This window comes from Rana temporaria, chromosome 7 (genome assembly GCF_905171775.1).
Source record: "Rana temporaria chromosome 7, aRanTem1.1, whole genome shotgun sequence".
Taxonomy (NCBI): domain Eukaryota; kingdom Metazoa; phylum Chordata; class Amphibia; order Anura; family Ranidae; genus Rana; species Rana temporaria.
The window spans coordinates 58,234,665-58,378,843 of NC_053495.1; the positions used below are offsets into that span (position 1 = coordinate 58,234,665).

Consider the following 144,179-nt stretch of genomic DNA (forward strand, 5'->3'; position numbering starts at 1 on the left):
CTTTCCGCTGGGATTGATCCGCGGATCAGTTCCAGCGGACAAATCCGGTCGTCTGTACGGCCTAGCGGATATTTATCCGCGGAGATTCTTTGGGCCGATCGATTTGAAGCGGATATAAATTTCTTAGCATGCTAAGAATCTATCCGCTTGAATCGGCTCCAGCGGATTGATCCGGTGGTCTGTACAGACTCACCGGATCAATCCGTCCGCTCCCCTCCCTCGCATGCGTCGTAATGATTCGACGCATGCGTGGAAGTACTTACCTTCCAGCGTCGCGCACACGTCACTGCGGATGAATTCCGCACGGATTTTGATCCGATGGTGTGTACACGCCATCGGATCCAAATCCGGAGGAGGAATCTCCGCTGGTAACGATCCGGCGGATCGTTTCCAGCGGAGATCCGGTGGTGTGTACGTGGCCTTACAGGTTACCACTTTAGATTTACACAGGAGGTCTGGTGCACATGAGCGCAGGTGGAACTTTACATTTAATTTTTTTGATCACTTTTATTGTAATGTAAACATCCCTTATGACAGCAATAAACATGTGACAGGTACTCTTTATGGAGAAACCTTTAGACCCCAGATCTCTCCCCCACCCTTAAAAGCATTTTATCACACCAAGATGTGGGGTGTCATTGCTTCCGGGCTACTATATCATAGATCCCAACAAAACCGATCCGTTTTTGGTGGGCTCTATAATCAGCCGGGGGAAGCGCCGGCTGGTTGATTGGGACTCCTAATGTGTTTTATTGTTTATAAAGTTGCAAATCTCTACCCAGGTAAATGACATACGAGCAGTCTTTATTTAGAACAACAACACTTTACACTTGCTAAAGTTTCTTGGTAAATATATTGGCCCGGATTCAGAAAGGAGATACGACAGCGTATCTCCGGATACGCCGTTGTATCTCTGAGTGTACGGCGTCGTATCTATGCGACTGATTCATAGAATCAGTTACGCATAGATTTCCCTAAGATCCGACCGGCGTAAGTGTCTTACACCGTCGTATCTTAGGCTGCATATTTACACTGGCCGCTAGGTGGCGCTTCCGTATATTTACGCAAGGAATATGCTAATTAGGTATTTACGCCGATTCAGAAATGTACGTCCGCCCGGCGCATTTTTTTACGTCGTTTACGTTTCGGCTTTTTCCGGCGTAAAGTTACCCCTGCTATATGAGGGGTATCCTATGTTAAGTATGGACGTCGTTCCCGCTTCGAGTTTTGAAAATTTTCCGTCGTTTGCGTAAGTCGTTCGTGAATAGGGCTGTACATAAGTTACGTTCACGTCTAAAGCAATGACGATTTGCGGCTTAATTTCGAGCATGCGCACTGGGATTCTTTCATGAACGGCGCATGCGCCGTTCGCAAAAAAAACGTACAGTACGTGGCGTCACCTGAAATTTAAATAAAACACGCCCACATCATCCAGATTTGAATTAGGTGGGCTTACGCCGGACCACATACGTTACGCGGCCGTAACTTAGGGCGCAAGTTCTTTCTAAAAATGGACATGCAGAGGAATGTACTACCCTTTAGTAGTCATGGGGAGATGACATTAATTGTTAAGGGCACCCCCATGCATCTACATACACACACATTTTTGTGTGCGCCACACCGTTTGGTGCTGCAGCACCTTTCATTTGGTATTTTTTTCTGGACCCGACTCTGAGTTAGTCGGATGTAAATGTATGCACACCTGTTTACATCCATCTTCGCATAGTTTTATAGAGCTTCCAAATAGTTTTTCAGGTGGACCTGATCGTAGCAACCACTTCAAAGGGGCCTTATACAGGTAGAAGCTAAAGAGTGTTAACAAATACTGCTATTCACACATGCCTTGGTTAGTGGATAGATTTTATTAAAAGGTTCACATAATGCATGGTAATAAACAATGAGACTGCTATGAAAATGCATGTTTACGTGATGTGTTATTTGACATAGGAGGGGACTGTGGGGCAATGATCACTGAGGATAATGTCTGTAATAGAAAAAGAAAGGAATGAGATGAGAATGATGATGTTGCGTTATTTTTAACAATGAAAGAATTATAATACTGACAATAAAATAAAGATGATACTCTATAAAATGAATACAAAAGCAGCACAAAAGTGGAGGTGTGACCTCAAGCAGCACAAAAGTGGAGGTGTGACCTCAAGCAGCACAAAAGTGGAGGTGTGACCTCAAGCAGCCATTTCAGCTTTAACTAGACAAAAAAAAGTGACAGATGCAACATCTTGGTTTGCTATTGGCAACACCTCTTTTAATTTATCTACATGTATAATGCAAATCCAGAGAGGTAAATAGTTAAAAAAAAAAAAAATAGAATCTGTGCTAGAAGTAGGGAAAAGGCCATCCACAAATGGAAGCCTCCACAAGGGGATTACAAGTAAAATCCAGCAGGAGCTACAGAGTATAAAAGAGAAGAGAAGCACCTTTAAGTGTAGTAATATGTTGCTAAATGTTGTGCCTTCATTAAATGTAATAATATTGCTACACTCAGGCCTTGTACAGACGAGCGAACATGTCCGATGAAAAGCCGCTACGTTTTCATCAGACATGTCCGCTCTGAGATTTTGGTCTGATGGTTGTACACACCATCAAACCAAATTCCCCGCAGACAGACAGCACGGTGACGTGGCGGTGACGTTGACGCCGCCACGTCCACAAACCCGGAAGTTCAATGCTTCCACGCATGTGTCGAATCATTTCGACGCCATGCGTGGGTTCTCGGGCCAGCGGACATGTCCGATGAGTCGTACTGACCATCGGACATGTTCGACGGACAGGCTTCCAGCGGACAAGTTTCTTAGCATGCTAAGAAACTTTTGTCCGCTGGAAACCTGTCCGCTAGGCTGGAAAATTGTCCGGTCGGCCCTACACACGACCGAACATGTCCGCGGAAACTGGTCCGGTCGTGTGTACGAGGCCTCAGAGGTGCTTCTCTTTTATACTCAGTTGTGACATGACGCTACTTGTATATCAAGATATCGCTTGTATATCAAGTCAAAATGTAATAACAAATTTTGCTTGTCTTGCAAAACGCTCTCAAACCAAGGTTTTACTGTATATGAAAAACAGAATGCATGTATTGTATATGAATCATATATAAAACAATTAAGTCCTATTAACTGTGATAATATATTGAATCAAAAAAGTCCCAGAATAAAGTGTATTCCAATGAGAAAAAAATTATATCAACGAGAAAAAAAGGTCGTTTTCCAGTGACCAAAGAAAACCTTCCACCTTGAATCGTGAACACAACACCACTTTTGCTCAGTGCCTATAATGCACTCACCAGATCCTCAGAGGGCATTCTGAGGGAGTGACACACTGACGTCATGCCACCATTTGCAGGAATCAGAATTGGAGGCCATCTTAGTAAGTAGGTTTTGATTTGCTGTTTTTATAGTCCAGGTTATCCTTTTGGATGCATGCGATTATATGTGGATCCTTTACATTTTAATAAATTGCTATTATTATTCACAATTTATATAGCGCCAACAGTTTACGCAGTGCTTTACAATGTAGAGGGAGGACAGCACAATTACAGTACAATTCAAGACAGAAGGTACAGGAGTGATTTGATGAGGGTGGCTCAGGGATAGTTGTTGTGAGGTGGGTGTGGGATAGGCTTCCCTGAATAAATGAGTTTTCAGGGATCTCCTAAAGGTGGACAGGTAGGGGCTGATTGAACATACCGGGGAAGGGAATTCCAGAGGATGGGAGAGGCTCTGGAGAAGTCCTGAAGGTGTGCATGGGAGGAGGTAACAAGGGAGCTAGAGAGCAGGAGGTCCTGGGAGGAGCAGATAGTGATGTGGGCCATGGAGAGGAGTTGATCAACTTCATCGGTGGTAACAGGGTAAAAGGAGGAGAGTATTGAGTGTGGTGTTGGACCTGATGTGTTGAGTAGGGGAGGAATTTGAATGCTGGATATCTCCTTGCGAATTGTGTCGATTTTGCTTTTGAAATGGTTGGCAATCTGTTGAGCGGTAAGCAAGTTGGTGGGTGGGGGCAGTGGGGTACATAGTACTACACTATGAGACTCTTTGGTGTGGTTCCATACAGTATGAAGCTTCCCTCTGGCAAACATCAGAATTTTGGGCACCTATAGACCTATCTAGCAGTTGGGTGGTCATGTCTGAGATGCTGCAAGTCTTTATCTGTTATTGAAGCGCTGCTTACGGCCACATTATTAGCACTGAGCACAAGTGGTGTTGTGTTAGGCCCCGTACACACGACCGAACATGTCTGCTGAAACTGGTCCGCATACCAGTTTCAGCAGACATGTTCGGTCGTCTGTACGTCCGACCGGACAATTTTCCAGCGGATCGGACAGGTTTCCAGTGGACAAATGTTTCTTAGCATGCTAAGAAACATGTCCGCTGGAAGCCTGTCCGTCGGACATGTTCGTTCGTCTGTACAGACTCACCGGACATGTCCGCTCGGCCGAAAGCCCTCGCATGCGTCGAAGTGATTCGACGCATGCATGGAAGCATTGACCTTCCAGGGTCGCGCACGTCGCCGCGTCATCGGCGCGGCGACGGCGCGGCCACGTCACCGCGTATCCTGTACGCGGGGATTTTGGTTCGATGTTGTGTACAACCATCAGACCAAAATCCGACAGCGGACATGTCCGATGAAAACGGTCCGGCGGACCGTTTTCATCGGACAGTCTGTCCGTGTGTACGAGGCCTTAAGATTAAAGCTGGAAAGTTTTCTTTGGACACAGGAAGACAACCTTTTTTTCTCATTGATATTATTTATTTTCTTATTGGAATACACTTTATTCTGGAACTTTTTTGATTCAATATATTATCACAGTTAATAGGACTTTATTACTTTATATATGATATATAAACACGCATTGTTTTTTTTTTATATATATTAAAGCGGAGCTCCACCCTAAAGTGGAACTTCCACTCATCGGAACCCTCCCCCCCTCCGGTGTCACATTTGACACCTTTCAGGGGGTGCAGATACCAGGTATTTGCACCCACTTTCGGGAGTCCACTCTGCGGGGACCTGCGGGTAGTGCGTCAGCCGTTGTGTTCTGGGAAACACACGGCTCCCAGAACACAGCGGGGACCAGTGAGCGCGGCGCAGCGTGACTTGCGCATGCGCCGTAGGGAACCGGGCAGTGAAGCCGCAATGCTTCACTTCCTGATTCCCTCACCGAGGAGACGGTGGTGGGGGCAGCAGAGTGATGAGTGATTTCTCGTCTTCTGCTGCCGATGTCGCTGGACTCCAGGACAGGTAAGTGTCCTAATATTAAAAGTCAGCAGCTGAAGTATTTGTAGCTGCTGGCTTTTAATATTTGTTTGTACAGCGGAGCTCCGCTTTAAGGTTTGTATAGAGGCCCTGCACATTATTGTTTATACATTCAGAGAGGTACTCTTTGTTGAGAAAAGAGACTGTAAGGTACCATATCCCGATATAACAAAACCATTATAACCATGAACAGAAGAGAGAAAAAACAAACTGTCTTGATTAGATACTCATGCAGGGGGGAAAATGAAAACTCACAGGAGTTAATTCCGTCCGTCTCTTTCTCTCTCATGGAAGACAATACTGTCTGGGTTCAACACAATCTCTTCTTCCTGCTCAGGTTCACAGCTCTGCATGCAACAAAATATAAGCATAAGGAACTAAAAACCTGCAATCATAACAAAATGTCCAGGTGAACTTGTGACAAAATACAAAAACCTGCACAAAGATAAATTACAATTATCACCGGGTTAGGATTCCACCAATGGTAAAAGACGACTAATGTCCAACCTCAAATATATTACATATACAGGGTTGATGGGGTTACTACATATATATAAGATATACATACCTCCCAACATTTTGAAATGGGAATGAGGGACACCTACCAGCAAATGTATGTAGGCATAGGACACACCCCCTGTCACACCCCCTTAAAGGAGAATTTAGAAAAGGTTAATTAAATCCACAAGGGCTTTTTTACCACTACTATTCCTTTATATTGGCTTTTAAAATGTCCAAATGCAGCAAGTTAGAATTCGGATGAAAGGTTTAGCACTGGGAAACACTTTTTGAAACATAAAAGTGCATTTTATATACAGCTATATGGATCAGACCAAAATAAGGGACAAATGAGGAGGAAAGAGGGACAGAGGGACATTGCTCCAAATCAGGGACAATCCCTCAAAATCAGGGACAGTTGGGACCTATGAGATATATACTGTATGTAGTATAAACTTGAACGTAAGAAGATGATTGCGGGAGACTGAGGAGCAAATGAGACTCAGAGGAAGACCGTGATCAGTGCCGGCCCAAGACATTGTGCTGCCTGGTACCAAGAATGAAATGATGCACCCCCCCAAAAAAAATATTAAAAATCACGCCCAACAAAATGCACACATATCCATTATTTTATATCATGGTAACTAAAGTGGACCTGTCATGGTTCTATACATGTATATAGGAGTATAAAGAGGACCTGTCATGGCTCTATTCATGTATATAGAAGTATACAGAGGACCTGTAAAATAAGAAGACCTAATTAATTAAGACACCATTGGCTGCTTGAGACCAAATGTTTGTCACCAATTAGGTCAAGGGAAAGGGGAAAGGGGATTTTGGGGGGGACTATTCGCGGCACTGGTTAGACACAGTATAATAAAAAATAACAAGTATTTATTGAACATAAAACAGGTATCATAAAACAACATTTAAAGACAATCCCCACATTGCACAACAGTAAGTTATACACAAACTATGTCTGCATGACCTAATTGGTGACAAACATTTGGTCTCAAGCAGCCAATGGTGTCTTAATTAATTAGGTCTTCTTATTTTACATACTAATTGGGATGAAGGCACATGTTTATTTCATATACTCTTAGTATAAAAGAGACCATACTCACCCCTTTTTTTCAATTATACAGAGGACCTGTCATGGCTCTATACATGTATATAGGAGCATAGAAGGACCTGTCATAAAAGGACCTCTGTACCCCCACACACATTAGTTCCCCTCTGTACCCCCACCAGATCAGTTCCTCTCTGTACCCCCCCCCCCCCACACACACACACACACACACATTAGTTCCCCTCTGTACCCCCCCCAGATCAGTTCCTCTCTGTACCCCCCCCCCCACACACACATTAGTTCCCCTCTGTACCCCCCCCCACACACACACACACATGCATACATTAGTACACCTCTGTACCCCCCAAATCAGTTCCCCTCTGTACCCCCCCAGATCAGTTCCTCTGTACCCCCCCCCCCTTCACACACACACACATTAGTTCCCCTCTGTACCCCCCCCCCAGATCAGTTCCCCTCTGTACCCCCCCAGATCAGTTCCTCTCTGTACCCCCCCCCACACACACACACATTAGTTCACCTCTGTATCCCCCCAAATAAGTTCCCCCCATCAGTTTCTCTCTGTACCCCCCCTTCACACACACACATTAGTTCCCCTCTGTACCCCCCCCCCAGATCAGTTCCCCTCTGTACCCCCCCCCAGATCAGTTCCTCTCTGTACCCCCCCCCCCACACACACACACATTAGTTCACCTCTGTATCCCCCCAAATAAGTTCCCCCCATCAGTTTCTCTCTGTACCCCCCCCCCCCACACACACACATTAGTTCACCTCTGTACCCCCCCCCCAAATTAGTTCCCCTCTGTACCCCCAAATCAGTTACTCCCTGTACCCCCCCCACACATTAATTCATTAGTTCACCTCTGTCCCCCCCAAATCAGTTCCCTCCTTTTCCCCCTCGTAAATCAGTTCATCTCTGTACCCCCTTACACACACACACACACATTAGTTCCCCTCTGTACCCCGTACACAATACAATGATGCACTTGACAACAGCGGTGGTGGCCTCACCTCGAGGAGAGCGGCGCTGCTGCCTGTCCTCCCACCACAGTCCACAGATCACCGACAGACAGTCCAGGAAGAGCGAGGGGAAATTGCGGCAAGCCCGGACCTAACATGCAGGGCTTCCTTCCTAACATGACACGGCTTCTCCGGCTACGAGAGACACGTACGGCGAGTCCATAATTGACGGCACGCACGGCCTCGTCTCACCGCACCCCCCTCCTCCACACCGCCGTTCATTGAGAGCGGCTGCAGCCGTGTGTGTGTGAGCAAGCAGCCGTGTGTGTGTGTGTGTGAATGTAGAAGGGAGCGTGAGCGTGACACCCAGCACCGCTTAATGCCGCTTGGGGACAGGACAGAGCTAAAAAAAAACAGTCTGGCAGAGCGGGGGATGGAGAGGTGGCCGGGAATTAGCCTCACACAGTGGAGTGTGACGGCGGGTGGCAATTTGACAGTGGAGCGGGAAGTGGAGCTGGCGGGCGGGTGGCAATTTGCCGCCCCCTTGAAAGTGCCGCCTGGTACCATGGTACCAGCGGGTCCCATGGTAGGGCCAGCTCTGACTGTGATAAGATTGGTCACTTTAGGATGAATAAATATGAATTTCTTAGTATAATTGCCATTTAGCGAGCATAAAAATGGCATTACAGGTATTCCCATTGAAGTATATGGGGCCAAAAGCTCCAAGATCTGCCTTAAAAGTAGCTTATGTAGCTTTTGGAGCATCAGGAATCGAGCTACAGGTACCTGAGCATTCATATGTGAACAAGCACCAGCTGAGGCTGTTATTCATAGGCTGTGTGCTTTTTTTACCTCTTGGCAGGGCTTTTTTCTCAAACAATAGGTGCTGGAACTTAACCACGGCCCCATAAAAAAAGCCCTCCTCTTGGTGTCAGGAATACTTGTCAGAAATGACTCATGCAGATAGAAGAGGAACGAGGCAGCATACAGAAATGACACTAATAGCTGGATTTAGGTAGATGCGCGCATTTTTACGGCGGCGTAGCGTATCGTATTTACGCTATGCTGCCTTAAGTCAGAGAGGCAAGTGCTGTATTCTCAAAGCATTTGTCTCCTAAGTTACAGCGGCATAGCGTAAATGGGGCCGGCGTAAGCGCGCCTAATTCAAATGAGGATGGGGGGGCATGTTTTATGTAAATGGGTGGTGACCCGACGTGATTGACGTTTTTTACGAAAGGCGAATGCGCCGTCCGTGTACATATCCCAGTGTAAATTACGTCGAGCCCCATTCACGGACGACTTACGCAAACAACGTAAAATTTTCAAATTTCGACGCGGGAACGACGGCCATACTTAACATTGACTAGGCCAGCTATTTGTTCGACTAACTTTACGCTGGAAAAAGCCATACGTAAACGTCGTAAAAAAAATGCGCCAAGGTCTTAGCAAACAGGATACAACAACATATCCCAGATTTAATAAACCTGGACCAGGTGGGATTTGTCCCTACCAGGGAAGCACTAGACAACACAATCAAGGCAATTAACCTGGCGCAGTTAGCCAACTCAACACAGACGCAATGCGTATTTTTCAATACGGACGCAGAGAAGGCCTTTGACAGGGTGAGGTGGAGTTACATGAGGGCAGTCCTAAAATACGGCGGCTTTGGGAACAAAATAATACAGTGGATATTCTCCATGTATTCAGGCTTAACAGCCCAGGTACGGGCCAACGGAAATCTGTCTGAGCCCCTCACGATCTCAAATGGGACAAGACAGGGCTGCCCTCTGTCTCCACTTCTATTTGCCCTGTCACCAGAGCCTTTTTTGTGTACGCTACGAGTAAACTCTAATATTTCAGGCATACAAATAGGGAAGAACCACTGTAAAATTACAGCCTATGCAGACGATATGTTGTTCAGTCTTACAAATCCGTTGATCACAATTCCAGAATTAATGAAGGAATTTGAGAGATACGGATCTTTATCGAACCTACGTATCAATTTTAATAAATCGGAAGCGATGGGGGTAAACGTCCCACATATAGCGATAAACTATCTAAAACAAAAATTTAAGTTTGAGCCCTGGTTCACACTGGGCTGCGGGAGTGAAGCCGTGCGAGTTCAGCTGAACTCGCACGATTTCACTCCCGCCGGCAGTCCCGATTTCGGCCGCGATTTAAGAGACATCTGTGCAGGTTTCTGCACAGATGTCAATGTAAATCGCGGCCAGAAATCGCAAAAAGTAGTACAGGAACTACTTTTTGAAATCGGTGCAGCGCCGCAGATGCGGCGTCGCACCGATTAGGACGGTGTCATTGCCGGCAAATGCCGCCGATTTGAGATGCGATTTCACATGTGAAATCGCATCTCAAATCGAAGGAAATCGTACCCAGTGTGAACCTGGGCTAAATGGACTTATAATGCTCTGACATACCTTGGTATACAACTAGCAGGGAAGGTGGAGAAGATCTTTGAGCTGAACTTCCCACCCCTCTTACAGAAAGTAAAGATCTTATTGGATAAGTGGAACCAGGGTTTTCATAGCTGGCTAGGACGCTGCAATATTATTAAGATGAACATACTCCCGAAAATCTTCTATTTATTACAAACATTACCAATACATATTCCATCAAAGTATTTTAAACAGTGTCAGAGAGTGATCTTTGAGTTCATATGGGCACATAAGAACCCCCGGATACATAGGAAACAACTAATGAGCACTAAGCAGCAGGGAGGACTGGGAGTCCCAGATATAAGGAAATATTATTACGCAACACATCTGAACAGGCTAATAGACTGGAATAGGCATTCAGATACAAAGCTATGGGTACAAATCGAACAGGCGCAATTTAAAACACCTCTAGAAAGAGCACCGTGGTGGTTTGCCACACTCCCTAAAGAAATGAATAAAAATCCAATAGTGGGTAACACGGTGAGGATCTGTGCAGCAGCACTACCTATGATGGGCATCGAGCCCAGGACCTCCCCACTATACCCAGTGATAGGTAACCCCCTCTTCCCATCGGGAAACAAAGACGGAGCATTCCGGCAGTTGAGGAAAAGAGAGTGTACACAAGTAGCAAGGTATATCCACATGGGAAGATGGGTAACCATAGCGGAACTGATGGAAATAGGAAATGTATTCCGTTTGAAATTCTGGAATGCAATTCAGATAGTTCACTTCCTGAACACTTTGCCAAATCCAGAGAGCTTTGAAAGACCACTCATGAAATTCGAGAAAATATGTAATGAACAAGGAACATTACTACATAGTCTTTCAATAAGCTATGAGTTATTAGTGCGATCAGGAGGTTGCCCTCTGAGGTGCGTTCAGGAATGGGAAAGGGAATTGGAGAAGTCCTTCAGTCCGGAACAGCGACAATGCATATACAGGCGAACACACGAAACATCAATATGTGTGAGAATACAAGAGACAAACTATAAGATCTTCACGAGATGGTATAGGACACCAGAAAAGTTAAGCAACCTTTTTGCAGAGGTATCAGATAAATGTTGGAGGTGCCAGGGAAGCAAAGGAACGATGCTACATATATTCTGGGAGTGCCCAATGCTAAGGAGTTTTTGGGCAGAGATTAAAAGAGCTTTACAGTTTTGCTTAGATTATGAGATTCCGGAAGATCCGGAATTCTATCTTCTGCATTTAAACCAAATACCAGAAAAAGCCTATAGGGAAATGATTATATGCCATCTATTAGATGCCGCTAAGGCCTGGATAACGAAGAGGTGGAAGTCACCAGTTCCACCAACAGCGGAGATGTGGATATGTAAAGTTAGGGAAATAAGCAAATTAGAAGAGTTAGTCCTGACAACACAATATAAAAGGGAAAAATATTTAAGAACTTGGACTCCCTGGAAGTCCTATATGGACTACAAGGGGGAAGGTTAAGGGGGATAAGGCCGAATGGTATAGAAGGAGCCCAGGAACTTGGATTGGGTATATGTGGGATTTAATGAGAAACCACAGGAATATGGAGAGGGGTCGGAGGAGAGGGAAGTAGGGTGGGTTGGTTTTTTTTTTCTCCCTTTCTTCTTCTTTCTCTCTCAGGGATGTTTGGAAAGGGGAGAGATACGTAAGAAGGAGATATATGTTTGATTTTGACAACAAGGTAAAAGGGGATGTATAATAATAAGATGGACTGTGACTGTTGTTTTGTAAAAATGTTCTGTTATGTATTATGTTTTTTTATTTTTTATTTTTTTATATATATGTGTTGTACTGATTTGTTTTAAAATAAAAAAATAATTATAATCGAAAAAATAAATAAATGCGCCAGGCGCACGTACGTTTCTGAATCGGCGTATCTAGTCATTTGCATATTCTACGCCAAACTCAACGGAAGCGCCACCTAGCGGCCAGCGTAAATATTGCACCCTAAGATACGACGGCGTAGGAGACGTACGCCGCTCGTATCTTAGCCAAATTTAAGCGTATCCGGTACACTTAAATTTAGGACGGCGTAGATTCAGGGTTACGTCGGCGTATCTACTGATGCTCTGGATTGAGACAATCGAAGGATATGCCACTTTAAGCTTCAGTTTAAAGTATTATACTAAATGTTTTGTAGCAAAGGAAAGGCAAGCACACAGTCTGGTGATGTAGCTCCGTGTAGGATCTTCTATTCATGACAGATAAACTCACCATATAATGTCCTAAGCCAACTGTAGGGTTATGCAAGATGGTGATAAAGAGACAAATACCATAAGGCACATATCCCAAACTCCTGGAAAATGGTGGAGAATAATGCAAATATAATACCAATTGGCTCCAACGTCCACAGGCTAAAAAAAATTTTTATATCTGGATGACCATGACGGTATCAAAACTTTCAGAATAAAAGGCCAAGTAAATTTAAGGGACGCAAATCATTAGATCCTCTTTATTGAAAACAATATGATGAAAGGTGATCCACCATCATGACACCATGATGGTCATCCCGATATTGACTTTTAGCCTAAAGTGGACTTTGGAGATGGTTGGTAATATGGGCCAGATTCACAGCAGAGATACGACGGAGTATCTCAGATACTCCGTCGTATCTCTCAGAGTATCTATGCGACTGATTCATAGAATCAGTTACGCATAGATAGCCCTAAGATCCGACAGGTGTAATTGTTTTACACTGTCGGATCTTAGGATGCAGTACCGCGGCCGCCGCTGGGGGGAGTACGCGTCGTAAACCAGCGTCGGGTATGCAAATTAGGAGTTACGGCGATTCACGGCGGTTTTTCGCATTCGCTACGTCGCTGCTAGTCTAGTTTTCCGTCGCAAAGTTAGTCGTCGTTTTGGGTGCCCTAACTTTACACAGCACACGTATGTGCTGTATAAAGTATGGCCGTTGTTCCCGCGTCGAAATTTAAAAATTCACGTCGTTTGCGTAAGACGTCCAGGAATACGGAAGTACGCTACGCACGTCGCCGTTCGAAAAAATGACGTCACTTTGCGCAAAGCACGGCGGGAATTTCGAAACGGAGCATGCGCAGTAGGTCCGGCGCGGGAGCGGGCCTAATTTAAATGGCACATGCCCCTTTAAATTATGCGGGCTTACGTGAATCAGGCACTTGCGATGAAACCTTGAGGCGGTGTAACGTATCTACGATACGTTACGCCGCCGCAGTTCTACGTGAATCTGGCCCTATATGCCTATTATCCCCCACAATTGTCCCTAACAGGACTTTGGGATATGTGCTTTGTGGAATTTGCCACTTTATTACCATCTTGCATAATCTTATGCCGCGTACACACGACCGTTTTTCATGACGAGAATAATGCAATTTTTTAAATTGGTCATTAAAAACGACCATGTGTAGGCTCCAGAGCATTTTTTTTTACGTGAAAAATGGGCATTACAAATTTAGAACATGCTCTATTTTTTCCAGTTGTGAAAAACGGTCGTGTGTAGGGTTTAACGACGGGAAAAAAACGTGCATGCTCAGAAGCAGGTTATGAGAAAGGAAATTTGCATAATCAGCCCAAAGGGTGTCGCCAATCGAATGGAACTTCCCCTTTATAGTGCCGTCGTACTTGTTGCTCGAGCATTTGTTTTTCACGATCGTGTGTATGCAAGGCAGGCTTGATAAGAATCACGTCGAGAAAAACTTGACATGAAAAACATGACATGAAAAATGGTCGTGTGTACGCGGCTTTACAATTGTCTTAGGGCATTATATGATAGGTTTATCTGCCATGAACAGAAGATCCTTTACGGAGCTACATCACTGTGTACACTTGCCTTTATTTTTGCTTCTTCGCCATTCCATAGATACGCCTTGGTTTATGCTAACAGCACCAGCACAGCATGGACATTATTAGCTAGATTCAGGTAGGCAGGCTTATCCTTGCGGCGGCGTAGTGTATCGTGTTTACACTACGCCGCCGTAAGTTAGCGAGGCAAGTACATGATTCACAAAGTACTTGCCTGCTAAGTTACGGCGGCGTAGCGTAAATGTGGCGGGCGCAAGCGCGCCTAATTCAAAATAGGCTGAGGGGGCGTGTTTTATGTTAATTTGGGTCGACCTGACGTGATTGCCTTTTTTGTGGAACGGCGCATGCGCCGTCCGTGTACATATCCCAGTGTGCATTGCGGCTAAGTACGGAGCACGGTCCTATTGGTTTCGACGTGAACGTAAATGACGTAAATCCCTATTCACGGACGACTTACGCAAACGACGTAAAATTTTCGAATTTCGACGCAGGAACGACGGCCATACTTAACATTACTATTCCAGCTATTTGATGGAATAACTTTAGGCCTGATAATGCATTACGTAAACGGCGTATCTGTACTGCGTCGGCCGAGCGTACGTTCGTGAATAGGCGTATCAACTGATTTACATATACTACGCCGACCGCAATGGAAGCGCCACCTAGCGGTCAGCCTAAAAATTACACTTTATGATACGACCGTGTAAGACACTTGTATCTGAGCCTAATTTAAGCGTATCTGGTTACCAGAATACACTTAAATTAGCGTTGGCGCAGATTCAGACTTAGGCTGGCGTATCTACTGATGCGCCAGCCTAAGTCTTTCTGAATCTAGCTACTAATAACCACTGTACTCCGGTTTGTTTTTGGCATCGATAATCATTTGTGTTTTTGTTTACAAAATGTTTTTTTTACCTGCGCTGCGCTGCATGCCCCAGATCCACACATTTTCTTCTTACTCTGTAACTCCCGGGAGACCACACAAAGAAACTCTGGTTGTCCTTCACTGCTGTAATTATATGGGGAGCCCACATTCACCAACTGCAGAAATTGTACAAACAAATATGAGAAAATAAGTAAAAAAAAAACGCTAATCTGTACATTCACTTTCATAACTAAAGGGGGGCTGTTACTTTTCCCATTTATGTTCTCTTGACAGGCTAGACCTCCCTCCCTACAAACGGATACTCACCTATGCTGCACCCTGGCTATGGAGGAACATTTGACCTTCTCTCCTTGCTCCAAAGATGCAGGACTTGGACCAATCGCCAGGCCCAAACTATAAAAGAGAGAAGGTCATTGCCCTGTGAAAACACAGTGACAGGCTAACATACACAGAGGGATAAGAACCACAAAGGTTCAAAGCCAAACTTTTTTTTTTCTTTGGATGGAAATGGGAAGAGTAAATGTATTTGTTAAAGTGGTAATAAACCAAAAGCAAACCTTATATGACAGCTTACCATTTCTTAAATGTGATGGCGGCATTCATTTTCTTTTTAGGGCTTTCTTTCTTCTATTTTCAGCTGGAGATCCAGACAACAAGTCTGTTATTTTTTTAAAGCACAAGCTCTCCAACAGAATTGATCAAAAATAGAGATGAGACTAACCATTGGCAGGGGTGCTTACAATGGTCAACTTTTGTTTATTTTTGCAAAATCTTTATTGCAAAAGGATAAAACGGTTTGCTGTAACTGTTTATAAGATGTGAGCTTGAGTTTGGTTTCAATTTGTTGGTATATCTAAATCTGCTAGTACATCTAACACTCCTCTCCCCCCAGACTGACAATTCTGCTGTCTGCTGTGCCTCCTGTTCTCCTTCATCCAGAGTGGGGGGGGGCACGCTAACACAGGAGTGTTACTAGCCAGATCACAAGGTAAAAACAGAGGGGGAAAAAAAGCCTAATGCCGCGTACACACGACCGTTTTTCATGACGAGACAAATGCCATTTTTTTAAATTAGTCGTTAAAAACGGTCGTGTGTGGGCACCAGAGCATTTTTTTCGATGTGAAAAATGGGCATTAAAAATTTAGAACATGCTCTATTTTTTCTCGTCGTTTTTCACGTTGTCGTTTTTCTTGGCGTGAAAAAGACGGAAAATTTGCATAATCAGCCCAAAGGGTGGCGCCATTCGAATGGAACATCCACTTTATAGTGATGTTGTACGTGTTGTAGGTCACCTCGCTTTGCTCAAGCATTTTTTTTCATGATCGTGTGTATGCAAGGCAGGCTTGACAAGAATCTAGTCGAGAATAACTTATTTTTTTTCCATTAAATGAACAATGGTCGTGGGTACACGGCTTAACCACTTAAGGACCGCCTAACGCCGATATACGTCGGCAGAATGGCACAGCTGGGCACAAGCACGTACCTATAGGTCCTCTTTAAGTGCCCAGCCGTGGGTCACGCACAGGTGACCCGGTCCGAAGCTCCCGATCGCCGCCGGGGTCCAGCGATCGGTCACAGGAGCTGAAGAAGGTGTAAACAAACCTTCCCCGTTCTTCACAGTGGCACGGTCATTGATTGTCTGTTCCCTGATATAGGGAAAGGTGATCAATGACGTCACACGTCCAGCCCCGCCCCCTACTGTTAGAAACACATATGAGGTCACACTTAACCCCTTCAGCGCCCCTAGTGGTTAACTCCCAAACTGCATTTGTCATTTTCACAGTAAATAATGCATTTTTATAGCACTTTTTGCTGTGAATATGACAATGGTCCCAAAATGTGTCAAAATTGTCCGATGTGTCCGCCATAATATCGCAGTCATGAAAAAAATCGCTGATCGCCGCCATTAGTAGTAAAAAAAAAATATATTAATAAAAATGCAATAAAACTATCCTCTATTTTGTAAACGCTATAAATTTTGCGCAAACCAATCGATAAACGCTTATTGCAATATTTTTTTTACCAAAAATAGGTAGAAGAATACGTATCGGCCTAAACTGAGGAAAACATTTTTTTTTTTAGATATTTTTGGGGGATATTTATTATAGCAAAAAGAAAAAAATATTGCATTTCTTTCAAAATTGTCGCTCTATTTTTGTTTATAGCGCAAAAAATAAAAACCGCAGAGGTGATCAAATACCACCAAAAGAAAGCTCTATTTGTGGGGGAAAAAAAGACGCCAATTTTGTTTGGGAACCACGTCGCACGACCGCACAATTGTCATTTTTAAGCGACGCAGTGCCGAATCGCAAAAAGGGGCCTGGTCCTTTACCTGCATATTGGTCCGGGTCTTAAGTGGTTAAGGAATGAAAATGGATGCAGCCACCACATCCATTAATTGATTAGCTGCAATATATATATATATATATATATATATATTGGTGTTTAATACTGATTTAGGCATTTATGGCTGTCTGTGACCCTGTTGAGCAGATGTCTCCTACTTCCTGTCCTTGGGACCACAGGACAAGAAATAGGGAAAGCAGTAGTCATTGAGAGTGGAAAACACAGCCAGTAATAATATTGTCTGCCAGAGGTTCTAACCCTTCACTTTTTTACTGGAAAAAAATATTTTGCTGCTGAGATTTCCCATCACTTTCTGTAGGATCACTTTCTATAAACGTGAGGCCCCGTACACACGTCCGAGGAACTCGACGGGCAAAACTCATCGTTTTGCTCGTCGAGTTCTGTGTGAAGCCGCCGAGGATCTCGGCGAGCCAACTTTCCTCATTGAACAACGAGGAAATAGAGAACATGTTCTCTATTTGGCTCGACGAGTTTCTGGCTGAATTCTGCCGAGAAACTCGGTCGTGTGTACGGGGCCTGAGAGAAAAAGTCAGTGCTATGGTGTAACTAGCAGGCTGCTGGCAAAGTAGGGATTGATATACAAAACAAATCCTAAGAAATCTACATAAAAAGGTATTTGCCGTGCAAAATAAATATATGTACATCCAAATATAAAATCACTCTTCTATCGACAGTGTATATAATTAAAATGAATATGAATGATAGCTACAAATAATTAAACTTCCAATTGTACGTGAAAACTTGCTCCAAATAATAACAATGAACATGGTATACAATGAAGTACTCATAAAGAAAGTCTCTATATCAAAAAGTAATTTCAAATGTGAATGAAAACAAGACACAAAAAAGGTGCCATCCACCACCCAAGCCAATAAGCACCAAATCTTACAATGTGTGGTTGCTCACTGCCGCCCAGTGAATTGTACACTCACCAGAATCATCAGCTATAGCAAGTGTAGCTACAACAGCCTGATCGCTCTGAGCCACTGCTCTCTCCATGCTGTCCAAGGCTTGTAGCGGACACCATCTCTGTCCTTTCCTCACAGTGGGGTTATGCAGTGGTGTGACATCAGCACATAAGCTTTACCCTATGCATTTCGTCCAATAGGACGTCCTCAATGACCTCTCACTAACTGCAGTAAATATCTTTTCTACTCTATCCAAAACTCTAAGATCCAGCTGTGCAAATGACAACTGTCCCTGGCGATTAGAGGAGCTTTTCCCAAGGTGGTGTCTATAGGCATGTGCCTCCCAATGCTGCTTACAAATTACTCTTTCCCTACTGTGGATCCTCTTGTGGTGTACTGTAGATCTACCACCCCAAATAGTTGGGAGGAAAACTAAAAGTGATAGATATTTTATTTTCTATAACATATTTTTAATTACCCCCAACCCACCTGAAAGATTCAGTAATGGGCTTTACCTGCTCAAATTTCCAGTTGTCAGACATTGTAGAGACCATCTGTGCCAGCTCTGTTTCTTGACATTGCAGCACTCGATAAACATGCTTCGGTTGGGACTGAAAGAGAAACTCAACGATTTTAATTGGCATTAATATTAAATATTAAAGTGGATCTAAAAATGACCCATATAATACAGTCTGACACCAGAATTAACATGGTACCCTTCACATTTTTTTGCTTGAAGACCTGCCGATGGATTTTTTTTTTTTACTTTAATTTACAATACAATAAAAAAAAATTAAGAAGTTACAGCAAATTGTTTTAAAAAATAAAATTGTGGTGGGGGGGGGGGGGTAGAGCATAAAAACATAAATAAAAGGTGATTATGGTAAGCATTCCTATAAGTTCAATATAGTTTGTCTCAACACATGCAACTGTCAGTTTTTCTGGACAGCTGCATGTACATGTGCGGACAAAAATTATTTCTTTCAGTGCACAGAGGCTGCTCAGCTGTCAGTTAATTATCAGCCATTTGTTGTTTCCACAGTGACTCGCCTGGTTACCATTACTTGCCTCATTAGTCCAGCCTACAAGTAGCCCCTATTGGCTATTTAAACAGCTTTGCTCATTTCCTCTGTGCCCTTGCATGGTCTATGATCTCCAGTGTGGTCCTGTGTATGACTTGGCTTAGCTGACTTCTCTTCCAATACCTGTTCATGTTTTTGCTCCTTCCTACACTGACTTCTGCATTTCTGACCCCTGACTTGTTTGATTACCCACTCTGGTATTCTAACCCTGGCTTCAGTTTTTGACTACGTTCCTGAACTGTTATTTTTTGCTATTTTATTTAAGGTGTGATTTTGACTGCATTGTCTGTCTCCACCTGGTTTATGGTTCCATACCTCCCAACTGTCCCTGATTTGGAGCAATGTCCCTCTGTCCCTCATTACTCCTCATTTGTCCCTCATTTTGATCTGATCTATATAGATGTATATAAAATGCACTTTTAATCTATCAAAAAGTGTTTCCCAGTGCTAAACCTTTCATCCAATTTCTAAATTGCTGCATTTGTAAATTCCAAAGGCCAATATAAAGGAATAGTAGTGTTAAAAAAAGCACTTGTGGGTTAAACTAATCTTATTTTGTTGTACAATTCTCCTTTAAGGGGGCGTGGCAAAGGGGTGTGTCCTCTGCCTGAATACTTTTTGCTGATAGGCGTCCCTCATTCCCGTCTCAAAAAGTTGGGAGGTATGTGGTTCCTCATATGTAGCTTCAGTCCACAATACAAACGCAGCCTTTATGGGTCATATCACACATCCCAGAAAGCTTCAGGGCAATTTCCTCCAGTTGCATCTTGCGCATACTGTGAGCAATCAGAAATTCACAACTGGCTTCTGAATCCAAGATGGCTGCACAGGAATAGCCCTCTCATTCACCTCCTCCTCAGTGTACTCAGAAGTGTTACTTTCACTCTAAAGATTTTTAATGTGTACTTGGTTGGCACCATACAGCCCTTTGTTGGAAATAATACAGGATGAGCTATGCATCCACTGCCCATGCACACTATCTATCCTGTTCATTCCTTTGTGTGGGTGGATGTGTCTATCATAAGCATGGCTCCATACATTGAAAAGGTTCATGCACAGTGGACTCATGGCCCAGCCAGAAAAATTGCGTTATGCCTGGCAAGGCTAGACAGTAACAGTCTCTGGAGCATGGGTACACTAAGGCCCCATACACACGAGAGGATTTATCTGCGGATACGGTCCAGCGGACCGTATCCGCGGATAAATCCTCTCGAGGATTTGCGCGGATTTCCATGCGATGGAGTGTACTCACCATCGAATCGAAATCCGCGCCGAAATCCTCTGGCGATGACGTCTCGCGCTGTCATATAAGGAATTCCACACATGCGTCGAATCATTACGACGCATGCGGGGGATCCCTTCGGACGGATGTATCCGGTGAGTCTGTACAGACCAGCGGATCCATCCGTTTGGGATGGATTCTAGCGGATAGATTTGATAGCATGTCATCAAATATTTATCCGCTGGAAATCCATCCCAGGGGATAAATATCCGCGGAAACAGATCCGCTGGAGTGTACACACCATAGGATCTATCCGCTGAAACCCATTCGCTGGGATTTTTCAGCGGATGGATTCTATCGTGTGTATGGGGACTAAGGGTCAGGGGCTAAAAAGGTTCAAGCTGACTAAATGTGAAGCCGTCATTTAACTTTTCCCTGCCAGCAGGGTCATATGCTTTAAATAATAAATCAGCCCACCTCTGCTGGCAGGAAGGAGTTCCCGACGGGCCCATGTAGGCCCACCCCCTTCTCGATGCAAAGCCATCTGACACAACAGTTAGCAAGGAGATGGCTGCTTTGGAAGCAATGGCCTGTCTCTGGCTCCCAGTCTTTTCTTGAGGCAAGCAATGGCAAGAGAAATGCAAAGAAAGGTGTGGTGTGTAAGCCTCACCTCCCTCTGCTTTTCTCCTATGGGTGCTTGCCTTTAGACATGTACACAACAAAAATTTTCGTATTTTTTTGTTCCGTTTTGTCTGCACAACAAAAAATTCCGTATTTTTTTGTTCTGTTTCGCATCATTCCGTAGATTCGTAAAGATTCGTAATTTCGTAAGACTCAAGTTTTCCTATTCGGACCCGTTCGTATTTCGTAAGACGCAAGTTTTCCTATTCGGACCCGTTCGTATTTTCGTAACAGTTTTATTTTCGTTTATCTTGAATGACTCGTAATTCTGTCTAATTTATTTTCGTTGATTCAAAATTCGTAATTTTGTTGGATAATAATTTTCGTTTAATGGTTTGTAATTTTGTACTTTCGTAAATACATCGCAACACGCGGCTAATCCATATTAAGATATACTTTCTCTTAACCCCCGTACACACGTTCGGACTTTTTTCCAACAAACGTCAAAATGAGTGTTTTCCAAAAAATCCGACCGTGTGTACGCTCTATCGAACAAACTTTTTCGGTTTCAAAAGTCCAACTCCCTTCAGACAAAAATCCACGGAAAATTTTGTTTGAAGTCTGATCATGTGTACGAGGCTTTACACTGTACAATGTGACTCAGCACAAAAGAGATAAGCTGATTGGCTAAGATATTAAGTATCACTCACTAACTACACTGCCCAGGGCCCATTCGAAAGAACGATACAAGTACACAAATTTACGAACAGACAAAGAAACGGATTTACAAAACATACAAATGAAAATAAGAACATACAAATGAAAATACGAACAGACAAAGGATTTAAAATACGGAATGCAAATCGTTCGTTATAGATGTCATTTTCGTTCTTTTGCTTTTTCGGTGTTTCGTATTTTAGTAAGATTGTCCAATCATACGTTCGTATTTTCGCTTGTTCGTTATTTTGCTTATTCATAATTACGTAATTTTCGTATTTTGGTTCTTTCAGCTTTTCATATGCTCGATTTGTTACTAATGTACGAAAACTAACAAATTTGTACGAAAATCCATTAGTTACGAACGGGAACGCACATGTCTACTTGCCTTGGAGTCAGGGAGTCAGAGTCAAGGGCTCCCTAGGAAAGCAGCCATCTCCTTGATAGCTGCCATGATGAGTGGCTGTGCACCAATGGGACAAATTCTGCATGTACTTTCTCCGATCAGGAAATTAATAATGTAAAAAAAAAACAAGAACAGAGGAATACTTCTTTAAAGTATCTCAGCACCTTGAGCAAGCATTGAAGTATTTATTTAAAACAAACACCAAATTGATGGTTAATATTTGCATTTATTTATTTTCCATTAACAGGAATGCAGCACGAGGTGCAAGACTCTCATTCTTGGCTTAGGAATGCTTGCACTGGGACAAAGCAGGAAACTTAGATTGGAAGATTTCACTATTTACTTACTATTGTACACACACACAACTAAAACAGCAAGGTCTAACCACTTCAAACCACAAAATATAACTAAGTAAATTATTCCAGTGCAAACACCTCTGGAAGCAACAAGTTGCAAACATGCATTAAAGTACAAATGCGGCGCCCTAATGAACTTTGCTTAGCCGGTAAATATATTTTGGTGGACTTTGATTAACCAGCAAGCATTTAGAAAGAATTCTCTTTTATAACCTTTAGTAATGATCACAGCTTGGTGTTTGTTTTTCCCAATGCTGCTTCTATTACATTTGAACAGAAGTAATGGCCTGAGCTCTAAATGGTAAAAGTGAAGTCCTCCTTCACTTACCTAATCCTTCGATTTTGCTTTTAAATGTCCTTATTTTTTCGGAGAAATCCTCACTTCCTGTTCTTGTGTCTGTAACTACACACAGTAATGTGAGGCTTTCTCCCTGGTGTGGAGAAAGCCTCTTGAGGGGGAAGGGGGCGAGTAGGAGTGTCAGGACGCTCTCTACTTTGCAGATAGAGAAAGGAGCTGTGTGTTAGTGGGCGTCCTGACACTCCTGCTTGCCACCTCCCCCCTCAAGAGGCTTTCTTCACACCAGGGAGAAAGCCTTGCATTACTTTGTGTAGTTACAGACAGAAGAACAGGAAGTGAGGATTTCTCATAAAAAATAAGGACATTTGAAAGCAAAATGGAAGGATGAGGTAAGTGAAGGAGGACTGCACTAAGGTAAAGGAAGCTATTTAGGGGGAAAAACTTTAACCTTTACAATCCCTTTAAGTTAGGAAAAATGGATTTCTTATAACACACCATTCAATTTCACGATAGGAATAAAATCAGCCTGAACATTTTTTGTAGCTGCAGTTGCTTGGGTTAGTTTTGACACACACTTGGTCTTTGCTTTAACTGGTTCTATTGATTCCCATAGCGATTCGTGTACTTACCAGAAAAGACTTAAAGGGTTTGTTAACCCACGTGTGCAAATCACTGATACCCCCTCTATTAGAGCCTGGCATAGCACACTCTAAAAAAAAATCTTTAAAAGAGTGTTGTAAATACCTATTTAGGGTGATCTTCAGGCCAGTCACATGACTTGCGGCCTCTGTATACATCCGATATATGACTTGTGCAGGAGGGGCCGAGATCTCCCTCTGAAGTCAGCCGGGGCATCACATGGCCGCTCAGCCTCTCCTATAGTAACCCTGGAAACCAGGGACTAAAACATTTTAGTCGACTAACTTAATACCACTTTAGTAGACTAAAATATGACTAAAACAATTGAGATGATTTAAAATACGACTAAAACTAAAATGTAATTTTAGTCAAAAGACTAAAACTAAAATTAATCAGAATTTCCAACAAGAAAAGTTCAATGTGAGCTTTTGTTTGAAAATTCCGAAGGGGAAAATGTTCTTGTCGGAAATTCCAATCGTCTGTATGCAATTCTGACGTGCAAAAAAAACATGCATGCTCAGAATCAATTTTACACATGCTCGGAATCATTGAACTTAATTTTTCTCGGCTAGTTGTTGTGTTTGAGCCAAAATTCAGTCGAAAAAAAAAACACCGGTTTTCTTGTCGGAATTTCCGATCGTTTGTACGCACCAGTAATCGAAATTTGCTGCCAAAATTAACACTGCTGGGGACCGGCCTGAAGATTGTGCTAAAACTGTATTTACAACACTCGTTTTTATAAAATGCTTATACATTGTGCTATGCCTAACTATATTAGAGGGGCTGGCAGTGAAAATTTGTAAACTTTTATTTGTACTAATAAACACAGAGCTGACAGGCAAAGAGAAGGGGGTGAGGGGGAGAGAGGAGAGCTGAGAGGGACGTCAGGGCTCAGCAGCCCTGATTTTCGTGGTCAGCACAGAGAGGGGGATACAGGAAGTGGCACGTTCAGGGAGGTTTTTAACTGTTTAGAGGGGGGCAGATTACACAGCACAAGCAGGATCTGTAATTTTCTTTCTCTTGGGTTATCAAACAATTTAAGCCTTGTACTCACAATCAGAAAATTGGATGAATATGATAACCTAATCGTTGGTACACAGCTTTTAAAAGCCGATCACCACGATCATCCGAAATTATCCGAAGGAACAAACATGAAAATTTTTCTTGTACGATACCAGAATGTATACCACTTTAGAAGGTTTAACAGCACTTTCAGGCTGGGTCACTCTCCAACAGTCAAAGGACCCTGCTATTCCATGCTCCATAGTCCAGACCCTATATACACCTCTCAGTCGCTGCTGGTCACTCTCCCAGCCAGGGATTGGCTGAGGCTGCATACCATGTCATCCCAGGCTCTACTTTCTCCACCCGCTATGTTCCAGTGCTTTCTGGAAAATCAGGGGAAGGCAAGCATGCCTGCAGCTGTAGATCTCACCTCTGCGGTCTTTATTTTTTGCGCTATAAACAAATATAGAGCATCAATTTTGAAACAAAATCTATATTTTTTACTTTTTGCTGTAATAAATATCCCCCAAAAATAGATCAAAAAAAAAAAAAAAATCCTCAGTTTAGGCCGATACGTATTCTTCTACATATTTTTGTTAAAAAAAATAAAAAAAACGCAATAAGCGTTTATTGATCGCAAAATAGGGGATAGTTTTATAGCATTTTTATTAATATATTTTTTTACTAGTAATGGCGGCAATCTGCGATTTTTATCGTGACTGTGACATTATAGCGGACACTTTTGAAATTTTTTTGGGACTATTGTCATTTTTACAGCGATCAGTGCTATAAAATGCACTGATCACTGTGAAAATTACACTGGCAGTGAAGGGTTTAACCACTAGGTGGCGCTGTAGGGGTGAAGGGTTCCCTAAGGCGTGATTCTTACTGTAGGGGGGCTTGGCTTGCTGCGGAATTCAAATCGCCGATTAGGGGGCGTGATTCATTTACATGAAGCGCGTCCCCGCGCCGAATGAACTGCGCATGCTCCGTTTCGACATTTCCTGCCGTGCATTGCGCAAAATGACGTCGCAACGACGTAATTTTTTAAACTTAGACGTGACTTACGTCCATCCCGATTCACAGACGACTTACGCAAAAAAAAAAAATTCAAATTTCGACGCGGGAACGACAGCCATACTTAACGTGGCAAGTCTATCTATACGCCGCAAAATACCAGCTTTAACTATACGCCGGAAAAAGCCGACTAGAGACGACGTAAGAGAATGCGATGGCCGCGCGTATGTTCGTGGATCCTCGGAAATAGCTAATTAGCATACCCAAGGCGGAAAACGGCGCAAACTCCACCCAGCAGACGCCGAAGTATTACACCTACGATCCGAAGGCGTACAAAGCCGTACGCCTGTCGGATCAAACCCAGATGCCGTCGTATCTTGGTTTGAGGATTCAAACTAAAGATACGACGCGGGAAATTTGAAAGTACACCGGCGTATCAGTAGATACGCTGGCGTACTCTCACTGTGGATCTAGCCCGTTGTGTTTACACTTAGGCCTCGTACACACGATAGGTTAAACAGAGGACAACGGTCTGATGGACCGTTTTCATCGGTCAAAACCGATTGCGTGTTGGGCCCCATAGGTTATTTAACCATCGCTTAAAAAAAAGCCAACTTGTTTTAAATTTAACCGATGGATTCCTAACCGATAAGACAAAACCGATTGTTAGTAGGCACGACCATCAGTTAAAAATCCACGCATGCTCAGAATCAAGTCGACGCATGCTTGGAAGCATTGAACTTCGTTTTTTTCAGCACGTCATTGCGTTTTACGTCACCGCGTTCTGACACGATCGTTTTTTTAACCGATGGTGTGTAGGCAGGACGGACCATCAGTCAGCTTCATCGGTTAACCGATGACAACGGTCCATCAGACCATTCTCATCGGATGGACTGATCGTGTGTACGAGGCTTAACATCTCCCCATTCTATGTCTCCATGAGACGATCGCGGGTATGCCCGCGGCGATCGAGTCCGCGGAGCATGCGGCGATCGAGTTCCGCGGGACCAGCGGGCGCGCTCAGGGAGGCAACCGCTTCTTAAAGGGGATGTACAGGTATGCCGTTTTGCCTGCCCGTGCCATGCTGCAGACGTATATCTGCGTGCGGCGGGCGGCAATCGGTTAAGGAAAAATAAGGGTAAAAAAAGTACTTGTGTGGTTTAGCCAGTCATTTTCTGCATATTATATCTTTATGGACCATGTAACCTAACCATGGCCAGGATGTGTGCTTTGCAAACACACTGGGCTGGATTCAAGTAGAATTGCGCTTTTTTTAAGGAGGCGCAGGGCAACGTTTTTGCCCTGCGCCCCCGCAAATTTACTGCGCTGCCCTTGATTCACGGAGCAGTAGCTCCGTAAATTGCGTGGGCGCGCCGGCAAAATGCCCGGCGTAAGCGCGCGCAATTTAAATGATCCCGTAGGGGGCGGGAATCATTTAAATTAGGCGCGTTCCCGCGGCGATCGTAGAGTGCATGCTCCGTCGGGAAACTTTCCCAACGTGCATTGCGGCAAATGACGTCCCAAGGACGTCATTTGCTTCAAAGTGAACGTGAATGGCGTCCAGCGCCATTCATGAATCACTTACGCAAACTACGTAAATTTCAAATTTCACGACGCGGGAAAGACGGGTATACGTAACATTGGCTGCCCCTGCTAATAGCAGGGGCAGCCTTACGCAAAAAACGCCGTACAGAAAAAACGTAAATTGCGTACGCAGGGCTCGCGCAACGTTGTGAATCGGCGTTAGTATGCAATTTGCATACTCTACGCTGAGCACAACGGGAACGCCACCTAGCACCCATCGCAAGAATGCAGCCTAAGATATGCGGGCATAAGAGCCTTATGCCGCGCATATCTTAGGCTGCAGTCGGCGTAACGAGGTTCCTGAATCAGGAGCATTCGTTACGCCGGGGCAAGTAAGCAATTGCGCTGTGTAACTTAAGGTTACACAGGCGCAATTGCTTCTTGAATCCAGGCCGCTGTGAGCTAAAAGGCGTTCCTTTTTATCATTTCCGTCGGACCATTCTCATCGGTTTGGAACGACCGTGTGTACGCGGCCTTAGACTCCTCTCTCCATCAGTCGCAGGCACTCTGACATCTTCAATTACAATGAAGGACCTATAGTCAGGCACAGTGGCGGCTGGTGCTCAAAATTTTTTGGGGGGCGCAAACGAAAAAAAAAAAAATTGCAGCCTCACTGTGCCCATCACATGCAACCACTGTGCCATCAAACGCAGCCACTGTGCCATGCCACCAAATGCAGCCACTGTGCCATCAATTGTCACCACTGTGCCATGCCATCAAACACAGCAACTGTGCCATCAATTGTCACCACTGTGCCATGCCATCAAACGCAGCCACTGTGCCATCAATTGTCACCACTGTGCCATGCCATCAAACAGCAACTGTGCCATCAATTGTCACCACTGTGCCATGCCATCAAACGCAGCCACTGTGCCATCAATTGTCACCACTGTGCCATGCCATCAAACGCAGCCACTGTGCCATCAATTGTCACCACTGTGCCATGCCATCAAACACAGCCACTGTGCCATCAATCGTCACCACTGTGCCATGCCATCAAACAGCAACTGTGCCATCAATTGTCACCACTGTGCCATGCCATCAAACGCAGCCACTGTGCCATCAATTGTCACCACTGTGCCATGCCATCAAACGCAGCCACTGTGCCATCAATTGTCACCACTGTGCCATGCAACACAGCAACTGTGCCATCAATTGTCACCACTGTGCCATGCCATCAAACGCAGCCACTGTGCCATCAATTGTCACCACTGTGCCATGCCATCAAACGCAGCCACTGTGCCATCAATTGTCACCACTGTGCCATGCCATCAAACACAGCCACTGTGCCATCAATCGTCACCACTGTGCCATGCCATCAAACAGCAACTGTGCCATCAATTGTCACCACTGTGCCATGCCATCAAACGCAGCCACTGTGCCATCAATTGTCACCACTGTGCCATGCCATCAAACGCAGCCACTGTGCCATCAATTGTCACCACTGTGCCATGCAACACAGCAACTGTGCCATCAATTGTCACCACTGTGCCATGCCATCAAACGCAGCCACTGTGCCATCAATTGTCACCACTGTGCCATGCCATCAAACGCAGCCACTGTGCCCCTCAACTGTTGCCACTGTGCCAATTGTCACCACTGTGCCCTTTAATTGTCACCACTGTGCCCCATGATGCCACTGTGCCCATTGTCACCACTGTGCCCATTGTCACCACTGTGCCCCATGATGCCACTGTGCCCATTGTCACCACTGTGCCCCATGATGCCACTGTGCCCATTGTCACTCACCACTGTGCCCCATGATGCCACTGTGCCAATTGTCACCTCTGTGCCCTTTGTCACCACTGTGCCCCATGATGCCACTGTGCCAATTGTCACCTCTGTGCCCTTTGTCACCACTGTGCCCCATGATGTCACTGTGCCCCTTTCCCTGTAAAAAGCACTTACCTGAGGATTCCATGTCCTCCCTCGATGTCTTCTGCCGCTGTGGTGAAGCTTCAGCCAATCAGGTTCCTGATAACCAGAATCCGGGAACCTGATTGGCTGAAACGGCCGTTTGTCTTATACAATGAGCGCAGATTGCCTGCGCTCAGAGTATAGACAGCTGAGAGCCGGAGAAAAGCCTATCAGAGCCGCTGGCTTTGATAGGCAGTTCCCCTCAGCCAACCAGCTGCCGCTATTCGGGTAACCGGCGTCCCGCATCCGGTTATCTGAATAGACCAGGCAGCGCTGGCAACCAACAATAACATACATTTGTGCATTTATGCACGAATGTGTGTTATTTGCGAGAGGGGGACTGTGGGAGGGGGGGCGGCGCCCGTGCGTCCCTATGGACGGGCCGCCACTGGAGGCATTGTACATAAGGATGCCCAGGGACTGCCCACACCCCAGAGTGTCAGGGGAAAAAAGCTGACCAAGTGGTAGTAATGTTTAGGGCAGTATACGCCCAGGGACAAATGCCCAGAATGCAAACTGCTTGCATTTTTGGCATTCGTCCTTGGGCATATACTGCTTTAAACATTAGTACCACTTGGTGCACCATCCAGACCTATCCAGTTGTTGCAGTTTCAGCCTCTCATAGAGTTTTACAGGGGAAAAGCAGAGTGCCGTCCCTGTATGCTGCGTACCAGAGCAGAATATTTGCCGCTGCTGCCTCATCCCCTCCCCACCTGTCACCGGTTAAGGATGCTTTTGTATTCCCAGTCGACAGCCTCCAAGTAACCAGTGGGTGGAGCCTGATCAAGATTCACAGACACTAGTCCCCCATCTGGACCACACTCTACTTGTGATTGACAGCTGACATTCAGTGGATTCTATAGCCAATGGCATTTTGTGTCTTTTATAGATCTGCCCACTGTTTGTGTAAGACCCCTTTCACACTGGAGGCATTTTTCAGGTGCTTTAGCACTAAAAATAGCACCTGTAAAGCACCTGAAAAAAGTCCTGCCAGCAGCTTCTTTGCAGCGCTTTAGGAGTGGTGAATATACTGCCCCTAAAGCGCCCCTTCCCATTGAAATCAATGGGTTGCGACGCCGAACCACTGACAAAGCACCGCTGTAGTGGTGCTTTGCGGGTGCTTTTAACCCTTTTTTGGTCGCTAGCGGGGGTTAAAAGTGCCCACTAGCAGCCGAAAAGCGTCAGTAAAGAGCCGCTAAAAACGGCAGCGCTTTACTGCCGACGCCCGATCGCTTTCAAGAGCCATTGCAGCAGGAGGAAGAACAGCTAGAATGAGGGTAGAGAGTATATGTGATCACTCAATGTGCCTCCACACGCATGTACCCATCTTCTACAGGCACATAAATTTGTCCCATGGATAAAACATCAGCATTTCAAAGAGTGCCTTAGACCCCTTTCACACTGGGGCGTTTTTCAGGCGATTTAGCGCTAAAAAAAATCGCCTGTAAAGCGCCTGAAAGAAGCCTCATCTGCAATCCCAATGTGAAAGCCTGGGTGCTTTCACACTGAGGCGCTACACTCGCAGGGCATCAAAAAAAGTCCTGCAAGCAGCTTCTTTGCAGCGCTTTGGGAGTGGTGAGTACACTGCTCCTAAAGCGCCCATTCCCATTGAAATCAATAAGAAGCGCCTGCAAAGCGCCTTGGCAGTGGCACTTTGTGGGTGCTTTTATCCCCTTATTCGGCCACTAGCGAGGGTTAAAAGTGCACCGCTAGTGCTTGAAAAACACTGGTAAAGCATGTTTTTTGGGCGCTGCCAGTGTGAAAGGGCTCTTATGCCGTGTACACACGATCATTTTTCAGCATGAAAGAAAACGTCGTTTTTCAGCATGTCTAAAAAACGACGTTTTGCCAACTTCATCATTAAAACAATGTTGCCTACACACCATCGTTTTTAAAAAATGATCTAGCAAAGCGCGGTGACGTACAACGGCACTATAAAGGGGAAGTTCCATGCAGATGACGCCACCCTTGGGGCTGCTTTAGCTGATTCCATGTTAGTAAAAGACGATTCGCGCTTTTTTGTCTGTTACAGCGTGATGAATGTGCTTACTCCATTATGAACGGTAGTTTTACCAGAACGAGCGCTCCTGTCTCATAACTTGCTTCAGAGCATGCGCGTTTTTTTTTTTTTCGTCGTTTTAGCCCACACACAATAATTTTTTACAACCCGAAAAACGACATAGTTTAAAACGACGTTAAAAAATGCAGCATGTTCAAAAAAAAATGTTGTCGTTTTTCAGAACCTGAAAAATTTGGTGAAGCCCACACATGATCATTTTAAATGACATTTTTGAAAAACAACATTTTTTTCATGCCGAAAAATGATTGTGTGTACGCGGCATTAGACACACTCCATGAGTTTATCTGAGTGTCTTATTTGTGTAACAGTGAGAGGCTCCATGTTGCATCCAGCTGTATTAGATAAAGTAAGAATACATAATACATTTTAAATTAATCATTTTCCCCTGGGCAGCATCCATGAATAGCATATTCTGTTCTTGTCTACAGTAGACACAAAAACTAATTAGGGCGAGCAGACTTTTGTGTGAGTGTGGCATTTAGGCTCCTAAATCATTTTTGTGTGCAGACATCTTTGTTAATATTTTATTCACGCTTATTTATTATTTGTTTTGAGTGTTAGTAGTTACTGTTGTTTTTTTGTTTTGTTTTTTTACCCATATTTTATTTTTTGATGTGATTCATGATAAGAAAACAATATTTGGAAACAGTTCAGAGAGCTGTATAAGAATTTGTCCCTACGGGCTATTTAGATTTAACCTGCCTGGCGGTATCCCCGAGCGTGACTCGGGGTGGGTTTTTTAGGCTGCGATCGGTATCCCCGAGTCACGCTCGGGGTAGCTATGCAGAGCCTGCAGCGTGCGCTGGCTTACCTTGTCCTGGATCCAGCGATGCCACCGCGCTGTGTGAGCGAGCGGGACCTCGCTCGATTCACACAGCGTCCTCCTGTGCCGCCGATCTCCGTTCCCTGCGACGTTACGACGCACGGGAGCGGAGATCGGCGCCAAATTCAAAAACGTAAACAAACACATTACATACAGTATACTGTAATCTTATAGATTACAGTACTGTATGTAAAAAATACACCCCCCCCCCCCCCCTTGTCCCTAGTGGTCTCCCCAGTGCCCTACATGTACTTTTATATAATAAAAACAGTTCTTTCTGCCTGGAAACTGTAGATTGTCCATAGTAACCAAAAGTGTCCCTTTATGTCAAAAATGGTTTTAGAGCAGCTAGAAAACAGCGATAATAAATTATAATCACTTGCAGAATTGTGCGATAGCGATTTGTGGGGAAATTCATCATAAAAAAAAAAAAAAATGACAGAGACAATTTTGCAACTGAGCAAATTTCAGTGATTTTGATTTGATTACATTATTGAATAATTTTTATTATAATTATATTATTATTTGTTATAATTATTTATAATTATTTATTATATTATAATTTATAATTTTGTTTTTAAAAAAATGTCATACCCGGGATGCCTATTAGATTCTTGTTTGGTCAGATTTAAGTGAGTTAGGCCCCATACACACGAGAGAATTTATCCGCGAATACGGTCCAGCGGACCGTTTCCGTGGATAAATCCTCTCGAGGATTTCGGCGGATTTTCATGCGATGGAGTGTACACACCATCGCATTGAAATCCGCGCCGAAATCCTCTGGCGATGACGTGTCGCGCCGTCGCCGGGATTATGACGCGGCGACGTGCGCGACGCTGTCATATAAGGAATTCCACGCATGCGTCGAATCATTACGACGCATGTGGGGGATCCCTTCGGACGGATGGATCCGGTGAGTCTATACAGACCAGCGGATCCATCCGTTGGGATGGATTCCAGCAAATGGATTTGCTTGGCATGTCAGCAAATATTCGATCTGCTGGAATCCATCCCAGGGGAGAAATATCCGCGGAAACAGATCCGCTGGAGTGTACACACCATAGGATCTATCCGCTGAAACCCATTTGCTGGGATTTTTCAGCGGATGGATTCTATGGTGTGTACGGGGCCTAATTCCTAAGAATTACAGGCATTGGTCCCTATGTGACTATCCGTAATCACCCGCCTCCGCAAAGCTCCGATTTTTCGTACGGAAGAAAATCCTATTTTTCTTCCGTCTGGCGGATCGAATTGGGTGAACACGGACATATGGTCCGTGTTCATCCGATCCCCCCATAGGGGAGAGCAGAGGAAAGACAGGGAGGTCCCTGCACAGTGTGCGGAGACCTCCCTGTCAGCCGACGGCTCAGCGGGGATTTTACGGAGGATCACCGCTGAGCTGACGGACACACAGAGGCGGATCATTACTGATCCGCCCCGTGTGAAAGGGCCCTTACAGACAGGATAGGTTTAACCACATATAACTTTATTATTACAAAGATCATAAGCAGTTTGTACACTTATAACAGAATATTCCCAGACAAAATATTCACAAACAATATAAAATTAGGTGTAAAAAAACAAACAGCAGAACCCAAACATTATCACTCTCCATTGTCTCCAAACACACACAACAACAGAAACATTTTATTTGTAAGTTACATAACATGAAAAATTCACAGAATTAGCTCAAGTCTTCGTTTTCCTTGTTTGGCAAACAGCTCGATAACTCGGTCAGTATTCACAGGAATATCTCTATGAATGTAAAGTAAACACAAGCCATTTAACCGGTCCTCCACCATTCGTGACCGAAGCCATGTTTTAACACGATGGAGGGTTGAGAAAGATCTCTCTGCTGTGGCCACACTGAGGCCTGGTACACACGACCGATGTCCGACCGTGTGTAGGGCCTAGCGGACATTTTTCCGGCCTAGCGGACAGGTTTACAGCGGACAAAAGTTTCTTAGCATGCTAAGAAACTTGTCCGGTGGAAACCTGTCCGTCGGACATGTCCGGTGGTTAGTACACCTAACCATCGGACCGAAATCCCCCGCATGCGTCGAAGTGATTCGTCACATGTGTGGAAGCATTGAACTTCCTGGTTCGCGCACGTCGCCGCGTCATCGTCACCGCGTTTTCTGTCCGCGGGGAATTTGGTCTGATGGTGTGTACACACATTAGACCAAAACCTCCCAGCAGACATGTCCGATGAAAACAGTCCGCGGACCGTTTTCATCAGACATGTCTGGTCGTGTGTACAAGGCTTTACAGGGAGAGTTGCCAAGATCAGAAGTAAACTTCTGATGGTTGGGAAGAGGTCCTATTCACACAAGTCCAACACTTCAAGATCTGTTTTTGGAATTTCCTTCTGTTGTAATAACTCTCGTTTCCACTTTGTAAGCCAGATACTTAGTTCTCCCTGCAGCAATGTCTTCATTATCTTCTGATTACCATCAGCTAGAAGAGGGTGGAAACGCTTTGATAATGATTGCACAGCCACAGGAACCATGGTTTCCATTTTTTTTTTCAAAAAGTACTGCTGGCATCAAGATTTGAATCTGGAAACACTGCATCGAATTTTCAAGAAAACAAGTTTTTAAATCATTAATAATGTTGTCCAGCAAGGGAATATACAATGATTTCCTGTAGTATACTTCAGTTGAATCTACATTATAATTGAATCTGTGCACTTGCCTGCCTACAAGATGTGGCAATTTTAGTTCTACTCCAAGTTCTGATGCCAATTCTGTAGCCTCCATATGCAAGGTGGAAAAAGTGCCATCAGCGTTACATCGCATATTCTCCATGGTTGCCATGGTATCAGTCAAACAGTCAGATGCGCTTGCTAAATCAATTGTTGGGGATTGAAGGAAGCGATTCAGAGGAAGGGTTACTTTCAGAACACTGATGAGTGAAACCAAGGAAAAAATGAATTCTGCACTTTCACAGAGAATGGATGAGAGTAGATGCTGTTGAGCTAGTGCTTGAGCATTTCCATTGAGATATTGCAGATAGTGCACTCACCACTTTTACAAGTCCATTTCGAAATCTTATGAGAGAATCATGGCGCTCTAACCATCTAGTTTCACAAAGACTGGAAAGCTAAGAGCCTAACTCCTGCTTTAAAATAAAATGACGCTTTGCTGATTGGTTAAAGAGTGAAATGGTTGATTTAACCACTGCTACTCTATTACGAACTGCTGACACTTGTGAGGACTTTGAAATTGAATTGTTCAGACATTGGGGTAGATTCAGGTAGCCTTGCGCATTTTTTGCGTAGACGCAGGGCACCGTTTTACTGCGCTACCCGCGATTCACGGAGCAGTAGCTCCGTAAATTGCGTGTGCGCTCTTTAAAATTGCCCGGCGTAAGCGTGCGCAATTTAAATGATCCCGTAGGGGGCGGGAATCATTTAAATTAGGCGCGTTCCCGCGGCGATCGCAGAGCACATGCTCCGTCGGGAAACTTTCCCGACGTGCATTGCGGCAAATGACGTCGCAAGGACGTCATTTGCTTCAAAGTGAACGTGAATGGCGTCCAGCGCCATTCACGAATCACTTACGCAAACTACGTAAAATTCAAATTTCGCGACGCGGGAACGACGGGTATACGTACATTGGCTGCCACTGCTAATAGCAGGGGCAGTCTTACGCGAAAACCGCCATACGCAAACGACGTAAACTGCGTACGCAGGGCTCGCGTAACATTGTGAATCAGCGTTAGTATGCAATTTGCATACTATACGCTAAGGAACAACGGGAACGCCACCTAGCGGCCATCGCAAGAATGCAGCCTAAGATATGCGGGCATAAGAGCCTTATGCCACGCATATCTGAGGCTGCAGTCGGCGCAACGAGGTTCCTGAATCAGGAGCATTCGTTACGCCGGCGCAAGTAAGCAATTGCGCTGCGTAACGATGGTTACGCAGGCGCAATTGCTCTCTGAATCCGGGCCATTGATTGTAGCAAGGACATCTGCAACTGTTGGGTGCAATACGGAGAATCTCTGATACAGCATCAGCCACCTCTGAAGACATAACACTGCAACTGTCTGTTCCAATGCCAACACAATGAGCGATGTCCAGGGAGAGGTCTTTAATTAGTTGGACAACCATCTGGCCTAAAACCTTTGCAAATTGATAAGCATCTACAAATTTCATGAAATCCTCACGAATCGATCCATTGTAGACATATCTGAAATTGAGTGTCAGTTGTTCGGTATGTGAAATGTCTGTAGTTTCATCAAATATTATGCTAAAATAGCAAGCCTTTTTAATTCTGGCTACAATGGCATTGCTGATTTCATCACCACAACACCCGATCAAATCATTTTGTGTGGATTTTGAAATGTATGTAGCGCGAGACGAGGCAGTAAGGAGGTGCTTCTCTAATATTTTGTCTCCAGATGCAACACGGTACCTCAGCAATTCCCGAAAGTTTCCTTCATTCACCTCTGGGGTGGAGTCATCCATTAACCACTTAAGGACCGGACCAATATGCTGCTAAATGACACAAGGGGTTTTTACAATTCGGCACTGTGTCGCTTTAACAGACAATTGCGCGGTCGTGCGACGTGGCTCCCAAACAAAATTGGCGTCCTTTTTTTCCCCACAAATAGAGCTTTCTTTTGGTGGTATTTGATCACCTCTGCGGTTTTTATTTTTTGCGCTATAAACAAAAATAGAGCGACAATTTTGAAAAAAATGCATTTTTGCTATAATAAATATCCCCCAAAAACATATATAAAAATGTTTTTTTCCTCAGTTTAGGCCGATACGTATTATTCTACCTATTTTTGGTAAAAAAAAAATCGCAATAAGCGTTTATCGATTGGTTTGCGCAAAATTTATAGCGTTTACAAAATAGGGGATAGTTTTATTATTTTTTTTTTTTTTACTACTAATGGCGGCGATCAGTAGTTTTTTTCGTGACTGCGACATTATGGCGGACACTTCGGACAATTTTGACACATTTTTGGGACCATTGTCATTTTCACAGCATTTAAATTGCATTGTTTATTGTGAAAATGACAGTTGCAGTTTGGGAGTTAACCACAGGGGGCGCTGTAGGAGTTTGGGTTCACCTAGTGTGTGTTTACAACTGTAGGGGGGTGTGGCTGTAGGACTGATGTCATCGATCGAAACTCCCTATAAAAGGGATCACTCGATCGATGCAGCCGCCACAGTGAAGCACGGGGAAGCCGTGTTTACATACGGCTCTCCCCGTTCTTCAGCTCCGGGGAACGATCGCGATGGGGCGGCTATAAACGAATAGCCGCGCCATCGTCCCGGATCGCTCCCCGCGAGACCCCCGACCCACGTCTAGGCAGGGACGTACAGGTACACCAATGTGCCTGTACGTGCCATTCTGCCGACGTACAAATACATGCGGCGGTCTGGAAGTGGTTAAAGCACCATCATCTCAGTGGCCACGCAGAGGTATATTTCATCTACCCGAGAATATAATTGACTCAACGATAGGACGAATTGGCTCTCGGTTCTCTTTCACTTTTTGAAGACGATGCAAGTTTGATTAACAATTTCATTTTCCGATGCATGGTAGGTTTTTAAAAACGCATTTCCTTCAAATACACTCTCCTGGTGATAAACAAGCCTTGCATGGACTTCCAAATCTCCATCCTTGCCCTTAAACTTTTTAAAATTAGTAAGGGGCTCCCATAACTAAACTGACCCCCTGTTTAAATATTGCAAGAATACATTGCTAAAATTATACAGGAGACTGCAGACATGATACAGGAGACGATCAGAGACTGCAGACACGATACAAGAGACGATCAGAGACTGCAGACATGATACAAGAGACGATCAGAGACTGCAGACATGATACAAGAGACGATCAGAGACTGCAGACATGATACACGAGATGTTCATAGACTGCAGACATGATACAAGAGACGACCATAGACTGCAGATATGATACAAGAGATGTTCATAGACTGCAGACATGATACAAGAGACGACCATAGACTGCAGACTTGATACAAGAGGCGATCATAGACTGCAGACATGATACAAGAGCGATCATAGACTGCAGACATGATACAAGAGACAATCATAGACTGCAGACATGATACAAGAGACAATCATAGACTGCAGACATGATTACAAGAGATGATCATAGACTGCAGACATGATTTCAAGAGATGATCATAGACTGCAGACATGATACAAGAGATGATCATAGACTGCAGACATGATACAGGAGACGATCAGAGACTGCAGACATGATACAAGAGATGATCAGAGACTGCAGACATGATACAAGAGATGATCAGAGACTGCAGACATGATACAAGAGACGATCAGAGACTGCAGACATGATACAAGAGATGATCAGAGTCCAGACATGATACAAGAGATGTTCATAGACTGCAGACATGATACGAGAGACGATCATAGACTGCAGACATGATACAAGAGACGATAAGAGACTGCAGACATGATACAAGAGACGATCAGAGACTGCAGACATGATACAAGAGACAATCAGAGACTGCAGACATGATACAAGAGATGATCAGAGACTGCAGACATGATACAAGAGACAATCAGAGACTGCAGACATGATACAAGAGACAATCAGAGACTGCAGACATGATACAAGAGATGACGATAGACTGCAGACATGATACAAGAGACGATCATAGACTGCAGACATGATACGAGAGACGATCATAGACTGCAGACATGATACAAGAGACGATAAGAGACTGCAGACATGATACAAGAGACGATCAGAGACTGCAGACATGATACAAGAGACAATCAGAGACTGCAGACATGATACAAGAGATGATCAGAGACTGCAGACATGATACAAGAGACAATCAGAGACTGCAGACATGATACAAGAGACAATCAGAGACTGCAGACATGATACAAGAGATGACGATAGACTGCAGACATGATACAAGAGACGATCAGAGACTGCAGACGTGATACAAGAGACGATCAGAGACCGTAGACACGAAACAAGAGACGATCAGAGACTGCAGACATGATACAAGAGATGATCAGAGACTCCAGACATGATACAAGAGACGATCAGAGACTGCAGACATGATACAAGAGACGATCAGAGACTGCAGACATGATATACTGTAAGAGATGGTCAGAGACTGCAGACATGATACAAGAGATCAATGCATCAATGCAGCCTAACCAGTGCCCATCAAATGTAGCCTTATCAGTTCCCAACAGCAATAAAAAAAAATGTCAGCTCTAAGAAAAATGGAAGGGGATCTGTCCTCTTCTGTGTAGGCAAATTAGGATCAGAAGTAGTTGGGTGTAAACAGAGAGCAGAGTCCGTTTACACCCAGCCGCTCATAAAGTAGAGCAGGCTTAGTCTGTGTTTGCTCTTCAGAAATTGGCGGATACAGATGTGTCATCCGCCTACTATGCTCCAATCAACTGCAGGGAATCTGTCAGCCAATCCCCTGCTGATTGAAACAGAATCCGCCCCGTGTGAAAGGAGCCCAAGGTTCTTCCTAAAATAACAGCAACATTGGTTACATTGTTTTCCTTATAAACTCACCTGTTCTGTTTGCTTTAGGCCAGGGGTGTCAAACTGGCGGCCCTCCAGCTGTTGCAAAACTACAAGTCCCATGAGGCATTGCAAGGCTAACAGTTACAAGCATGACTCTCACAGGCAGCGGCATGATGGGACTTGTAGTTTCGGAACAGCTGGAGGGCCGCCAGTTTGACACCCCTGCTTTAGGCTATACATTTTTGTACCATGAAATACCAAAAATATTGCATGGAAACCCTGAAAATTTTTGCTCAATTGCCATGTCAGTGTTTAAAATTCAGTGTTAGATTTATTGATTTAACAAATGTTTGGAAAACTGTAAATATAAAAAATAAATTCAGGTGGCCACATTAAAGTAATGTTTGCTCTTCTGCAGCTCTGCATTTAAATCAATATCCTGCATTATAATTAGATTAACCACTTGCTGACCAGCTGCAATACGTACAGTATACTGAAGCAGGTCAGCTCTATTGCACGAAACTACATACCTGCAGGGCCGTCTTTCCGAGCGGGCACCCCCCGGGGGCCCCACGTTCATCTGGGGCCCCATCAGAGCTGGACAAGCTTTAGCCAGGGAAGTGTTGGTTGATGCGCTCGATGTGTGCTGAATGAAGTCGGCCGCTCTATAGGAGGAAAGAAGTGAGGGAGGGTGCATTTATTCCTTGCCATTCCCGGGTGTACTGCGGATGTTCCACAAGCGGAGGAAGGTGTTTCTGGTGCTGCTGTGGAGAGCCAGTTAGCTGGTATCTTTGGCGGTGTACAGCTCCACATCACTGCTGAAGATACCAGCTAACTAAGGCTCTCTACAGCACCAGAAAGTTCAGAAGCACCTTCCGTCGCTCGCGAAACATCCGCAGCACACCCGGAAATGGCCAGGAAACCTGTAGTTCAATCCAGCTTCTCCTCTCCCCCCCCCCCCTTTCATGGCTGCTGAGCCGCTCCATGCTCACTGCTCAGTGTGCAGTGACAAGCGGCTCATGAGGTGTGGCCGTCCTGCAAGGGATCTCCACGCTGCTCCGTCCTGTACCCTCCAGCATGACACACAAACATCCCTTCTCCCGCCCCTCTCTCCCTGCATGTGTGCCGCTACTTCTGTGAAGGGGATGAGGGGGCAGGAAGATTAAGCAGCCAAAGACTACAATGAAAGAAGTCACTGACTGAGAGCCCCTGGGGACCATTCAAGTAAGTGAGCACTGTGACCAGACCCCCTACTCCCCCCTCCTTCTCTCCCTCTTCCTTCTCCCCCCTCTTCCTTCTCCCCCCCCTCCTTCTCTCCCCTCTTCCTTCTCCCCCCACCTTCCTTCTCTCTCCCCTGCCTTCCCCCCCCCACCTTCTCTCCCTCTTCCTTCTCTCCCCCTTCTTTCTCTCCCCTCCTTCTCTCCCCTCTTCCTTCTCCCCCCCCGACCGTCCTTCTCTCTCCCCCCACCTTCCTTCTCTCTCCGCCCCCCACCTTCTCTCCCCTCTTCCTTCTCTCCCCTCTTCCTTCTCTCTCTCTCCCCCCACCTTCCTTCTCTTTCTCCCCCCCACCTTCCTTCTCTTTCTCCCCCCACCTTCCTTCTCTCCCCTCTTCCTTCTCTCCCCTCTTCCTTCTCTCCCCTCTTCCTTCTCTCCCCCCTTCCTTCTCTCTCTCTCTCCCCCCACCTTCCTTCTCTTTCTCTCCCACCACCTTCCTTCTCTTTCTCTCCCCTCTTCCTTCTCTCCCCTCTTCCTTCTCTCCCCTCTTCTTTCTCTTACTTCTCTCTCCCCCCCACCTTCCTTCTCTTTCTCTCCCCTCTTCCTTCTCTCCCCTCTTCCTTCTCTCCCCTCTTCTTTCTCTTTCTTCACTCTCCCCCCACCTTCCTTCTCTCTCCTCCCGTCTTCCTTCTCTCTCCCCCTCCCTTCTCTCTCCCCTCTTCCTTCTCTGCCCTCTTCCTTCTCTCCCCCCACCCTCCTTTTTTCTCCCACCTATCTCTCCCCCGCCTTCTCCCCCCTTTATTCTCTCCCCTCTTCCTCCTTCTCTCTCCCCTCTTCCTTCTTTCCCCCCCCACCTTCCTTCTCTCTCCCCCTCCTTCTCTCCCCTCTTCCTTCTCCTCCTCTCCCCCTTCTTTCTCTCCTCTCTTTCTCTCCCCCCTTCTTTCTCTCCCCTCCTCTCCCCCTTCCTTCTCTCCCCCCACCTTCCTTCTCTCTCCCCCCTTCTCTCCCCCGCCTTCTCCCCCCCTTTCTCTCCCTCTTCCTTCTCTCTCCCCTCTTCCTTCTCTCTCTCCCCTCTTCCTTCTCTCCCCTCTTCCTGACATGCTGAATCTGGTGACAGTGGCAAGTGACATGCTGAATCTGGTGGCAGGGGACGGATGGCAAGCGACACACTGAATTTGGTGACAGGGGATGGGTGGCAATTGACATGCTGAATCTGGTGACAGTGGCAAGTAACACACTGAATTTGGTGGCAGGTGGCAAGTGACCCGCTGAATCTGGTGGCAGGGGATGGGTGGCAATTGAAAAGCTGAATTTGGTAACAGGGGACGGTGGCAAGTGACACGCTGTAAAGTATAAATATTGTACTTCGATTCTTGAGAGTAGGTGCGTAAATTGGGGCAACCTTGTAGGGGCCCCATAGCATTACTTTGCCCAGGGGCCCATGATGCTATTAAGATGGCCCTGCATACCTGTAGGGCATTTCGTGCAATAGCCAGTGATCTCCGCCAGCCACTTGCGATCGCTCCCCACAGAGCTAGAACAGCGTTCTGCAGATGTAAACAAGGCAGACCGCCGTTCTGTCAGAGATGAACAGAGTGATCTTGTGTTCCTGCTAACCAGGAACACGGATCACTCTGTTCATCGTGAGTCCATCCCCCCACACAGTTAGCAAGCACCCCCATGGCACACAGTTAACCCTTTGATCAACCCCTGATGTTAACCCCTTCCCAGCCAGTGTCATTAGTATAGTGACAGTACATATTTTTAACACTGATCACTTTATTAGTGTCACTGGTCCCCAAAAAGTGTCAATTAGGTGTCCGATGTGTCTGCTGCAATGTTGCAGTACCACTAAAAATAAATGATCGCCACCATTACTAGCAAAAAATATTTAAATATAAATGCCATAAATCTATCCCATAGTTTGTAGACGCTATAAATTTATCACAAACCAATCAATATTGGGATTTGTTTTTTAACAAAAATATGTAGCAGGATGCATATTGGCCTAAACTGAGGAAGACATTTTTTTATAGCAAAAAATGTATATATTTTTTTTTTCAAAATTGTGGCTCTTTTTCTGTTTTTATCGCAAAAAAAAAAACACGCAGAGATGATCAAATACCACCAAAAGAAAGCTCTATTTGTGGGGAAAAAAGGGACATCTATTTTATTTGGGTACAGCGTCGCACGACCGCGCTATTGTTAGCCAGTTAAAGTAACGCAGCGCAGTATCGCAAAAAATGGCCTGGTCATAAGGGGGGTATAACTTTTCGGAGCTGACGGGGTTAAGATTTAACAAGTCGAGACTAAAAGGGCGTTTTATTTTTTCTTCCATAAATGTCACACATGTACTTTGCGACTTGACACATGACATTCATTTATTTTTTTACTCACTTATTTTGGTGCTCTGTTGAGGGGGGGGGCTCCATTTCAGGAGCAATGGAGTAAAGATGGATCCAGTAATCTTCTCAAATTCAATAAGTTCTTCCTGTAGTAGTCACACGCTCTGGCTCTGCAGACTGTGCAAGATGGAGAAGATGGAGGAGGTGGGTGGGTGGAGCCAACTCTAACTCAGGGGCGGCGGAGTGAGGCCTGTAGTGTGGAGAAGATGGAGGGCACCAGTGGTAGGTGTGGCCAACACAGTCAGGGGCGGAGAACTCCCATTACTAAACTGAAACCTTTACACCCCCCCCCCCCCCCACCGGCTTCAATCTGCTGCTCTAATTATATTATAATCACGGACGGACGGTTCACCAGCCGCTGAGCCGCGGCCAGCCACAGCGCCACGTCGGCTCTGAGACTGAGTCTGACGTGACTCACTAACCTTGACGTCACTCGTTGCTAGACGCCACGCGGCCCAGGCGTTAGCAATGAGTGCAGGGAAGAGGCTCCACCCACCTCCTCCTCCGCTCCGCGTATCATCATGACAGTCACAGTGGGCAGCCGCGTAACTACAAGACGAGTCTCTCTCTCTCGACAGCGGCACCGCTGATCAGGTGATGTGAGAGAGAGACTTCGCAGCGGCAGCTGCAGGCACAGCAAGGCAGTTTAAAAAAGCCTGATAAAAGAAATAAAAAAAAACAAGCGAGTGTGACATGATTGTCTCGGGGGGGGGGGGCAATTGTGCTGTTGCCCCCCATTGATCCGCCGTTGGTCACACGCATGTACCAACGGACCCAGAAATACCAACGGGGGAAGTGGAGGAATGCACAGGGAGGTAGATCATGTATGTACTCCCATCAACGTGACAACATGTTTCGCATTCAGCGCTTTGTCATGTCCTGACAAAGCGCTGGATGCGAAACATGTCGTGACGGGATCATTCACAAAGCGCAATGCGGCTTACACATGCGCAGTGAGTAGCTGGCTGTAAAGCTGAAAGTCTGCATGGCCAGCAGCCCACAGTTAAGATGCCAGCGTCAGGAACCCGTAGGCTAGTGAAGAACTATCCCGGGTGAGGACGGTGCTAGATCCTTGGACAGGTGAGTATCCTTTTATTTAAAGTCAGCAGCTACAGGATTTGTAGCTGTTGACTTTTTTTTTCCTACAGAGTAAAGAACCACTTTAAGTCATCGAGTATTCTTCCTGCAAACATTTGTGTTATGAACAGGCCTATATGCCGTGTCACACTTGACTACAGTAATAATAACAGGCTTGTTCAAAATACTATTAAAAGAACCGGTTCATTCTCTCTGTGTTCTATTACTACATGGAGAAACATAAAAGAGAACAAAGCACTCACTACAGGAAAGAAATTATTATGTATGGCACTATGATAATGATTACATTAATTACACATGTATGCATGGTGATTGTGACTTTAAAACCCTTTCAATGCTAGCCCTGGTATATGATTCTTTTACAATACGATCCACGTAATCACTAATTGGGCTAAAGAATGACTTAATCTTAAAGTGGTTGTAAAGGTAAAAACATTTTTTCCCTAAATAGCTTCCTTTACCTTAGTGCAGTCCTCCTTCACTTACCTCATCCTTCGATTTTGCTTTTAAATGTCCTTATTTCTTCTGACAAATCCTCACTTCCTGCTCTTCTGTCTGTAACTACACACAGTAATGCAAGGCCTTCTCCCTGGTGTGAAGAAAGCCTCTTGAGGGGGAGGGGGCGAGCAGGAGGGTCAGGACCCCCACTAACACACAGCTCCTTTCTCTATCTGCAAAGTAGAGAGTGTCCTGACTTGCCTGCTCGCCCCCTCCCCCCTCAAGAGGCTTTCTCCACACCAGGGAGAAAGCTTTGCATTACTGTGTGTAGTTCCAGACAGAAGAACAGGAAGTGAGGATTTGTCAGAAGAAATAAGGACATTTAAAAGCAAAATGGAAGGATGAGGTAAGTGAAGGAGGACTGCACTGAGGTAAAGGAAGCTATTTAGGGAAAACATTTTCTACCTTTACAGCTCCATTAACATATTATTTTGTTTGTTTTAGAAATAGTAGGAAATGTTAGGGCCTCCGAGATTTCTACTGCTTATGTCTCAGTAGAGGCAGTCACAGAGCTAGAAGATCAAAAAATTGGGGACACAAAAGATATTTTAGTTAAATGTAATAAAACAAAGCAGAGACAAAAACACCCCATAGTGTAGCATGTAAAATTAACTACTTGCTGACCAGCCGCCGTCATTTTACAGTGGCAGGTCGGCTCCCCTGCGCGAGAGCCCGTAGCTATACGTCGGCTCTCGCACAGGCCACTAGGGGCGCGTGCGCGCCGCCGGAGGCGCACATGCGCCCCCGCTTGCCCCCGACTCCCGTGCCCGGCGGGGACGATCACCGCCGGGCACACGCGATCAATCATTACAGAGCGGGGACCGGGAGCTGTGTGTGTAAACACACAGCGTCCGGTCCCGTCAGGGAGAGAAATGCTGATCTTCTGTTCATACAATGTATGAACAGAAGATCTGTAATTTCCCCTAGTGAGGCCACCCCCCCCTACAGTTAAAACACAGCCAGGGACATACTTAACCCCTTCCCCGCCCCCTAGTGTTAACCCCTTCACTGCCAGTGGCATTTTTTTAGTAATCCAATACATTTTTATAGCACTGATCGCTATTAAAATGCCAATGGTCCCAAAATCGTGTCAAAAGTGTCTGAAGTGTCCGCCATAATATCGCAGTACCGAAAAAAAATCGATGATCGCCGCCATTACTAGTAAAAAAAAAATATTAATAAAAATGCCATAAAAATACCCCCTATTTTGTAAACGCTATAACTTTTGCGCTAACCAATCAAAAAACGCTTATTGCGTTTTTTTTTTAACGAAAAATATGTAGAAGATTATGTATCGGCCTAAACTGAGGAAAAAAATAGTTTTTTTATATATTTTTGGGGGATATTTAATATAGCAAAAAGTAAAAAATATTCATTTTTTTCAAAATTGTCACTCTATTTTTGTTTATAGCAAAAAACTAAAAACCACAGAGGTGACCAAATGCCACCAAAAGAAAGCTCTATTTGTGGGGGAAAAAGGACGGCAATTTTGTTTGGCAAAACGTTGCACGACTGTGCAATTGTCAGTTAAAGCGACGCAGTGCCGAATCGCAAAAAGTGCTCTGGTCTTTGGCCAGCATAATGGTCCGGGAGTTAAGCGGTTAAAAACTATTTATTAAATGACGAATTGCACTCACAAAAGAGACGTGTACTGGACGAAACCTCCTGGGATGCCTGAGGATCAGGAAGAGAAAGGCAGTAGCCAGAAACCCCAGTCTTGGCCCCTGAGGTGGGATTGGAGCATGCTGTGGTATGCTTTTTTTGCTTAAATTAATAGGTAAATTGCAATAGTCTTTGCTGTAACATTTCTCCCACGGGTACCGAAGATTATTTTTGGAATAGTTGAGAGAATTTGGACAACATATATATATTTATGTACTTTGAAATGTTTGCAATGACTATGCAATTCAGTTGTGTTCTATGTGGTTTTACAGATCACCACTTGTGTGAGTGGTCGTATTTTTTTATTGTGTTCTAATAAACATTGGTTTTATATAACTTTGGTGGTGTTGCTGCTTAAATTCCCATTCCCATTCCCATTTTTCAATTAATATATTTTTTTATTTTGGCCATATTGGCGCACACTTTTACATATTTTAATGCTTATTCTTTCTACAGAAGAACAGTCGGAATCCTTAAAATGCAGATTGCCTGCCAGGTAGATTTAAATGGTTATGCTGTCTACAAAAGGAAATTAATTATTTTGTTTAATCCAATATATATATACCGAGGCTTTAGCAGAATATTTTAAGCAATTCATTGCAAAGACTAATGCCGCACCCACACGATTGTTTTTCATGACGAGAAAAATAAATTTTTTAAAATTGGTCATTAAAAACGATCGTGTGTAGGCTCCAGAGCATTTCTCTTGACGAGAAAAATGGCCAATAAAAATTTAGAACATGCTCTATTTTTTCTTGTCGTTTTTCATGTCGTGAAAAACGGTCGTGTGTAGTCTTTAACAACGGGGGGGAAAAACATGCATGCTCAGAAGCAAGTTATGAGAAGGGAAATTTGCATAATTAGCCCAGAGGGTGGCGCCATTCGAATGGAACTTCCCCTTTATAGTGCCGTCGTACGTGTTGTACGTCACCACGCTTTGCGCAAGCATTTTTTTTTCACGATCGTGTCTATGCAAGGCAGGCTTGACAAGAATCACGTCGAGAAAACATTGTTTTTTTCCATGACATTAAAAACGGTCGTGTGTACGCGGCATTAATGTTTATGTCAACATTGTGAACTATATATACACATATACCGCGCTGTCAAAAAATAATGAAAAATAGCGGTCAGCACAGCAATAGATCAAGTTGCAAAAAGTGACAAAAAGGTAGAAAAGTGCAGCGCTAACAAGTGATCGGTCATTAAACCACTCCAAATAATAGTATACGCATAAGTATACTAGGGATGTAAACTTAGTGAGAAAATGTCCAAAATTTGTAGTTGAAACACAAAATGTCTGAGAAAAAAAGAAGAAAAACTTCAAAGTGCAATGTCCAAAATGATCAGCGACAAATATATCAAATATGATCAATATGTTGATAATTTGATAGTAGATCCATCACCAGAAACACCAAATGCTTACCGGAGGGATTGAACTCAGGTAGGTGTACACCTAGTGAGTCAATCAGACTTTGTTGTTATATATTCCCCCGGGGATATCAGATTCATGATCCGGATATAACCTCTGGGTAGATGTTGGGCCAGATTCACAAAGAGATACGACGGTGTATCTCCTGATACGCCGTCGTATCTCTGAGTTCTGCCAGTCGTATCTATGCGACTGATTCAGAGAATCAGTTACGCATAGATATTCCTAAGATCCGACAGGTGTAACTGTGTTACACCGTCGGATCTTAGGCTGCAATTTCAGGCCGGCCGCTAGGTGGCGTTTCGTGTTTTTTACGCAACGAATATGCAAATGAGGAGATACGCCGATTCAGAAACGAACGACCGCCCAACGCTTTTTTTTTACGTCGTTTGCGTTCGGGTTTATAGTTACCCCTGGGTCTATGAGGCGCAGCCAATGTTAAGTATGGCCGTCGTTCCCGCGACAAAATTTGAATTTTTTACGTCGTTTGCGTAAGTCGTTCCCGAATACGGATGGACGTAATTTACGTAAACGTCGAAACCAGTGACGTCCTTGCAACGTCATTTGGAGCAATGCACGCTGGGAAAATTTCCGGACGGCGCATGCGCTGTTCGATCTGTGCGGGGATGCGCCTGATTTGAATAGTACACTCCCCCTAGCCACGGAATTTGAATTCCGCTGGGGGATTTACGATACGCCGCCGCAAGTTTTGAGGTAAGTGCTTTGTGAATAATGCACTCGCCTCAAAAACTTGCGGCGGCGGATCGTAAATCAGGCCCGTTGGCTGTAAATCATCTGGCCCGTTGGCTGTAAATAGATTCAGTTGAATCGAGCATTCCGCCCCACCATTAAAAGAAGAAGGAAGGCATATAGCATAATACCATTTGAGAAAATGTAATGTACAAAAACAGAGGAAATACACTCACGTTCAAAGTAGTAAAAAAGCGCTAGTATAAAAAGTGACAGTGGCCTCAGAAATGCTTCCCAACGCGTTTTCGACTTATGAGTCATCATCTGGAGTGTCGATCCACTGTGGTCACTGTGTATTTATATATGTTAAGTACCCCCATAATGAATAGCAGCTCCGTCTGATTGGTAACGCAATGCTAGGGTTACTTCCTGGTTCGGCCAAAATGGCACCATAGCGTGCGTCCCAAGCCTCATTCCAACATGCGGAAGCGGATATGACGTCAGTCTACTCCATATTAGCATAGACAACGCAAAAAATGGCGCTGCTGCCAGTGAGACAAAAAAACGTAACGCGGTCGTCAGTTAGACGCCACTCACAAAGGGGAGTCATAAGCTGGAAGCAGCGTTGTAAACACCTACGCCAGGGACACACTATATTGAGTGGTTGTCACAATGATCATACAAAACCCCGGGCCATGGATGTGCCACACATCTACATTCCTAAATCTAAACCATGGGATATAGGAACAATATATATAAAAAAATAAAAATGTATACAGTATAAAAAAGGGGGTAATTTAAAACTACTCTACTTTTATGGAAAAAATATATGAAAAAAGTGTGTCCCTGGCGTAGGTGTTTACAACGCTGATTCCGGCTTAAAGTGGAGGTTCACCCTAAAACAATTATATAACATTACATCCAGCATACTAACGACATGTACAGTATGCTGGTATTTTTTTTTGTGTAAAAAATGTTATATAATTGTTTTAGGGTGAACCTCCACTTAAAGCCACACCACCTGTTTTCAGAGAGTCCTGTATTTCACTTGTATTTCACCTGAAGTTATATGTGGGTTTTTCTTTGCATCCCGAACAATTTTCCTCGCAGTTGCAGCTTGGTTTTAACAGAACCCCTCATTTTCCACTTCTTAACTGGAGTTTGAACACTGCTGATTGGCATTCTCAATTCCTTGGATATCTTTTTGTATCGCTTTCCTGTTTTATACAGTTCAACTACCTTTTCCCATGACTCAGAATCCAGAAACGTCAGTGCAGCACTGGATGAAAGATGCAAGGGTCTGTCAGGAGTCCAGAAACTCATTGAGCTTTTATACACACACACTAATTACATGCAAACAGATCACAGGTGAGGATGGTTACCTTTAATAGCCATTCAAACCCCTTTGTGTCAACTTGTGTGCATGTTATCAGGCCAAAATCACTAGGGTATGTAAACTTTTGATCAGGGTCATTTGGGTAGTTTCTGTTATAATTATGTGTAGCGTTACCCCCGAAGGAGCCGCTGATTTGTTTTTGGGATCGGCATATTAAGTTACCTTAATGTGGCGTATGGGTGCAGTTGGAGAACAAAGCAGTGAGCGAAGGTCCAGACAGTGAATAAAGGGTTTTCCAATGCTTTATTCCAGACCAAACACGGCCAACATCAACATTAAGTGGGAAGAGCAGGTTGATGAAGAAGAAAAAAGAACCTTGCAGTGTCAGGCCCGGATATTAATTGAGCAGTACTTGCTCGATAGAGTACCAAACTGTTATTCGTCGCCACTCTAGTAGGAGTGGGTAAAGTGCCCCCGGACAGACCCCTCTCACAAGCCTGGCAGCCGAAGTGTCACTTAGGATTTTCTGGGAGGAACAGATCTCTCTCACATACCCGGCTCTAGGGCCTCTGCCACAGGCCTATTACTTTAGGTGAGCTAGATGGATAAACTGAGCGAATCCTCCCAGTAGGTTTTTAGAATAGGTCACCGGATGACAGAAAAACATACCTGGCCAATTAAAGCCAGGGTGGCTTTGGCCAATTATGGCTCAGGGGGTTTAGTACACGCCCCACACTATATAAGGCCACCTTCAAGGCGGCCGCGTGTAGTGTGTTGAGGCGTTGTTAAAGAAAATAAGTCAGTCAGTCAGTTAGAGAGAGAGAGATAGAGAGAGACACAGTGCGGCAGATTCAGATAGAGATACGACAGCGTACCTCCTGATACGCCGTCGTATCTCTGAGTTCCGTCGGTCGGATCTATGCGCCTGATTCATAGAATCAGGTTCCGCATAGATCTCCCTAAGATCCGACAGGTGTAAGTGACTTACACCGTCGGATCTTAGGCTGCAATCTCACGATGGCCGCTAGGTGGCGCTTCCGTTTGTATACGCGAGGAATATGCAAATGAGGAGTTACGCTGATTCAGAAACGAATGACCGCCCGGCGCTTTTTTTTAACGTCGTTTGCGTTCAGCTTTTTCCGGCGTATAGTTACCCCTGCTATATGCGGCGTATCCTATGTTAAGTATGAATAAATTGGAAGGGCTCTCGCGCTATCGGTGCTAAATACTATGGTACTTCCTGTCCCTACGCGTGGCGTCATGTCACATGACTTCATACTTCCTGTCCCTACGCGTGGCGTCATGTCACATGACTTTATCAGGGGATCCCCTGATGAAGTCATGTGACATTACGCCACGCGTAGGGACAGGAAGTACCAGACCCCACACATCCTAACAGGAGGAACACGAGCACGGTGCTCGTTTTGTTTGGAAACATCTCACCATTGGAAATGTGAGTTTTTAACTTTTCTTTTATTAAACCTTTTTATGCGGAGCTGCACCATTGCCTTCCTTTTGTCTTTTGTTTATATACTCCTCCAAGCACCCAATACCCAGTGGATGCCTAGGTGGTAACGAAAGATAGAGAAAGTACACCTATCAAGACGGATCGCACGAACTCGCTGTTCGTAGGAGATAGGCCCGCTGCTAGAGGCCTCCATGTGAGTGCATGTGATATATTATCTTCCACACCTGCAGTCACAGTATTATGCCATATTTGCCCTTGTCTTTCACTTTCAACATGACCATTTGAGTTGGAGATTTTGATGTCACCTCTACCCTGCTGAGCCTGTGAACATACAGTGTGTAAATTGGTTTTAGGCTGTCCGTGCTATGGCCTGGAGGTGAGCCTTTTATACCACTAGAGGTGTGCGCACCAAAGTCTGCTCTTCAACCACGGGATACCCCCTTGGGCCTCTATTATTGTTCACAGTGCACTTTAAGATTTCATTTGTGTTATTTGACGTTTTTACCTCATTACGGTCCCACATCTTTCCTCTTCTGGGACTTCTGGGACTCCATTTGGATTGTGTTTTATTTGAATTTTTTGGCACCCCCTTGGGCCTCTATTATGGTTCACAGTGCACTTTAAGACTTTATTTGTGTTATTTGACGTTTTTACCTCATTGTGGTCCCACATCTTCCCTCTTCTGGGACTTCTGGGACTCCATTTGGATTGTGTTATATTTGAACTATTTGGCACCATTCACATCAACTAAGCTGTTATTTGACTTCTTTACCTATTACGGTCCCACATCTTCTGGGACCTCATCTGGATTGTGTTATATTTGAACTTTTTGGCACTATTCACATTAACTAATCTGTTTGGTTTTACATGCTTCTCATGTTTGTGATGTTCATCATTTAATTTAATTATAGTGTATGATTAATATTTAATTTATGCTCACCATTACTGACTCACAGACTTCCCACCCTCACTGGCTCTAGCGATTACTCAGTGGTGGGTTTTTGCTATGTTAACTATGGCCGTCGTTCCCGCGCCGAGTTTTGAATTTTTTACGTCGTTTGCGTAAGTCGTTTGCGAATACGGATGGACGTAATTTACGTTCACGTCGAAACCAATGATGTCCTAGCGACGTCATTTAGAGCAATGCACGCTGGGAAAATTTACGGACGGCGCATGCGCAGTTCGTTCGGCGCGGGGACGCGCCTGATTTAAATTTTACACGCCCCCTAGCCGCGGAATTTGAACTCCGCCGGGGGATTCATGATACGCCGCAAGTTTACAGGCAAGTGCTTTCTGAATAAAGCACTTGCCTCAAAAACTTGATGCGGCGGATCGTAAATCTAAATCTAAAGATCCGCTAACCTATCTGAATCTAGCCCAGTGTCTTTTCTACCAGATAGATAGATAGAGCAGGCAGGCTAGTCAGTTTAGTTAAATTTACAGTGTGTAGAGGATATATATACATCCTAGGCGTTGCACATATGTTTATACACTGTATAGCTTAGCTAGATCAGCTATTCCTATTTGTTAGGCAGTAGATTGTGCTAGCTGCAGTGCTCTAACGTGTTGTATTGCCTGTATGCTGTTTAGTTTAAACCTAAACATAGTACTCAGTGTTAGTGGACGTGTGCTATTTAATTGCACATAAACGCAGTTGCTGTTAGTGCATGTGTGCTATTTAATTGCACATACACGCAGTTGCTGTAACTGCACGTGTGCTATTTAATTGCACATAAACGCATTAGCTGTTACTGCACGTGTGTTATTTAATTGCACATAAATGCAGTTGCTGTTAGTGCACGTGTGCTATTTAATTGCACATACATGCAGTTGCTGTAACTGCACGTGTGCTATTTAATTGCACATAAATGCCTTAGCTGTTACTGCACGTGTGCTATTTAATTGCACATAAACGCAGTTGCTGTTAGTGCACGTGTGCTATTTAATTGCACATACACGCAGTTGCTGTTACTGCACGTGTGCTATTTAATTGCACATAAACGCAGTTGCTGTTACTGCACGTGTGCTATTTAATTGCACATAAATGCATTAGCTGTTACTGCACGTGTGCTATTTATTTGCACATAAACACAGTTGCTGTTACTGCCCGTGGGCTATTTAATTGCACATAAACGCAGTTGCTGTTACTGCACGTGGGCTGTTTTATTGCACATAAAGGCAGTCGCTCTTACTGCACGTGTGCTGTTTTTTGCCCATAAACGCAGTCGCTGTTACTGCACATGTGCTGTTTTTTTGCCCATAAACGCAGTCGCTGTTACTGCACGTGTGCTATTTATTTGCACATAAACGCAGTTGCTGTTACTGCACGTGGGCTATTTAATTGCGCATAAACGCATTTGCTGTTACTGCACGTGGGCTTCTCATTTTTAATGTGCCATATAATTTTGCTTAGGGCCCCAGGGAGGTCAGGATCGGCACTGGGTCTTGTAATGACCTGGGGGGAATGGTGGGGGGGAAAATTCCGAGCCGCTGCGCGCCCCCGGGGGCGCGAATCGCGGCGATCGTTGTTGCAGGGTGTCAGAAGTTTTCCTTTGTGTGTGAAACTATGTGGCCTGAATATTCAACTTTATACCACTCTCTTAGGAAAAAGATACACAGCTTAACCACTTAACCCCCGGACCATATTGCTGGTCAAAGATCAGAGCACTTTTTGCGATTCGACACTGTGTCGCTTTAACTGACAATTGCGCGTCGTGCGACGTGGCTCCCAAACAAAATTGGAGTCCTTTTTTCCCCACAAATAGAGCTTTATTTTGGTGGTATTTGATGCGGTTTTTAGTTTTTGCGCTATAAACAAAAATAGAGCGACAATTTTGAAAAAAAATATATATTTTTAACTTTTTGCTATAATAAATATCCTCCACAAATATATAAAAAAAACATATTTTTTCCTCAGTTTAGGCTGATACGTATTCTTTCACATATTTTTCGTTAAAAAAATCGCAAAAAAGCGTTTATTGATTGGTTTGCGCAAAAGTTATAGCGTTTACAAAATAGGGGGTATTTTTATGGCATTTTTATTAATATTTTTTTTTTTTACTAGTAATGGCGGTGATCAGCGTTTTTTTTTTCGGTACCGCGACATTATTGCGGACACTTCAGACACTTTTGACACATTTTTGGGACCATTGCCATTTTTATAGCGATCAGTGCTATAAAAACGCATTGTATTACTATAAAAATGCCACTGGCAGGGAAGGGGTTAACACAAGGGGGCGGGGAAGGGGTTAAGTATGTTCCCTGGGTGTGTTCTAACTGTAGGGGGGCCTCACTAGGGGAAATGACTGATCTTCTGTTCATACATTGTATGAACAGAAGATCAGTATTTCTCCCCCTGACAGGACCGGGAGCTGTGTGTTTACACACACAGCTCCCGGTCTCCGCTCTGTAACGAGCAATCGCGGGTGCCCGGCAGCGCGCACAGGAGTCGGGGGCGAGCGGGCGGCGTGCACGCGCCCCTAGTGGCCTGCGCGAAAGGCGCCATATAGCTTCGGGGCTCTCGCGCAGGGGAGCCGACCTGGTCGGCAAGTAGTTAAAGGGGTTGTAAAGGTTTGTTTTTTATTTTCTAAATAGGTTCCTTTAAGCTAGTGCATTGTTGGTTCACTTTGTTTTACCAAAAATATGTAGAAGAATACATATTGGCATAAACTTTTTTTTTTTTAATTGATATTATAGCAAAAAGTAAAAAATATTGTGTTTTTTTTCAAACTTGTCTCTCTTCTTTTGTTTATAGCGCACAAAATAAAAAACGCAGAGGTGATCAAATACCACCAAACTCTATTTGTGGGGAAAAAATTATAAAAATTCATTGGGTACAGCGTTGCACGACCGCGCAATTGTTATTCAAAGTGTGACAGCGCTGAAAGCTGAAAAATGGCCTGGGCAAGAAGGGGATGAAAGTGCCCTGTAGGCAAGTGGTTAAGCTAGTGCATTGTTGGTTCACTTACCTTTTCCCTTCTAAATTTTTGTTTTCTTTGTCTGAATTTCTCACTTCCTGTTTCTCCTCAGTAAGCTTGCCTCCATCATCCATGGGGGTTAGTCAGCCAGAACAGCTTACTGAGGAGGAACAGGAAGTGAGAAATTCAGACAAAGACAGCAAAGAAAAAAAAATTTTAGAAGGGAAATCGAATGAAAAGGTAAGTGAACCAACAATTAAAGGGGTTGTAAAGGTTCGTTTTTTATTTTCTAAATAGGTTCCTTTAACCAGTTAAGCCCCGGACCAATATGCAGCCTAAAGACCCAAGGTGTTTTTACAGTTCGGGACTGCGTCGCTTTAACAGACAATTGCGCGGTCGTGCGACGTGGCTCCCAAACAAAATTGGCGTCCTTTTTCCCCCCACAAATAGAGCTTTCTTTTGGTGGTATTTGATCACATCTGCGGTTTTTAGTTTTTGCGCTATAAACAAAAATACAGCGACAATTTTGAAAAAAATGCAATATTTTTTACTTTTTGCTGTAATAAATATCCCCCAACAACATATATAAAAACATTTTTTTTCCTCAGTTTAGGCCGATACGTATTCTTCTACCTATTTTTAGTAAAAAAAATCGCAATAAGCGTTTATCGATTGGTTTGCGCAAAATTTATAGCGTTTACAAAATAGGGGATAGTTTTATTGCATTTTTATTATTTTTTTTTTTTTTTACTACTAATGGCGGCGATCAGCAATTTTTTTCGTGACTGCGACATTATGGCGGACACTTCGGACAATTTTGACACATTTTTGGGACCATTGTCATTTTCACAGCAAAAAATGCATTTAAATTGCATTCTTTATTGTGAAAATGACAGTTGCAGTTTGGGAGTTAACCACAGGTGGCGCTGTAGGAGTTAGGGTGCACCTAGTATGTGTTTACAACTGTAGGGGGGTGTGGCTGTAGGAATGACGTCATCGATCGTGTCTTCCCTATAAAGGGAATGACGCGATCGATGCGCCGACACAGTGAAGCACGGGGAAGCCGTGTTTACACACGGCTCTCCCCGTTCTTCAGCTCCGGGAAACGATCGCGACGGAGCGGCTATAAACAAATAGCCGCGCCGTGGTCCCGGATCGCTCCCCGAGCAGACCCGACCTCCGCATGTAGCGGGGGGGGGGGTCCCGATCGGACCCCCCACCCGCTAATAGGCGAGGACGTACATGTACGCCCATGTGCCTGTATGTGCCATATTGTGGACGTATATGTACATGCGGGGGTCGGGAACTGGTTAAGCTAGTGCATTGTTGGTTCACTTACTTTTTCCTTCGATTTTCCTTCTAAATGTTTTTTTCCTTTGTTTTCTTTGTCTGAATTACTCACTTCCTGTTCCTCCTCAGTAAGCTGTTCTGGCTGACTAACCCTCAGCCAGAACGGCTCGGATGATCAGGGCAAGCTTACTGAGGAGAAACAGGAAGTGAGAAATTCAGACAAAGAAAAAAAACATTTAGAAGGGAAATTGAAGGAAAAGCTAAGTGAACCAACAAAGCACTAGCTTAAAGGAACCTATTTAGAAAATAAAAAACAACCCCTTTAAATCTCCTGGGAGTGTCAACAAACATTTACCAATAAGTCTAATAACTGGGGGACAAAAACACCATCCATCTGCATCATGAAGCTTGTGCCTGGGCTTCATGTACATAATAAGCAGCCACGGGACCCATGCAATATGCCAAAAATGATAAATGAAAATAATAGACTGAAAGATATGGTTAATATTAAACACGTTAGCAGATCTATATCGAATTATACTATACCCTCTGGCAAATATCTAAAAATAAGAATGAATACATATCTGTATTTTATAGAAAAAAAATATCAAAATTATAAATACAAAAATGTTTGAATATAATTAAAAACTCAACCTAGCCTGTAATCATTTTTTCTAGGCTTGTTTGTGAGAAATGATTCTTGTGTGCTTATTGTTTAACCACTTGCTTACTGGGCACATAAACCCCCTTCGTTCCCAGGCGAAATCTCAGCGTCCGGCACTGCGTCGCTTTAACTGACAATTGCGCGGTCGTGCGACGTGGCTCCCAAACAAAATTGGCGTCCTTTTTTCCCCACAAATAGAGCTTTCTTTTGGTGGTAATTGATCACCTCTGCGGTTTTTATTTTTTGCGCTATAAACAAAAAAAGAGCAACAATTTAAAAAATATATATATTTTTTTTACTTGTTGCTATAATAAATATCCCAATTTTTTTTTTTTAAAACTATTTTTTTTCTCAGTTAAGGCCGATACGTATTTTTCGACGTATTTTTGTAAAAAAAAAAAAAAAATCGCAATAAGCGACTGGTTTGCGCAAAAGTTATAGCGCCTACAAAATGGGGAACAGAATTATGATTTTTTTTTATTATTTTACTAGTAATGGCGGCGATCTGCGATTTTTATTGGGACTGGGATATTGCGGCGGACGTATCGGACACTTTTGACACAAATTTGGCGCCATTCACATTTATACAGCGATCAGTGCTATAAAAATGCACGAATTACTGTATAAATGTGACTGGCAGGGAAGGGGTTAACACTAGGGGGTGAGGAAGGGGTTAACTGTGTAGCCTGGGTGTGTTATAACTGTGTGGGGGGAGGGGGGTGACTGGGGGAGGGGACCGATGCTGTGTCTCTATGTACAAGAGACACAGATCGGTCTCCTCTCTCCCTGACAGGACGTGGAGCTCTGTGTTTACACACAGAGCTCCACGTCCCTGCTGTCACCGCCGTGTCACCGACGATCGCGTGTACCCGGCGGACATCGCGGCCGCCAGGTACACGCATCGGGTCTTCGGCGATGCGGCGGGACAGTTTTTACCCGCCGCGCGCCACCCAGTGGCGCGCGCGGGTAATGCACATAAAAGGCCGTGTTTAAACGGCCACTTGGCACTTGAGAGCCGCGCTGCGGACGTATTTCGTCTATAGCGCGGATCTCAAGTGGTTAATAAAGGTTTTATTGGGGTGTCACCTAATGCTGGTGCGTTTTCTGCATGGATTTGCATGTTTGAGAATTATGCCTCGCACACATGACCGGGATTCCCGACGGGAAAAGATCCGTCGGAAATCCCGGGGGGGGAAAACGAGAACCTGCTCGGTAACTTTTCCCCCATACACACAAGAGGTTTTCCCGATGGGAAAACTCAGATGAGAGCTTTGGTCGGGAGTCCTGACCGTGTGTATGCTCCATCGCAGTTTTTCCCCATAAGAAAACTGCCAAAAACTGTCGGGAAAAAGTCAGTCGAGAATCCCGGCGGGAAAAAAGAGAGCAGGCTCTTTTTTTGTCTGGTGTTTTTTGGGCACCCAGGCGGAGCAACTACTATTTGACGTCACCACGCCCCAGCTGACAGGCTGAAGCCGCTGCTGGAAGTTTTTATCCTGCTTTTTAAATTGTTCCACCTAAACAAGCTTTTAAATAGATGTCAGTAAACCTGTTTTTTCAATAAAGGGGTTTTTGGAATACCCAAACTTTACTGCACCATGAAGCTATTTTTGCTCTCCCTCTAACATATCCGCACACCACGCCACCCCACTGGAAGCTGACATTGGAAGCTGAGATTGCCTGGATTGGGATCCAGCACAGCCCCGGGAACCTTGAAGGAAGACAGACACGCTAGTACATCAGAGCGCAGCCAAAGAGGATCCCTCTGAGTGACCCCTGGTTTTGATGAGCCCATAAGACCTCCGTAATAGAGGTCCACCAAATCTGGTAAGCGGCCTCTCTGTCTGAATATATATCAACGGCTGAAAATCATATGGATAGCATTGTTGGATGAATTTATCTTGTGATTACATCTAATCAATATCCTCTGCAGTGGACACTTTCTTTGTAGAATTTCACTTACAGCTTTCTTTTGTGGGAGCACCCAATTGTTACATTCAATTGTTTCACTTATTTTTACACCGTTCCCCTGCTATCACAGGACACTTTGCTTGTTTTTTCTTTTGGTTGCGCATTTTTTACCTATTTTTTGACAACTTCCAAGTCTTGCCACAGATTCTCAATTTAATCCAGGTCTGGACTTTTGCCGCATACAAACGATCGGACACTTCGACAACAAAACCGTGGATTTTTTTCCGACTGAATGTTGGCTCAAACTTGTCTTGCATACACACGGTCACACAAATGTTGACGGAAATTCCGATCGCCAAGCACGCGGTGACGTACAACACTACGACAAGCCGAGAAAAATTAAGTTTATTGATTCCAATCATACGTCGAATTGATTCCGAGCATGCGTAGGATTTGTGTGCGTCGGAATTTCATACAGACGATTGAAATTTCCAACAAGAACTTTTGTTGTCGGAAAAATTGCAAACCAGCTCTCAAACATTTGTTGTTGGAAATTCCGACAGCACCCAACAACAAATGTTTGAGAGCTGGTTCGCAATTTTTCCGACAACAAGCTCACATCGAAAATTGCTGAAGTGCTACAGCCAGGTCAGTACTCTTTATCATACTCTGTGGAGTTGCAAAAACTTAAGCCCCATACACACTATGGGGCAAATCCACAAAAGAGATACTCCGGCGTAAGCCGTCGTATCTCTGGTTCTAACTTTGGAACTGATCCTCAGAAGCAGTTAGGCAGAAGATCCGACATCTGTAAGGGACTTACACTGCCGGATCTTAGGATGCAGTACCGCATCCGCCACTGGGGGCATTTCGAGTCGAAATGCCTCTGTTAGTATGCAAATTAGCACTTAGGGCGATCCTCAAAGCTTTTGTGCCTAGTTTTTTCGCCGTAAGTGTTAGTTTGCCTGGTGTAAAACTAGGGCTGCTTTTACAAAGTGTAAAGTTAGTCACACCTTGTAAAGGCCCATTCAAGCGACGGCATTTGGTATGCATTCCCGAGGGAGAACTCCACGGCAATTTGTAAATTCCAAACCGGCATGGGTTCCCCCCCAGGAGCATACCAGGCCCTTAGGTCTGTTATGGGTTGTAAGGAGACCCCCCCTCCGCCTAAAAATTGACGTAGGGGGTCCCCCTACAATCCATACCAGACCCGTATCCAAAGCACGCTACCCGGCCGGCCAGGAAAGGAGTGGGGACGAGCGAGCGCCCCCCCCCTCCTGAGCCGTGCCAGGCCGCGTGCCCTCAACATGGGGGGGTTGGGTGCTCTGGGGCAGGGGGGCGCACTGCGGGCCCCCCCACCCCAGAGCACCCTGTCCCCATGTTGATGAGGACAGGACCTCTTCCCGACAACCCTTGCCATTGGTTGTCGGGGTCTGCGGGCGGAGGCTTATCGGAATCTGGGAGTCCCCTTTAATAAGGGGGCCCCAGATACCGGCCCCCCACCCTAAGTGAATGGATATGGGGTACATCGTACCCCTATCCATTCACCTGGAGGCAAAAAGTAAAAGTTAATAAACACACAACACAAGGCTTTTTAAAATATTTTATTATTCTGCTCCGGACGCCCCCCCTGTCTTCGTTATTAGCTCTTTTACCAGGGGGGGCTTCTTCTTCCACTCTCCGGGGGTCTTCTCCGCTCTCCGGGGGGGGGTTTCTTCTTCCGCTCTCCGGGGGGGGCTTCTCCGGACTCCGGGGGGCTTCTTCCATCTTCTCCCCTCTTCCGCTCTTGACTCGGCGAACCCCGGTTCTTCTGCAGATGTCCGGTGCCTTCTTCTTCAGCGCTGGCTGCCTGCTATGTTTGTGTGTTAGCTCGATTTCAAACAGGCAGCCGGCGCGGTCTTCTGTGATGCCAGGGTCTTCTGGTCTTCTGTTCTTCCGATGTTGCCTCGTCGCCTGTTGTCGCTGTAATGATGGAAGCGCGCCTTGCATCACATTTATATAGGCATCACCGTCCCATCATGCTCCGGTAGGTACCCACGTGGTGGGTGCACGTGGGTAGGCACCCACCACGTGGGTACCAACCGGAGCATGATGGGACGGTGATGCCTATATAAATGTGATGCAAGGCGCGCTTCCATCATTACAGCGACAACAGGCGACGAGGCAACATCGGAAGAACAGAAGACCAGAAGACCCTGGCATCACAGAAGACCGCGCCGGCTGCCTGTTTGAAATCGAGCTAACACACAAACATAGCAGGCAGCCAGCGCTGAAGAAGAAGGCACCGGACATCTGCAGAAGAACCGGGGTTCGCCGAGTCAAGAGCGGAAGAGGGGAGAAGATGGAAGAAGCCCCCCGGAGTCCGGAGAAGCCCCCCCCGGAGAGCGGAAGAAGAAACCCCCCCCCCGGAGAGCGGAGAAGACCCCCGGAGAGTGGAAGAAGAAGCCCCCCCTGGTAAAAGAGCTAATAACGAAGACAGGGGGGGCGTCCGGAGCAGAATAATAAAATATTTTAAAAAGCCTTGTGTTGTGTGTTTATTAACTTTTACTTTTTGCCTCCAGGTGAATGGATAGGGGTACGATGTACCCCATATCCATTCACTTAGGGTGGGGGGCCGGTATCTGGGGCCCCCCTTATTAAAGGGGACTCCCAGATTCCGATAAGCCTCCGCCCGCAGACCCCGACAACCAATGGCAAGGGTTGTCGGGAAGAGGTCCTGTCCTCATCAACATGGGGACAGGGTGCTCTGGGGTGGGGGGGCCCGCAGTGCGCCCCCCTGCCCCAGAGCACCCAACCCCCCCATGTTGAGGGCACGCGGCCTGGCACGGCTCAGGAGGGGGGGGGGCGCTCGCTCGTCCCCACTCCTTTCCTGGCCGGCCGGGTAGCGTGCTTTGGATACGGGTCTGGTATGGATTGTAGGGGGACCCCCTACGTCAATTTTTAGGCGGAGGGGGGGTCTCCTTACAACCCATAACAGACCTAAGGGCCTGGTATGCTCCTGGGGGGGGAACCCATGCCGTTTTTTTCATTGAAAATTGGCATGGAGTTCTCCCTCAGGAATGCATGCCGAGCGACGCTGTCATTTTTTTTTATAATTATTTGTTTTCCCGGCGCGTCTTTTTTTCACCCGTCGCAACTTTAGTGTCCCGTCGCAATCCACAAAGCCGCCCGGCGTCAATTACGTTCGCGCGATGCACGTCGGGAAAATGACGTCACACGCATGCGCAGTACGGCCGGCGCGGGAGCGCGCCTCATTTAAATTGTAAACGCCCCCCGGAGAGGAGGAACGCCTTACGACGGCGGCACTTAACTTACACTGCTTGAAATTTTTACGTAAGTGCTTTGAGGATCAGGCACTTAGGTAAAAACTTTAAGTCAGTGTAACTTAACTGCTGAAAGTTAAGTTACGCCGCCTGGCTGAGGATTTGGCCCTATCAGTTTTCCTGCAGGTTTTTCTCTTCAGGTTTACCAAAACCATCTAATTTGAGGTCAAACCTCATTTTTCGGCATGAAAAAAAAAACTTAGTTTTTCAGCATGTAGAAAAAACGAAGTTTTTCCAACATCATCATTAAAACGATGTTGCCCACACACCATCGTTTTTTAAAAATGCTCTAGCAAAGCGCGGTGACGTACAACGGCACTATAAAGGGGAAGTTCCATGCGGATGAGGTCACCGTTGGGGCTGCTTTAGCTGATTCCGTGTTAGTAAAAGACGATTTGCGCTTTTCTGTCTTTTACAGCGTGATGAATGTGCTTACTCTATTATGAAAGGTAGTTTTGCTTGAACGAGCGCTCCCGTCTCATAACTTGCTTCTGAGCATGTGCGGGTTTTTAACGTCGTTTTAGCCCACACGCGATCATTTTTTAACAACCCGAAAAACTACATAGCTTAAAACGTTGTTAAAAAATGCAGCATGTTCGAAAAAAATTTTTTACGTTTTTCAGAAGCCGAAAAATGATGTGAAGCCCACACACGATCATTTTAAATTACATTTTTTTAAAACAATGTTTTTTATGCAGAAAAATGATCGCGTGTACGCGGCATAAGAGTTTCAATTTGTATGCAATCAGGCAGGCCCTTGCACTACATGGTTTTGGTAAACCTGAAGAGAAAAACCAGCAGGAAAACTGATAGTGTGTTATGGGGCTTCAGAGTTAACATCAACAATTTTCTGATTGGGATTGGTATATCTTTGCAAGCCTGTAAGGTCTTAGATACCACCTATTTATTATTTTCTGGGCAATGTCCCAGTGTTCGGTACAGGAGGAATCTGTACCATTTATCTGGATGGCCTTTTGCAATTGGTCCCAAGAAAAAGTTTGGGACGGTACTTGTTCCTATTTAATCATGTTAGAGGCATTTTTGGGATATGTGGTCAATAGATTATAGAAAAAATTATATCCCTTTAACTTTTCTTTCGCTGTTGGTGGTATAATCATTCCATATCAATAAGACAATTTCTATTAGTACAAAAAATAGCCAGTTATGCTTATTTGAAGGGTGATTATATTTTTAAGAGATACCTGTAATGTGTTGTAGAAGTTAGGTCTACTAAATTATAGCTACACAATACAATACAAACTGGGCTTGCAATGTGCATTTACTGATATAGATGTACAGTAGTTACTGCATCTGAGTTCAAACAAGTTAATATTGCATGTACAATTCAAATACAATTCCAGGATATTCTACAAAGCAAAAGGCCAAACTCATTATTATAGTTAATTGAGCCCTGTTCAACAACCTTTATACAGGATTAGATCAGTTTGCTATTAATATTTTAGGCACCTTCTTAGAGACACCTGTGGACTGCAGATTTGCTATAACATTAATAGAGTATAACAGTAAATTTCCAGAAATGGTCTCAAATATAACACCTGCTACTGTAACTACATTTCACTCCACAGTCTTTAGTGGGGAATGTAGCCCAAAGGAACTGATTTATTTAATCTGAGTTTGAATCCTTCCTGAAGAATAGTGCATTCTCAGGACAGATTCAGTAGTGCTGAAGAAATATTGGGCATAGGAAATCCACAGTTTTTTAGCCACAGGAAAATGAAGAAATTTAGAGAATCAAAACAAGCCTTAAAATAGGTCTTTAGACAGCAAATTCTACAGAGACTGAGAGCACCATGCCTTAAGTACCCCCAACAGGCCATATTTTTAGGTTTTCCTTTACACTGTACAGCAATGTGCACTCTCCGGTCCACCTCACGGCAAGAGGAAACCGTGTCCTGTACAGCCTGAAAAAATACAGCTCTTTCCCCTCTTACTGGCAATCTCCCTCCCTCCCTCAAACTCTTGATTGCAGTAGAATCTCTCACCTCCTGTCTACAGTTCCCACAGCCAGTTCAGCCCTGCAAAGCAACAGCTACAAAAAGCATCTGCAGCTAGTTTTTCTCTCAAAATCGCCATTCTTCACCTGGCTACGAAAGTACATTTTTATCCTGGATCTATAGTTATAATTGGGAAATCAGGATTATCAAAACAGAGAAAATTCTAATTTTCCAATCTGCTTAGAGTGACAAGTCAAATTGAAACCTTACACCTAGGAACAGTCGGATGGACAAATATAGAATGCCAATAATGTTGCGCCTCTTAGGTAGGGATGAGCTTCGTATTCGAGTCAAACTCATGTTTGACTCGAACATCGTATGTTCGATCGTTTGTCGAAATACGAACAAAACAGGTCGTTCGCAGCCAAATTCGAGTTACGATTCACAGACCATAATTCACTGCGGCATCGCTGGCTGATGATTGGCCAAGCATGCACTATGACCCGCATGCTTGGCCAATCACAGCTTGCAAAAAACGGAGAGCCAGAATTGGCCAAAGCCAGGGAGGCTTTGGCCAATTATGGCTCAGGGGGTTTAGTACACGCCCCACACTATAAAAGGCCGCCTGCAGGTCTGCCTTGTGTAGTGTGTTGCGGTGGTTAAGAGAGGACAGAGAGAGTGTCATTTTTTGCAGGTAGATAGAGCAGGCAGGCAGGCTAGTCAGTTACAGTAATGTTACAGTGTGTAGAAGATATATATACATCCCAGGTGTTGTACATATATTTATACACTGTATAGTTTAGCTAGATCAGTTCTTCCTAATTTACTGGCAGGCAGGTCATTGTGCTAGCTGCAGTATTCTTATGTGGTTTATTGTCTGTGTCCTCTGTAGTTTGCACCTAAAGCTACTTGGTGTGTACTGGCCGTGTGCTCTGTAGTTTGCACCTAAAGCTACTTGGTGTGTACTGGCCGTGTGCTCTGTAGTTTGCACCTAAAGATTCAGGAGCAGTGATTTTAATGATGCTTAAATAAAAAAAATTAAAAAAAATTAAAAATTTCTTTAAATATTGTACCTGCTGGGTGTCTATAGTATGCCTGTGAAAACATCTTTGAGAACCCGGGTCTTGCCCGAGGGAACATGTATCAATGGAAAAAAAGTTTTAAAAACTGTCGTTTTTTCAGGAGTCTCAAAGACATTTTACGACAATAACTTGCATATTAGGCTTTAAAATTAGCACTTTTGAATTCGAACGTTCGAGTCCCATAGACGTCAATGGGGTTCTAAATGTTTGCGCGAACGTTTGGTCCGTTCGAAGGTTCTGGTGCGAACCGAACAGGGGGTTGTTCGGCTCATCCCTACTCTTAGGCAGGACTTTTAAGCCTAATTTGAAGAAGGATATTTTTTTTATTACTACTGATACTGACTTTCTGATTCTCTGGTATCATCTGCCCCAATACCAATATCGTATGATATCTTCCATACACCACATAAACTGTACATAATATATCCTTTATATTTGCCTGTACTAAATATCATATTAACCGCTTACTGACCACCCTATAGCACTTTTACTGGTAAAGGGTACAGTATTGACTGATATCTATGGATACAAGATGCAGTATTGAAATACAGGACTTTTTAAGTAACTATTGACATAATTTACACTAGCATATGCTAATTACAATTACCAATCATTCATTGCGGTATTGACTATAGGAGTCCTTAAAACCTATATTTGTTCTCCTCCGTGTAAATTTGTCTCTAAACAACTGTATATTACAATTTTTACAAATATATATTTTTTTTTACAGTTTTTTTTTTCCCCAAGAATTTTATTACATTTTACAAGGGATTAAAACCATACAGGGTTACCATTTGTTATTTTTTTCAATGGGACAGGGAAGCTGGCAGCTGTGTCTGTCTCTCCCTGCAGCAGCTGAAAGTCGGTGAGATGGAGAGAAACCGGTTTTCAGCTGCTGCAGAGAGCCACACAGGGCATCTTGTAATTACCCCTCCATCTTACCACACTGATTCCCTCTGCTGTTAGGCCCCCCCCCCCCCGTGAACCCGGGCCCCTTACAGGAGGACTGGTGGCCCCCCCTATCAGCGTCCCTGGATGTGCGTGCTGCTATACTAGTAAACAGCAAGGAAAAATTGTATAATCTTGGCTTTCTCTTGATCCCTGGTGACAGAGGAACATGCGCGCCATCAGCATCTTTACCACATGATCATTGACAGGAACCGGGGATGGATCTTGGTGTCAACATTATCTGCAGGGAATGCTGATGTACTTTTAGTACGATTATCCTTTTTAGACCCCAACACCCTCCCCTGCTCTCATGCTCCCATACTTGCCTGTTTCCCAGGTCACCAAGATCAATCGCTGTGCCTTTCCTTCAAACTTTATTCAACCGGTCTTTGCTTCTTCTGTTCATGCTCTGAAAACTCCATTCCAATGGAAAGGCTGCCCATTGCTGACCTACAAGCTAACTGCCCTCTATCTTTCTTACCCATTCACCCGCTCAGTTGAAAAGCTATATAAATGCAGAATTCTAACTACCAATGTGCTATAAAGACATAAGACATTTTTTTTTACCTTGCTGGCCTCTATTTCGTCCATTTTTTCATGGATTATTTTGACCAATGAAGCAATGTTATAAAACTCAGCCTCTTCTAAAACTCCTGGTGGGTAAATATTAAAAGGAAAGCATTAGGTGACAAACACATTATGGACATGTGTGTGTATATACTGTTTTAAGGTCTATAACTGCCTGAAATGTGTAGTTAGGGGATGTACAGCTTGGCCCAGTCTGGCTGACTTTGTAGTGTGGTGTCAATAATTAATGCCCCATTGAACCCTCATGATTTATTACTGTAATGCAGCCAGGCAGTAATAAATCTGTCAACTAGGAACTAACTTGGCCCAAACAAACTAATATCAAATGAAAGCTGGAATTCAACTTTAACCTCTTGCCAACCCACTCACAGTGAATGTACAGTGAGTGGGTGGCATAGCCAGGCACCACAACTTAAAGGTGTTGTAAAGGTTTGTTTTTTATTTTCTAAATATGTTTCTTTAAGCTAGTGCATTGTTGCATCTCCCCGCAGGGATGTAGTCCCAAGGGAGGGGGCGAGCACGCTGACTAACCCCCAGCCAGAACGGCTCGTATGATGGGGGCAAGCTTACAGAGGAGAAACAGGAAGTGAGAAATTCAGACAAAGAAAAAAAAAACATTTAGAAGGGAAATCGAAGGAAAAAGTAAATGAACCAACAATGCACTAGCTTAACCACTTGCCTACACCCCCTTCCTGCCCAAGCCATTTTTCAGCTTTCAGCGCTGTCACACTTTGAATGACAATTGCGCGGTTGTGCAACGATGTACCCAAATGAAATTTTTATTTTAATTCTTTCCCCACAAATAGAGCTTTCTTTTGGTGGTATTTGATCACCTCTGCGGTTTTTATTTTGTGCGCTATAAACAAAAGAAGAGGAACAAGTTTTAAAAAAAACACAATATTTTTTACTTTTTGCTATAATAAATATCCATTTTTTTTTAAACAAATTTTTTCCTCAATTTAGGCCGATACGTATTCCTCTACATATTTTTGGTAAAAAAAATTGCAATAAGCGTATATTGATTGGTTATTGAAAAATTATAGCAGCTACAAAATAGGGGATAAATTTATAGCACTTTTATTATTATTATTTTTTTTACTAGTAATGGCGGCGATCAGCGATTTTTATCGTGACTGCGATATTGCGGCAGACACATCGGATACTTTTGACACATTTGTGGGACCATTCACATTTATACAGCAATCCCTGCTATAAAAATGCACTGATTACTGTATAAATGTGACTGGCAGGGAATGGGTTAACACTAGGGGGCGAGGAAGGGGTTAATGTGTTCCCTAGGGAGTGATTCTTAATGTGGGGGGAGGGGACTGACTGGGGGAGGTGACCGATGGCTGTTCCTATGTACAAAGGACACGCCATCGGTCTTTACTCCCTGACAGAACGTGGATCTGTGTGTTTACACACGCAGATCCACGGTCCTACTCAGTTACTTGGCAATCGCGGCCGCCGGCGCGCGCATCGGGTCTCCAGTAACGCGGCCCCTAGTAGCTCAAGAAGGCGCAACGTCATATGACGTCCGCCCAGAACAAGAGCGTCTGCCTCCTGCCGTCATTTGATGGTGGCCGGTGGACTAGCAGTTAAAGGAACTTATTTTTAAAATAAAAAACAAACCTTTACAACCCCTTTAAGTACCGCAATGTACTTCCTGGTTAGGAGGCGCGCCCCTGCTGAGCCATGCTGTGAGTGGATGCAGTACGAGTTTCTCAGCAGATTTCAGCCAATGATTTTAGCTGTGACCAATCACAGCACAAAGTTGTGTGTTGAGAAACACACATGACTCTGTGCACAGACAGCGATTTGTTTGTTTCTTCTCCCTGAAATCAACTCTTGATTTCAGGGAGAAAAATCAGACAGATCTGTTAGCAAAAGCAGCATACATTACACGTGACACGTAGTTAAAGTGGAGTTCCACCCATAAATATAACATTACATCAGTAGTTTTAAAAAAAATGTCATTAGTCCTTTAAGAAAAAAATATATTTTTTTAGATGCCTTCAAAGTGTTGTTGCTAGGCAATAGTTAATCTTCCCTCTTCCTGCACCTAGGTGCTTAAGCTTCCTAACCTACACTGCACAGACTCCTTGGAATGTAGTGGGTGTAACTTTCCAGGAGTCTGTGCACTCCCCAGTCTCGAAGAATCATGTGACTTGGACAGTACAGGTGCTGAAACCTGATCTGAAACCTGGTTGTGCAGCACTGAGCATGTGCGAGATCTGCAAGGCTGAAATCCAGGAAGTCATACAGTCTGGCTTCATGATGCCCACACTTAAGATGGCCCCAGTCAATTTCTATTTTATAAAGTGTCTAAATGCTGTAACAACCTAACAAAACGGACCTTAGTTTACAGACTAACTTTACTAGAGTACATTAAGCTTGTGTATTACAGGGGTATTTATATTTAAAAAGTGAAATTGTGGCCGGAACTCCGCTTTAACCCCTCAATTTCCCTTAATGCTAATCCATTCCAGCCAGTGCTATTAGTACAATGTACATTATTATCACTAATCACTGTATCAGTGTCACTAGTGAAGTCAGTGTCAGTTAGTTTTCCCTCTAGCCAGTGTAGGTTAGTGCTAGATTTCCTTCCACATTATCAGTCACACTATGGGGGTTATTTCCTGATTGCCCTTGGCAGCCCTGTTTTATAACAATGACAAATAGAGGTCAGGGAGTCGCCACAGATGCTGAAGGCAACAAAATAAGCTTTTGAAAGCAGCACTTGAGGGATTAATTGGACTCCTGTACGGCATCAGTTTACAAGGCCCAAGAGGCTGCCTCGCTTCATTATCATTAGTGGATGTCATGCAATAACCTGGGTAAAAGGAGTTTAAACTGCTCAGACCAGCATACTTCATGTAAACCTCTCCTGGGAGAATATGGGGTTGGTCTTTGTTGGCCCTTTCTAGAAACGGGTACCCGGTCAATATGCTTAAATGCTACCAATACCTCAAATTTCTGATCTGGAACAAGTATACTAATCGATATTTGTTCCGGGTCACTGACTCAAAGAATTGAAGCCAAAGGGCTGCATGACAGCCAGGCAACTAGCATTTGCAGAATGAGAAATCAGCTCCATGTTTGTTTTTTTAGGAAATGTTTACTGTAATAACTTGACTTCTGGAAGGTTTTACCCCCTGCATTATGATACTTTAACTGCCAATTGCGTGATCATGCAACACAGTGCGCAAATGTTTCTTTTTTTTTTTCACATCAAATCTGTCGAATCTGCGTTTTTGGGGGCACTGATATAGTTCTGATCGCGATCAAGATACAGATCCATACAGACAGCATACTCGTAATGGCGGTGATCAGTGACTTATAGGTGGTTATTTACGAAAGGCAAATCCACTTTGCACTGCAAAGTGCACTTGCTGTAAATCTGAGGGAGACATGCAAGGAAAATAAAAGACAGCATTTTAGCTCGCACATGGTTGGATGATGAAATCAGCAGAGCTTCCACTAACTTCAGAGCTACCCCTCAGATTTACAGCGACTGCACTTCCACGTGCACTTTGCACTTGTAGTGCAAAGTGGATTTGTTAATGAACAAAGTATTAAATAATTAATGACTAATGTGCTAATTAACAATATTATTAAACAATTTGAAATGTAACATGCTCAGGCTGGTGCTGAATGCAGATGAGCAGCATCCAGTTGTTGTGTCGATTAGACACTTTCCCAAAGACTTGTGGTGAGGAAGTAGAGGGTGATACAGACGCCTCTTGATGCCTTTTTTTTTTTTTTTACGCCAAATGGTGATTTTGAATTGCAGGACCGTGATGAAACTGCCTATTCAGTTACATGGAAGGGTTTGACAGGCAGTGGCACCTGTCAAACTCTGTATGTCGCGTTGAGATTGTGTGTACGCACCCGAACGGCACTATGGTTGCATATAGGTGGGCGTTTGGGTGTAAATACATGGATTAATTCTCTATTTTTACTGGTAACCCTAAGGCCCCGTACAACGAGCGGACCTGTCCGATGAAAACGGTCCGCGGACCGTTTTCATCGGACATATCCGCTGGGATCATTTGGTCTGATGGCTGTACACACCATCAGACCAAATTCCCCGCGGACAGACGACGTGGTGACGTGGCGGCGACGATGACGCAGCGACGTGCGCGAACTCGGAAGTTCAATGCTTCCACGCATGCGTCGAATCACTTCGACGTGATGCGCGGGTTCTCGGGCCAGTGGACATGTTCGATGAGTCGTACTGACAATGCTAAGAAACATTTGTCCGCTGGAAACCTGTCCGCTAGGCCGGAAAACTGTCCGGTCGGCCGTACACACGGTCGGACATGTCCACGGAAACTGGTCCTACTGGCCAGTTTGAGCAGACATGTTCGGTCATGTGTACGAGGCCTGAAAGTTTCTAAAGGACAGATGTCGACATAAAAACCAACAATGCTGAAAGATTTGCACGTTGGTCCTCATATATGGAACTGCTGGGTTTGCTAGGCCCATGAGTAAACTGCCCTATACGGCTTATTTCTGCAGGACAGGAAATTAAGGAACGTTTCCTCAATTGGGTACAAGAATCAAATCCTATAAAAACAAAACCTTTTGGTTGTTTTTTTAAACCATTCCCTATGCTACCCAAAACATGAAGCGGAAAAAATATTTTTGTACATTTGCGCAATAAAAATAGGTTACCTAACGTGAAGTGTGCCTCATCTATGACTGCTGCAGCATTTGTTAAAATGTTAACATATTCAGCCTGCAGTTTTCTGTTGGTGCCAAAAGTCCGGCATTGAGATTTGATGTTCTGGCTGTAGTACAGATATCACAGGAGGCCGCTCATTAGGCACATTCTCCATTTATAAAAAAACAAAAACAACAACAACCTTGCATTATTTTCACTGAATGCAGGGAGTTCTGTGATTGGAGGAGAGGAGACCGTCCGTAACGCTTATCCACACTTCCTTCATTCATGTGTAGCACTACCCCGAAGGAGCTGCTGGTTTGTTTTGGGTGGCATGTTACCTCGTGGCTCCTCCGCCGGCTAGGGGTGTATGGTGAATGTAGTAATAACGGAATGTCCACGACAGGTGTCTTTTTCTGTGCTCTTTATTACCCAGCCGGGTAAAAACAATAAAACTTGTGGCGAAAGGTAGAGATTCAGTAGAAGGAGAAATAGCAGACTCAGGCGTAGCAATGAGGAAACAGTCCTGCTTCCAACAACCAGGGCTTTTTTTCAGGGGGAACGTGGGGGAACTCAGTTCCACCACTTCTGGCTCAGACCCTTTGGTGCCTGCTCACTACAATCACTTGTAAACACAGAAGTCTAGTTTCTGTGTTTACAAGTGACAGCTCTGCACTCTGTATGTAAACCCCTGAATTCTGCACTATGTATGGAATGCAATCTACGTATTTAATGCCCCTTTAAGACCCTTGTACTGTTTGTGAAATCTGAACGGGGTCGTGGTTGAGTTCCTGCACCTATTTTCTGAGAAAAAAAGCTCTGCCAACAACACTTTCTTTTTTGCCACTCCAGCCAGAGTGGGTATAGTGTACTTGGACAGGCCTTTCTCACTGACCTGGCAGCCAGAGTATCACTCGGAACTTAGAGGAAAAGTCTCTGCCACAGACCCTCTTTTGAGACACTTCATTAGAGACTCCTTTATTTTAGTGTGCAAATGTACAAAAATAGTTTTGAGCTATAAAGTCTAGGCATTAAATCTACTTTAGAGTCAGAGGTTGTGATTTCATCATCCTGCTTCTCTGTCTCAGCCAATCATAGAAAGCTTTAAATTCAATGCTAGAATACATCGCTTTCTCTGAATGGCTGAGCACTGTAAAGGAAATTTGTAAGTTATGTATATAATAGTATTATTCTATTTTGCATGTATTGCACACTGCCCTCACTGTATTTTATTTTTTATTTTTACACCCCCTACTGTCTACAATGTAGCGGAAAAAGTAGAGTAAGAAACTAGAAAACTTTTAGGCCTCTTTCACACGGAGCAGACCATTTTTGTGTCCGCTCCGTGTGTGTCCGTCGGCTCAGCGGGGATCATCCGTAATCCCCGCTAAGCTGTCGGCGGATAGGGCGGTCCCCGCACACTGTGCAGAGACCGCCCTGTCTCTTCTCCGCTCTCCCCTATGGGGAATCGGATGAAGACGGACCGTCTGTCCGTCTTCATCCGATCCGTTCCACCGGACGGAAGAAAAATAGGGTTTTCTTCCGTCCGAAAAAACAGATCCTGACGGACGTGGATGGTTGCGGACGTTAGCGGATGCTCCATCCGCTAACGGACGCAACCCCATAGGGATGCATTACAAGTCCGTAAACGGACTTGTAATAAACGGACGAACGGTCCGCTAATGTAAAAGGGGCCTTATTGTAAGGGATATATAGATATATATAAGTCGTTCAGCCATGTTGAAGTCATATATGCCTTTTGTACATCTTCCAATTTATGTAAGATTGTCTGTGTTTACATATGCTGATAAGTCAGCATGTCCACAATTAAGCTAGAAGGCCATTCTGGCCACAGGAGTGTACAGCCAGTACTCTGTAAATAAGTCTTATCAATCATTTGTTTTTTCACAATGAAAAGTAATTTTGTATTGATAAAAGCCGCTCGGCTATTATATTCTCCACAATAGAGTTTTGCCTCTTTGGCCAGGACTACCTTTACCAAAGCGTGTGAAGGTTCCAGGTTAAAAGGTGATAGCAGGTATGGTTAGTGATCAAAATATTGATCAAAAGAGAGAAGACTGTAAAAGGAAATTTGTAAGTTCTGTATATAATTGTATTCTATTTTGTATGTATTGCACACTGCCCTCACTGTGCACACGGCACTAATAATGTTTTCAGTACATGTTTGCATTCTTTCGAGTCCTGATTAGAATTAGTCTGCCTATGTTACGCCCCTTGTTACCATAAACGTACAATTGTAATATTAATGTGATACCTACGTAATCATGTGTATAAAAACATTTAATTGCGTCATAATAAGGCAGAACAGTTATTTGGAAAGATGCTGGGCTAGATTCAGATAGAATGGTCTATCTGTCCGCCCGGCGTAACGTATCTCAGATACGTTACGCCACCGTAATTTAGGGCGCAAGTTCTGTGTTCAGAAACAACTTGTGCCCTTAGTTACGGCGGCGTAACTAATCTGTGTCGGCGTAAGCCCGCCTAATTCAAATGTGGATGATGTGGGCATGTTTTATGTATATTAACTGTGACCCCGAATGCGCCGTTCGTGAAAAAATCCCAGTGCAAAATGCTCGAAATTCCACCGCAAATCGTCATTGCTTATGTGAACGTAAATTACGTCCAGCCCTATTCGCGAACGACTTACGCAAACAACGTAAAATTTTCAAAACTCGATGCGGGAACGACGCCCATGCTTAACTTAGGATACGCCTCATATAGCAGGGGTAACTATACGCCGAAAAAAGCCTAACGTAAACGCCGTAAAGAAATGCGCCGGCCGGACGTACGTTTCTGAATCGGCGTATCTAGCTCATTTGCATATTCCTTGCTTAACTATACGGAAGCGCCACCTAGCGGCCAGCGTAAATATGCAGCCTAAGATACGACGGTGTAAAACACTTACGCCGGTCGGATCTTAGGGAAATCTATGCGTAACTGATTCTATTAATCAGGCGCATAGATACGACTGGCCGGACTCAGAGATACGACGGCGTATCTGGAGATACGCCGTCGTATTTTGTCTCTGAATCTACCCCAAGGAGTGTATCTTTTGTGTCTGTTCTCTGCTGCAGTAGTTATTATTAATTTTGAACCATTAATCAATATGAGGATAGGAGTTGCCCAGAGCTTTTTTTCTCAGAAAATAGGTGCAGGAACTCAACCACGACCCCGTTCAGATTTCACAAACAGTAGAAGGGTATTAAAGGGGCATTAAATACCAGGAATGCATTACATACAGAGTGCAGAGTTCAGGGGGGTTACACACAGAGTGCAGAGCTGTCACTTGTAAACATAGAAACCAGACTTCTGTGTTTACAAATGATTGTGGTGAGCAGGCACCAAAGGGTCTGAGCCAAAGGTGGTGGAACTGAGTTCCCCCAAGTTCCCCCCTGAAAAAAAGCCCTGGAGTTGCCTATCTATAAAATTCCATGTCAGCACCGATAAGATAGACTTACTTATTTTCCGGGTATGAGACAGGAAGTCTCGGTTCGAACCCAGCTCACATTCGGCGACCTCACGTTAGTAAGGCGCATAGCTTGTTTGGGCCAAGCTGGCCCACAGGAACCATGTAAAGTATATCAAAAGCTGGAGTTCGGCTTTAAATTTATAGCATATTGTTGGTTCAGCTTGGCTTGATTTAAATATGCATATCTAATATCCAGAGGGCCCTCTGGGGATTCTGAAAATCATTGTAGTAGTCTGACCTGCATACAGTGATAGCTGTGATCTTCCAGGTTCTGTGTGAGCAGCTTCTATCTGCACACTGACTACAGGAGGTTGCTCGCTTGGCACCTCTGCCATTCATAGAATGCCTTGTGTTTTTTTTTTATGATTACAAAATTCTCTCTGACTAGATAAAGTGGAGAGGAAGAGCAGTAACATCACATTCTCCACCTCATCCAATCATAGAACACCTTGCATTTATTAAATGTATTTTGTATTAAATGTATTTTGGGGTGTAATTGAAAGTTTGCATATGCTGTGTGTGAAAAATAACTACTTCAAAAAACTCACCATGCCTCTTATTAAATACCTTGGACTTTCTACTTTCCAAAAAGGGGTCATTTGGGGGGTATTTGTACTTTCCTGACATTTTAGGGCCTCAAGAGATGTCAGTGCATCAGGTGTGATCAATTTTCAACAATTTGCACCATAGGTCAGGGATGGACTGGCCATTGGGACTACAGGGAGTTTCCCGGTGGGCCGATGGCTCAGTGGGCCGGCTTCAGTGACAGCGGACCGCTGCCCCCCTCCACTCCTCTGTCTCTCCCTCCCCGCAGCACTCACCTCCTCTCCCTCCCCGCATCGCTCACCTGGGGGGAACAGAGAAGCAGGGGGAGGACCAGAGGGGATGACAGAGGAGCATGGGGGAGGGGACAGACATCAGACTCAACAGCTATAGACTGGGAGTTTCTCACTTCTGCCTAATCTTGTCCCATAAGGGGGGCACCGAACTGATTTCTTGCCCAGGGAGTTGTCCGGCCGCCATTGCAGAGACCTGTCAAAGTGGGCCAGTCTGGATGAAGTCCAGGGCAAAATGTTTGTCCCAGTCCAGCCCTGCCATAGGTTGTAGACTCTATAACTTTTCACGGTTATTTTTACCAAAGATATGTAGCAGTATACATGTTGGCACAAATTTATGAACAAAATGTACTTATTTGCTAAATTTCATTATAGAAAAAAAAAAAAAAAAAAAGTGTTTTGTTTTTTTCAAAACACTTATGTCACAAAAAATAAAAAACTCAGTGGTGATTAAAAAACACCAAAAGAAAGCTCTATTTGTGTGAAAAAAAATATAAAAATGTTGGTGGGTACAGTGTTGCATGACGGAGTAATTGTCATTCAAAGTGCGAGAGCATTGAAAGCTGAAAATTGGTCTGGGCAGGAAGGGTGTATAAGTGCCCTGTAATAAAGTGGTTAAAGACGGCCCTGACTACTGACACAAAGGATTGCAGGAGAGTCCTACTACCTACCTGCCAGGTATAGGTGACCATGTCAGTGTCCCTTGTGTCTGCACCATCCCTAGATTAAAAGCCCTTTGGTGGCTAGGTAAGTGCCATGCAAGTTTCACCCAAATAGTGTAGCTTTCTACCCTGGGTACCCCATGCTATATAATCTAGTCAGCTACTCTATAAACATTAACACCTACCTCCTATATAGATTACCAGTAGCTGATATCTATGGTAAGTCACTATGATATATAGCAACTCCTTTGCCAAAGGCAAATAAATAAGAAGATTTTCTCATATTTAAACTGCCATATGCATCATTGCAAGCCCTCAGGGGTTTCTAGTGTGTGTGTGTGTGTGTATATATATATATATATATATATATATATATATATATATATATATATATATATTAGACTGTGATCACCCAAAAGTTTGCAGGAAAGTCTTACTACCTACCTCCTAAGTGTAGCTGACCATCTTCAGTCTCCCTTGCATCTGCACCATCTCTACTACCCAGATTAGAAGCCCTGTGGCAACTAGATAGTTCTCCTGCAATTTCCACTCGACTGGTGTGGTCTTCCTCTCAGCCTGGGTACTTTCAGCCTTCCTGGCTCCCTTCAAGTGTCTCCATTGCACCTCTCCCGCCATGGGGGTCTCCTTACAAAGTAGAGAACTCCTCCCGCTTGACACTAATGGCCCACGCCCGTCAGCTGACTTTCTCCTCTAAACAGTTTCAGCCTCCTGACATGACATCTGCCTCTCTGTAGCTGAGAACTCAGGTAAGAGGGCCGCTGTGATGATAGGACAGTCAGAACTAGAAATGGTGCCCCCCCCCCTACAGTTGGGGGAGCACCAGTTATGGGGTGCCAGACTGATCTGCCTCCTGGCCCAGTCCACCCCATTAAACTGTCCAGCGGGGACTCCTTTTGTGTCGCTACCCCTACAAAGTACCGCCCTAGGCCTGGGCCTTGCCAGCCTAGTCCAAGATACAGCGTTGGGGAAGCCACGGATGGCTGCTCTCCCTGTATGCATGGGCGTCCGCTGAAATTTTATCAGGGGGGAAGGTGCTTCGGCAGCAGCGACACACAGACGCATTTAACCCTTTCTTCGACCGCTAGCGGAGGTTAAAAGTGCCCCCCCACGTTAAAAAGGAAAAACGCCCCACTGTGCCCCCTGCATCTTTCAATATCTCTTTGTCACTACTGTGTACCCCCCTCTCCACAACTGCACCTCTGGACCCCTTTACATTACACAGCACCCTGCATCACTGCACCCCTTTACATTACACAGCACCCTGTATCACTGCACCCCTTTACATTACACTGCACCCTGCACCACTGGACCCCTTTACATTACACAGCACCCTGCATCACTGCACCCCTTTACATTACACTGCACCCTGCACCACTGGACCCCTTTACATTACACAGCACCCTGCATCACTGGACCCCTTTACATTACACTGCACCCTGCACCACTGGACCCCTTTACATTACAAAGCCCCCTGCACCACTGGATCCCTTTACATTACACAGAACCCTGCATCACTGGACCCCTTTACATTACACTGCACCCTGCACCACTGGACCCCTTTACATTACACTGCACCCTGCACCACTGGACCCCTTTACATTACACAGCACCCTGCATCACTGGACCCCTTTACATTACACTGCACCCTGCACCACTGGACCCCTTTACATTACACAGCACCCTGCATCACTGGACCCCTTTATATTACACAGCACCCTGCACCACTGGACCCCTTTACATTACACAGCACCCTGCATCACTGGACCCCTTTACATTACACAGCACCCTGCATCACTGGACCCCTTTACATTACACAGCACCCTGCACCACTGGACCCCTTTACATTACACAGCACCCTGCATCACTGGACCCCTTTACATTACACAGCACCCTGCATCACTGGACCCCTTTATATTACACAGCACCCTGCATCACTGGACCCCTTTACATTACACAGCACCCTGCACCACTGGACCCCTTTACATTACACAGCACCCTGCACCACTGGACCCCTTTACATTACACAGCACCCTGCATCACTGGACCCCTTTATATTACACAGCACCCTGCATCACTGGACCGCTTTACATTACACAGCACCCTGCATCACTGGACCCCTTTACATTACACTGCACCCTGCACCCCTTTACATTACACAGCCCCCTGCACCACTGGACCCCTTTACATTACACAGCCCCCTGCACCACTGGACCCCTTTACATTACACAGCACCCTGCATCACTGGACCCCTTTATATTACACAACACCCTGCACCACTGGACCCCTTTACATTACACAGCACCCTGCATCACTGGACCCCTTTACATTACACTGAACCCTGCACCACTGGACCCCTTTACATTACACAGCACCCTGCACCACTGGACCCCTTTACATTACACAGCACCCTGCATCACTGGACCCCTTTACATTACACAGCACCCTGCATCACTGGACCCCTTTATATTACACAACACCCTGCACCACTGGACCCCTTTACATTACACAGCACCCTGCACCACTGGACCCCTTTACATTACACAGCACCTTGCATCACTGGACCCCTTTACATTACACAGCACATGCACCCCTTTACATTAGATTGTGAGCTCTAACTTCTAGACTGTAAGCTCTAACGAGCAGGGCCCTCTGATTCCTCCTGTATTGATTTGTATTGATTTGATTTGTATTGTGACTGTACTGTCTTCCCTGATGTAAAGTGCTGCGCAAACTGTTGGCGCTATATAAATCCTGTATAATAATAATAATTACACAGCACCCTGCATCACTGGACCCCTAAATGTCCTGCACTGGTCATGGTGGTAACTCATGTATTAATGTCCTGCACAGTGCAGCCCTCCAGATATCAGATACGGATGCTTACATCAAGCCAAGCTGGGCCAATGTAAGTATGAAAAAAACATAATTTGTGGAATTCCAACTTTTGATGAATCAATATACCTGTTTGAGAACCCTAAGGCAAAAGCTGTCACTCCCTGACACACGGGCTGCATGCTAGTGCCAAGCAAGCAGGCACAGCATTACTGCTATAGAAGTCAGCTTTTATCTGAGGCTTTTCACACAGGCACTTTGTCTCGCAAGATTCCCCTTAACAACAAAACGTGCGCTGAAAAAGAAAGCTTACCTTCAATGGAAACATTCTTGTCTATGACCAGTTTGCCGTATCGCAAATACCGTAGGATGGCACCAAAGTAAGTTGGGTCTCTGTCAACAAGAAAGGCTCCCGTCTCATCCTAAAGAGAAAGAAATGCATGGCATGACCCAGAGATATACTGAAAGAGAAGTGGTGTGAATATTAAATTAAGATGAATGTGGGATGAAGCAAAAGACAGAACAGTGTCAATGGGCCAGATTCACAACCAGCGGGCGCAACGTAACTTTTCCGATTTAAGTTACACCGCCGCAAATTGCCCAAGTTAGTGCCCGATCTACAAAGCACTTACCTGGAAATTTGCGGCGGTGTATCCTAAATCAGTCCGGCGCAAGGCGGGCCAATTCAATTGCATGCTCCCGACGCTAATTTCCCGACGTGCTTTGCGCGAAGTTATGTTGCGCCGAGTTTTGTGAATCGCGACGGGTAAAAAAGAGTTGCGGCGGGAAAAATAAAAGATTTGAAAAAAATTCAAAACCGACGCGGGAACGACGGGTATACTTTTGCATGGTAGAGTACCTTTACACTTTTGTAAAGATACCCTATCTTTGCGACGGCAAACTAACACTTACAGCCACTTAATTAAGGGAAAAAGCTTTGTGGATCTCCGTAAGTGCTAATTTGCATACCCGACGCTGGTTTACGACGAGAACTCCCCCCAGCGGCGGCCGCGGTACTGCATCCTAAGATCCGACAGTGTAAGTCCATTACACCTGTCGGATCTTAGGGCTAGCTATGCGTAACTGATTCTATGAATCAGCCGCATAGTTAGAAACAGAGATACGACGGCGTATCAGTAGATACGCCGTCGTATCTCTTTTGTGAATCTGGCCCAATGTTACCAGCAGACAGGGATAGACAGATTGCAGAAGTAATAATAGAAACATGCAGGCTGTGTCTCACCGTCTCAGACAACAACAGGGACTCCTGGCAGAGGCGGCAGAGAAAGGAGTTGGGCTCCTGGCACAGAGTCTGTTTTGTAGTGAGGAACACCGTGCCTCCAACATTCAGACGCACCCACTTAGCCCCTTCGCCAGCCATCCACTGAGTGCCAATCTCTCCGGCAGATACACAATGTGGCACCTGCATTGTCTTCCGATCGGATGAAGCAGTCTCTGGTACCTCGGGATTTCCGGAGCAGCTCTCTGAAATTACTCGGATGCTAAGCAGACGGAGAAACTCTATCCTGGTAAATACGGTAACTCCGGCTCCTCCACAACTCCGAGCCCTCGTGCAGCAGCAGAGGCGTTATCTTTTCTCTGGCTAATTACTTTTTAATCGTTTAATTCTTTTCTTCTTCAGCAGTGCTGGAGCTCTGGTTCTTCTCCCTCAGTCTGTGTACACCACACCCTCTCCCATGGGATAGGTTGTCACCGCAGGTGTACTCCAGGCAGATACCTCGCAGAGTCCCATCTGTCATTGGATCGCCTTTCTTACCTTGTCAGTAGCAACCGCTATGCTGGTCCTTCTATGAATCGCACATTACGAGTGATAACATCCTGGATGTATATTCAGATGATAAACACCAAAGAAAAGAAGAAATCCCTTTGCTGTTATTCAAATCATTCGAAAGTGTACCTGAACCCTAATGCCGCGTACACACGGTCGTTTTTCGGCATGAAAAAAAAACGACCTTTTTAAAAACGTCATTTAAAATGATCGTGTGTGGGCTTCACATCGTTTTTCGGCTTATGAAAAATGACAACAAAAAAAAATCGAACATGCTGCATTTTTTAACGTCGTTTTTTAAAATGTTGTTTTTCAGGTTGCAAAAAATGATCATGTGTGGGCTAAAACGACGTTTTAAACCCGCGCAAGCCCAGAAGCAAGTTATGAGACGGGAGCGCTCGTTCTGGTAAAACTACCGTTCATAATGGACTATACACATTTATCACGCTGTAACAGACAAAAAAGCGCAAATTGTCTTTTACTAACAAGGAATCAGCTAAAAGCAGCCCAAAGGCGAATAGAACTTCCCCTTCAGAGTGCTGTTGTACGTCACCGCGCTTTGTTCATCATTTTTCAAAAACGATGGTGTGTGGGCAACGTCGTTTTTAATGATGAAGTTGGAAAAACTTTGTTTTTTGGACATGCTGAAAAACGTTGTTTTTTTCAAGCCGAAAAACTACTGTGTGTACACAGCATTAGGGCTCATTCACACGGGCATTTGAGTACCGTATTTATCGGCATATACGCACACTTTTTTGCCCTGAAAATCAGGGCAAAATCGTGGGTGCGCGATAAACGCCGATACCCGCTTTCCCGCGCCGAGTTTGAATACTGCGCCGGCATATACCGAGCGCAGTACACTCGTGTATAGTCGGGCAGTCTCGGCTCCTCTCGCGCTGACGTCCTGGACGTACAGGACGTCAGCGCGAGAGTAGCCGAGCCTGCCCGACTATACACAGGTGTACTGCGCTCGGTATATGCCGGCGCAGTATTCAAACTCGGCGCGGGAAAGCGGGAAACGAGCGGGGAGGACGCCGCAGAAGGACGCCGGACCCGACGAAGAGGACACCCGAAGCCGCAGACGGACGCCGGACCCGACGAGGCCGCCGATGGACGCTGCGCAAGACACCAAAACTGTTAGTACAAAAATCTTTTTTCCACAGGAATTTCGGGGCAACTTTAGGGGTGCGCGCTATACCCCAATAAATACGGTATTTTCTGCATAGAACACAGGTTCTTGCTGGCAGACCTAGTAGAAGATCCAGCATAAAAATACACAGCAAAAGTATTCTCATTTAGATGTGTACTTTATACATGAAAAATCTGCAGATATGCATGTCCTAGACGCAGCCGTTTCTTACTTTTTTTGTACGCGGCATGTTCTTGTTTGCAGTGTGTAATGTATGGCCCCATCTATTCCTGCAGTGAGTAAAGCATAAAGTTGTGTATGTTGCATCTTAAACACCTGTGTGACGAGCCCTAAAAAAAAATGTAGTTAAAACTGTACCCAGGTTATTAACTGCTTGCCAACCAGCCACCACAGTTTTACGGCGGCAGGTCGGCTCGGCTGCGCAAAATCACGTAATATATTACGTGATTTTGCATTTCAGCCACTAGGGGCGTGCACGCGCCCCCTGCCCGCCCCTGCTGCCACGCACGTGCCCGAGCGAGAACCGGGAGATGTGTGTGTTTTTTCAAAATTGTCGCTCTATTTTTGTTTATAGAGCAAAAAAATAAAAAAACGCAGAGGTGATCAAATACCACCAAAAGAAAGCTATATTTGTGGGAAAAAAAAAAGGAGGCCAATTTTGTTTGGGAGTCACGGCGCACGACCGCGCAGTTGTCAGTTAAAGCGACGCAGTGCCGAATCGCAAAAAGTGGCCCGGTCATTGACCAGCAAAATGGTCCGGGGCTGAAGTGTTTAAAATCTTAATTTAAATATATTCCTCTATAGTCACAAAGAATAGTAATCCACTGCCAAATGCCCTTGCAAACCCAGATATTGACTTATAAAAGTAGCAGTGAAATCATCACTGTGCTATACCTAGCCTGTGCAGAACAGAGCTGTGGGAGGGACCAAGTAGGAGGGGCGTTGCTAGGTGCCAAAAAGACCAGGGGCTTCAGCCCGAAGCCAAGCCAAAACCGCGCGACGGGGGGGGGGGGGCGGGCGTGGCCGGTGGAGTGGCGCAGGGTGACCTACCTTGGAGTGTGTGTATGTGTCAGTATACACTGACATAACTTGCATACACTAACACTAACCTGTCCTGACTACACTGACCTGACCTGCATTGCATACACTGACCTGACCTGCATTGAATACACAATCACTGACCTGACCACACTGACCTGCATTGAATACACTGACCTGACCTACATACACAATCACTGACCTGACCTGCATACACTGACCTGACCTGACTACACTGACCTGCATACACTGACCTGCATTGCATACACAATCACTGACCTGACCTGGCTACACTGACCTGACCACACTGACCTGCATTGCATACACTGACCTGACTACACCGACATGACCTGCATACACTGACCTGACCACACAATCACTGACCTGCATACACTGACCTGACTTGCATACACTAACCTGACCTACATACACAATCACTGACCTGACCTGCACACACTGACCTGACCTGCATACACTGACCTGACTACACTGACCTGACTACACTGACCACACTGACCTGACCTGCATACACTGACCTGTCCTAAGTACACAATCACTGACCTGACCTGCATACACTGACCTGACCTACATACACAATCACTGACCTGACCTGCATACACTGACCTGACCTACATACACAATCACTGACCTGACCTGCATACACTGACCTGACCTGACTACACTGACCTGACCACACTGCTGGGGAAGCTAGAAACCTTAAAGGGTCACTAAAGGAAAAAAAATGTTTTGCTGAAATGACTGTTTACAGGGTATAGAGACATAATAGTTAACTGATTCCTTTTAAAAATGATTAAATATAGATAAAAACCAATCATATAATGTACCTACAGTTTAGTTTTGTTTTTGCTGTTGTTTCCTGGTTCTCTGATGTACAGAGACAAAGAGCCAATAGAGGGCAGTGAAGGTTTTGCAAAACGAAACTGGATTGGTGCTGAGGGGTTATAGACACACCTCCTTGATTAGTCACCACAGTGAGAAAACTCCCAGTACTGTGGTGATCAGGAAACAGACAACCAGGAAGTGTCCAGAACAGAGAGGAATTACAGCAACATCAGAGCAAAAACGAACAATAAGGACATGAAACCAGGACTGCAGTAAGGTAAAGGAAGCTATTTAGCGAAAAAAGAAAATTCCTTTAGTGACCCTTTAAACCTTAATAAAAAATGTCCTTGGTAAATAAAAAGAAAAAGAAAAAGAAAAATGCAATATAAATGATACTTGATTTTAATCGTTTTTCCAACTATGTTCTAAGCCACTGCCAAGGCCAATTTTCAGCTTCCAGTGCTGTCACATTTTGAATGACAATTGCGTCATCATATAACATTGTACCTTTATGCAATTTTGTATAATTTTTTTAACCCAGATTTTCCTAAGGGGGTTGGGGAACTCTCTTTTGCATTCTTTAGACGTAGTTGCTCCTTTATTGGCTAAACATTATTTTAAAAACATGTTGTTTAAGAACCACCAAACCCTTAAGGCCGGGTACTAACGAGCAAACATGTACGATGAAAGCGGTCCGTCGGACCGTTTTCACCGTACATGTCTGCCAGAGTCAGAAGTCAGAAGTCCGCGCGTAAACAATACGCGGGGCGTGTCCGCGTCGACGCGGCGACGTGGGCGGGCCTGCCATTTAAAGGCTTCCACGCATGCGTCAAAGTCATTCGACGCATGCGAGGGACGGCGGGCGCTCGGACATGTACGGTAGGTCTGTACTGACGACCGTACATGTCCGAGCGGGCAGGATTCCAGCGGACGGTTTTAAAACACGTCCAGGAATATTTGTCTGCTGGGAAAAGGCCCGGCGGGCAAATGTTTGCTGGAATTCGGCCCGCTCGCGCCTACACACGACCGAACATGTATGCTGAAACTGGTCCGCGGACCAGTTTCAGCATACATGTTTGGTCGTGTGTACGGGGCCTCAGACCGACATTCTGGGTCCACAGCTCCCTCTATACGCTTGTTCCGACGTCCATACCTTGCATGGGCTGCGCCACCTAGAGACCAGCTTTATCTTTACGCCGGCGTATGTCTTACGTAAAAGGCAAAACTAATTGCGACGGGCGTACGTATGTTCGTGAATCAGCGTATCTTGCTCATTTACATATTCAACACGGAAATCAACAGAAGCGCCACCTAGCGGCTAGCGTAAATATGCACCCAAGATACGACGGCGTAGGAGACTTACGCCGCTCGTATCTTGGCAGAATTTATGCATAACTGATTCTATGAATCAGGCGCATAGATACGACGGCGGCCATTCGGACTTTCGACGACGTATCTGGAGATAGGCCGTCGTAAGTCTTTGAGAATCTGGGCCCAGGAGTTCTGCATTAGAGCAAACCTTGACACTAAAAGATAATTCAAGGTCCTCTTAAATAGGGTTGTAAAGGTAAAAAAATGTTCCCTAAATAGCTTCCTTTACCTTAGTGCAGTCCTCCTTCACTTACCTCATCCTTTGATTTTGCTTTGAAATGTCCTTATTTCTTCTGAGAAATCCTCACTTCCTGTTCTTCTGTCTGTAACTACACACCGTAATGCAAGGCTTTCTCTCTGGTGTGGAGTGTCATGCTCACCCCCTCCCTTGAGGGGGGAAGGGCAAGCAGGAGAGTCAGAACGCCCACTAACACACAGCTCCTTTATCTGCAATGTAGAGAGCATCCCGACTCTCCAGTAGTCCAAGGGAGGGGGCGAGCACAACACTCCACACCAGGGAGAAAGCCTTGCATTACTGTGTGAAGTTACAGACAGAAGAACAGGAAGTGAGGATTTCTCAGAAGAAATAAGGACATTTAAAAGCAAAATCGAAGGATGAGGTAAGTGAAGGAGGACTGCACTAAGGTAAAGGAATCCAATTAGGATTTTTTTTTTTTAGCTTTACAACCCCTTTAACCACTTAAAGACCCGCCTATTGTAAATGTACGTCCTCTTTTTAAACATGGATATCTCAGTAACGGCAGCAGCTGCTGCCACAACTGAGATATCCATGTTTTCAGCGGGCGGCCGTGTAAACGATAACGGCGGTCTCCGCGGCGGATTCGCCGCGAGATCGCCGTTATCGGTGGCGGGAGAGGGCTCCCGCCGCTTTTCCGCGCCCTCCGCCGCTTACCGAAACCGTCGGTAGCAGCGGAGGAGATCCGATGCTGCCGCCTGGAGAGTGAGGACTTGAGTGAGGGCAAGATGGCCCCCACCCGTCCTCATAGCTCTGCTGGGCGCAAGTGACGTCAAAACGTCAGTCCCGCCCAGCCACTTAAAGAGACAATTTTTTTTTGTCATTTTTTTAAATGACAAATTTTCCTTTTTTTTTTTTTTTTTTTGCATTTAAGCCTTAATATGAGATCTGAGGTCTTTTTGACCCCAGATCTCATATTTAAGAGGACCTGTCATGCTTTTTTCTATTACAAGGGATGTTTACATTCCTTGTAATAGGAATAAAAGTGATCTTTTTTTTTTTTTTATATTTTAGTATAAAAAATAATAAAATCAATCAAATAAAATAAGAAAACAAAAAAAATTTTTTTTTAAAGCGCCCCGTCCTGACGAGCTCGCGCGCAGAAGCGAACGCATACGCGAGTAGCGCCGCCATATGAAAACGGTGTTCAAATCACACAAGTGAGGTATCGCCGCGATCGTTAGAGCGAGAGCAATAATTATAGCCCTAGAGCTACTCTGTAGCTCAAAAAATGCAACTTATAGAATTTTTTAAACGTCGCCTATCTAGATTTTTAAGGGTAAAAGTTTGACGCCATGCCACGAGCGGGCGCAATTTTAAAGCGTGACATGTTGGGTATCATTTTACTCGGCGTAACATTATCTTTCACAATATATAAAAAAATTGGGCCAAATTTATTGTTGTCTTATTTTTTAATTCAAAAAAGTGAATTTTTTCCAAAAAAAGTGCGCTTGTAAGACTGCTGCGCAAATACGGTGTGACAAAAAGTATTGCGATGACCGCCATTTTATTCTCTAGGGTGTTAGAAAAAAAATATATAAAATATTTGGGGGTTTTAAGTAATTTTCTAGCAGAAAAAACTGTTTTAGTCTTGCAAACACCAAATCTGAAAAACACCTAAGGTCTTTAAGTGGTTAAAGCTCAACTATAGAAACTTGGGGGGGGGGGGGGGAGCGACACCAAGGTTCCTCTGCACTGCATGGTTTAAATGCTTATGTCGAGGGGAGAACGAATAAGAAATACAAATATCTTATTTCTGGCTCCAGCGAGGTCCTTCCAGCACTGAGACTGGTCTCCTAAAGCCTGCTCTGTAAGATGTGACGGGTTGCGGTGGCACTCCAGCCTTCTTGGCATACAATACAGGGTAATGTATTGTAGGCGATTACACCAAAGCTCCACCCATAGACTGGTGCTTTAGGCCTGATTCACACCTATGCATTTTGCATATTTGCACTACAGTCCATTTAACATGGTTTCCGATGACGTTCTGTAGTGCAAATCTGCAACAAAAAAAAAAGCACTAAAAATGCATAGGTGTGAATCCAGCCTCAAAGGGGTTGTAAATTATTATTTTTTTTTTTTCATAATAAGCATCCTTTACCTGCAGACATTCCTCCTTTTACTTCCTCATTGTTCGTTTTTGCTCAGAAGTTGCTCTATTTCTTCTCTGTTCTGTTCACTTCCTGCTTGTCTGATTTTACTGACCACCGTGACGGGAGGCTTTACTGCGATGGTCAGTGACGTGCTCACACCCTCCTGGGAACTACATCTGTGCGGCAGGACGCTCTCTACGTGTCAGAGACTTCAAGGAGGTGTGAATTACTGGGCGTGCCGCAATGCATACTGGGAAATGTAGTTCTTACATGAACGAGCGTCGCGAACCAGGAAGGGAATGAGAGAACAGAAACTAGAACGCCGGAGGTGATATAGATGAAGGAATTTAATAGGCATTTACTCTTTTTTTAACAGAATCATTACACTATTCTGTCTGTCTACCTTGCAGACATTAATTTTAGGCAAAAAAATGTTTTCCTTTACAACTCCTTTAAGCCTCGTACACACAATCGTTTTTCACAGCAAGAAAACTGCCAGCAGAGCTTTTTGCAGAGAAAACCATTCGTGTCGTGAATCTTGACGAGAAAAAAAAAAAAAGGAGAGAACATGCTCTCTATTTTCTAGTCGTGATTCTCGTCGGGCTGGTTTACGACGAGAAAACCGTTTGTGTGTATGCTTTTCCGAGTCTTAAAAACCTGCGCATGCTCAGAATCAAGTATGAGACAGGAGCGCATCTTTGGTAAAACTAGCGTTCGTAATGGAGATAGCACATTCGTCACGCTGTAACAGACTGAAAAGCGCGAATCGTCTCTCACCAAACTTTTACTAACACGCGGTAACACAAGATTAACAAAAACACCCCCAAGGGTGGCACCAGTGGAATCAAACTTCCCCTTTATAGTGCTGCCGTACGTGTACATCACCGCGTTTGAGAACAAGATTTTGGCTTGACAGTGTGTATGCGAGGAAAGCTAGACAAGAATCCCGTCAAGCCGGACAAGAATCACGTAGAGAAAAACGACTTTTTTACAACGAGATTCTCAGCCGTGTGTCCAGGGCTTTAGGTAAAGGAGGAAAGCGCCAGAGCAGAATGACACACAAGTGATAGCACCTCTTCATCTCTCCACTGGAAGGAAAAAGGGGCCCCATTACAAGTCGCACTATATGTGGTGACTGAAGTTTTACTGCATGGTAAAAACCCGTCACCACAGGGACACACAGGAATCACACGGCAATGTACAGCAAATCACACTGTTTTACATTGCTGTAAATTATGTGCACTCAAATAAAGTTTAAATTATATAAAAATAAAACAAAGGAAGAAGAGCTGTGGGATGCACTGAATTGCGCATCACACTGCCAACTACCGCAACCCACAATAGAGACCTGCTGGAGCGGCGACAGGTCTCCATTGCAGTGCCATTTCAGCCATAGGTGAAAAATTATAAACTCCACTCCTGGTGCCTTCTGAAATATTTGGGTCACATCCCAGGAGCCATCCGCTTCCATACTGCAGACAAAGGAGGGTGGGTCAGGTGATGATGTCATCAGGGAAGATGGTCCGATCATGTGGCAGTGGAACAAATCTCTTAACAGGACAATGCTGGGTTGAGTATACGAGTTGAAGACTACCTAGCATTAGGCAAGAAGGAATAAAATAAATAACTCCAAAGGGGTTCCACTTTAACTGGATTTCTGGTCTATATACTCCAAGTCAGTGACTCAAAGCACTAAAGCAGGGGTGCCCAACCTTTTGAAGCGGGAGGGCCACTTAAGCAACTTGGTAACCAGTTGAAGGCCACAATGAGCGGAGTGGGCGGATGTCAGGTCACGGCTACTCTATAGGCCCGCCTATCCACCCAGATGAAAGGGTATGAATTCTCTTCTGGTTTTCAGATTGGAGGTAGGTGAGCGTAAACAGACATCTGTCTCTCTATAGAGGTGAATTAAGGGTCCTATTTGGTCGGGCCGATCAGTGTGAAAGCAGTCTTAGGCCCTTTTCACACGATGTGCTGTTGGTTACCAACACTTTGGGTGCAGCATAGTGCACCTGTGTCTATCCTCCGGGTTAGCTGAACTTTGCCATAGACTCCACCTGTGGCAAAAGCCGGCGCTGTAGAGGAAGCATCGGCTTATGGGGCTCTGCTGCTGCTTTCTTCCTCTACCACCAGCTTCATTCACAACACTGATGATGTGGTATAGCGGGTCGGCAAACCTGCAATCTGGGCTTGCCAACCCTCCATTCCAGAGAAGGAGGTCGCGGGCCATATCAGAGGGCTCCGTGGGACACATGTGGCCCCCGGGCCACTGGTTGGCCACCCCTGCACTAAAGTAATGGGTCAGCATAATAGCCAGTCCAGTAGGAGGTCAGAAATAGAAGCCTCTGTGTTTCTCTTACACTCCATTCACACCTCAGCGTAGGTGATCTGCCGCATATTGCGGCGACATCAAATAGGCGTTTTGTCCCGCGATTTGCGGCGACAAAACGCAACGTTTTAAACATTGTTTTTTGCTGGAGGGGTGATTTTTTAACATGGTCGGCTATGCCCAAACGCCGAAGCCGCCCGATAAAAAGGGTCCGGGACTTCTTTTGAGCTTCAGGCGTCTGTGAACCATCTCCATAGCCGACCATGTAAAATCACCCCTCCAGCGTATTAGGGGCGGCTGCGGCGTCGCGCTTCAGTCGTATATACGCCTAGGTGTGAATGCAGCCTAAGAGAAACAAATACCAACAGCCAACACATTTCACATGAAAGTTTCAGTTTATGAATCAACGACCTTCTTCTGTAGTCAAGGCTCCACTAGGATGCATTTGCCAAACAACTTAGAAAATGTGTCTGTGATTGCACACAAATAGGGAATTACTAAATCTATACATACGGATCAGGAGTCAGAAACAAAACAAACAAAAAAAGTCAGAGATTCCGTAAAAAGGTTAAACTTGAATATCTTTATTATATTAAATCAATTTATTGCCCCAACTCAAATTTTTACATTGGGCCCAAATCACTGTTTATCTAAATTCATAATTTTAAATTGTTTTGACAATATACAGCTTAGAAATTCTTGCTTTGTTGTATCAATCACAAAAATGTGTAAAAAAAAACAAACAACCAAAACAAACAAAAAAAAAAACTACCATTATGTGAAAACCAAGTAAATGAAAACATGAAGGCGTTAGAGTTTGTTTTCTTGCCATTAAATAGGCAGTCTCTCAAATGTGCATCACCCCCAATGCCAACCATGACAGCCAATCACAACACAGAAGGAAACGCATGCCAATCATTAGTAATGGTAGTCAAGGGACAACCTGAACCCAATTTAAAGTGCACTTGTGTCCATTTTAAACAAGCTACCCCCGACTACTGTATTTAATGGAAGTTATTCAGTGTCAAAGCTTCTTAACTACTTCAGCTCCTATAAATTTACACCCCCCCATGGACCAGAGCAATTTTGTACATTTCTGTGATGAGCCTATTTTCTAGAACATACAAGGCTCATGTGTGGGACAGCGGCTTTCAAAATGATAGCATCTTAAAAACACCTGCTGGTCGTTTACATCAGAGCCCTATTCTGTTATTTGCAGAGAAACAGTGGCCCTGTTCTGTCGAGAAGTGCCTCCTATCAAATAGTGCCCTCACATGCGCAGGACAGAGCCGCACTCCAGCCAAGTTGCGTGAACAGGAAGCAAGCGCACATCGAGGTATCTCTCGATGGGAAATACCGTGTTTCCCCGAAAATAAGCCCGGGTCTTATAATTATTTTGGCAACAAAAAACACAGTAGGGCTTATTTTCAGGGTAGGTCTTACCATGTAATGTGATGTCCTCTCCCCCCTCTCCCTGCCAGTCAGGAATCCATAGTGCGAGTTAAAATGCTTGTAAAATCCTATAATCCACTCTATTACAGTATTATATAATGTACAATGTGTGTTTCTGTAATATAATTGTGCCAAATACCTTCGTTATAGCGCTGCTCTGCGCTTCTCTGACCCACTGGAGTTCTCTTCCCCGCATTTATATTACAGAAACACACACATTGTACATTATATACTACTGTAATAGAGTGGATTATAGAATTTTACAAGCATTTTAAACTAGGGCTTATTTTCGGGGTAGGGCTTATATTGCATCCCTCCTGGAAAATGACGCTAGGGCTTATTTTCGGGGTAGGGCTTATATTGCATCCCTCCTGGAAAATGACGCTAGGGCTTATTTTCGGGGTAGGTCTTATTTTTGGGGAAACACGGTACCATTTCACGGGCACAATTAAAACCTATACAAACAATGGGGGGAGGGGACAGTAGTTCTCACATTGTGCCTCGCTGTTGCGGGGCAGCTATACAGTGTGCCGATGGTCCAGTTTCCCCCGCTGTTTGTATAGGTTTAAATTGTGGCTGTGAAATGTTTTTTCCCATCGAGAGATATCTCCTATGATGTGCGCATGGCGCCATGGTTGCGTCAGCCCAGCTGATAGTCAAATCAGCAGTTGTGCTATAATATACAGCGCATGTGCAGTTCGTCTCAGGCACTATTCGAATGGGGGGCACTTCAACAGAACACCTGCATTAAAAATGTAATTTCTTCACAATACTTGTAGATACAGAGGTGAATGAGAACTTGATTCTAAATTGCTTTTACTGCTTGTTCATAATATGCAAATAGTTTAGTATCCATGTTTTGGGCACAAATTCACTTTAAAAGGAAAAAGTTTTCACCTCAATGCATTCTAGGTGAAAAAACTTCAGGAGTACCTGACCCCTCGAAAGTCCCGACATCCTCTTCGCCACTCAGCCTGGCCGCTGATTGGCAAGAGCGGATGGATTGAAAGCAGCGCAGCCATTGGCTGGTGCTGATGTCAATCACATCCAGTGACGCAGCGCGTCAAGGGGCGGGGCCGAGTGATCCAGTGGGCCGCTTGCTGTATCACGGGAGCGCGCCCGCAAGGACTACACACAATGCAAACTCTCTCACATGAATGTGTGTAGTTCTTGCTGGGAGGACCAGAGACAGCTGCTGAGGGACCCCAGAAGACGTGGATTGGGGCCACTCTGTGCAAAACGAGCTGCACAGTGGAGGCAAGTATAACACGTTTGTCATTTTAAAAAAATAAAATTGTTTACAACCCCTTTAAAAATACTTAGTTGCAATACATAGTTGAAACAAAAAGACCTACGTTACCATATTGGTAATGATATTTCAATGAACCTTCCAGGATGGCTGGGTTCCTTTGGATGTGCCGTCCTGGAAGGTGATAGGAGGAGAAAAAAAAAAAAGTATCCCCAACTACGTTGACTCTCCCCGCCGTGATTTACAATACGTTATATTTTTGCAACATTTGGCCTTTTAGTTCCTATTTTTAATACAGATCCATACAAATTCAAATACTATTCCGAATGATTTTTTTACTTATAATCTTGCAGCAAATATGAGGCGATCTCTGCTTGCTGTATTCATTTGCAGTCATAAAAATATTGGATTGTCCCAGTAAAACATAATACCCCCATCCCCGTAATACATTAGCCCAATGAGAACCGTCCATGGATGACAATCCTATACCAGGACTCATCTAAAAACTTCACATGCACCACACCAGAGATTAGAGTCACAGATAATTATGTACAACCCTCTCAGCAAGAAAAGGGTCCCTAGTGGTTTAGACTTTTTTTTTTTTTTTTTTAACTGTACTTTTGGAAAAAGTGCAGATAACAACACAATAACAAAATGTAAAGATATCTGTACAGAGACTTCTAAGGCTGCATTCAAACCTGAGCGAAGCTTGTTTGGTCGTTTTTTCCAGCATTTTGACGCGCGTATTGATGCATATTTGCGCGTTTGCATACAGCGTCGTCCGACGTTTTTTGTACTTCAACGTTTTTTATTTTAGCCAATAGGATAAATTATCATCTTTTCATCACTTGTTGGTATATTTTAGTTATCTTCTGCCTGGGTGAAATGTTCTATTGATTAAAGCGACAAAACTCCCGTAGCAAACGCTCGTTGTCGCGCTAGTCGCTTGAATCGAGCGTTTCCATTACTTTCTATGGGAAATACAAATGCTCAAAAACGCCTGATTCGCGCGACAAAAAAGGGTCCGGAACTTGTTTGAGCTTCAGGCGTTCGCCGTCAGGCGTTTTGGAGTGGAGATGTGAACCATCTCCATTGAGAATAATGTATTTCTTCCCCTCTAGCATTTTGGAGCGTCGCGCTTCAGGCGACAAAACGCTCAGGTGTGAATGCAGCCTAAAGCTGCATGTGTGGCCAGGTTATCAGCCATTACAGTTTAAAGTGTATCAAAACTCCAAACTAAAAATAGAATATATTGCAGCTTACCAATCCTTAGATGTTGTAGTTACATTAGTTCTCCCCCCCCCCCCCCCCCCCGGTAATCCTGTGAACACCAAATGCCTTTCTCTTCATGTCTACACTTCTTTCTCCATTGTATCAATGGAGGCAGCCATGGTTGTCACATAGGCTAGACTTGTCCAACTCCAATACATGGTGGATTAATGGGACCATTTTACAAGAGTTATTTTATTTTATTTTTATTTAAAAGGAAGTTACACAAAACACTATTTCTGATAAGATCAGCAGGCATTTTCTGTACTTGCTGAAAAAGTTCTTGCTTTCTGAAAAAAGAAAAAACGAGTGCAGCCACCACATCGAAGGACTGGTAAGCTGCAAGATTTTTGATTTGAAAACCTTCCCATAAGATTGTATGTGCATTTTACACATGTCTGCATGTCATGACTGTAATGCCGCGTACACACGATCTGGCTTTTGCCCAACCAAAGGCTCATCGGAATTCCATTGGAGTAACATAGAGCACGTTCTATATTTAAACTCTGATGGAATTCATCGGAATTTCCGATGGGGCTACACACATTCGGAATTTCCTATGGAAAAAAATCCGTCTGACTTTTTCCATCGGAAATTCCGATTGTGTGTACACGGCATAAAGGCCTCCCTTGTGTAGGCTTCGAAAAGTGCCGAGACTACTGCTGCGTATCTTAGATGTGATGTCAGCAGACTGAGCTGTCCAGGGGAGATTTAACTCTTGAATTAAATCCCTAGTAAAAAGACTTGATTTAAAGTGGAGTTCCACCCATAAATATAACATTACATCAGTAGTTTTAAAAAAATGTCATTAGTCCTTTAAGAATTTTTTTTTTTTTTTTTTTAAATGCCTTCAAAGTGTTGTTGCTAGGCAGAATAGTTAATCTTCCACTTCCTGCACCTAGGTGCTTAAGCTTCCTAACCTACACCGCACAGACTCCTGGGAATGTAGTGGGTGTAACTTTCCAGGAGTCTGTGCACTCCCCAGTCTCGAAGAATCATGTGACTTGGACAGTACAGGTGCTGAAACCTGATCTGAAACCTATTACACTGCTTGTGCAGCACTGAGCATGTGCGAGATCTGCAAGGCTGAAATCCAGGAAGTCATACAGTCTGGCTTCATGATGCCCACACTTAAGATGGCCCCAGTCAATTTCTATTTTATAAAGTGTCTAAATGCTGTAACAACCTAACAAAACGGACCTTAGTTTACAGACTAACTTTACTAGAATACATTAAGCTTGTGTATTACAGGGGTATTTATATTTAAAAAGTGAAATTGTGGCCGGAACTCCGCTTTAAATCAACTCGACTGAAATCATCATTTTTAAAAGAGCAACCGTCATCTGCAGTGGCTCCTCCTCTGACCCGTTGTTGACTCACCGACAGTTCCATTCACTTTGAATGGGATGGCTGTTAATGCGGCAGTAACACAACAATGTGAGGGACGTGGCGGCAGCAGGTGAGAATATTCCCGCTAACAGGCGTTGCCATGATGGATCTGAAATGACAGGTGCTCTTTAAAATGTAAGGACTTATTCTTGCTGGTACTTAAAATCTTTAATATTTGCAAACAAAATGAAGGTTTCCTATTTAGAATAATAAGCTGTCAGGTTAGTAAAACAGCGATATCAGAACCGAATCATACAGTTTGTAGTGTACATAGATTTGCAAAACAATGAAATAAAAGAATATTCATGAACGTTGTGTTAGCTCGTGGTTACTGTGAAATTGTGTGAATGCAACAATGCAGTGCATGTTATCCCAGCTTGCAGAGCTTGGATTCATTGAATGAGTTTACCATAAAAACGCAGAATATACAGCCTCATGATACATAACCAAGCTCCATTTCATGCTGAATAAACCAAATTATTAATGTATCTTTAGATACATTTATTAAAAATCAAAAAAAATCTATTTAAATCCAAAAAATCCGAATTAATTAAAGAACAATTCCGATTTTTTATTTTTTTTTAAATCATTGATTTTTATCAAGCCTGGAGCCGTCACTTAAGTGACTCTACAGTATTCCTTTTCAGCCCTTCCCCCTGCAGCTATATTAAAGATTATATAGGAAGGCGAGGGGGGAGACAGAGGAGCTGGGCCAGCAGAGAGCAATTAGACACTCCCAGTAGAGGACAGGGCTATGATCTGCAAGGAGGGAGGGGCTGCGCTAGGGAATTGACTCAGAGCCACATCACAAGGTGGGGGAAAAAAAAAAAAAATGTAAAAGCATAAATGCTGTAAATAAAAAATGTTTTTAAACGTATTACTTTTACCTGCAATTTTTTTAACCAGGCGACGGGTTTTTATTTTTTTTTTAAACAGGGCCTTTGCAACTGCCCCGTGTTTTTTTTTTTTTTTTATAGGATGACTGGACAAAATATCAGTTGTGCTAAAGTAATCCTGTGATATTTGGAAAAAAAAACAGCTGCCATTGCTGGCCTCTTCCTGAAAATGCTAGTTGCTTGGCTGTTACACTAACCCTCTGTCTTCAGAACTTTCTTAATAATCAGCAAAGAACTTTTGATGTTTTCTTTATTTTACTGATCCACGTGCTTCTTCTGGGTCAGCGTCTCCAAAGTCGGATCACAGTCTTAAATGAAGCAACTTTACAGGGAAAGAAAATAGTTTACTCAGGCAAACCCCTCCCTCCCTCAGAGCTGATTGTTCTGCGATTGGCCACAGCCAAAGTCGCCTGTCCTGGAGGCAACTAAGTCACGCTGTAAGTTGCTCCAAGTCGCGCTGTAAGTTGCTCCAAGTCGCGCTGAAGTCGCCTTTAAAGTCGCACTGCAAGTCGGGTTGCCCCTGTGTGAAGCAGCACTTCCTGTCAATGAATGCAAGCATATACTTTGTATATCTATAAAAAAAAAAGAAGATTTAAGGCACGTAGTAGCAATGTTGTGGTAACATAGCAGAAGGTTACACCCGACAATGGTGTCAGCAGTTTGTGAAGACCAGCGAGTCTTTAGAAGCAGGATGGATCACATGACACTTACAGGGTCTTCCCCCTGCCCTCTGATACAACTTCCTCTGGCTTGGCACGCATGTACCACTCAACCCACGAACCGTCATATATGCCAACATCATCTTTACCGCAAATGAAAGCAGCAAGAGCCACGTGGCAGGCAGTGACTCCGGAGCCACACGATGCCACCAGTCGTTTTGATAGGTCAATGCCTTTCTCCTGGAAAATACGTCGAAGTTCTTCTGGAGACTTCTCATTGCCTTCTACTGTGAGGAAGTTTGGGAAAGGGAGGTTCACGGCACCAGATATGTGACCAGGCTCAATTCCTACAACAAAGCAAACATGTGAAGAGATGGTAAATACAGGTCATTGGTTGGTCTATCCTAAGCAGTGCATTTCATTTATGGCCCTTTCACACTAATCAGCGTTTCTTCCGCGTTTTCCTTACCAAAATCGGGGGGGGGAAAAAAATGCATGACCAGTAAATCTAATGGAACCCTTCACACCAGTCCGTTGCATTTAAAAGTCCTACGTGCTGCATTGTTAGTGCGTGTTTGATGCAGTTTTGTGAAAGGGGCGACTTGTGTGACTTCTAGGGCGGCAACTAGTGATTATTTTCATAATCGATTAGTTGGCCGATTATTGTTTCGATTAATCGGATAATAGCATCAAAAAAAATAAAGTTTAAATTTCTTGGGCCAATTTGTTATTGGGCAGATTACAAAACACAAATTACTGCAAAAACACTTTACATGCTTTTCTGCAGCTTCTCCATTGAAGTATATTGAACCAAAAAAAAAAATATTGATTAACCACTTAAGGACCGCCTCCTGCACATATAAGTTGGCAGAATGGCACAGCTGGGCACAGGCACGTACCTGTACGTTGCCTTTAAGAGCCCAGCCGTGGGTCGCGCGTGTGCGATTCAGTTCCGAAGTTCCGCGCCCACGGGACCCGATCACTGCGATCGGGTCACAGGAGTTGAAGAACAAGGAGAGGCGAGTGTAAAACACACCTTCCCCGTTCTTCTGTGTGGCAGGGTCACTGATCGTCTGTTCCCCGTTATAGGGAACGACGATCAGTGACATCACACCTACAGTAAGAATCACTCCCTTAGGGCACACTTAACCCCTTACCACCCCCTAGTGGTTAACCCCCTTTACTGCCATTTTCACAGTAAACAGTGCATTTTTATAGCACTTTTTCGCTGTGAAAATGACAATGGTCCCAAAAATGTGTCAAAAAGTGTCTGATGTGTCCGCCATAATGTCGCAGTCACGAAAAAAAAAAAAAAAAAAATTGCTGATCGCCGCCATTACTAGTGAAAAATGTATGTATGTATGTATGTATGTATGTATGTATGTATGTATGTATGTATGTATGTATGTATGTATGTATGTATGTATATATATATATATATATATATATATATATATATATATATATATATATATATATTTATATATATATATTTTTTTTTTATAAAAAATGCCATAAAACTATCCACTATTTTGTAAACGCTATAACTTTTGCGCCAATCAATAAACGCTTATTGCGATTTTTCTTTTACCAAAAATAAGTAGAAGAATACATATCGGCCTAAACTGAGGGAAAAAAAAAATTTTATATATATTTTTGGGGGATATTTATTATAGCAAAAAATATTAAATCTCTTTTCAAAATTGTCGCTCTATTTTTGTTTATAGCACAAAAAACATAAAAACCGCAGAGGTGATCAAATACCACCAAAAGAAAGCTCTATTTGTGAGAAAAAAAGGACATCAATTTTGTTTGGGAGCCACATCGCTCGACCACGCAATTGTCAGTTAAAGCGACGCAGAGCGGAATCGCAAAAAGGGGCCTGGTCCTTAACCTACATAATGGTCTGGGGCTTAAGTGGTTAATCGAACACAAAAATTGTAATCAGTAACAGCCCTAATTAAAATGCAAGAAAACACACTCTGCTTCCTGCCGATGTAATCATGTAGATCTCTAGCTCTTTGTCCCAAATCCGTACTAGGTCACAGATCAGGTATGTGAAACCTCCATGTATACGTGACCATAACACAGGGCCTGAGGCTGGGACCACAAAGGTGACTGGTCAACAACAAATAGGACTTGTTAAACTGGTTACTTGAAGCCATAGGCAACATTTGACACTTAGGATCTGCCCTTCTTGCATCATAAATGCCTAATACACACAATCAGAAAATCAGATGAAAAAAGGAGCAATCGTGCAAAATTATGCAAAAGGGACAACCAAAAGACTTTTCTCGTATGATACCACAACATACGATTTTCATAAAAAAAAAAAAAAACAACAAGACTGCGCATGCTCAGAAACGAAAGAATACATTACATTATTCCAAAAGTTGTATTTGGTCATATGAGAATTTTTGTAACTAACCGAAACTAGCATCCCAAGGGGGGGGGGGGGGAGGGCGAAACAGGATTATTCATCCAATATTCTCATTGTGTGTACAAGGCTTTAGGGTAAACTGCAGCGCTAGTGCCAGACTGCTTTACATTATGGTGATATCGAGGACATGCTTAAAGTGGAGTTCTGCCCCAAAAGTGGAACTTCTGCTTTAAGCACTCCTCGCCCCCTGACATACCACATTTGGCATGTCACTTTTGGGGGGGGGGGGGGGGATGTGATTTGTGTACCTTATTTTTAGTGGAACTTCCTGTCCCACTTCCTTTTTTGGCCGCCTCGGTCTGTACTTACGGTTTTCTGTCGTTTTCACCCGGCTTCCGGGTTCTCGCTCCCCCGGGGAGCAGGCGTTCCTAAGCTCTTCATAGATGATTGACGTGTGCGTCATCGCCTTCCGAAAATATCCGAGTGGGACTCGGCACTTTACGGCGCCTGCGCAGTCGGCTCTACACGGCTGGCGCAGGCGCCGTATAGCGCCGTAAAGAGCCGAGTCCCCGTCGGATATTTTCGAAAGGCGATGACGCGCACGTCAATCATCTATGCAGAGCTCCCCGACGGGGAAAAGGAGCGACACGCCCACTCCCCGCAAGAAAAAAAGACCCGGAAGTGCGGCTGAAGACAGGTAAGTGTACAAAAAAAAAAAAGACAACGCTACAAGCCTTTATTAGGGCTACAGATAGGTTAGCTAAAAAGTTCATTTTGAGGGTGAACCTCCGCTTTAAATGTCCTTATTTCTTCTGATAAATCCTCACTTCCTGTTCTTCTGTCTGTAACTCCACACAGTAATGCAAGGCTTTCTCCCTGGTGTGGAGTGTTGTGCTCGCCCCCTCCCTTGGACTATAGGAGAGTCAGGACGCTCTCTACGTTGCAGATAGAGAAAGGAGCTGTGCGTTAGTGGGCGTCCGGACTATCCTGTATTCCAGGGGAGGGGGCGAGCACGACTCTCCACACCAGGGAGAAAGCCTTGCATTACTGTGTGGAGTTACAGACAGAAGAACAGGAAGTGAGGATTTATCAGAAGAAATAAGGGCATTTAAAAGCAAAATGCAAGGATGAGGTAAAAGAAGGAGGAATGCACTAAGGGAAAGGAAGCTATTTAGGAATAAAAAATAAATAAAGAAATTGTACCTTTACAACCCCTTTAAGCCATCAATATGATCTGGAAGCAATAAGCACAAATCCATTCTTACCTTCCCGGGGCTCAGGTTCAAGTCCTCTGAACCTTCCCTCCACTCTGGCATCCACCATCTGAAACGTCCTCTTCTCAACGTTGTCCACCATTTCCTCATGGTCTATAACTTGAGAAGTGTTCAGCTGTGCTTTGAACTCTACTGGCTCTGGGCGAGGTTCCTTTCCCGACTTTACTGAATGTCCTTCCCTTAACCAACTTTTAAAACCTCCATCCAACACGGACACATTTAGATGCCCAAAAACCCTAAACATCCACCACAGCCGGGGAGCACTAAATGAGCCAAAATCACTGGCGTCATACACCACAACATGATTGCCGTTAGAGATTCCAAGTTTCCCAGCATATTCAGCAAACTGGTCGGCGCTGGGAAGCATGTGGTCATAGGGGGAGGTGCGGTCACTGCAGACATCTATGTCGAAGAAGTAGGCTCCAGGAATGTGGCGCTCCTTGTACTCACGCCAAGGGTCACGTCCAGTTTTGGGGAGATGCCATGAAGCATCAAGTACCCGAACATTGGACCTGAGAGCTGAACCAGTCCGTAAATTGTCCCAAAGCCAGCGAGAGGAAACCAAAGCTCGGGGCAGAAGTTGGTTGGTCATGATGAAGATTCTGTAAAAGAAAGAAAAAAGTAAAAAATAATGAGAAACCATGTAATAAAACGATGTCACTTTTTGAAGAGAGCACCGCCCACCCAGCCGTGTCATTCAGTTTCCTGTGATAAAAGAACGACAAATACCATCAGCTACCGTGGAAGCCATCTTGTAATTCTGAATGAACTGCGGGGGTGCTGATGAGTGCCCTTGTAGTTTATTCACAACCCCCACAGCTTTGAAATGGACAGCCCGTATGCAGGGCTTGTCTGCAGAAGCCCGACGTTGCACCCCTCATCTAGTGATCGAGGACACAATGCTTTCCAGTTTTGTGCTTAGAAAAAAAAAAAAGTGTAAAGTTAGCCCAATGTTTTTGCATAATGTGCAAGATGAAGTTACGCCGAGTAAATAGATACCAAACATGCCACAGTGCGCCGTAGAACTGGGGCGGCTGGTCGGCATGTAGTAAAAGGGTTAGTGAATGGAAAAAAAAAATGTTCATTTAAAATAACAAATATGTTATACTTACCTCCCCTGTGCAGTTCGTTTTGCACAGAGTGGCCCCGAATCCTGTCTTCTGGGGTCCCTCGGCGGCTGTCTCTGGTCCTCCCCGCAAATACTGACCACATTAATGCGAGAGCTTGCATGGTGGTGAGTAATTGGTGAGCCATCACTGTATCACTCGGCCCTGCCCCTCGGCGCGCCGCGTCACTGGATGTGATTGATAGCAGCCCCAGCCATTGGCTGCGCTGCTCTCAATCCATCCGCTCTAGCCAATCAGCGGCCAAGCTGAGCGGCGAAGAAGATCTCGGGACTGAGCGCGGGACTTTAGAAGGGTCAGCTAAGTAAAAACGGGGGCTTGGGGATGGGGTGGGGGGGGGAGGGGGGCTAGTATACACTGAAGTTTTTTCACCTTAATGCATAGATTGCATTAAGGTGAAAAAACATTTTCCTTTACAACTCCTTAATTCTATGTAAATCTTCTTGGTCAACCAGTCTGCTGGAAAAAAAACACACATCCCATATTCAAGGTGGATGGGAAAATCCTCCCCACTGTTGTACTCTGACCCCCCCCCCCCCCATCAGAATGTGCCAATTAAATGCTGGTTGTGGGGCAGATCTTTGAAGACCGGCTTCTGTTGAACAGAGAGAGCTACAGCAAGATTGATCCTCGGCTGGATCCGGCTGAATTTCGATCCATGTATGGTCGGCTTAAAGCAGTATTGACCAGTTTGTCTCTAGAGCAAATTTCTTTCATTGTTTGCACACACACAAAATTGTAATTTTTGACAATAAAAATACCTAAACCCCCAGAATATTATACATTTGCAGGGGCCCTATAGAATTAAGACGATAGTTGCAAATATCTTTATCATGGTTATTAAATGAAAAAAATTATATTATAATTATATATATATATATTTAATTGAATTTTAGTGCAAACACACACTACATATTTTTTTTAGTAAAATATAAAAACTGAGGTTGTGTTGAGTAAATAGATACCAAACATGGCGAGTCTTACATTTTTGTATAGCCACTCATCATTTTCACAGAGCAAAATTCTAATAAAAAAAACGTACATTAAAAAAAAAAAGTAAAAAATTGCCGTAACCCCTGGTGCCCCACACACGCGCGCAAACGCACACCCAGGGAATGCACGCATATGTAACCCGTGCGACATGTCACTGTGAATGCCACACTGAGAACAATAATTCTAGCACAAGAGCTCCTGGTCTAAACCGATGAGCTGTAAAAGTGTCACCTATGGATTTTTTTTTTTTTTCCCCAATACATTTTATTCGAATTTCGCTTTGTGGAAATGATCCGTGGCTTTACAGCCGGCTTTACAGCCGCCGCATCACTTTCAAGCTGGGAGCCGGCTGAAAAAAACCTGCACAAGGTGATGGCAGCGGTCACAGTTTACTGTTTGGATGTTTGTACGGTAATATTTCCAAATAGCTGAACTAGTTAAACCCAAAAGCAAACATTTATTATATTGCAGCGTACCAATTCATAGATGTGATGGCTGCATTCGTTTTCTTTTGAAGCATCTTTCTTCTGTTTTCATCTGGTGATTCAGCCAGAAAGTCTTGTTTTTCACAAGCTCTCCAGCAGAATGTATCAGTTCACATGGATGAGACAAACCACTTAAAGCGGAGTTCCACCTAAAAATGTAACTACCGCTTAATCCACTCCTTGCCACATTTGGCATGTAATTTTTTTGGGGGGGGGAGTGGGGGCTTCAGGAGGAGTGGGACTTCTTGTCCTACTTCCTCCTTCTGCCGAGGGGCTGGTAAGGCGAATAGCTTAAATCGCCTTATTGCAGCCCCTCCCTGTAGGCGAGCGCCTGTCCAATCGGACGGCGCCGCTCACGCATGCGCAGTGTGTGCCCGGCCATGAAGCCGAAAGCTGTCACTGCCGGGTGCCCACACTAGGAATGAAGACATGGGGGGGCGAGGAGCGGAGCCCCGGCCGGCGCTGGAACCGTGGAGCAGGTAAGTGTCTGTTTATTAAAAGCCAGCAGCTACACTTTTTGTAGCTGCTGACTTTTAATAAACTTAAAAAATAGGCTGGAACTCCCCTTTAATACTGACAGGGACGATTAAAATGATCAGCTTTTATTCATTTGTGCAAAACTTTAATTTAAAAATAAAAAAACGCTTGCTGCCTCTCAAAGTGTGGCCTGGAGCTTCAATTTGTTAGGCCGGCCATACATGGTTTGAATCCGGCCTATTCAGCAGGAACCAGCCAAGATCTGAACCATTGACTCCTTGGAGCCCAGGCCATTGTAAAATGATGGCCACAAGGTGGCACTTCAGGTCCGGGAGGCCGTCTATTGGCGTCCTGGGCTCCTCCGGCCACAGGTGGGGTGTGCGAGTGCCGCCGGCGGCGCGCACACACGTGCCCGCCACTTCACTGAGATGCCGATGCACCAGGTACCCACGATCGTCTGTTGCAGAGCCAAGGACGTGGATCTCTGTGTGTAAACACACAGATCCACGTCCTGTCAGGGATAGAGGAGACCTATGGTGCGTCCCTTGTATATAGAGACACAGATCGGTCACCTCCCCCAGTCAGTCCCCTCCCCCTACAGTAAGAATCACTCCCTAGGAAACATTTAACCCCTTCCTCGCCCCTTAAAGGGGTTTTCCACCCATTTTTTAAGTTTATTAAAAGTCAGCAGCTACAAAAAGTGTAGCTGCTGGCTTTTAATAAACAGACACTTACCTGCTCCAGCGTTGCAGCGACGCGCCGGCCGGGGCTCCGCTCCTCTCCCCCTCTCCCCCCCTCCCCGGCCGGCGTCTTCATTTCAACTGTGGGCACCCGGCCGTGACAGCTTTCGGCTTCATGGCCGGGCACCCACTGCGCATGCGCGAGCGGCACTGCGCGAGCGGCCCGGCGCTGCGCCGTCTGATTGGACAGGAGATCGCCTAGGACCTGTGATGTGTCCTAGGCGATCGCCTACAGCAGCCCCTTCCTGTAGGCGATTAAGCTTAATCGCCTACCCAGAAGGAGGAAGTGGGACAGGAAGTCCCCTTCTCCTGAAGCCCCCCCCCCCCCCCCCAAAAAGAATTACATGCCAAATGTGGCATGTAAGGGGGTGAGGAGTGGGATAAGCGGAAGTTCCAATTTTGGGCGGAACTACGCTTTAATGTTAACCCCTTCCCTGTCAGTCACATTTATACAGTAATCAGTGCATATTTATAGCACTGTTCACTGTATAAATGGTCCCAAAATAGTGTCAAAAGTGTCCGATATGTCCGCCGCAATATCGCAGTCCTGACAAAAATCGGAGATCGCCACCATTACTAGAAAAAAAAAAAAAGAAGGTCATAAATCTATCCCCTATTTTGTAGGCTCTATAACTTTTGCACAAACCAATCACTATACGCTTATTGCAATTATTATTTTTTTTTTTACCAAAAATATGTAGAAGAATACGTAAACGGCCTAAACTGAGAAAAAAATTGTTAAAAAAAATCAAATAAAATATGGGATATTTATTATGGCAAAAAGTAAAAAAATTGTGTCTTTTTTCAAAATTGTCGCTTTATTTTTTTTGTTTATAGCGCAAAAAATAAAAACCGCAGAAGTGATCAAATACCAGCTCTATTTGTGGGAAAAAAAACAATGTTAATTTTGTTTTAGGAGCCACGTCGCACGGCTGCGCAATTGTCATTCAAAGTGCGACAGTGCCGAAAAGCTGAAATTTTGCCTGGGCAGGAAGGGGGTATATGTGCCCAGTAAGCAAGTGGTTAATGAGCAGGCTGAATGTACCAAGATAGTTAATCGATCAACTTGGGTACAACCAGCCTGCCAAATGTGCTTCCGATTATCGCAAACGGTTGCTATAGTCGCTAGCGATAATCACTGTCTTCTGGCGGGAATGTCTTTCAATGCTGATTCCCCCGTCTGTGTTGATGGGAAAACATTTTGCATTGTGTAAGGCTGCTCTTAATAGTTTTAAAACCAGCTAATACAGTAAACACTCCCCTCCCCCACAAGAGACAATGCTCCTGTGCCTCCTATTCTCATTCCTCCAGTTGTGTTGCACCAACACAGACGGTTTGTTACTGGCCAGGTCACCATGTGAAAATAAAAGAGGAAGAAAAAAAAAAAACATAACAAATAAAATGAATGCAGCCACCAGATCTAATGAAGGGTAAGCTGTAATAGATGACATTTTTGGTTTGGGGTTCTATACCATTTATTCACTACCCCTCCCCCAGACTGACAATGCTGCTGTCCAAAGGAGGCTCCATTGCTCCTCCATCCAGAGTGGACACACCCTAAAGGTGGCCATTAAGGATGAGCTCTGGCGTGTTCGCATAGTACACGTGCAGAGCCCACCAGGAAGTGAGCACGGCGCTGCGCTAATCACAGCCAGGGAGACATTTCACGATCCCCGCAGCCGTGCATCGGGAAATGTCTCCCTGGCTGTGATTAGCGCCGTGCTCACTTCCTGGCGGGCTCTGCACGTGTACTATGCGAACACGCCAGAGCTCATCCTTAATGGCCATACACTTTTGGATTATCTATTGCTTTCTTTTTCGATTGATCTCTCTTGATAGGAGAACAAAAACTTTTTTTATATATTTATATACATCTCTATCTATATCGATCTATAATCAATAGATCTGCCTCACATGAGGAAATGGATCTTAAATGATAGTTAAGATATGATTGCAACTTACAATCCTAAATTATTGATCACATCTCCGTTTCCACCATGAAATCTCATAATCTAATCGATCAAAATAGGATCGTAGTTGTAAACAAAGTATCTCAGCATTGATGGCTGCTAAACTAATCAATAAAATTCCTCCCTGACCGATCCTCTCAGGTTGATCAGAATTCAGTGTCAATAGATTGAAGGGAAGGGATGTCTATAGGAAGGTTTGGGATCTGGTAATAAAACTGAAGGGTGTCTGTTCACCATAAAGCAGGAGGGAAGACTGGCAGGAAAGAAAACTAATGCAGCCTCCACATACAGGAATTAGTAATCAGTGTATGATTTGGGGGTTAATGCTGCTTTATAATGGGAACTCTGCAGAGGTGACCACAGAAATGTACATAATCCTCCCTCCTGATCTATACTGCCCACGCTTCTCTCCCCATAGCCCGGCCCTGCTGGTATTTGTAGTCCTCACCCTACGCTAGGAAGGTCCACTCACCGCTCAGTGTCGGAGGCCTGTGTGTTGTCACCTGTCCCCTCCGATGTCCTTCACATGCCCGGGTCCACCCAGTCTGCCTCGGGCTCTAATAATCACACCGACTCAGATCTGATCCTCTGCACGTCCGCAGCTGTCACCACACGGGATCCGTCCTGGAGGATGAGGGGTGTGACCCAAGCATGGCCAATGGGAGACCGGGAGGAGAGGCTGACTGAACACACCGGAAATCCGGTGATCTGTTGAGAAATTCACGCATGCGCCGTACGTAACAGCACAGCAACTGAGTTTACGATCAGCTGCTGTGTCGGCTAAAAGGCGCCTGCGCACAACAGACGACTGAAGACATTTTTCAATGATGGGCAGTCTTTCTCGACAGAACAACGGTGACTTGTCAGTATGGTTCCTCGCAGGGATAAGCAATTAGCGGACCTCCAGATGTTGCCAAACTACAAGTCCCATGAGGCATAGCGAGACTCTGACAGCATCAAGCATGACACCCAGAGGCAGAGGCATGATGGGACTTGTAGTTTGTCAACAGCTGGAGGTCCGCTAATTGCTTATCAGTCTATCGCATAGCTCCCAAGTGTCCCTGATTTGGAGGGACTGTCCCTGATTCAGAGCAATGTCCCTCTGTCCCTCATTCCTCCTCATTTGTCCCTCATTTTGGTCTGATCTCTATAGATGTATAACAAAAAGCACTTTTTTATCTATCAAAAAGTGTATCCCAGCACTAAACTTTCATCTGATTTCTAAATTTCTGCATTTTGTAAATTCCAGAAGCCAATATAAAGAAATAGTAGTGGAAAAAAAAGCACTTGTGGGTTTAACCAATCTTATTTTTTTGTACAATTCTCCTTTAAGGGGGCGTGGCAATGGGGTGTGTCCTATGCCTGCATACTTTTGCTGATAGGTGTCCCTCATTCCCATCTCAGAAAGTTGGGAGGTATGGGACTGCGCAGGCGCAATCCTTGCCGACGGAAATCTCCAAACCTCGTCCGGCATCCAGGCTCATTCTTTAACATTCCCGTGGATTGGAGGATGTTAAAAAAAGAGCCAGGAGGCCGAGCAAGCGGAGCGAGCCATCCGAGCGAAGCGAGGACGTGAGGCCGACTGGCCACTTTTCTCAAATTCCACGTCGCCCTGGAGGTTCGGTGATTTCCGTTGGCAAGGATTGTGCCTGCGCAGTCCTTACAGGAACCATCTCGTCAGATCAACGGCTCAGGTGGGAGCGGGGCGTGACGATAGGATAGCGTGGGCGTGACCCGAGCCCAGTAATTAGCCAATCGGAACAAGGGAAGAGCAGGGAGGCGGGAACATCTTCTCACGCCGACGTCACGTGGACATGACACGTGACTTAGATCTAACTGACGCGCGCTAAAGCTGGAGAAATTAGACAATGACGTCAGCAGTGGGCGTGGCTACAGCTTATAAATAGCCGAGCGGGAGAGGTGGGAAAAGTTACAGCGTCAGTGTGAGGACAGCGGCAAGGAGGAAACATCTCTACCACGGAGCGCCAGAGGGAAGAGCCTTTGTCGGGACTACAGCCCGGGTCACAGCGTCTCTGCGTCCGGGGAACATACCTTCTCTGCTCAGGCTACTAGAAACTACAACTCCCAGCAATCTGTTTGCTTGGGGAACTACAACTCCCAGCATGGACTGTGTATGTAATGGGGCTTCAGCTCCCAGCCTGGAATAAGATGTTACAGGACTACATATCCCAGCACGTTTTTTTTCTATAGATGTACTACAGATCCCAGCAATCTCTACATACCCCAGCCTGCTCCACTCCCCCTCCTCAGGGGTAATTGCACCCCACACTCCTCTTCCCACTAATGGTGGTGGGTCCCCTCCCCCCAGGATAAGGGTGGGCCAGTCGGGCCTGTGGGGGAGGGGTATAGGGCGGTGGGAGATGAGTGGGGTGGCGGGACTGGGGGGGTGCAATTCCCCCATGAGGAGGGGGAGGGGAGCAGGCTGGGGTATGTAGAGATCACTGGGACCTGTAATATCTCCATAGAAAAAATCATGCTCGGATATGTAGTCCCACAGCATCTTATTCCAGGCTGAGAGCTAAACCCCCATTACTTACACAGTGCATGCTGGGAGTTGTAGTTCCTCATGCGAACAGAGATTGCTGGGAGTTGTAGTTCCTCAGAGCCTGAGTAGAGGCGGCAGATTACGTAGACACGCTGTGACCCGCCTGTAGTACAGACAATGGCTCCTCCCTCCGGAGCTCTGTGTGGGGGATGGTCCCTCCTCCCCCGCTCTCCACACACTGACTCCCACATCTCCACTCACCTACTAACGAGGGTGGGGCTCCAATTGCCCACCCTCTGCCACACACAGGGCTGATCCAGGAAATATTCGATTGCCTCTCGGGGGATCAGGATGGAATTTTCTGCCCAGCTGGTGCACATTAATCATGCTTTCCTGGGGTTTTTCGCCTTCCTCTGGATCAACTGTCTCACAACCCAATACACCTACTCATCTACCACCAAGAGGGGACGCTACCACCCTGGGTATAGGGTGAGTGTGCCCAGTGGAACTTCCCCCCAAGTTTCATCTGCCCTCACTCCCCCATGCCCAGCATACTGGTAATACACCCTAGCCCCACCTACATGCACTCATCTACCACCATGAGGGGACGCTACCACCCTGGGTATAGGGTGAGTGTGGCCAGTGGAACTTCCCCCCAAGTTTCATTTGCCCTCACTCCCCCACGCCCAGCATACTGGTAATACCCCCTGGCCCCACCTACATGCACTCATCTACCACCACGATGGTCCACAGAAAATGGGGTGCCTTGCCATGGCTCTGTGGCTTACGCATGTATTTGTAAATATGTGCAACTAAACCCCTGTCTTTGACACATACTGCTCGACAGGTCAATTTGGTTGGTCGCAGGCTGGTCCATAAGTTGAGCGTGAAAATGTTTTTGTTATTTGTATGTGTTTGCCTTTCCAATGCTACTTTTTGTTTTATAAATTCTTTGTGATAATTCACCAGAGGGAAGAGCCATTGTCGGGACTACAGCCGGGTCTCTGCGTCCGGGGAACATACCTTCTCTGCTAAGGCTCCTAGGAACTACAGCTCCCAGCAATCTCTGTTTACATGGGGAACTACAACTCCCAGCATGGACTGTGTATGTAATGGGGCTTCAGCTCCCAGCCTGGAATAAGATGTTACAGGACTACATATCCCTGCATGTATTTTTCTTTTACTACACTTTCACTTATAACTGCTTTAATTTTGCAAAAGAACATTCATTTAGATTGGGCTTTCCTAAATATTCTATTTCTGAAAGAAATTTGATCATGTTGAAGTACACTATTTTTCAGAACCAATCATACGGTATGATTTAACCACTTAAGCCCCGGACCATTTTGCAGCTAAATGCCCAGGCCAGGTTTTGCGATTCGGCACTGCGTCGCTTTAACAGACAATTGCGCGGTCGTGCGACGTGGCTCCAAAACAAAATTGGTGTCCTTTTTTCCCCACAAATAGAGCTTTCTTTTGGTGGTATTTGATCACCTCTGCGGTTTTAATTTTTTGCGCTATAAACAAAAATAGAGCGACAATTTTGAAAAAAATGCAATATTTTTTACTTTTTGCTATAATAAATATCCCCCAAAAACATATATAAAAAAAAATGTTCCCCTCAGTTTAGGCCGATACGTATTCTTCTACCTATTTTTGGAAAAAAAATTGCAATAAGCGTTTATCGATTGGTTTGCGCAAAATTTATAGCGTTTACAAAATAGGGGATAGTTTTATTGCATTTTTATTAATTTTTTTTTTTTACTACTATTGGCGGCGATCAGCGTTTTCTTTTCGTGACTGCGACATTATGGCGGACACTTCGGACAATTTTGACACATTTTTGGGACCATTGTAATTTTCACAGCAAAAAATGCATTTAAATTACATTCTTTATTGTGAAAATGACAGTTGCAGTTTGGGAGTTAACCACAGGGGGCGCTGTAGGAGTTAGGGTTCACCTAGTGTGTGTTTACAACTGTAGGGGGGTGTGGCTGTAGGTCTGACGTCATCGATCGAGTCTCCCTTATATAAGGGATCACTCGATCGATACACCGCCACAGTGAAGCATGGGGAAGCCGTGTTTACATACGGCTCTCCCCGCACTTCAGCTCCGGGGAGCGATCGCGACGGAGCAGCTATAAACAAATAGCCGCGCCGTCGTCCCGGATCGCTCCCCGAGGGAATCCACCCGCCGCACGCAGCGGAGGGGGTCCCGATCGGACCCCCCACCCGCTAGAAGGCAAGGACGTATATACAGTGAGGAAAATAAGTATTTGAACACCCTGCTATTTTGCAAGTTCTCCCACTTGGAAATCATGGAGGGGTCTGAAATTGTTATCATAGGTGCATGTCCACTGTGAGAGACATAATCAAAAAAAAAAATCCAGAAATCACAATGTATGATTTTTTTAACTATTTATCTGTATGATACAGCTGCAAATAAGTATTTGAACACCTGAGAAAATCAATGTTAATATTTGGTACATTAGCCTTTGTTTGCAATTACAGAGGTCAAACGTTTCTTGTAGTTTTTCACCAGGTTTGCACACACTGGAGGAGGGATTTTGGCCCACTCCTCCACACAGATCTTCTCTACATCAGTCAGGTTTCTGGGCTGTCGCTGAGAAACACGGAGTTTGAGCTCCCTCCAAGGATTCTCTATTGGGTTTAGGTCTGGAGACTGGCTAGGCCACGCCAGAACCTTGATATGCTTCTTACAGAGCCACTCCTTGGTTATCCTGGCTGTGTGCTTCGGGTCATTGTTATGTTGGAAGACCCAGCCTCGACCCATCTTCAAAGCTCTAACTGAGGGAAGGAGGTTGTTGCCCAAAATCTCGCAATACATGATGGCCCCGGTCATCCTCTCCTTAATACAGTGCAGTCGCCCTGTCCCATGTGCAGAAAAACACCCCCAAAGCATGATGCTACCACCCCCATGCTTCACAGTAGGGATGGTGTTCTTGGGATGGTACTCATCATTCTTCTTCCTCCAAACACGGTTAGTGGAATTATGACCAAAAAGTTCTATTTTGGTCTCATCTGACCACATGACTTTCTCCCATGACTCCTCTGGATCATCCAAATGGTCATTGGCAAACTTAAGACGGGCCTTGACATGTGCTGGTTTAAGCAGGGGAACCTTCCGTGCCATGCATGATTTCAAACCATGACGTTTTAGTGTATTACCAACAGTAACCTTGGAAACGGTGGTCCCAGCTCTTTTCAGGTCATTGACCAGCTCCTCCCGTGTAGTCCTGGGCTGATTTCTCACCTTTCTTAGGATCATTGAGACCCCACGAGGTGAGATTTTGCATGGAGCCCCAGTCCGAAGGAGATTGACAGTCATGTTTAGCTTCTTCCATTTTCTAATGATTGCTCCAACAGTGGACCTTTTTTCACCAAGCTGCTTGGCAATTTCCCCGTAGCCCTTTCCAGCCTTGTGGAGGTGTACAATTTTGTCTCTAGTGTCTTTGGACAGCTCTTTGGTCTTGGCAATGTTAGTAGTTGGATTCTTACTGATTGTATGGGGTGGACAGGTGTCTTTATGCAGCTAATGACCTCAAACAGGTGCATCTAATTTAGGATAATAAATGGAGTGGAGGTGGACATTTTAAAGGCAGACTAACAGGTCTTTGAGGGTCAGAATTCTAGCTGATAGACAGGTGTTCAAATACTTATTTGCAGCTGTATCATACAAATAAATAGTTAAAAAATCATAAATTGTGATTTCTGGAATTTTTTTTTTGATTATGTCTCTCACAGTGGACATGCACCTACAATGACAATTTCAGACCCCTCCATGATTTCCAAGTTGGAGAACTTGCAAAATAGCAGGGTGTTCAAATACTTATTTTCCTCACTGTATACGCCCTTCTGCCTGTCCGTGCCATTGTGCGGACGTAAATAATCGTGCGGCGGGCGTTAAGGGGTTAATGAACCACATATGCTCTGTCACTCTATGACTGCTAAACAAATACATGGCAGTCTTAAGTTCATCTTTCAGCGTAGACAAATATACAGAAAGTTCCATTGTGCCAATATATGGATCCATTTATAAAAGCACAAAATTCTTTCCCAATAAATATACTTGTCCACTAAAAGTTGAAAAAGTGACTTTTGCAATAATACACAACTGTGGCTTTATCACACTGCATCATTTTATTCACAATGGGCATTTTATTGACAATACGCCGCCGTAACCTCCTTTTTTTTTGTATCCTCAAAGAATGCGTGCTGTAAGTTACGGCGGCGTAGTGTATCTTTGGCGGCGTAAGGGCGCGCAATTCAAATGGATATGATGGGGGCGTGTTTTATGTAAATAAGTCTTGACCCAACGTAAATGCCGTTTTTTTTCAACTGCGCATGTGCCGTCCGTGGGGGTATCCCAGTGCGCATGCTCGAAATTAAACCGGAACAAGCCAATGTTTACGACGGTGACGTCATTCTACGCAAAGTCCTATTCGCGATCGACTTACGCAAACGACGTAATATTTTCAAAATTCGATGCGGGAACGACGGCCATACTTAACATAGGATACGCCTCATATAGCAGGGGTAACTATACGCCGGAAAAAGCCGAACACAAACGATGTAAAAAAATGTGCCGGACGTACGTTCATGGATCGCCGTATCTAGCTAATTTGCATACTCAACGCGGAATTCGACGGAAACGCCACCTAGCGGCCAGCGTAAATATGCACCTACCATCCGACTGATTACTAAGACGTACGCCTGTCGGATCGAGCCCAGATGCAGTCGTATCTTGTTTTGTAGATACAAAACAAAGATACGACGCGGGAAATTTGAAATTACGCGGCGTATCAATAGATAGGCCGGCGTAATTCTTCTGTGGATCTGGCCCTGTGTATTTATATCCCACTTCAACTGACCTTTATTTTTAACATCCAGTTGTCACTAGAGAAGGCTATGTGCATTGACACCTCGGGCCAGATCCACGTACCTCGGCGTAAATATATGCGGGCGTAGCGTATCTCAGATACACTACGCCGCCGTAACTTAGAGCGGAGGATCCTTATCCACAAAGAATTTGCGCCGTAAGTTACGGCGGCGTAGTGTAAATGTGTCGGCGTAAGGGCACGGAATTCAAATGACAAAGATGTGGGCGTGTTTTATGGTAATTCAACTTGACCCCACGTAAATTACGTTTTTTTTTAACGGCGCATGCGCCGTCCGTGGGGGTATCCCAGTGCGCATGCTCGAAATCACGTCTCAAATAGTCAATGCTTTCGACGTGAACGCCATTTACGCAAAGCCCTATTCGCGAACGTTTTACGTAAACGATGGAAAATTCTACGCTGGCCCGACGTCCATACTTAACATTGCACACGCCTCATAGACCCAGGGGTAACGTTACCCCGAAAAAAGCCTTACGTAAACGACGTAAAAAATGCGCCGGTCGGACGTACGTTCTGAGAATCGGCGTATCTAGCTAATTTGCATACTCTACGCGGAAATCAACGGAAGCGCCACCTAGCGGCCAGTGTAAATTTGCACCTAAGATCCGACGGCGTACTAAGACATATACGTCAGTCGGATCTAGCCCCCATTCAGGCGTATCTTGTTTTGTGGATACAAAACAAAGATACGCCGGAGCATCCTAGAAGTTACGCAGCATATCAATAGATACGCCGACGTAACTTCTTTGTGGATCTGGCCCCTCATGTTTTCCTTGAAATAACACCTTTAGTGAAACATAAGATGTTTTTCAAAACAAATGGTGCAAAACCCACAATGTGACTTGTAGCAATGGGCAATGCACTCGTAACACATTTTTTTTACATGTCACACTTTTTTAGAGAAAGATCTATTACTGCCAGACTTAGCTACCATTCTTTGCTTCCCCATTCATTGTACAATTCGGTAACAATCTTATTTATCGTTTTTATAATTTTTAACCTTTTTAACCATTTTTTTAACATATTTGGTTGGTACATCTGCCAAAAAATCATGTACATTACGTTAATATAATATGACGTTTCTTGATTATAGTAATGACAAAAAATTGTTTAGAGGACAATCTCGTGAAACTCACAGATTGGTTCCTGCCCAATGCACTGCGAATGGCCATTTCCCCGAGAAAATTCCTCCCCCAACCAAAGTTTTTACCTTTATCAGAAATACTCAATTACAAAAACTTTTAACAATTGTTTTTTTCCTACAATTTTTGATAATTTTTAGATTAAACTAAACTTTCATATTTTAATATTTTTCCTGTGTAACCTTAAGTAAATTAGAACAATCTACTACTTTTAGTTTAATAACCAAATCCAAGTTTGGAATTTTGCTCAATCCTTAACTTATTATTTCCTGCAACCAAATCTGTAGGATTTTTGTTAAACACTAAATACCATGTTGTTTTCCATTATCTGAATTTTGTACAGTTCTTTACACAATCTTAATCAATACTTTTTTCTTAAAACTTTGTTCTGCCCCTTGTTTGTGCTTTGAATGACCACATGTAATAACACATTTCATGTTGTTTAGGCTAAAATATTCATAAACATTTACATGCAGCATTAAACTTAGTTTCCTTTTTAAAGAACTTGTTTACACTCTGGCATTAATTAATTACATGCCTGTATTCCATATATATGGAATATATCAATTCCCGATAGTACAGGGATATACAGGGTGGGCCATTTATATGGATACACCTTAATAAAAGGGGAATGGTTGGTGATATTAACTTCCTGTTTGTGGCACATTAGTATATGTGAGGGGGAAACTTTTCAAGATGGGTGGTGACCATGGCGGCCATTTTGAAGTCGGATATTTTGAATCCAACTTTTGTTTTTTCAATAGGAAGAGGGTCATGTGACACATCAAACTTATTGGGAATTTCACAAGAAAAACAATGGTGTGCTTCGTTAAAATCGCGGTAAAACACTGCGATTTTACCCCGATTTTAAGGCTCTGCTATAGGCGTATCCAGTGTGAAAGGGGTCTAATGAAGAAACATCAGTGGCTGTCCAAGCTTCATTCAGCAAGAGCCCACAGCGTAGTACTCGCCGCATGTCACTGGAGAGCACATTGAACACATTTTATAAGTGGTCAGAAACTTGTAAATAACTCATGAAAGAATAAAGTTACGTTAAAACCAAGCACATCATTGTTTTTCTTGTGAAATTCCCAATAAGTTTGATGTGTCACATGACCCTCTTCCTATTGAAAAAAACAAAAGTTGGATTTAAAATGGCCGACTTCAAAATGGTCACCACCCATCTTGAAAAGTTCCCCCCTTACATATTCTCATGTGCCACAAACAGGAAGTTAATATCACCAACCATTCCCATTTTATTAACCACTTGCCGACCGCTGCATGTATATGTACGTCCACAGAATGGCATGTACAGGCATATGGGCGTACATGTGCGGGACCCCCCCCCCCCCCGCTACATGCGGCGGTCGGATACCCGCGGGGAGCTATCCGGGACAACGGCGCGGCTATTCGTTTATAGCCGCTCCGTCGCGATCGCTCCCCAGAGCTGAAGAACGGGGAGAGCCGTATGTAAACACGGCTTCCCCGTGCTTCACTATGGTGGCTGCATCGATCGAGTGATCCCTTTTATTAGGGAGACTCGGTCGATGATGTCAGTCCTACAGCCACACCCCCCTACAGTTGTAAACACATACTAGGTGAACACTAACTCCTACAGCGCCCCCTGTGGTTAACTCCCAAACTGCAACTGTCATTTTCACAATAAACAATGCAATTTAAATGCATTTTTTGCTGTGAAAATAACAATGGTCCCAAAAATGTGTCAAAATTGTCCGAAGTGTCCACCATAATGTTGCAGTCACGAAAAAAAACGCTGATCGCCGCCATTAGTAGTAAAAAAAAAAATTATAAAAATGCAATAAAACTATCCCCTATTTTGTAAACACTATAAATTTTGCGCAAACCAATCGATAAACGCTTATTGTGATTTTTTTTACCAAAAATAGGTAGAAGAATACGTATCGGCCTAAACTGAGGGGAAAAAAAATTATATATGTTTTTGGGGGATATTTATTATAGCAAAAAGTAAAAAATATTGAATTTTTTTCAAAATTGTCGCTCTATTTTTGTTTATAGCACACAAAAAAAAAAAAAAACGCAGAGGTGATCAAATACCACCAAAAGAAAGCTCTATTTGTGGGGAAAAAAGGAAGCCAATTTTGTTTGGGAGCCACATCGCACGACCGCGCAATTGTCTGTTAAAGCGACGCAGTGCCGAATCGCAAAACCTGGCCTGGGCATTTAGCTGCCTAAAGGTCCGGGGCTTAAGTGGTTAAGGTGTATCCATATAAATGGCCCACCCTGTACTTCTGAGCTTTGAAATGTTAACCATCCCATGTTATCTACTTATATAAACAAACATATTTACCCCTTGTTTAGAATGATTGTCCTGTGTACACTTAAAAAAACACAAGAGATGAATAATGTCCTTTAACTTTGTCTGTTGTTAGTTTCTTTCGTTCGTTACTTTGTCTTTCTTTGTTGCTTTTATTCGTTGCTTTTCTTGGAAGGATATTGTCCTTATCTTTTTCTTTGAAGAAAAGTTTTCTTGTAGTTTTTTTTTGTAGCTCCTGCCTTGTTCCTTGACTTGTGTTAATGTAATGTTTAGGTAGGCTGTAAATAGGCCTCAAGTAAACAAAATGTAAAGATGCGTGTGTAAAAATAATGTCTTTCTCCTTTTTATGTATGCAAAAGGAATGTATAGTGTATAATGTGTTCTTGGACCGTCCAAAACATCAAAATTCGACTTTCATATTAGCTCACCCAAAGAGTACATCTGCCTGGTGTCACGTGACCCCGCCCCCTCTGACGCACCCTCTGCTACGTCACTGGGGAAGCCCAGTCTTTTCCCTTGCTGGGCTTTCCCAGTGACGTAGCAGAGGGTGCGTCAGAGGGGGCGGGGGTCACGTGATGGGTGGCCCCGCCTCCCCTATATAAGAAATGTCAAAGCTACAGCACGTCATTCGCTGGGCTGTATCCAGCGGAGAGAGGAGGTCGGCGTGGCTGCGCTCTGGATGGATGGATCTTCTCATCGCTGGACCGGAGATCAACCGTCGCTGGATACAGACAATGTTGGAGCAGGGAGCTGGGACCGAGTAGATTACCACCGCTGGATTTTTTTTATTTATTTTTTATTAATAAAGGACTTTTTTCTACGGTGTGTGTGTGTTTTTTCCAACTATTTACACTTCCTTCGTGAAATAGTAGGGGTACAATGTACACCATTACCAATTCACATAGGGGGGGGGGCCAGGATCTGGGGGTCCCCTTTGTTAAAGGGGTCTTCCAGATTCTGATAAGCCCCCCGCCCGCAGACCCCCACAACCACCGGGCAAGGGTTGTGGGGATGAGGCCCTTGTCCCCATCAACATAGGGACATCCTCCCCATGTTGAGGGCATGTGGCCTGGTATGGTTCAGGAGAGGGGGGGGGCGCACTCTGTCCCCCCCTCTTTTCTGTGGCCGGCCAGGTTAACGTGCTCGGATAAGGGGTCTGGTGTGAATTTTTGGGGGAACTCCATGCCATTTTTTTTTAAATTTGGGGTGGAGTTCCCCTTAAAATCCACACCAGACCTGAAGGGTCTGGAATGGATATTTGGGGGGAACCCCACGTCATTTTTTTTTTTAATTGACGGCGGGGTTCCCCTTAATATCCATTCCAGACCTGAAGGGCCTGGTAATGGAATTTGGGGGGAACCCCACGCAATTTTTTTTTTTATTTTTATGAATGAATTCGCTCTGAATTGCCAGAGCCGACAATTCATTATAGCCGCAAGTCCGGTTTTAAAAGACTTTTTTTCCTTTCAAAAATGACACTTTGTGCAGAGACAGTTCTAAGTACGGGAAACATGCGCTATTTCACATGCTAACTTTACACCCCCCCTAGGTACGAAATTTAAAGGAATATTTCACTTTTATTGTATCACTTTTAGCATTATTAAATTCACTGCTCCCGAAATAACAGCCGTTTTTAAAACTTTTTGTTGCATTGATGCATGTTCCCTGGGGCAGGACCCAGGTCCCCAAACACTTTTTAGGACAATAACTTGCATACAGTATTAGCCTTTAAAATTAGCACTTTAGATTTCAAATGTTCGAGTCCCATAGACTTTAACGGGGTTCTAAAGTTCACACGAACATTTGGTGTGTTCGCAAGTTCTGGTGCGAACCGAACAGGGGGGTGTTCGGATCATCCCTACTTTTGAGTCTTTGTTGTTTTTTTTTCTTTTCTGCTTGTAAGTCTACAAGCGATCTACAGGTGAGAAAACAGACAGCGAAAAAACCCACCCTTGTGTTTTTGAGCCTTCTGTCGGTCTGATGGAGCACAAACGCCTCTTTTTTCTAGGTTATTTGATCTGTTTTTCCCAAGACTTGATCACTCATGAATCTGTTCGTCTCTCCCCCCTTTTGGCAAGGCGTCAGGGAAAAAAATGACCAATGTGGCTGACTTTGGCAATGAAAAATGAAAAAGCATACACCTGGCACGTGTCATGTCAATAGTGTCTTTTTCCTAGGCGTTTCGTTCCCAAAATTCAAGACTTGGGCTACCTTCAAAAGTATGAGTTTATTCTTCTAGATAGACAAGCAAAAGACAATGCTTACATAATGATAGCTGGTAACACATGGTAAGATGGTTGTTTCAGAAGGAGGAATGTGGTATGATGGTACATTTTCCTCCGACCTTCCATAGTGAAGTCTTCCTGCAGGGTTGGGTGACCCCCAACTTTCCTAACTAGCTACTCAAACCACATGGATTCTTATACTGTTCTTAAAGCCAAGCTAAGCATTTTTACTTTGAGCATCGCTCCAAGAAAGGTGATGATGCTACTGTCACAAAAGTAACACCCACTTGTGTATATTAAGTAACATAACTCCACCCATTGTCTTGACGTAGAACTTCAAAAATAGATGTAATGTACAGCAACTGACCTTCCTCTTTCCTCAACAACCTTCAAAATTAACATGTTTAAAAAGAGATTCCAGAAACTTTTATCGCTTAAAATAGTAATAAATTCTAAATCTAACACTCCGTGAAAACGTTTTATCCCTATTGTGGGGTCACCAGTATGGTATTTGTAAATTGAAATCATATCCCCTCTCAAACGTCTCTTCTCCAGAGAGAATAAGTTCAATGCTTCAGTCCTTTTCTCATAACTAATATCCGCCAGACCCTTTATTAGCTTTGTTGCCCTTCTTTGTACTCGCTCCATTTCCAGCACATCCTTCCTGAGGACTGGTGCCCAGAACTGGACAGCATAATCCAGTTGAGGCCGGATGAGAGTCTTGTAGAGCGGGAGAATTATCGTTTTATCTCTTGATTTAATCCCCCTTGCATGCCAATATTCTGTTTGCTTTGTTAGGAGCAGCATGGCATTGCATGCCATTGCTGAGCCTATCATTGACTAGGACCCCCAGGTTCTTTTCCAAATATTCCCCTAGAGGTTCTCCCTTCAGTGTATAAATTGCATTCATTAATTTACAATTTCTACATTAAACCTAATTTTCCATGTAGTTGTCCACCACATTAATTTGTTCAGAACTTCTTGCAAGGTTTCCACATCCTGCGGAGAAGTTATTGCCCTGCTTAGTATCATCCGCAAATACAGAGATCTAACTGTTTACCCCTTCCTCCAGGTTGTTTATGAATTAAATAGGATTGGCCCCAGCACAGAACCCTGGGGGACCCCACTACCCACCCCTGACCATTCCGAGTACTCCCCATTTATCACCACCATCTGAACTCGCCCTTGTAGCCAGTTTTTAATCCATATACTCACCCTAGGGTCCATGCCAACGGATGGCTCTTACTTGTGTCCAGACTGTGAACTTGCTGCTCTTGTGCAATCAACCACTGTGCTACTTGATTTCCAATGACATGCAACAGACAGGGGGTTATTTACTAAAGGCAAATCCACTTTGCACTACAAGTGCAAAGTGCACTTGAAATTGCACTGAAAGTGCACTTGGAAGTGCAGTCGCTGTAGACCCGAGGGGGACATGCAAGGAAAATAGAAAACAGCATTTTAGTTTGCACATGATTGGATGATAAAATCAGCAGAGCTTCCCCTCATTTCAGATCTACCCCTAAGATTTACAGCGACTGCACTTTCAGTGCAATTTCAAGTGCACTTTGCACTTGTAGTTTGCACTTGTAGTGCAAAGTAGATTTGCCTTCCGTAAATAACCCCCAGAGTGTAGTTACCCTGGAAACAAGGACCTTCATGGTAGGATAACCAGATATTATTTTAACAAAAGCTTCAGATTTAAAACGATTGAACATTTTTTTTAAATAAAATGAACATGTTAAAGTTTATAGGAGATTTCAGTGATCTCACTTTAACCGGTTAACGCCCGCCGCATGTATATGTACGTCCACAGAATGGCACGTACAGGCATATGGGCGTACATGTACGTCCCTGCCTTTCCCGGGGTCGGGGGTCCGATCGGGACCCCCCCCCCGCTACATGCGGTGGTCGGAAACCCGCAGGGAGCGATCCGGGACGAGGGCGCGGCTATTCGTTTCTAGCAGCGGCTGCATCGATCAAGTCATCTCTTTTATAGGGAGACTCGATTGATGACGTCAGACCTACAGCCACACCCCCCTACAGTTGTAAACACACACTAGGTGAACCCTAACTCCTTCAGCGCCCCCTGTGGTTAACTCCCAAACTGCAACTGTCATTTTCACAATAAACAATGCAATTGAAAGGCATTTTTTGCTGTGAAAATGACAATGGTCCCAAAAATGTGTCAAAATTGTCCGAAGTGTCCACCATAATGTCGCAGTCACGAAAAAAAATCGCTGATCGACGCCATTAGTAGTAAAAAAAAATAAATAATAAAACTATCCCCTATTTTGTAAACGCTATAAATTTTGCGCAAACCAATCGATAAACGCTTATTGCGATTTTTTTTACCAAAAATAGGTAGAAGAATACGTATCGGCCTAAACTGAGGAAAACAAAAATTATATATGTTTTTGGGGGATATTTATTACAGCAAAAAGTAAAAAATATTCATTTTTCAAAACTGTCGCTCTATTTTTGTTTATAGCGCAAAAAATAAAAACCGCAGAGGTGATCAAATACCACCAAAAGAAAGCTCTATTTGTGGGAAGAAAAGGACGTCAATTTTGTTTGGGAGCCACGTCGCACGACCGCGCAATTGTCTGTTAAAGCGACGCAGTGCCGAATCCCAAAAACTGGCCTGGGCCTTTAGCTGCATAAAGGTCCGGGGCTTAAGTGGTTAAAATAAGTCAAGTGTAGTATGTGACCTGTCATTACGGACCCCTTCTGAAAATCCCTGTTGCCTGGCTGAAACTGCAGACTAACTAGCTTGGTACTTTGAGTCACTATTCCATACAAGTATGCAGACCAGGAAAGTCCAAGAACTCATTCAGGAGTTTGTGTATTCTTCTTTGCTTTGGTCCAGCGATTCAATGAAACCAGAGGACAGCATGGTAGCCAGGCAACTATTATTTGTAGAAAAATAAGTCTGCAGTGGCAGCCTCCATGTTTTTCTCTTAGCAGGTTGACTTTTCTTTGTAAATAAATGATTAGACCCCCTTGTATTAAAGCAACTTCAATAAAAGAAATAGTCTAATCCTGGAAAATCAGGATGTCAAAACAGAATAGATGAAGGCATGGAGGAACAGACACAAGAAGGCATAATTGTACTTGTAAAGCTACTGGCGTTTTATCTGCAGAAAAACAAAATATATTACTCAATATTGGCCTTTTCACGGTTTGTCTAGCATACAGCAAAATTGACTTCTAGCATCCCTAGAGCTCTGTAATGCTCTCACATTGCCAGCTTACATCATCTGTCCTCTCTGGCACATAGCTTGGATTGTAATGCAATTTGCAGAACCCGCATTGTATATACAATGTAAGCTGCAGCTGCTGTGTAAAGATGAACAAACAGATAACAATTATACTGCGCTTTCAGTAAGACTTCTACATTTCTATTTATCACAGCAGCCTCTGGAAATGCCAATATGATGGCTCATCTTTTCTGTTTCCTGCAATACGGCCTGCAGCCTCCTGGCTCAGACTTGTTCTGATGTTCTCTAAAAAATCAGCTCTAAGGCTGTTCATTTGTGTAGTGCTACCCCCATAGGAGCCGCCTAACTTAAAGGGGTTGTAAAGGAACATTTTCTTTTTCATAATAAGCATCCTTTACCTGCAGACATTCCTCTTTTCACTTCCTCATTGTTCGTTTTTGCTCAGAAGTTGCTCTATTTCTTCTCTGTTCTGTTCACTTCCTGCTTGTCTGATTTTACTCACCACCGTGAAGGGAGGGTTTACTGCGGTGGTCAGTAACGTGCTCGCCCCCTCCTGGGAACTACATCTGTGCGGCAAGACGTTCTCTACGTGTTAGAGACCTCAAGGAGGTGTGAATTACTGGGCGTGCCGCAATGCATACTGGGAAATGTAGTTCTTACATGAACGAGCGATGCAAACCAGGAAGTGAATGAGAGAACCGAAACTAGAACGCCGGAGGTGATATAGATGAAGGAATTTAATAGGTATTTACTCGTTTTTTAACAGAATAATTACACTATTCTGTCTACCTTGCAGACATTAATTTTAGGCAAACATTTTTTTTCCTTTACAACTCCTTTAACTGTTTTTTTTCGCTATCTGGATCTAGGGGTTCTAGACATGCCTGCATGATACCAGCCTCCCCAGAGAGATCCGAGGCAGCCGCACAGGATGAGCCATTGCCCCTGTCAGGCATTGCAGCCTCTCCCAACATGGCAGCTCCTGCATATGTCACTTAAGATGCTCTAGCAGCAGCATTGGTTGGTTTAGAAGGGAGGTTAGCTTCTTTAAATTCAGCATCCTCACAGAAGAGCAGAAAGCGGGATAGGTCCCCTTCCTCTTCTCTGGGGTCCCTATCAGATGATCAACAATCTGATGAAAATTATGATGTTGATGAATCTGGGGACCTCTCAGGTTCTCAGAATACAGGTGCAGTATTATACAGATGTTGTGCATGATGCGTATAAACTGCACTCCACTGAGTCAGCCGGGTCCCCTATTCTCGCCTTGGGGTCTTTAAGGTCCCTGCAAGTTACATATACCTTCCCAGTCCATCCTTTAATGGAAAAGCTTATGTATGCTGACTGTTATCACGCAGATAAGCTGTTTCTTGGCTGGGGAAGCCGTCGCCACTGCCTGGAGACTGAGACACCTCTGGCCCCCTTTTGCATTACACAGACCCCCCCCCCCACACCTCTGGACCCCTTTACATTATACACCCTACACCCCTGGACCTGTTTGCATTACACAGCTCCCCCCACACCTCTGGACCCCTTTACATTACACGGCCCACCTCGCACACCCCTGGACCCCTTTACATTACACAGCCCACCTCCCTTTTACATTACACAACCCCCCCCCCCACACCTCTGGACCACTTTACATTACACAGCCCCCCTCCCACACCCCTGGACCCTAATACATTACACAACCCCCCCCCCCCCCACCTCTGGCCCCCTTTGCATTATACAGCCCCGCCCCAGACCTCTGGACCCCTTTTGCATTACACAGCCCCTTTCCTACCTTATTCAGGCATGCAGAGGGGGAGACACAGGAGAGTGGTGCAGGAAGCAGGACAGAGGCAGAACTGGAGAGAGAAACACCAGCGCTGGATAGACAGCAATGGAGCCAGTTTACACACTGGGACGGCCGCGGTCTGCAATTGGAAAGGGTCCTGGATCTGATTCAGGTGTGCGAATCTAGACAAAAATTCGGACCTGACTCGCACCTGAATTGAACCCCCTTCTGTGTGAACCACAGCATGTGTGAACCCGGCCTTAGACCTGTGATTTCCAAACTGCAGCCTTTATCTCACCCTTGGAGCACTATTACTCCCACTGGTACAAAGTACTATTCATCCCACTTAGACACCTTTCACATTGGGGCGCTGTTCAGGCGTTTTAGCGTAAAAAAATAGCGCCTGAAAAGCGCCTTTCAAGCAACCCCAATGTGAAAGTCCGAGTGCTTTCACACTCGGGCGGTGCAGGAAAAAAAGTCCTGCAAGCAGCATCTTTGGGGCTATTAAGAAGCGGTGTATACAGCGCTCCTACGCTGCCCCTGCCCATTGAAATGAATTGGCGGCGCTGCCGAAGTGCCTGTAAAGTGCTTCGGCAGCGCAGAAACATGGGCACTATTAACCCTTTCCCCGGCCGCTAGTAGCCGAATAGTGCAAATATAAGAGCAGTAAATCGCCGCTAAAACTAGTGGTGCTTTACTGCTAACAGCACCGCCCCAGTGTGAAAGGGGTCTAAAACCAACAATGGGGCATGATATCTATCACCAACAATGGTGGGGCAATTTTCCTTCCTCTGATACCAACAAAGGGCACTTGCCAATGAAACCAAAGATGGGGCATTGCTTACTCCCATTGACACTTAGACCCCTTTCACACTGAGGAGTTTTTCAGGCGTTTTAGAGCTAAAAACAGCGCCTAAGTACCGCCTGAAAAACTCCTGCCCTGCAGTCTCAATGTAACTGAGGCAATGCGCTGGCAGGACCTCTCCAAAAGTCCTGCTAGCAGCATCTTTGGAGTGCATTGCCGGCGGTATAGCCGCGGTGTCCCATTGTTTTCAATGTGAAGGAGCGGTAAACACATCGCTCCTCCACTGCTCCTTCCCATTGAAAACAATGGGACACCGAGGTTATAGCGCCGGCAATGCACCTCTGCAGAGGCACATTGCCGGCGGTATTAACCCTTTTTCGGCCACTAGCGGGGGTTAAAACTGCACCACTAGAGGCCGAATACCGCGGCAATTCCGATGGTATAGCGCCGCTATACCGCCACCACACCTCCCGCCCCAGTTTGAAAGGGGCCTAAGGCATTTTCTCCTCACACTAGCCACAGACCAGCACTCTCAAAGTCTAAAGGACAGTAAAAAGGTCCTTTGTTTAGAAAGTATGAGGACCCCTACTGCTTTACAGATGTAAAGTGATTGACTGTGAAGTGATTATTGTTGTATATCTCTGAAGAAACCAGTAGAGGGCGCCGAGCACTGAAATATGCACAATCACTCTCCGTTTAGTAAATTGTCTACATAATTATATGAGAAATGCATGTCAGCAGGCGACATCAGACACTCAGCAGAATATCTTGGCTGTTTGTTATTGCTGCAAAAGGACTTTGAGACATCTACCAAAAGGAATCCTACAGTGCATCCGGAAAGTTTTCACAGCGCTTCACTTTTTCCACATTTTGGATTAAATTCTTTATTTTCTTCAAAATTCTACAAACAATTCCCCATATTGACAACGTGAAAGAAGTTTGTTGGAAATCTTTGCACATTTAATAATAAAAAATAAATAAAATGAAAAAAGAAAAAAACACTTGTACAGAAGTATTCACAGCCTTTGCCATGACAGTCAAAATTGATCTTAGGTGCTTCCTGTTTCCACTGATCATCCTTGAGACGTTTCTACAACTTGATTGGAGTCCACCTTTGGTACAATCAGTTACAGTAGAACAGGGGTGTCAAACTCAATTTCATCGTGGGCCGCATCAGCATTATGTTTGCCCTCAAAAGGGCCGGTTGTATCTGTAAGATTAGATGTCCAGCGCATCCCCTCCCCTTACATTACATTAGATTTCAGGAGCCACCCCACCATCAGAAGTTGAGTCCCCCACTCTCCCTTACATCACAGTGCACCCCCCTTTCCTTATGCTGCTGCTGGGAAGAAGCTGGATGCATTACTTGAAAGCAGAAAGTAAGGGTCTGGAGTAGGACCAGAGGAGGGTTGGAGCTTTCCTGCAGCTGCAGGAGAGGTGTGCGGGCCACATAAAATGGCCCGGAGGGCCGGATTCGGATTGCGAGTAACGCGGTTTATGAGCGTTTCGCAATGCAAGCTATTTTTATAAAAAAAATCCTGACTCGCTTTGCGAGCATCGTCTCGCAAGACAAGCAGGATTCAAGCCAATGGGGTGTGCAATACCGCATTTGGCCAGAGGTGCGGGGGCACCGGTGACGCTTGAAGACACTCGGAAACACTCTGAGACACTCCATTCCTGAGCGTCTCCGAGTGGTCTTTGAGCGTCTGAGTGTTTCCGAGTGTCTCTAGCGCCCCGCACCTCTGGCCACATGCGGTACTGCATAGACAAGCAGTGGCTGTGGAATGGATTATCTGAGTTTCCATTATTTCCTATGGGGATACTCGCTTTGATATACAAGTGCTTTTGATTACAAGCATTCTTCTGGAACTAATTATGCTCGTCATCCACGGTATTACTGTATTTGGACATGATTTGGAAAGGCACACACTTGTCTATATAAGGTCCCACAGTTAACAGTGCATGTCAGAGCACAAACCAAGCCATGAAGTCCAAGAAACTGTCAGTAGACCTCCGAGACAGGATTATATTGAGACACAGATCTAGGGAAGGGTACAGTAAAGTTTCTGCAGCATTGAAGGTCTCAATGAGCACAGTGACCTCCATCATCCGTAAATGGAAGAAGTTTGGAACCTCCAGGACTTTTCCTAGAAACTGAGTGACCTGGGGAAAAGGGCCCTAGTCAGGGAGATGACCAACAACTAGGGTTGTCCCGAAACCGATACTAGTATCGGTTTTCAGACCGATTCCGAGTATTTGCGGGAGTACTTGTACTCCCGCAAATACCCCCCGATACCAAAATAGAATACTTGCACCCCCCCCCCCCCGCCGCCGCATACCGCCGCATCCCCGCTACCGCCGACTGGGTAATCCGGGCGGGGAACATTACAGCTTTCATTTGAATAGCTGTAATGATTCGCACCGCGCCGTGTATAGACACTCCCCCTTGCTCGGGTGAACTGTCCAATCCCGAGCGAGGGGGAGTGTCTATACGCAGCGCAAATCATTACAGCTATTCAAAGCTGTAATGTTCCCCGCGCGTATTAACCAGTTGGCGGCAGCGGGGATGCAGGTAAGGGGGACATGGCTGGATATGGGGGGGAGACATGGCTGCATGAGGGGAGACATGGCTGCATATGGGGGGGAGACATGGCTGCATATGGGGGACATGGCTGGATATGGGGGGGAGACATGGCTGGATATGGGGGGACATGGCTGGATATGGGGGACATGGCTGGATATGGGAGACATGGCTGGATATGGGGGGGAGACATGGCTGGATATGGGGGGGGACATGGCTGGATATGGGGGGGGACATGGCTGGATATGGGGGGGGGGACATGGCTGGATATGGGGGGGGGACATGGCTGGATATGGGGGGACATGGCTGGATATGGGGGGACATGGCTGGATAATGGGGGGATATGGCTGCATATGGGGGGACATGGCTGCATATGGGGGGGACATGGCTGGATATGGGGGGACATGGCTGCATATGGGGGGGACATGGCTGCATATGGGGGGGGACATGGCTGCATCTGGGGGGGACATGGCTGCATCTGGGGGGGAGACATGGCTGCATCTGGGGGGGAGACATGGCTGCATTTGTGGGGGGACATGGCTGCATTTGGGGACACATTTAAAAAAAAGTATCGGTATTCGGTATCGGCGAGTACTTGAAAAAAAGTATCGGTACTTGTCCTAAAAAAGTGGTATCGGGACAACCCTACCAACAACCCAATGGGTACTCTGACAGAGCCCCAGCATTTCTCTGTGGAGGGAGGAGAACCTTCCAGAAGAACAACCATCTCTGCAGCAGTCCACCAATCTGCCAAAAGGCCCCTGAAGGACTCTCAGACCATACAAAACAAAATTCTCTGGTTTAATGAAACAAAGATTGAACTTTTTAGCCTGAATGGCATGCATCACGTCTGGAGGAAACCAGGTACCGCTCATCAACTGGACATTGGTACATAACCTCAGACAAAGTACACCACTATCAAAGGGACGCCTCTAAACTATGCTGGAGGGCATAAGGCAACTATGTCCCATATATGGTGGACATGCCCTAAAACAAAAATATACTGGAAAGAAGAAATATTAATAATAGAGGAAATTACTAGTACTAAAATACCCGATGGGGCCAGAATGGCAATTAAACAATATAGGAGAACACTGCTGCCCCATCTCCTAAATGCAGCGAAAGGTTTAATACCCAGACAGTGGAGGGACCCCGAGAGCCCTTCGTTGAGGAGTTGGTTATGTAAAATAAATAAAACTTATAATATGGAGTTCCTAAGGTTCAGTGGTGAAGAAGGAGAAGAAGGGTTCGAAAGGAGATGGAAAGACTGGTTAAAGTACAAGCAATCACCGGGATTTGCCGAAAGGATGGTAGAGGGAAGGTTGGGGGAGTGAGTGTAAGGTTGTTGGACCGGAGACAGGAAGCTGGAGAGAAGAGGGGGGGGGGGGTTGAAATTCCAAACTGGTGGCTTTATGTATAAGTAGGGCCGGTAGTGGCAACTCGGCTCTGACTGAATTGTTTTTTTTTTGTATGAATTTTTTTTTAAACTTAAAGGAGCTGTAAATGAATTTTTTTTTTTGCTGAAATGACTGTTTACAGGGTATAGAGACATAATAGTTAACCGATTCCTTTTAAAAATGATTAAAAATAGATAAAAAATCAATCATATAATGTACCTGTAGTTTCAGTTTCGTTTATGCATCTAGTTTCATGCTTCTGTGAAGTACAGAGACTCAGAGCCAATAGAGGGCAGTGATGGTTTGTAAAACGAAAGTGATTGGTTCTGAGGGGGTTAAGACACACAGTAATCACACCTCCTTGATTAGTGCCACAGAGAGAAAGCTCCCATGACTTTTTTCATCAGGAAACAGACTGTTAAGAACAGAGAAGGATTACAGCAACATCATAGCAAAAACGAACAATGAGGACATGAAAACAGGACTGCAGTAAGATAAAGGAAGCTATTAAGCTAAAAAAACTAATTCCTTTAGTGACCCTTTAATAAAGAAATTAAAAAAGAACGCAGTAATGTACAACACTACGACGAGCCGAGAAAATTAAGTTCAATGCTTCCAAACGTGTGTTGAATATTTTCCGAGCATGCGTCGGAATTTTGCACGTCGGAATAGCTACAGACAATCAATTTTTTTCCATTTGAAAATTTGAGATCAAGCTCTCAATCTTTTGTTGGCGTAAATTCCGTCAGCAAAAGTCCGATGGACCATACACACGGTCGGAATTTCCGTTCAAAAACTCACATCGGACTTTTGATGTCAGAATTTCCGATCGTGTGTACGGGGCATAAGTACTAACCCAGAGAGCAAATACTCCTCTGCCCCCCAACCCAGTTATACCCTAGCTCATACCATCAACGCTGCCCAGGGATTAAGAATTCTGCTGATTAGAGCAGTGTTCAGGGGGCATGTTGGACTATTGGAGTACCGGGCTGCTGCTTTGTGAGAGAGGAGTTGCCCCACTCTTATACATCCTGCCAGATCTGGGAATTTTAACCCTTAGATGAGTACTTAGTAGTTGAAAAAAAATGTAAGAGCCCACATTTATTGCTGTATATGTAACATGACTACACTTCAGTAATATATGGAGAGGATTTAATTGGGTTTTAACAGAATGGTCTATTGTAACTGATTAATTTGTCTTCTCCAATCAGCCTACAGTGAGCTTGGGGGGTGAAATTTAATTGAAACAGTTTACATTTCAATAAGGGTGGTTGTAAATTCTGTGGACGATTTTGTTGTGATTGTCATGAATTCAACCCAACATGCTTTATCCCCACAGCACCATTTGTTATTGGATACAAATATAGAATTTTAGATATCTGAAAGTGCTCTAGTCTCTTAAAGTGGGAGTTCACCCAAATTTTTTTTTTTAACATTAGATTGATGCTCATTTTGTCAAGGGGAATCGGGTGTTTTTTTTTAAATCGAAGCTGTACTTACCGTTTTAGAGATAGATCTTCTCCGCCGCTTCCGGGTATGGTCTTCAGGACTGGGCGTTCCTATTTGATAGACAGGCTTCCGACGGTCGCATACATCGCGTCACGAGTAGCCGAAAGAAGCCAAACGTCGGTGCGGCTCTATACGGCGCCTGCGCACCGACGTTCGGCTACTTTCAGAAAATCGTGACGCGATGTATGTGACCGTCGGAAGCCTGACGGAAGCCTGTCGGAAGCCTGTCAATAAAATAGGAATGCCCAGTCCCGGAAGTGGCGGAGAAGATCTCTCTCTAAAACGGTAAGTACTGCTTCGATTTAAAAAAAAACACCCGATTCCCCTTGACAAAACGAGCCTCAATCTAATGTTAAAAATTAACTTTTTGGGTGAACCTCCACTTTAATTTGTGTCTTATATCCCTTAGGTTGTCACTGTATTATATAACAAAGAAGGAGATTGCATCTGGCTTTTCCTGTTCATATCATGGATGACATTTATGTATCCATAGACATGAGATGACAGTCACCCAAGTTCAATATCTTTGTATGTGGGTGGGGGTTAGGCACCCAAGTGGGGGACACTAGAACTACACTCGCTAATTGCCTAGGTTCTAGGCAGGAGTTTGCTTTTATGCAAAAATCAGCATTAAGGTATTCAGATGTACCGGAGTTATAAAGTCAACCCAGCAATTCCTGTCACCCAACTCCCAGTTGCATGTGCACAATTACCAGTGGATACAGTAAAACTTTGTGCTCTCTCTCTGGGGCCCCTCTACATCTCTCCTGTTACTTCCAGTCTAGGTCCAGTCCCAAAAAGTGGACGTACGGGCTAAAAGCTGCAACGCTTGCCTGCAGGAGCCTGAGCTCCCTCTCCCAAGCTGGCTGCTCCTCCTTCCTGCACCTTTACACATTTTACATTCTATGTATGAAGGTAAAAAAAACTTGTGTGCTGCTCCCCCCACAACCCTCCCTAATACTCACCTGAGCCTCCTCTTGAACCAGCGATTTGCACAAAAGCCCTGCCTGTCCTGGGACTCCTTCTCCTCATTGGCTGAGACAGCAGCCATTGGCTCCCACTGCTGTCAATCACAACCAGTGAGCCAATGAGGAGAGAGTGGGGGTGGGGCCAAGCTGTGGCTTTGTGTGTCTCATATATGCATAGAGCAGGGCTCAGGAGCAAGAACACACCAGTGCCCCCATTGCAAGCAGCTTGGTCAAGGTGGAGGAACAAGAAGCGCCAGAGGGGGACCCAAAAAGAAAAGAATTGGGGCTGCTCTGTGCAAATCCACTGCACAGAGCGGGTAAGTATGACATGTTTGTTTTGTTTTTTAAAGTCAAACCTTTAATATCACTTTAAGTATTAATATGCGAATACACTACACTATAGTATAGTGGCACAGAGGAAATAGAGGCCACAAGCTGCTTAATGTTAGAGAAAGTAAATGTATTATTGCAAAACAAGCAAACTGCGATGAACAGAACAACAAACAAGTCAAATGAATTTGTCTGAATACATTAGATTAACTGATGTGAATATTAGCCTCAACTATGGCAATAGACATAAACCACAAAACGGTTAAACCCTAATAAACTGGTATGTACAGCATTGATAAGAAGAACATCAACTGTGAAAAGCATGCATGACACAAAGAAAAATTCCAGTGTATCTATCCAAAGTGTCTTTGAGTGCACTCAGCACCTACACTCCTAATAGTGGGTGAGTGTACACAATCCTGAGTGGAGTACCCCTGGGGATGGTTGTAAAGTACCTGGCGCCTGATTTATTTAAGCCGGCTAACACTGGGGCCTGTCTGTATGGTTTTGCACGTTACGGTTTCTTTAAACTGTATGCAGTGGATGACTGTTGGGCTGCTAAGTGAGGGCAGTGTTTACTGGCATTAACTGTGGGTAGTAAGAGGATAAGTGAAGTTGGTTCTGCTTACACCTCCTGGTACCCAATGGATCCGGTCCAGAAGCTTGGCAGTCTGTTGTCCTCTGGAATCAACCCCCAGTATTTCAGTCCTCACAAACAAGGTTCAGTTTTTCAGCTCTGGTTCTCGCTGGTGTAGGCACACATGTATCCATTGTCTGCACAGCTTTGGCCCAGTACAGGACATAATCAGTGGCTCAGTCCTGAAAATCTCGGGGGGGGGGGGGGGAGGGGGTACCAGACATCAGGTCTGCAGTCTCTGGCTCCCTGAACTAGACTGCCCAGACCTCCTGTTAATTGCAAGGGAAAAACTCTTGGGCCTCTCCTTTAAATGCAGAGCTCTGTAAGTCCTATAGTCCACAGTCTATTGGCCCTATGGTACAGCCTTCCTCAGGGACTATGTGTCCCATAATCCTTCCCTGTTGCACCATCCATTGAGGGAAAGGGAAGGGGCAGCTTCACTCCTCATTCTTCTCTTGAGCGGGTGAAGCGAACAGACACATTTGTCGGACACAGAAGTAAACAACTTGCTCTTCCTGCACCCGGATACAAACAGGTTATACGCACAAAGCAGCCACATCTAGTAGTGAAGGCCAGCTTGGTCCAAATTAACTATTTAAAAATCACTAAAAGCTGGAGATCACACTTTCTCTTTCAGGACTTCTTTCAAAAAAAGTCAAATATACCTCAGGGTCATTATCCACAGTCGTCTTGGCAAAAAGGGACATCCTTGGAAAGACAGTTCACTGCTGGAACCACTCTCGCCATTGACCTGCTGTCATTATTACCTCAGTTTGTTGCTGTTGGACTCTGTTGCAACTTGACATTTGCCTGTTGTCGATTGGCGATTGCCAAACAAGCTGTCTCAGTCACTCTTCAAAGCTGGCCTTAACCTCCCTGGCGGTATGATTCTGTCTGGAATTACGTACCAAAAGCGGTACAATTATTTTGCAAGGAAATTTGGCGTTTTATACTGTAGGCCTGTAATTTTTAGGAATAACTCACTTAAATCTGACCAAACAAGAATCTTGTAGGCATCCCGGGTATGACATTTTTTTAAAAAACAAAATTATAAATTATAATATAATAAATAATTATAAATAATTATAACAAATAATAATATAATTATAATAAAAATTATTCAATGGATAAAGTGACAAGTGCTTTTGCGCTAAAATGGATCCTAAATGAGTGAATCCACCAAAAATATATAGTGCAGCAAAACCTAATTATGTTTACATGACATAAAACAGGAATATAAATAAATGGTGATTCTGCGCAACATATCACACTAATGGAACAGTGATATCACATAAGCAAGATAAATGTAAGAGCTGACAAATAATCAGCATATAGTATTAAATGCAAAGAGAATAGTGAGTCCAAATATAAATATATATATACTCAAATAATGAATAGTGAGTCCAAAATATATAATACTCATAAGGCGAATGTGCAAAAATATATAAAGAATATTGTGCAAAAAAAAAAAAAACGGAATGGAAGTTCAATCCCAATAGTAAACACAAATCAGCTGTCAGGGCAGATATTCTGAATGCACTGGATGAAGGTGAGCACCAGCTCTATGGTGTGAGTGCACGGCCGTGCGATAGAAGATAAACCAGATCCCTGGCTGAGCTCCCGGGACTCTTACCTCTCAGCCCTCCTAAATGGGCATTGATGTACAGGTCACTCGCAGCCTTCTATGGATGGTCCCTGATGTTTCCTCTCTTGATCTGATGGATCCTTCCTTAGTTGGGACAGATGCTCCTCGAAACCAGATGGATGATGTGGGTTATAAGAGAGAGAGAGAGGGGACTCCCATAGTGAGGTAACGTTTGGTGCAGGTAAAATATGTTTATTGAGGAAAAACCTGCACTTACATTAAAATAAAAATAAAAGTGCAACGAGGAAACAAACAAGCGGCGTTTGAATCGCCAGCTTACGTCACTCCGGGTGTACGTCCTCCAATTCCTACGCGTTACGACACCACGTGTCTTCGTCTGGGGAATCTGATTGGTAATGTGGCTATTGTTTATATAACCGAAAAACAGGAAGTCTCATCGCGGCCATTTTCTTGTAGACCGTGATCTAATGGACATCAGACATACTAGAGGGGGCATAAACCACTCTAGAGCTCGGCAATAGAAAACGTGTGTAGAGGATACCGAGCACTATATTTAAAACGGGCAAACGTACGGTTCCTGGTATAAAGGCCAGCTAAATTATACATAGTAAAAACTATTAATGGAGACGTTTATAAAATAATAATAGTGAACCGTAAAGTCATATGACCAGCATAATGTAATTGAGACTAGCACCAGAGCATGGACATCATCAATGACAATCCACTAGGTGTCGCTCATGAGCTAAAGTCTATGGCTTGTATTGTAACCTTTACATGGTAATAACTGGGTTTTACAATGATAAAATTAATATATGTAAAATGATATATATTAAAAATTCTTTAAAGCATAATAAAACTTAACATGTGTAAAAAACCTAGTAGTATCTATATCTATAGCCACAGGGGGCTCCCATATAAATTATTAATATGGAATAAATATAATACTGATATTTAAATATGTTAAAAAATTTAAAATTAAAAGTAGAGGGTGTATATAAATAATATATATATGGTGGTCGTACACTCGGTTTGTCGCATTACAACCACAGAATATATATACATACACACAGATAATAGGCAATTTAATAAAAAATATGGTCAATGGGTGTTGGTGGACCTATATATAACTAGTCTAAAAATGTGGAGAACTAAAAATTGCTGAGGAAGCAGTTGAGGTCAAACTCAACGTTCATTCCTCCTGGTGTCAGGGTGCGCATCTTATGAATCCACTGGGATTCTTTTTGACTTATCGTGCGCACCTTGTGGCTTCCTCTCCAAGAGGGGTTAAATTTGTCAATGCCCCAGAATTGCAATTGTGAGGGATCCCGATTGTGTATCTGATCAAAGTGTCTAGAGACACTATGTTTCGGGAAGCCATTTATTATGTTCTCCACATGCTCACTAATTCGAACCTTCAAGGCCCTTTTTGTTCTCCCAACATATTGTAAATTACAGCTACATTGTAGCACATATACCACTGCTTCGGTGTGACATCCAATAAAGTCTCTAATCACATGGGTTTCTCCTGTGTTTGTTGCCACAAACTCGGTACGTTTCTTTTGAAACTTTTGCGATTTTCGACATGCATTGCAATTTTTGCATGGATAGAAGCCTTTTCCCGAAAAGAATGAGTATCCCGGCTTTGATGGTGGTTCTACTACTGATTTTACAATCAAGTTCCTTAGAGTAGGTGCTCGTTTATATACTATCCTTGGTTTTTCAGGAAGTAATTTCCCTAAATCTTTATCTCCTTTTAAAATGTGCCAGTGTCTTCCAATTAATTTGGCCACATCTTTATATTGGGAGTTGTAATCAAGGATAAGTACTGGTGCTGTTTGTTGTTGGCACTTTTTTAGTTTGTCCTGTAGCATCTCTTTTCTATCCAGTTTTTTGACCGTGTCTATTTGGCCTTTAATCCATGACTCTTCATATCCTTTTTCTTTGAACCTCAAACCAATCATGTCTGCTTGTAATGAGTAGTCACTCTCATATGTACAATTTCTTCTTAATCTAACTAGTTGCCCCTTAGGGATGTTAAAAAGCCAAGGTTTAAAATGACAACTGTCAGTTGAGAGATAACTATTCATATCTACGTTTTTAAAATGTGTTTTAGTAACAATTTTGTCTTTCTCAATACTAATATTCAGGTCTAGGAAGTCTACAGATTTATCATCGATTTTCCACACCAAGGAAATATTTTTATCATTTCTATTGAGTGTTTCAAGGAAGTTGTCCAAGCTCTCTCTATTCCCACTCCACAAGATAATGATGTCATCTATATATCTTTTGTAGAGGGATAACTCAGTAGGAGTATTCTCGTATATAGCTGACTCTTCCCATAATGCCATGAAGGCATTTGCCACACTAGGTGCGAATTTCGCTCCCATGGCAATACCAATTGCCTGATGGTAAAAGTTCTGGTCATACCAGAAGTAATTACACTTAAGGCACAAATCAAGGCATTTAATGAGAAACTTCCTTTGTGGACATATGAGGTTACTAAATTTACGTAAAAGCCATTTAACGGCGAAGCAGGCGTCATGGTGTTGTACAATAGTGTACAGTGATGTAACATCTGCCGTGGCGATCAACGTTCTTCCTTCGCTCACGGGTACTGTATCTAATAACTGTAGTATATGTTTCGTGTCCTTGAGGTGAGCTGGTGTAGCTTGGACTGCAGGCTGGATAAAATAATCTATATACTGTCCCATCCTCGCAGTCAGGTTTCTCATTAAATGCCTTGATTTGTGCCTTAAGTGTAATTACTTCTGGTATGACCAGAACTTTTACCATCAGGCAATTGGTATTGCCATGGGAGCGAAATTCGCACCTAGTGTGGCAAATGCCTTCATGGCATTATGGGAAGAGTCAGCTATATACGAGAATACTCCTACTGAGTTATCCCTCTACAAAAGATATATAGATGACATCATTATCTTGTGGAGTGGGAATAGAGAGAGCTTGGACAACTTCCTTGAAACACTCAATAGAAATGATAAAAATATTTCCTTGGTGTGGAAAATCGATGATAAATCTGTAGACTTCCTAGACCTGAATATTAGTATTGAGAAAGACAAAATTGTTACTAAAACACATTTTAAAAACGTAGATATGAATAGTTATCTCTCAACTGACAGTTGTCATTTTAAACCTTGGCTTTTTAACATCCCTAAGGGGCAACTAGTTAGATTAAGAAGAAATTGTACATATGAGAGTGACTACTCATTACAAGCAGACATGATTGGTTTGAGGTTCAAAGAAAAAGGATATGAAGAGTCATGGATTAAAGGCCAAATAGACACGGTCAAAAAACTGGATAGAAAAGAGATGCTACAGGACAAACTAAAAAAGTGCCAACAACAAACAGCACCAGTACTTATCCTTGATTACAACTCCCAATATAAAGATGTGGCCAAATTAATTGGAAGACACTGGCACATTTTAAAAGGAGATAAAGATTTAGGGAAATTACTTCCTGAAAAACCAAGGATAGTATATAAACGAGCACCTACTCTAAGGAACTTGATTGTAAAATCAGTAGTAGAACCACCATCAAAGCCGGGATACTCATTCTTTTCGGGAAAAGGCTTCTATCCATGCAAAAATTGCAATGCATGTCGAAAATCGCAAAAGTTTCAAAAGAAACGTACCGAGTTTGTGGCAACAAACACAGGAGAAACCCATGTGATTAGAGACTTTATTGGATGTCACACCGAAGCAGTGGTATATGTGCTACAATGTAGCTGTAATTTACAATATGTTGGGAGAACAAAAAGGGCCTTGAAGGTTCGAATTAGTGAGCATGTGGAGAACATAATAAATGGCTTCCCGAAACATAGTGTCTCTAGACACTTTGATCAGATACACAATCGGGATCCCTCACAATTGCAATTCTGGGGCATTGACAAATTTAACCCCTCTTGGAGAGGAAGCCACAAGGTGCGCACGATAAGTCAAAAAGAATCCCAGTGGATTCATAAGATGCGCACCCTGACACCAGGAGGAATGAACGTTGAGTTTGACCTCAACTGCTTCCTCAGCAATTTTTAGTTCTCCACATTTTTAGACTAGTTATATATAGGTCCACCAACACCCATTGACCATATTTTTTATTAAATTGCCTATTATCTGTGTGTATGTATATATATTCTGTGGTTGTAATGCGACAAACCGAGTGTACGACCACCATATATATATTATTTATATACACCCTCTACTTTTAATTTTAAATTTTTTAACATATTTAAATATCAGTATTATATTTATTCCATATTAATAATTTATATGGGAGCCCCCTGTGGCTATAGATATAGATACTACTAGGTTTTTTACACATGTTAAGTTTTATTATGCTTTAAAGAATTTTTAATATATATCATTTTACATATATTAATTTTATCATTGTAAAACCCAGTTATTACCATGTAAAGGTTACAATACAAGCCATAGACTTTAGCTCATGAGCGACACCTAGTGGATTGTCATTGATGATGTCCATGCTCTGGTGCTAGTCTCAATTACATTATGCTGGTCATATGACTTTACGGTTCACTATTATTATTTTATAAACGTCTCCATTAATAGTTTTTACTATGTATAATTTAGCTGGCCTTTATACCAGGAACCGTACGTTTGCCCGTTTTAAATATAGTGCTCGGTATCCTCTACACACGTTTTCTATTGCCGAGCTCTAGAGTGGTTTATGCCCCCTCTAGTATGTCTGATGTCCATTAGATCACGGTCTACAAGAAAATGGCCGCGATGAGACTTCCTGTTTTTCGGTTATATAAACAATAGCCACATTACCAATCAGATTCCCCAGACGAAGACACGTGGTGTCGTAACGCGTAGGAATTGGAGGACGTACACCCGGAGTGACGTAAGCTGGCGATTCAAACGCCGCTTGTTTGTTTCCTCGTTGCACTTTTATTTTTATTTTAATGTAAGTGCAGGTTTTTCCTCAATAAACATATTTTACCTGCACCAAACGTTACCTCACTATGGGAGTCCCCTCTCTCTCTCTCTTATAACCCACATCATCCATCTGGTTTCGAGGAGCATCTGTCCCAACTAAGGAAGGATCCATCAGATCAAGAGAGGAAACATCAGGGACCATCCATAGAAGGCTGCGAGTGACCTGTACATCAATGCCCATTTAGGAGGGCTGAGAGGTAAGAGTCCCGGGAGCTCAGCCAGGGATCTGGTTTATCTTCTATCGCACGGCCGTGCACTCACACCATAGAGCTGGTGCTCACCTTCATCCAGTGCATTCAGAATATCTGCCCTGACAGCTGATTTGTGTTTACTATTGGGATTGAACTTCCATTCCGTTTTTTTTTTTTTTTTGCACAATATTCTTTATATATTTTTGCACATTCGCCTTATGAGTATTATATATTTTGGACTCACTATTCATTATTTGAGTATATATATATTTATATTTGGACTCACTATTCTCTTTGCATTTAATACTATATGCTGATTATTTGTCAGCTCTTACATTTATCTTGCTTATGTGATATCACTGTTCCATTAGTGTGATATGTTGCGCAGAATCACCATTTATTTATATTCCTGTTTTATGTCATGTAAACATAATTAGGTTTTGCTGCACTATATATTTTTGGTGGATTCACTCATTTAGGATCCATTTTAGCGCAAAAGCACTTGTCACTTTATCCACTGTTTATTTACATATTTACTTTTGCTGCCATTATGGATGTTTTTTCATTTATGGAAAATAGAAATGTGAACCTTGATGATGTCTTTAACCCACTCAATAAAACACGTAATACGGACCTTGAGAGCTTAGTCAGAAAGCTAGGTCACCACATGGAGAAAAAAGTGAGTCTCTGGTGGGATATTAACACCTTTGACAGATACATTAGGGAAAATATTGCCCCCCGTAGATTACGGTGGGAACTTCCCCCTAATGACGGCTTGACCGACAAAGAGTCTATGGATGAATGGTTCGAATTTTTTAACACCAAAAGCGTTGAGGGCCTCAAATTTCTGCTGAAACGGAAACAACGTAAGGCACGCACCATAGAGAAACAGATAGAAGAATTGAAATTGAAACTAGATCCACACAAAGAATCTGAGGACTTTAAGAAACTCACAACACAATTAAACAAAGATCTTAACAGTAAAGATCTGGAAGTGCAACAACGAAAAATGAAAAAGTATCAACGCGATGTTGGCGATTATAAGTCAGACCTAGTCTTTAAATGGCAACAAAAGGTCGAAGCAACACAACCTACTTCGACCTATTCAACACCGGAGAGAGAGGTCAGAATTTTAGACCCCACACCTATGATTAACCGTGTTGAATCGAGACTAGATGAGAGAACATATTATCCTGAAACCAGTAGACCATATCAGGAACCAACACAATATGCTAGACCGTACTATGAACAACCACAGAACACTAATCAGGGACAGCGTACCCCCAAGAAAACGGGGAAAAAACCTTTTAAAAAACCTTTTAAAAAACCCTCCAATAATGGATCAAATGGACAAAACTATCAAGTCCACCAGAGGGAGTATAGAGGGCCGCCACCACAACAATATGAATATCGCGGGGGGGCTGATAGAGCCCCTATATACACACAAAATAGATTTGAGCCCCTACGAAATTATCAGGATCCCTACTATGATCAGCGCCAACCTTTGAGTTATTACGATCATAGTACACAAAGGGCTTTTTTAGACAGGGAGAGGAGAGACCCCTCCCCACGACGGCAATTAGAACACTACCGTTCGCCACTAAGGAAAACTCAGGAAGACAGGCTAAATCCCGAACAAAGAGAGGCCATCGAGCGGGAAAGGGATTCCAAGCGAAAAAGAGAAAGATCGGTGGAAACGTGGTAAATTTGAGTGGGAAATCTGTGACGGCAGAAGAATTGGCGGTCTTAGATAAAGGATTGAAACATGCACCCACCAAGAACCTCAATAAATTCGACACATACATTGGAATACGGAAATATGTGAGGAAACTCACTATTAAAAAGGCCATCTTAAATAACCCTTTCACATCCCGCCCAATTACAGCAAGTAATGGGAATATACCAGTACACAGTACCCTGAGAAATAACTCGGTTTACAACCCCCAAATCTCTAAGAACCAACATATTGACGTTTTTAGCAAAATGGTTTTACAAGACCTGGAGTCTCTGAAACTAAAAAATAGGAGCGACCCCATCCATATAAAGAAAGGTATTAAACTACTTAAAGAAAGAACTGACATCGTTATCCGCCCTGCAGATAAGGGAGGAGCAGTTGTGATACAATCGAAAGAACAGTACCAAAACGAACTGAGTAGACAATTACAAGATGGCACCACTTATACTAAACTTCTGGGAAATCCGATCAGAAAGTATAAGAAAGAACTGGCATTACTTATCGATTTAGGAAAGAAAAAAGATATCCTGAATAAAAAAGAATCTAAATATTTAATGCCAGAAACCTGTAGAACACCTGTTATATATACTGTCCCCAAGATCCATAAATCCCGAGAAAACCCACCAGGAAGGCCTATTGTAAACGGGATAGATTCCCTGACTGCGAGGATGGGACAGTATATAGATTATTTTATCCAGCCTGCAGTCCAAGCTACACCAGCTCACCTCAAGGACACGAAACATATACTACAGTTATTAGATACAGTACCCGTGAGCGAAGGAAGAACGTTGATCGCCACGGCAGATGTTACATCACTGTACACTATTGTACAACACCATGACGCCTGCTTCGCCGTTAAATGGCTTTTACGTAAATTTAGTAACCTCATATGTCCACAAAGGAAGTTTCTCATTAAATGCCTTGATTTGTGCCTTAAGTGTAATTACTTCTGGTATGACCAGAACTTTTACCATCAGGCAATTGGTATTGCCATGGGAGCGAAATTCGCACCTAGTGTGGCAAATGCCTTCATGGCATTATGGGAAGAGTCAGCTATATACGAGAATACTCCTACTGAGTTATCCCTCTACAAAAGATATATAGATGACATCATTATCTTGTGGAGTGGGAATAGAGAGAGCTTGGACAACTTCCTTGAAACACTCAATAGAAATGATAAAAATATTTCCTTGGTGTGGAAAATCGATGATAAATCTGTAGACTTCCTAGACCTGAATATTAGTATTGAGAAAGACAAGATTGTTACTAAAACACATTTTAAAAACGTAGATATGAATAGTTATCTCTCAACTGACAGTTGTCATTTTAAACCTTGGCTTTTTAACATCCCTAAGGGGCAACTAGTTAGATTAAGAAGAAATTGTACATATGAGAGTGACTACTCATTACAAGCAGACATGATTGGTTTGAGGTTCAAAGAAAAAGGATATGAAGAGTCATGGATTAAAGGCCAAATAGACACGGTCAAAAAACTGGATAGAAAAGAGATGCTACAGGACAAACTAAAAAAGTGCCAACAACAAACAGCACCAGTACTTATCCTTGATTACAACTCCCAATATAAAGATGTGGCCAAATTAATTGGAAGACACTGGCACATTTTAAAAGGAGATAAAGATTTAGGGAAATTACTTCCTGAAAAACCAAGGATAGTATATAAACGAGCACCTACTCTAAGGAACTTGATTGTAAAATCAGTAGTAGAACCACCATCAAAGCCGGGATACTCATTCTTTTCGGGAAAAGGCTTCTATCCATGCAAAAATTGCAATGCATGTCGAAAATCGCAAAAGTTTCAAAAGAAACGTACCGAGTTTGTGGCAACAAACACAGGAGAAACCCATGTGATTAGAGACTTTATTGGATGTCACACCGAAGCAGTGGTATATGTGCTACAATGTAGCTGTAATTTACAATATGTTGGGAGAACAAAAAGGGCCTTGAAGGTTCGAATTAGTGAGCATGTGGAGAACATAATAAATGGCTTCCCGAAACATAGTGTCTCTAGACACTTTGATCAGATACACAATCGGGATCCCTCACAATTGCAATTCTGGGGCATTGACAAATTTAACCCCTCTTGGAGAGGAAGCCACAAGGTGCGCACGATAAGTCAAAAAGAATCCCAGTGGATTCATAAGATGCGCACCCTGACACCAGGAGGAATGAACGTTGAGTTTGACCTCAACTGCTTCCTCAGCAATTTTTAGTTCTCCACATTTTTAGACTAGTTATATATAGGTCCACCAACACCCATTGACCATATTTTTTATTAAATTGCCTATTATCTGTGTGTATGTATATATATTCTGTGGTTGTAATGCGACAAACCGAGTGTACGACCACCATATATATATTATTTATATACACCCTCTACTTTTAATTTTAAATTTTTTAACATATTTAAATATCAGTATTATATTTATTCCATATTAATAATTTATATGGGAGCCCCCTGTGGCTATAGATATAGATACTACTAGGTTTTTTACACATGTTAAGTTTTATTATGCTTTAAAGAATTTTTAATATATATCATTTTACATATATTAATTTTATCATTGTAAAACCCAGTTATTACCATGTAAAGGTTACAATACAAGCCATAGACTTTAGCTCATGAGCGACACCTAGTGGATTGTCATTGATGATGT

General features: G+C 44.1%; 2 protein-coding genes across 2 annotated transcripts; both read right to left on the bottom strand.

The window, feature by feature from the left end:
• Positions 1-1,843: 1,843 nt before the first annotated feature.
• On the bottom strand, positions 1,844-81,339 carry KCTD17 (potassium channel tetramerization domain containing 17). Its single transcript, XM_040359434.1, has 7 exons — positions 80,703-81,339; positions 79,773-79,881; positions 66,932-67,017; positions 18,720-18,815; positions 14,959-15,084; positions 5,530-5,621; positions 1,844-1,984 (listed from the first exon to the last, which is right to left on the bottom strand). Exons 1-6 carry the CDS (start codon positions 80,886-80,888, stop codon positions 5,535-5,537), a joined length of 690 nt encoding a protein of 229 aa, XP_040215368.1. The 5' UTR covers positions 80,889-81,339; the 3' UTR covers positions 1,844-1,984; positions 5,530-5,534.
• Positions 81,340-97,035: 15,696 nt separating this feature from the next.
• On the bottom strand, positions 97,036-107,364 carry LOC120945331 (3-mercaptopyruvate sulfurtransferase-like). Its single transcript, XM_040359435.1, has 3 exons — positions 107,158-107,364; positions 100,888-101,498; positions 97,036-97,589 (listed from the first exon to the last, which is right to left on the bottom strand). Exons 2-3 carry the CDS (start codon positions 101,486-101,488, stop codon positions 97,291-97,293), a joined length of 900 nt encoding a protein of 299 aa, XP_040215369.1. The 5' UTR covers positions 101,489-101,498; positions 107,158-107,364; the 3' UTR covers positions 97,036-97,290.
• Between the last annotated feature and the right edge of the window lie 36,815 nt (positions 107,365-144,179).

Bases quoted from the DNA above. Each gene is read 5' to 3' on its own strand.
- KCTD17 (XM_040359434.1), bottom strand. From the start codon at position 80,888: ATGCAGGTGCCACATTGTGTATCTGCCGGAGAGATTGGCACTCAGTGG. The intron at 67,018-79,772 runs GTAAGCTTTCTT...TTTACCCACCAG, and splicing joins CAAGAATGTTTCCATTGAAG to GAGTTTTAGAAGAGGCTGAG. The intron at 5,622-14,958 runs GTAAAAAAAACA...TGTTGCATGCAG, and splicing joins GGGCATGCAGCGCAGCGCAG to AGCTGTGAACCTGAGCAGGA.
- LOC120945331 (XM_040359435.1), bottom strand. From the start codon at position 101,488: ATGACCAACCAACTTCTGCCCCGAGCTTTGGTTTCCTCTCGCTGGCTT. The intron at 97,590-100,887 runs GTAAGAATGGAT...GCTTTGTTGTAG, and splicing joins TGAACCTGAGCCCCGGGAAG to GAATTGAGCCTGGTCACATA.